The sequence below is a fragment of the Topomyia yanbarensis genome, unplaced genomic scaffold, assembly GCF_030247195.1.
Source record: "Topomyia yanbarensis strain Yona2022 unplaced genomic scaffold, ASM3024719v1 HiC_scaffold_42, whole genome shotgun sequence".
Taxonomy (NCBI): Eukaryota; Metazoa; Arthropoda; class Insecta; order Diptera; family Culicidae; genus Topomyia; species Topomyia yanbarensis.
Window position 1 is genome coordinate 1 of NW_026683625.1, and position 112,101 is coordinate 112,101.

Sequence of the window (112,101 nt, forward strand, 5' to 3'; positions counted from 1 at the left end):
ACTCTCAATCAGCCGATTACATCGATCGTGGACATACCCCTTGCGTCTAGCACCATCATTCCTGGCACTGTACCGTTAACTGGACAAATTTTGAACAAACCGCAACAGTTGACATCCGTTCAAGCTCGAAACAACGCGAAGCAAGGTTTCGAGGACATAGCGAGTCAGCATTCTGGAGTATCGAAGACGTCCACCAAGCAAAGGCAGTTGCATTTGAAATTACAAATGTTAGATGAAGAGAGGAAGTTGCAAGAACAAGAGGATGCGAAGAGGCGTGAATATATTCTTAAGCGATACAACTTACTGATGGAACTTGACAGCGAAATATCCTCGGCGATTGATGTCGAAGAAGATGAAAAGGAAACAAATAAAAGGGTAGAAAACTGGATAAATGATGAAATGAATATAAATCAATATCCCGAGTTGCAGCGTGAAGCGCACTTAGAAGTACTTCCCCCCATCGTCCCGCAAACACAAAACATCCCTTTACAGAAAACTCCATTCAGAATTGTATCCAGCGCCCAGCAACGACAACCGCAGCGACAGCAGCATCCATACCAGTCTATCCGCCGAAATCCACCGAATCAATCCGACTTTCTACCGGCAATGAGACGCATGAGAATAAATGACGATTATGCGTCGGTTCCCGTCGAAGAAGACGATATTAATAATTTAACACGAAGTCAAGTTGTGGCACGACAAGCAGTATCTCGGGAGCTTCCGACCTTCAGTGGAGCACCAGAAGAATGGCCATTGTTTCTGTCATCTTTTACTACCACCACAAACATGTGTGGATACACTCCCGAGGAAAATCTGGTGCGATTGCAGAAATGCCTAACCAGTAAAGCGCACGAAGCAGTTAAGTGTACGTTGATGCACCCGTCCAATGTTCATCGTATCATCTCGACGCTGAAAAGGCGCTTTGGAAATCCTGAGGCTATCGTACATAATTTGATGGCAAAAATTAGTTCTACACCGGCGCCAAAGGTTGATAAACTGGATAAAATTATCGAGTGTGCTCTTGCTGTACAAAATTTGTGTGCAACGATTGAAGCATGCCAGTTGGATGAATATATGTACAATTTTGCTCTGATGCGTGAACTGATTGATAAACTTCCTCCATCGATCAAGTTCGAATGGGCGAGATACAGGCGCAACATGCCATGCACAAATCTTTCTACCTTTTCGGCGTGGTTGTATGAGCTTGCAGAAACAGTGGGTCCGCTAGCTGCTTTGTCCAGTGAAATGAAAACTCATCGTCCCACGAAAAACAACTTAACATTCTTGAACGCTCATGTAGAAAACGGTGACGAGATACTTTCATCGCAACCACTAATCTCGACACTGTCAAAGCAAGCGGCTCGGTCTTGTTTGGTGTGCAAAGGCAGTTGCTCCAGCGTCGAAAAATGCACAAAATTCGCTGAATTGAGCTATAACTCCAAATGGACTACTGTCAAAGAGTTTGGCCTTTGTAGGAAATGCCTCAAGAAGCATAACGGGACATGCAGATCACAACAAACTTGCGGGAAAAACGGTTGTGAGTTCAAGCATCATCAACTCCTACACAACAGCCAACGAGATGGTTCACTTTCAGCAGAACCAACAATAACTGAAAGTGAATGTAATTCCCATTATAAGCCGACCAATAAAGTACTTTTTCGAGTTATACCTGTAATATTGTACAAGCCGGAGAAGCATTTGAAGACTTATGCCTTTCTGGATGACGGATCTTCGCATTCATTCATGGATGCGGCACTTGCAAAGGAGCTAAACATAAAAGGGGAAAAAGAACCACTGTGTCTCAAATGGACGGCAAATACAAACCGCATGGAGAACGAATCAATGAATATCTCTATGCAGATCTCCGGCGTTGAAGAGCATCATACAGTTTATAACCTTCACGGAGTTCACACCGTTTCTAGCTTAGGACTTTTTCACCAAACGGTCAACATGCAAGAATTATGCGAAAAGTATCAAGATCTACGCGGCATTCCTGCAGCCTCGTATCAGAATGTACAGCCACGCTTGCTCATAGGAGTCAATAATGCCAACCTAAGTTATCCTTTGAAAGGTAGAGAAGGACCGATGTTAGAACCCATAGCAATAAAGACACGACTCGGCTGGGTGGTTTATGGGGGGTCAGAGCGAAACGATGCGTTTTTTGGTTATCGTAGTATAAACACGTACGCTTGTAATGAAAGCTCTGATGACTCTTCAGGACGAGCCGTACGTGAATATTACGAAACCGGATACACCATTACTATCGAAGGAAGACGAAAGAGCTCAACAGATCCTTGCCACGATCTCTCAAACGAATGGTGGTCACTATGTAACCCCTCTGATTTGGAAATATGATGACTTTCGTTTGCCGAATAGTAAACCCGTTGCTTTAAAGCGTCATCACTGCCTGAAAACGAGAATGCAGAAGGAACCGGAGCTAGCAGCTGTTGTACGTGCAATAATCGATGATTACCGACGGAAAAGTTACATAAGGAAGCTAACGGAAAATGAGAAGAAGGAAATGGGGTCACAACGCCAGTGGTACATTCCAATATTCCCTGTATTCAACCCAAACAAACCAGGGAAGACGAGAATTGTATGGGACTGGGCAGCCAAAACTAACGGGGTCTCTTTAAACTCCATGCTGCTGAAAGGACCCGACCAACTAGTTCCCTTGAACGACATTCTATACAAGTTTCGAGAAAACAAGGTGGGAATTAGCGGCGACATCAAAGAGATGTTTTTACAAGTGTTAATTGCGAAAAAAGATCAGTACTGCCAGCTAATCTTGTGGAAAGAAAATGATACCGATCAATCACCCAGTACATTTGTAACCCAGGTTATGACCTTTGGTGCCTGCTGCTCGACGAATTGTGCGCAATATATAAAAAATCTCAACGCCAATAAGTATGCTGCCCATTATCTAAGAGCAGCGGAGGCTATTATAAAACGTCATTATGTGGATGACATGCTGGATAGCGTTGAAACCGAGGAAGAAGCGATTCAACTAGCGAAAGATGTACGTTTTATTCACGCTCAAGCAGGATTTGAAATTAGAAATTGGTTATCCAACTAACTCAACGTTCTCCGGGCTTTACGTCAAGAAGGGACCAACTTAAAAAGCCTTAATGTCGGTTCGGAATTGGCCACAGAGAAGGTTCTGGGGATGTGGTGGTGTACGAACTCCGACACTTTCATGTACAAACTGTCCCCAAAACACGACACTGACCTCCTCGCAGGGAAACGCATACCTACTAAGAGGGAGGTTCTGCGTACGTTAATGTCTATTTTTGACCCGCTGGGTTTGCTGTCGAATTTGCTAGTATTCCTCAAAATACTTTTCCAAGAAATTTGGCGATCCGCTATTGATTGGGACGACGAAATAGCAGCCGGTTTGTACAACAAATGGGAACAATGGCTGCGCATACTTCCCAAAGCACAAGACGTCAGTATCCCTCGTTGATACCGGTCATTGACGTCAATAGGACCAAATACACTGATACAACTACATACCTTCGTAGATGCTAGTGAGTTGGGGTATGCCGCTGTGGCGTATCTTAGGTTCCAACTAGGCAGCGCACAGTGGTCCCAAAGAGCAAAAACGCTTTTAATCCACCTAACAGTGTGATGAGACATTTCTTATAACTCTTATCACTCTCTTCGGATATTATATTGTTTGAGAATATTTAGAACTTGATGCTTCGCGATGTTTTTGATAACACATACTACCTGGGATAGTGGCAGGACTCAGAGAATCGCTCAAATCAGCATAGGACAACATCAGTGCTAGAAATCTCAAACCAAATTAATGGGAGCGCGAAAAAATGGCCCATAAAATAAACATACAAACGAATTATTGCTAATGCTCTGTTAATAAAATATCTAAATTCCTCAATAAATGCATTGTGGTGGGAAAACTGAATTTTTAAAAAGGGGTTATGTATATTGTACTGAGCCAAAAAACCGAATTTTTTTTGAATCGATTTGAAGTTTATACTTTACTCAAATTTCCAACGCAACTGAGAACTAAGAAATCAACGCATTTTCTTGAAAAAAGCGATACTAGCAGTGACACCATTCAAAGAAAATCAACAGTGAATATTTCCAGACTTGGTTTTATTTCCTATTTAAGAACTATTGTGTTTTTTACATCCTAGATTGCATGATTCAGTGATCGAAACCCAAAACTTCATGAAGTATTTGAAATTATTAAATTAAAATTTGTGTTTGCTATTGAAATTGACAAAATGATAGTATCGCTCCTTTGGCGATTGTTTACTTTTTCGGTCCCACCTATCAGCATTGAAGTATCGCCCTTACGTTTTTTTTACAATACCAATTTTACAATTGGTGGGGGTTTGGTGAAAATCGATCTTACTGTTCAAACGGCATAATTCCGAAACCGTAATTTTTGAAGTTTTAAAATTATGCAGAATTAATTTTTCAGAAAATAGTAACAGAGTTCGTGTCTTTAGCGAATTTGTTGAGACTTTATTGTAGTCATGAATATTAACCTGAGAAAATTCACCATAAATACTTCTTGGACGATATACCGTCAAAATTATTTTATCAAATGATGCGCTGTTTAACGTTTGTAAAACTCATCGAAGATACTAAAGCTCCGAAATTGGCGGTTTCAAAATGATGTTATCTTGACCTTAAATTACTGTCTTTGAACATTTGACCTATACATATAATTGGTCATACAACAAAAATCAAATTCTCATCAAAATCGATCAGGACTTGCTAGAGTCGAATGGAAATCGTCATTTCTCATAAATTTCTCTCTGGAAAGTGTTATCCTCGATATTAATCATATTACGTTTTCATCTCAACTCGACGCATTCCCAAAATAAAAACCTGTTTTAATCCACCTAGTGGTGCATTGTGCTTTTCTCATTTGTCCAAACTACGATTCCATAGCTGGTTAAGTTCAATACAATGCACTATGGGTCACAAGGGCGGTTTTTCGGTACAAAAATCAATAACTCCCAAACCGTTCATTTTGGAGAAATTATGTCTGAGAGAATATTTTTGAAAATTAAATTGGCTTTCTTTTAAAGTAAAATGTAACTAGGGCGGTCCTCTCCAACATTCTTTTCGAAAAAATATTTTTCGAACTAAATGGTGTAGCAAGGTACTTACTTCAGCAAAGTTGTAGAAAAATGTTTTTCAAGTAACATTTTCAAATGCATCAAAGTTATAGCATTATCGGTTTTCATGCTATAATTATTTTTCTTCTTTAACTTAGGGTGTTTCTGAAAAAGTCAGTTTTTTAACTATAACTTTTTAAGTAGTTAGTCTATCTTAATACCCTCTATGAAGCAATTTTAGTACTTTCCATTGTACATATTTTTGCTGAAGAATGTGAATCGATATCATTTTTCGTTATCCAGTTACGATCATTTTTAAATAAAAATGATAGTTTTCAATGACCTCTAACTCAGAAGGTTGCAAAAAGTAGCAGTTAAATTTGTACTCTTTCGAAAGTGCATCAAAAATACTATAAAGTATCTCAAAATCAACTTTTGCTTTTTTATCCTTCAGCGGAAAATGTTGACATCAACATTATGATCAAATGACATCAGCTTACGGCTGTTTTTAACCCTCTCATTCCCAACTTTTTTCTAGTGCATGTAGGGTTTCAAAAATATTTTTCCTTGAAAACGGTTGGGTCAAGAAACACGAAAAGCCTATTTCTATAAAGATAGGTGCTTCCATGGCAGTGCTAGAAGCTGGTCAATTTTTACCTTGTAATGCTCAATGCAATTCTTCTAGAATAATTACAATAGTCCAATTACGTAGAAAACGTAGCCAACGACAGTCTAAATTGATAAGTTTTATCAGTTTTCAATAATATTGCACCATAGCGAAGATATATGAAAAAATCATGTTCCGTCGTCAACTTAAACTATCCCTGGCAGCACTGCTCCATCGGAATCCAATCAGACTAATTGCAATAACTTCAGTTCTAGAGCTGATCCTTGTAACTGTTAATACTCAAATTAAAAGCAATATTCACATTAATGAGCCTTACTTGTTTTTGTGAGCAAATCTCGCCTCAATCAAAAATTATAGCTGTTCAAAAACGTTGTTGTCCACAAACAACATGGGCATGAATGGGCTAAGCGCCTAGTCATCGCCATTTAGCACCTGCTTTGCTAGATCAAAAAGTCGAGTTTTTAAATGATTTTTTGAGCTTGTCAAATATATGTACACAAATATTGAAAACGTTAGGCTCAGGCAGATATTTATTTTACTATTCTACATAACTATTTTACTATAATCGACATCATCATAATTATTATAATCACAATCATCAACATCATCAATATCGTCGTCGCTATAGTTATCTGAATCGTGTTTCTTTTCCCAAAGATTGAGTTTCCTTTTCAAGCACAATTCATGCACTCGGTTTTTTGGATATTATATAAACAGTATAAAATGTAGAGCATGTTACTTTTAAAAGCGAATGAATTAAGGATTACTGTAACGGACTTATTTTCTAGCATCACAAATTATTCCCACAAAACCAATCCCTACATGCACCAATGTGAATCCTTCTCAGGTCACAGGTCATAAAAACCAAATTTAACATACCCTTTAGTCAGGCCACTTGAAACGAGGCCACACTCATATTTTCCCACAGATCGTAAATTACTTGAACGATCGTTTTCAAATCCAACTTGCATAACCAGATGGGCGCATTCCAGTTAAACCATTCTGGGTCGCACCACTTGTTATAGCAACATTCTCACTAGGTCATTATTATGCAGAGGCGACAAATAAACAAAAGCACCGATAGCAACCAAGGTACCCATACTTATTCATCGATTTGTTTTCCCTTTTTTACGCTACCCGTACATAATTATGTACTTTGAAATTGTAACTGACTCCTCCCATTTTGATGTACATAGAATAGTTTAAGTCAGGTTAGCTAGGTTAGCTCGTAAGATTTTTAAATGGAATAAACCAGATTATGAAAAACTACCAACAAGGGAACAGCTTTGCGTTTAAATTATCAAATATCCAAAATTACCCTTCATTCTGTTCTGAGTAAGCGACGAATTTCTGTGAATGCTGGTTTGGGAGGAAGTGCATTTTTTTGGAACTGTTAACAGCTTCTCAAAATATTTCGAATTTTTATCGAGCACTTTCGTCTCAATTTGATGACTGTCTTTCCAAAATTGATCAAACCTTTAACATGTTTTAATTGCTACAGCTTTTGCATTCCGAGCGAAATTTTTTTTTTCATTTTCTCCCACATCAAATGATCTCATAATTTTCTCAAACCCAGCCTTTATTTTATTTCTATTTTCACCTTTGGTCACTTTCCAGAGATCGAATGATTTTCTTTTATCCATTTTAACGGAACTAATAATACAAAGCACTACACGCGTTCATCAAAGCAGTCGACGGCTACTGCGATTCGATACATGAATGGGATTGATACCAATTAAACTGTCACGACTCGTGGTGTTGTTGTTTATATATGACATCGAAGGACAAAAAAGCTAAAGTTGATTTCGAGATATTTGATAGTATTTTTTATGCATTTTCGAAAGAGTACAAATTTAGCTGCTACTTTTTGCAACCTTCTGAGTTAGAGGTCATTGAAAACTATCATTTTTATTTAAAAAAATGATCGTAACTCGACAACGAAAAATGATATCGATTCACATTCTTCAGCAAAAATATGCGCAATGAAAAGTACTAAAATTGCTTCATAGAAAGTATTAAGATAAACGAACTACTTAAAAAGTTATAGTTAAAAAACTGACTTTTTCAGAAACACCCTAAGTTAAAGAATAAAAATAATTATAACATGAAAACTGATAGTGCTATAACTTTGATGTATTTGAAAATGTTTCTTGAAAAACATTTTTCTACAACTTTGCTGAAGTAAGTACCTTGCTATACCATTTCGTTCGAAAAATAATTTTTCGAAAAGAATGTTCGAGAGGACCACCCTAGTTACATTTTACTTTAAAAGAAAGCCAATTTAATTTCCAAAAATATTCTCTCAGACATAATTTCTCTAAAATGAACGGTTTGGAAGATATTGATTTTTGTACCAAAAAACCGCCCCTGTGACCCATAGTGCAATGGTGGAAATGAATATTACATGTCCAGTACGATTTGCACATACGTACAATGGATCGACAGCCACGATCTAGAGATACTATGTGATACTGAAACATTGCTTGAAACCAGCGGCGGATCATGGAGAAAGATCCGGGAGGTCCGGGTCCTGCCAAAAATTTTCAACTTGTTAAGAAATTTTAAACTAGTTTTAATTTTAAAGTAGCAACCCCTCACTGCATACACCCTCCGGGTCGGTATGATTGACGACTTTTAGAGTGATTGCATAACCTTTATATATGAGAAAGGCAAAAATGTACCAAAGTCCAAAAAAATCAATTTTTGTCAAACATTATTTTTTCGAGTTTACATCAAATCTCAATGTTTCATGCATTATAAAGTCATTTGGCATCAAAAATACAAATTTGATTTTGAATTTTTTTCATTTCACTTTATATGGGAATTTGTTGTGTGATTGCACTCTTCAACTCGTAACTCCGGAACCGGAAGTCCAATCAATAAAAAATTCAATTGCAGCCGATGGGAAGGTTGTACCTTTCATTTGAGACTAACTTTGTGCAAATCGGTCCAGCCATCTCTGATTAACAGAGGTCACATTTTTTTTCCACATACACACATACACACACAGACATTTTCCGATGAACTGAGTCGATTGGCATATGACACTCGGCTCTCCGGGTCGGGATTAGATTGACGAATTTTAGAGTGAATGAGAAAGGCAAAAACATTTTTAGCAAATGTTGAAAGTTATGCATTTTTTTGGTGAGCAGTTCTATGTTTGATAGACATTAAATCAATTTTAACTTCGCTTCCTATTAAATAAAGACCCTTATCACAGTACATCTCTACAAAAGCGAGCTCATTACATTACATTACAGAACTCTGGAATTTTCTATTGGAATGTTTTCAGGTAGGAATTTGATATTGATGCTATTAGACAACTGTGAAATCAAAACCAATAGATCAGTTACGTATCAGGACCCCTTTCCGACAATTTATCAAAAGTCCTCATGATGTTTACAACACAACCTTCTCTTGGCTACGCCGTTGCTTGGAGTTATTTATTTCGCTTTTCATTTTCCGATATGTTTCAGATCGATCCGATGGTCATAAGTTAGAAAAATTGGAGTCAGAAGGTTCGCACAAATGAACATTTTTGCACTGATAAGTTATCAAGTTCCTTCCAGACAACTTGGAAGTGTTCGGTGATTATTTCTAGCGGTTGTAGATAGAAAAATGAAATACAAAATTCGTTTTATCGAAATAATGTTTGACTTAGTTCAATAGATTATTACTATATTGAACAATAAATAGGCGACAAAGAGTAATCAACAAACAACAAGTCATAACTTTTAAAGTATTCAAAATAGATATTTAAAGTCTTTAGTAAAGTTATTCGCAAAAGTAAGAGCTAGAAATTTGCTGAAGACATCATTTCGATATAATCACTTCCAAGAAAATTTGTGAAAATATCTCACTCATAGGGGGATTAATCAGCAAAAGCATAATACCAAAAGAAAGGGCATATTACCTCCATTAAATTCTTCGAAGATACTATTGACCTAAAATAAGCCGTTTTATCATTAATAATAGATTACATGTTTTGGTCATATTTCTGGCAATGGGAAATGATAAAAATCTTTCGTCCGCATTTAATGTTAAATATCTCTTTTGATAATAGTCCGATTTCAACAATATATAGCTTGTTTCGAAAGGTATTCGTTAAAGCTGTCTAAAAACATATAAATTGTTAATCTATATTGTCAATTTCGGCAGATAATTCAAAAAAACTGCAAAAAACGCCATTTTTACGCATTCAAACATTCATATCTTGGAAACTAAACATCAGAATCAAAAACAAATTAATAGCGTTCATAGTTCTTTTATTTAAAATTGGTTTGGATAAGATTGGTTCAGCCATTGCTGAGAAACACGAATGAGAATTTGTCCGTTACATACACACACACACACACACACACACACACACACACACACACACACACACAGACATTGTCCCAAATCGTCGAGCTGAGTCGATTGGTATATAAGACTCGGCCCTCCGGGCCTCGGAAAAAATCTTGAAAGTTTGAGCGAATTCTATACATTTCTTTTATAAGAAATGTAAAAAGGGGGTTTTTTAGATTGCGTCAAAACTATTGACTTTAGCAATATGGTGTCTTTGAGAAAGTTTCTTGGAGTAGAACTCCTATTCTTTTTGTCTTATCGGATTGATGATTAATCCCCCTAATAGTGAGTTAGGAAATTTATTTTCTTCAATAATTCAGATAGACAAATACTTACTTCAGCAAAGTTGTAGAGAAACTCGTTACAAATATTTTATCTGAAGACTTCAACTCTTTATCTTTTAAGCTTTTTGAGATATGGGACATTATTTATGAAAGGCCCCTTAAAACCAGTTTTTTGCTCATAACTGTTCTTCTAGATTTTTTCCTTTATACAAATGTTCTAGAACATTGTTTGGACTATGAAACTGCATTACTATACCGAAGACTGAATCTTTCTATCGCTAGTATGTGTGGAGATATTCACGTTTTTTGATGGAAAATAGCACTTTTTTCAATGCCGATAACTTTTAAACGGGCAAAAACGGGCAAACCACTTTATAAACAAATTAAAATGCAAGAAAAGAACAACAAAAGCAGGAAAAATCAGATCTCCCCAAGGCGGCTCTCTATGGAAATACTAGAGCTAAAGTTTGTCCATACTAGAGCTGTTCCGGCATCAAATACATCACTATATATTACTCTTAGTTCTGAAATGAAGTGTTAAAGTCGCAATAATTAGCCTTTCATACTTTTGTAAGCACGTCTTGAGTAAATACCCAAGCAACAAACAGTTGATATAAAGGAGCTGCATAAGCTTCTCGTTTTAAGTAATTTTGCAATGCGTTTTATGTTCTAATAGCACCTTAAGCAGTTCTATTAAAACTTGAGCAGCTTGAAAGTTCGCTAGGAACTTTATGTGAACTTTAAAGTGTTTTTTTAAAGTATTATCCGAACTTCTGTTTGCTTGGGTTAAAAGCTACAGTTGTTCAAAAAGTCAATGCATACGCCTGACACCGGAAACTGACAATTGCCTTGCGCCTACTTCATAACAATGGCGGACGTGCAACCAAACGGCGAGTAATCAATTGCATTTGATCAAGGAATGAGACAAACTTCACTTTTAGTATTTCTATAGAGGGCCGCCTTGGGGAGATCTGATTTTTCCAGCATTTGTTGTGCGCCGCAGGTTTTGCGGATCACTCCATGGCAAGAAACGCAGAGCGTACCTGACAAACTGTCTCTGAACGCCTTCGATCCTATTGATCCAAACAGCATTGTAAGGATTCCAAAAGACATTGCCAAATTCTAGCATCGAACGCGCTAATGAACAGCAAAGAGCTTTAAAACACAACGGATCACGACATTTGTTGGATATCTTAAACATGAATCCCAGTTGTCGTTTGGCGTTGTCGATTGTTGCAGAAAAGTGACGATGGTAAGTTGGCTTATAAGCCAGTCAACACGTTGTAGGTGATTTCCATAAATATTATAATAAAAAGGAATGGTCTTCCTAAAGGCGAACACGAAATTATTGCGACACATTCAACAGGGCATAACCTTTTTACCATTGGGTAAAAATCAACCAAATTTTGCATACTTTCTCATTGATGTGTATTGTTTACATGCTGTCAAACTCGAAGTCTTGTTTTTCGAGTCAACGAAAATGGAGGTGAACCAACGCGAGTCGAGAGAACAAATTCTTCCCAAACACCTGGAATTTCCTGACCTGTCGCACCGGCAGTTGGGAAAAATGTTGAACATTCACCATTCAACCGTCTCCAGAGTATTGACGCGGTTCCAGGAGCGGTTGACGTTGGACCACGGCAAAGGAGCTGGAAGAAAACCGGGACCGGAGAACAAAAAGACGGAGGGAAAGGTGAAGCGGATGATTAAAGCAAAACCCAACGTCTCAAGCCGGAATTTGGCTAAAAAGATCGGCATGTCGCAGAGCTACGTTCAGATTGCAAAGAAGAGAGCTGGACTACATACATACAAGGTACAGAACTTCCCAAACCGCGATGAGCGGCAACAATCGACGGCTAAAACTCGGGCACGGAAGCTCTATGAGACGATGCTGACAAAATATGGCTGCTGTGTGATGGACGACGAAACGTATATAAAAGCCGATTTTAAGCAAATTCCGGGGTTGGAGTTTTTCACCGGCAAGAGCAAGTTCTATGTGGACGACAAATTTAAGAAGAAGAAAATGTCGAAGTTCGCCTCCAAATATCTCATTTGGCAGGCCATCTGCTCTTGCGGACTGAGGAGTGAGCCTTTCGTGACAAAGGGCACAGTAAATGGCGAGATCTACAAATCTCAGTGCCTCGAGAAGCGCCTTTTGCTGTTCTTGCAGCAGCACGACGAAGCTCCGCTATTTTGGCCAGATTTGGCATCATGCCACTATTCTAAAAGTGTCCTGAAGTGGTATGAGGCCAATTCTGTCAATTTTGTTCCAAAGGACATGAATCCGCCAAACTGTCCGGAGCTGCGCCCGGTGGAGCAGTACTGGGCAATGATGAAGCGGGAACTTCGGAAGAGCAAGAAGACAGTCAAAGATGAGAAGGACATGTTAAGAAAATGGAAAAAAACTGAGAAACTGATACCGGATGACACTGTAAAGACTTTGATGGAGGGCATCAAGCGAAAATGCGTTCAATTTTACACCCAAGGCTCCAGCGATTAACTTTTCTTTTGATTTTTGAAGTAAATATATGTGTAAAACTACCCTAAAATTTTGGTTTGATTTTAAACATTATAAGAAAATTGGCATGCCATTTTCGGTGTCGCAATAATTTCGTGTTCGCCCTTTAGTGCGATGAAAGCTGATGACACTGCATTTGGGAATACACAAAACTATCATATTTAGCACACACCAGTCGTTAAGAGTATCCAGAACGCTTTCAGTACCAGGCAGTCGAACTGATCGTGAATTACGTAACATAGTTTAAAATCGTCAGCGAAAAACAGTGAAAATACCAGCGGTCCGAGTGTACTACCTTGAAGAACTCCAGAGCTGATCGAAAAGCAATCAAACTGAGCAGTGTCAATACAAACAGCAACTTGACGTTGAACGAGATACGATCGAAGCCGCTCACAAAACCTAATCGTGTGGCCAAGCTTTTTTCAGTCTGACAATCAGAATATCGTAATGAATCGCTTTGATATTGATGAAACTCTGACAATATATTCATTAGACTAAAAACTACTGGTCCTGGCTCAGTGTGCCCATGCGTGAAAACGGTACTGGGGCGCTTTAGAAGGTATCTTCTACGAAAGACTAAGCTGCTTCAATGAATTTTTCAACATCTCTCGTCAGACGATACCAGAAAGTTGGCAGACATCTTGGAGCAATGGAAAGTTAGAGCGATAGCTACATTTTATTATCCCGAAGGTTTCAACGAAATCTTGTTTCAGAGGAATGGTTGTGAGTCGGGATTTCATTCAGGTAATACTAAGGCGCCCATCTCCGATACATTGAGCTCGCGAGTAGAGGTATCTAGATATCTAGATATCTAGTAGATTTGAACCATGTTGTCCGAGCATGCGCCGAGTATTGTTCTGCCTGCCATCAACTATTGGATTCCCTTCAGGCCCGAGGAAGATCACCCAATGTACAGATATACTGGCAAGCAGCCTCCTCCGCTACTTGTCCCTCGTATACTACCCATGATCGCATATTTGTCCCATTTTCTATGGGATTTCCTATCTTTGTGGGACTGATATGCGATCATTGTTAGTAGAACATCTTCCTAAAAATCATCAACTGCTCCTTTGATTTTTCTTTTTATTCTAAGAAATGTTCTCTTCCACCTGAACCGTGTACCAACGATGATTTGATGCGACTTCAAGGCGACACGAAACATCTCTGTTCAATTAAACAACAAACATGGGAGCTACTCTCAAACAACACACGCGCAACTCGGTGTGCTGCCGATCCGCATCTGAGCCGTACTACGAAATCGTTTTGGACGAACCCCTGTCGGCTCGAGGAGGATAGTCTCGTTAAGAAGATGTGCTGCTACTCACAAACATAACTTTATTGTTTACATGCTATGATTGATGTGTTTCGGTGATGATAAAAATAAAAACATTTCCGTAGTTAACGTTTCAGCTTACTATATTCAGCTATCTTCAGAACTATTTTATAATAAGAGTAATCAAAAAAGTACAATTAATTTTACATTTGAATATCTTCTTAAACCTATCCACTCACATTTTAACCCGTTCACCTCATGTTCTCACTGTGGCTATCACGTTCTAACTAAATTTGAATATTTTCCCTCACGTATGTGACGTCTCTCTTTGTCGCTCTCGCTCGTAGTGTTGAGTCGGTCGCAGCTTGTTGAGAAGGCCGTTGTAGGCACAGGAGAAACCGGCAGCGTCGCGCTGTAAGTTCACTGCGCTCTTCTCTCGAATTTTTATATGTAGTGTTTCAGCTGCCAGCCTATTTGCTTCGTTGTTGATTTTCTCCAATACACGCGTCTTGGAGAAATCAAACTGATGTCCATGTTCCATCGCATGCTGAGTTAAACCCGTGATCGACGTGCTTGTGCGTATGGAATTTTTATGTTGCGTTATGCGTTTGTCCAGTGTTTGTGATGTTTGTCCAATGTACGCTCTATTGTCACAGCCGCCGCAAGGGATGGTATAGACAACATTTGTTTGTTGCATTTTTGGGATTTTGTCCTTCAGTCGGGTAAAAATTGTGTGTTTTATTTTGTCCATCGGCTGGTACGCTGCGATGACGTCATTTTTGCGTAGAAGCTTTCCGATCTTCTCACTCAAACAGGGGATGTACGGCATCGCTGCATATTTTGTTGTTCGTTCGTCTGTTCTCCTGGTTCGCATGGTGTTGTAAAGTATTTCTACTCGATCTTTAAGCACACGCTTAATGTAATGATCCGGGTAGTTGTTGCAGCGTAACATGTCCGATGCCGCTTTTATGGTTTCTTCCCGTTTTTCTACATCTGTGAGTTTAAGCGCTCTGTCAAATAGTGCGATGACAGTGTTTTTCTTGTGACTATGCGGACTCTCTGATGTGTAGTCAAGGTATCGACCCGTTTTTTGCTTAGGGTACCACGTCTTGCTTATTTTTTCTCCTTCTCTAGTCAAATGAAGGTCTAGGAAGCGGATGCAATTATTTTGCTCCTTTTCTACCGTGAATTTAATGCTGTTTTGTTCCCCGTTGAACACATTCATAACCGTTTCTATTTCGTTTTCTCGTCCTACTAAAAAACAGTCATCTACATATCGGCGGTATACTGTGAGCGATATGTTTTTATGCTTTAGTTTTTCTATTGCATCTTTTTCTAGTTTTTCCATAATTATATTTGCAATAACTGGAGACAATGGGGATCCCATCGGTACACCAAATATTTGATCGTAACATTTCCCATCGTATTGGAAAAAGGAAGCTTCTAGTACCGTCTGCATGGCCTGTTTGAAACTTTGCCAGGGAATGCTCGTTTCGTGCTCTAGCTCGTTCCATCTTTCCTCCACATACTCATACACCTTGTTTACCGGAACGTTAGTGTAGAGGGATATTACATCTAGCGAATAGAGTACAAATCCCTCCGGTACCCTCACCTTGGATATCTCTTCTGCGAAGTCGAAACTGTTGCGCACATGGTACTCCGTTTTACCTACCAAATTGTTCAAAATTTCTGATAGATATTGGGCCATACGATAAGTTGCTGAGCCGATGGTGGATACAACGGGTCTGAGAGGACGGTTTTCTTTGTGGATCTTGGGAAGTCCATAGACTCGCGGTGGGTTACAGTTGTATACTTTAAGTTTGCGCTTGGTTGCTGAGTCTATGTGTTTGTCTAACCACCACTGCTCCACTATGGTGTTTAACTTTTTCAACACTTTATTCGATGGATTGTCTTTTCGTAGCTTGTAGGTCGATGTATCATTTAACATCGTGGTCATTTTTTGGTGGTACTCGTTGGCTGACAATATTACCGTTTTATTTCCCTGGTCAGCTTTTGTCACATAGAGATTTGGGTTCTCTTGCAAATATTTTTGGCTTTTTACGATGTCTTTTTGTATCCATTCGTCTTCCTTCGTTCGTGGTTGGTTTTGGTAGTTGATGTAGTTGGAAACAATTGTAGACACTTCAGCTCGAATGTCGTCGGCCTCTGGTTTGTTTTTTATAGCTGTCTCAACGTCCGCTACGAGACGAACATACGGAATGTTTTTTTTGTGTTGTATGTTGAAGTTGGGGCCCAGGAGAAGCGTTACCTTCAGAAAACGAAAAAGGCAGTTTTAATTCCAATATTGTTCAGGAAAGTATACAATGACTCAAGCAAATGGGTGTAAAAATAGTAACTATGGGTGGGTTATGTCAGAGACATAACCGGAGTGAAGTAAAATACACTTTGACCTGTTAATTCGAACACAGTAATCATTACTCGTGGGGTTTACTCTTTGGAAAAACTGGGAAAATCATGGATAACCAAAATTGCTCATTTTTGGTCGGATGTAATCGTATATGTTCGTTGATTTGATGGCACTGTGGAACAAGTGAAGTGAGGAAACTATTTCCTTTGTTTGATTTGTGTTTATTTGGCCAACTACGGAACTAACCCATAGGGCATCTGTCTTGGAATAATGTTCTCTAAATAATTTTAACAAGTCCCAATTCTACACTCAGTACGTCCAGTACACAAACGCAGAGCAGTAAATGCTGAACGTCTGAAAATTCTCCCCTTATCTTTACTTCAAACCAAGAAAAAAAAACTTAAACCAGAATCACCTTACCTGACCTGACCTGAACGGTGGTGACCTTAAAGTCAGCAACTGCAGTGAGACGAACGCAGCGAGAAAGTCGAGGAAAGTTTTCTCCCCTTGACTCCCTGATCCCCGGCGCTCTGGCAACACGATTGCAACGTTTGACCCAGAGACCCCCGGAGGTGAAAATGTGCAACGAGGTTTGTTGCCGGATCTGAGACTGGCAGTGAGGATCGTTTTTTTCACTGTGCGGTGGTAATTTGAATAAATTTCTGTTTTTTAATCGTTTCGTACTGTTAGTCCGTTCGTGGTAGTGATGGAACTTGTTTGGAAGTAGTAGCTTTTTAAGAAGCGATAAAACATTTCTCCCGGATTTAATGTCGGTTGGAAAAGTTTCGGTTTGCTTTCAGAAGGTACGATTGCACTTGTTTTGCGGTTCACCGGGAGTATGCTTTGGGAGCGCGACATTCTTTAGCAGTTCGAGCTTACCCCAAAAGTCAACGTGAGATGCTGAAAGTTAATTGGTGACGAGATCGATTCGATAAGAACATGAGATTTATAAATTAGTTCGTTCTGTCCAAACTTAGATTGAACTGATGTAGATTTTTATTTTTAATTGGGATTTATAGAACAATGTGCGCTGACGAACTTTTCGTGAACTTGAGTATTATTTTCCTATGTAATATTCAGAGTTACCAGATATCCCAATTTTCCATCAATAACATTCGCCATACCTCTTCCAATTGCAGAAACCGACATGCGACTCAGGCCGAAACTCGTAGCCGCTTTAAATCATATCCGCATCGGCGTTTGCCAGCATCGGATGCCAACGGCTGTGTATACGTTTGGATGAAGCACCGGTTGAGCAGTTTCGAGGTAAATGAACGAAAAAATCCAACGTGGGGAATGGGCACTTGCAAACTATACTGTTGTCAGAATTGGAAACTGCGAATACAACTCCCGTTCTGTTGGGTACATCGGTAATGAGGCTGGCGAGAAAGGGTGTATACCTACCAACATACCAGCGGAGTGAGCCCATCCGGTGCGGTACAGTTACTAAAGTACACAGAAAACCAGGATCCCAAGCGGAATTTTTCCGGTTCAGCTATGATCAAAGAGGCACCGGTTTGCAGGTGATGATTTTTCCCTCCCGTCAGCACTACGCCTTGATGCTTCCAACCGAACACGGATGCTCGGCGGCGGAGGGTGGCATTGAGCGAACCAGGCGAACCAAAATGCGGCGATGGTGATGACTCTGATGGGGTTTAGTAGCTAAACGTCTGAAAAGTTGGTGCTATTTGGCGATGAACCGAGAAACAAAAAGCGGCAGAACGCTGAAACATCATTGGCCCAGTTCGCTGCCGCGGCATTGATCGGCGAAGGGAGTAGTGGGGTGAGGGTTTTGGCACACGAATGAAATCACCATAAAATGGGCAACTTTCCAGAGTGCAGTGGGTTCATTAAAGGGGAACAGAGCAGCGATGGTTTAGAATTTTGCTCGTTGTATCCGGCCCGTTTCTGCATCAACTCGTTAATATGGTTGGTTGGATGGATACCGGAAGCAAGGCCGCAGGGACAGAACGATGGTTGATTGTGAACCGCTGTGTACCTTCCAATTTATGTCTGGTTCAGTGGGACACCAAAAAGTGTTTTAGAAGTCATCACCTAAATACAAAAAAGCAAACCTAAAGCGAACATTTAATTTCCTCGGTGCTAGTTTCGAAGTCCAAGATTTAATAAGCATCCCGACCACCTACATCCCTGGACCTTTCTGCCTCTGCTGAAGCAGGTTCATAAAAAGCACATTTGATCAGCACACCTAACTAACTTTATGTAGTACGTATCGAAAAGGGCAGGTCATCCAAGTTGGCTTTCCCAAGAGTGTCAGAGTTAATAATATGTCAGCCGAAACAGTTCCTAATTGTTAAATGTCAGTCAAATTTTCTGAGAATGAAAACTATTAAGAGTAATTGCATTCCGGTTCATTACACCAACTTTGTACTGATTCGTTCCAGCACTCACTCGCGTAACGTAGTGTGTCGTAACGGTATGACTATGGGTTTTTACTCTTGCAGTAATTTAATATAATTTCCCTTTCCCCCAGCATACACTGAAAGGTGGTTTCATTCAACGGTGCTTCCATTTTCATACTTGCCTTTAGATCGATATTCGGTTAGTAAAAACTACCAACAACACCTTCCAATAAAATTCGTTCGGGTAACGTAACGCATTAGATAATAAATGGAAGTGAACGGAACAAAACCATTTTTCGTTCATTAGGAAAATCGACAACAACGTAGCAAGCAAAAAAGCTTTCGATTTGTTTCGGGATCGAATGGGTCCTTTTCGGCATTTTTGGCCTTCTCAGATACACTATCGGTAGGTAGTTAATAATTCAACCGGAAAATGGGTTTTGCATTACAAATAGCTTCTCGATCGATCGTCGTTATTATTTCTATACACTGCTAACAGTTTTGGCGAGCGTGTGTATGTATGTGTTTCTATATGTGTCAGGTTTACCCAGTACAAATCGGATCATAGTATTTAGCACATTTGAGATACATGATGCATATACATTTTGCGTGTGATGTCAACATTTACCAGATACCTATTTTCATTTCCAGGTATTTCTGGAACGATACTTTAGTGTAGTATAATTGAAAACCAATCAGAGTAAAGAGCCTGTTTTGGTTCTACTATGAAGGGTGCTGAACTATTTAATTAATTATTCGGCTTTCAAACGCTGGATTGCGTATGAATTGGCATCAACGTCATTGCTTCGTCCTAGAGAACCAATATAATATTTAAAATGGTCTCATAACGGTGAAATGCTCATCCTTGAATGCAAATAAAACACGAATCGAGTGGCACAATTATCGCCCTACCATTTGACTTAATAAGTTGAACAAAGATGACAGGCACTGCTCTCACCAACGGCTCCAAATAGTGATAATAGAAACAGAGCGAAAATAGACTCTTTATACTACATTCGGAAAGCGCAGCCGGAATGGAATTAATGGGACTTAATGGATTATTCACTCTCGAAGCCAGAGTTTCACCGTTTTATAATAACAGATTAGTTGAAAACCTAAAAGTTGTTTTCTAATGTTTGATGCTTATGATGGAGATGCGCAGTTCTTTTTGGATGAGTTAAGAACCAAACGTCTTCATTGAGATAACTAATCGAATGAAATGATTCCCATATACAGTAATGTTTCGATTATATCACGGTCGGTCTGTATTTTAGCGTGATATATTTGAAACGCGATATATTCAAAACAAAACAAAATATTACATTCAAGCATTAATCCATGTATTTCTATAAACAAAAAGTTAAAGTTAGTCAAAAAGAATAAACTATAGTAGGGTAATGAGCCTATTTTTGCCATGTATCTATTTTCATACTACCCATTTCAAGCCGTTGGTTAGAACAGCGTTCGCCATCTTTGTTCAACGCATTGGATCAAATGGTATGGCATCAGCGGATAATGTTTCTCCACATAGCTTCCCTTTACGTATCTCGCACCGTTTCTTAAAATTGTTGAACCACCAAAATCTAAACTTCAAGGAATTTGGCACGTTAAGATGTAGTCGAAGGGACTACGATTCAGTTCTCGTTGTTTCAACATCCATATAAATAGTCCCATATTCAATCCTTCCAAAAGAAAAGGTTTCACATCCATTCAAGAGAAAATGCCATATCTCGGCATACCTACCATATCTTTCCTATTTTGTTTTTCTCATCATTGTGTTAGATTTTCCTGCGGATAACTAACAATTGAGCGAATAAAAATGAAGTCGTTTTTTTACCCGCTACACCAGACGCCTTCTTAAGGAAACGGCAATAAAGTTACGAAGAATTTAAAACAAAAACTACTACTGAACTACTGTTTCTACTACTTAGACCTCTAAAAAGATTTCAGATTCATTCCTAGAATCTATTCTTTAAGATAAAAGAATAAAAAGGTTTCGACTTTTTGACCGACCCCATCATATATAAACCCTTAACGAAATAGTTCGAAAGCCAATAATAGGCTCATTTCCCTACATGTAAATAAGCAATTGTAAGAATATCTTAAAAGTATCAGAACATAATATGTGGCTTAATTGGGTGACAACGTAGTAGGCCTTGTCTGTTTTCAAAAAGCGTGATATAATCGAGACAAAACCGTGATATAGTCGAGGTTGATATAAACGAGTATTGATATAAACGCATAGTGATATAATCGAAACATTACTGTACAACAAATTCATGGTGAAATTTATTTAGTTATTCGATCTTCGGCAGATACCGTACAGATTAAGAAACTTATTATTGGCGTGTTAGAAATTTCGAAACGCTAACTTATAACTAAATTTAGTAGCACATAAGTCGAAGAGGTAAGAATTTGCTGCAACATCTGTCTACCGGTTTATTCTGGCCATATGCTGTAGAGTGCCTATGGATCCACCGAAGCGGCCGATTGCTTATAACACGAGGTGTGATGTGATGTGATATATAGCCACCATCAGCTCAAGGTTTTTCCAGTGTATACGGGTACACTGATCGCAGCTCCGAAATAGTTTATCATTTAACCTTTATATTACTGTTGTTAATGAAGAGGGGACAAAAGGGGTTTTGGCGAACTCGTAAACAGAGACACTTACGCGCATTTCGCGCGATGGAAAGATCCTCTTCCAACAATAATATCCATCGAAAGGGTAAAAAAAATCGCTATACGTGCTTGAACCCACCTGATGGTTTGTTTGGAGAAGGGTGCGTCAAACTCCTATCGGACCTTCTAAAGTTTCCTTCAAGTGACTCAGGCTGGCTACCCACGTTCCTTCGCCTAGTCCTCAATTTGTATGATACCCTGAAGCTCCCATCCCCTATGCGATTTCCTTTGTTTTGTAATGTAAATATATCATATAATAGAATATAATGCAATTCAAAATGATGTAACGAACATATAATATAATATAGTATAATAAAATGAGTATATTGAATGTGGAAACATCATACAATTTAGAATATTTAAAAAATGCTAATAATGAATGTTTTGAGTGGAAGTCTTCCTCCCTGAAAAACGCAAATAGTGTATACGTAACAAATATACATAAAAAAATGGAGTATGTAGTGTATACAATATGTAAACCTACAAATATACTGATCATGGTACGAAAATGAAGTGCATTAACATACAGTATGAGATTAATAGATGTAACACATACAATAAGCGAACGTTGCTACTGGCCGGACCAAAGGGGTCGCGACTTATATTGCCTGTAGTCCCTGGTTAAGCCACGTGGACCGTTTGGGGTGTACTCCGAAGGTCTCTTTTCTTGGCTAGCTCGAGCTTGAGGCACGGAGGCTTCAGGGTCGGCTCAATGTCACTCTATCCCAATCAGAAAACAAACACGGTCTTTTCACTTTTTTTTAAAATTATTTATTGTAACTTACAATTTTGGTATGTGAGTGTAGGTGTGTATACGGCCGGCCGGCGAACGCTGGGGCGAAGCGGGAAACGGTCGGCTGCTGTTGCGATGGCTACGACGACGGGATATTGCTGCGATTGTCTGCTGTTGGTGTGGCGATGGTACACGTGGGCTGTTGGGTGGCGGGGTCCGATGCGACCAGCGATACCACTTTCTGGCGGGCGTGTCGATAGGCGATCACTGCGGTTGATCTTCGGCGACAGGCCGGCGATTCAAGGGCACTCTGGCACCTCGTGGCTGGACTCAGCTACCTGCTGATGACTCGGAGGTCTCGATGGAACCTCGTGGCTGGTTCAGTGTGATCATGGGCGCTTTTGACGGGCTTTTAGCGAAGATGGTGCCACTATCAATGACGGGCCGTTCAAGGGACACCACGCCTCGGACAATACGCCACTCCGATGGCTTTAGGATCTAATTTTATGGGTCCTGCAAGCGGATAATATTGACGAGGGAGGGAAATCTTATAGGTTTGCTCTTATTTTTATTTCATACCTGATTCCTTCTCGGGATTTATTTAATTCACTTTCTATCACTCCTCTATTTGCTCCACTATAACTTTACGATATAAAAATATTTCCAACTGTCTATCTTCTTACTCTTTTTACTTTGTTGTCTGCCTTTCTTGAGTCTTTAGCAAAAGTGATTCTGGTCTGTCTGTTGGTGACGGTACAACAAATAAACAAATAAACAAAAGTGATTCGCATTCTTTCTATCCTAACCCAGTAGCTTCCCTCTCACTAGCAATTTTCCTCTCCGTTTGGTTTTACTTCATGCTTTCCCGTAGTTTCCCAGTCCCGAGCGTTTCCTGTTTTCCTAACGTGTGTGTAATTTAATGTTTTGTGTTCATGTGTTACGTATTAAAGCTTAAGTATTTATTTAGACCGTTTGAAAATAATTTACGTGTGCTTTATTTTAATTTTCCTCCTAATCATATTAAACATTACATGAAATATTTAGATACAAAAATAGGCGTTATATATTTATTATCCAAGACACATATCTAATACTTTAGATACTATACTTCCTAACTGTTATACGCAGTATTTTTTTTCAATTCGTTTATTTGATAAGGCAGGTTTGCGTTAGCTTAAAGGTGCCAATTTTGTTTCGTTTTACACTTTAAATTACTTCAAACTAGGGGATTACATATTCATTTTTGAAATTAAACTAAAGCTAATTTATAGCTATACATATACACAAGGGGGTAATATAATTTTCGTAAGATTAGGGGGGTCATTTAGTTTTTATGGCAATATGGTTTGACATTTTTAGCAATGAGATTATTGGAGCAAATAATGTTTAACTAAGGGGGAAAATTTTTACGACTATCTTAAAAGTAGAAATAATTAGAGGGCGTGATTAAATTTTGTAAAGATTCGGGGACATTAATTAGAGTTATTTTATGTGGTAGTAGAGTTGGGCATTTTCAACGAGATCATATAATATAATAGTTAAAACAAGAAAAGGCAAGAAGAGCTAAATTGTTCATGAAGATATTTGGGGGGGGGGGGGGAGGGGTGTTACTTCTGTGTATAAGAGTCAGGGGAAATAGGGTGGACAAAGATGGCAGGGGGAGAACACTATTTCAGTTTCAGGCTTCGGGAGATCAACGGATGGATTACAGAATCAGGGTGCCCTTCATCAGGAAGAATCATGTACTGGGACGCCGGGTGGTCGTTCTCAAGATGGCAGGGGTTTCTCCAGACGATTTCGTAGTGCGGCTCAGATGTTGATCGGCTACATTTCGAGTTGTGCGTGTGATGTTCGTGCGTTAGGTCCCGTGTTTGTTGGCTCATTCGACAGGGATGTTTTGTGTCGCCTTGGAGTCGCATTAAACCATCGTGGGTGTATGGTACAGATGGAAGAGAGCGCTTCTGAGAATGTTAAGGAAAAAGGGGCAGTTAAAGTTGGATATTGATGGTTTTTACGAAGGTATATATAGGTATATATATATATATATATATATATATATATATATATATATATATATATATATATATATATATATATATATATATATATATATATATATATATATATATATATATATATATATATATATATATATATATATATATATATATATATATATATAGGTATATAAGGGACATATGAGGACATCGCGGCCAACATATCTCGAACCGGGACGTTGGGTGGTCTTCCTCGGGCCCGGAGGGTGTCCATAAGCCGAGACCTGGCGAAACTGTACTCGGTGCACGCCCAGACTATGTGCTCTATATCGTGATAACCGTCGCCACAAGCGCAGATACCACTCTCCACGAGTCCAATACGTCGGAGATGTGCATTCAGCGTGTAATGGTTCGCCATGAGTCGGGACATCACACGAATGAAGTCACGACCCACATCCATCCCCTTGAACCAAGGTTTCGTCGATACCTTAGGGACTGTCGAATGTAGCCACCTTCCTAGCACCCCATTGCTTCACGAGTTTTGCCAGCTTTGGAGGGTTCTCTGATGAGTAATACTGAAAAATTCATGGAAGCAAATAGGTCTTTCAAAAACGTCACCTTCAATGGCACCCACCTTAGCTAAGGAGTCCGCCTTCTCATTGCCCGGAATGGAGCAATGAGAAGGGACCCACACCAAGGTAATCTGGAAAGATTTGTCAGATAAAGCACTCAGTAGCTCCCGTATTTTCCCCAAAAAAATACGAGGAATGCTTTCCATGTTTCATCGAGCGAATAGCGTCAATAGAACTCAGACTATCCGAGACGATGAAGTAATGGTCTGCGGGTAATGTGTCAATGACTCCAAGGGTATACTGAATAGCAGCTAGCTCTGCGGCGTAAACTGAAGCGGGGTCACTGAGTTTGTAGGAGGCGGTGAACTTTTGATTAAAAATACCGAAGCCAGTGGACCCTTCGATGTTTGATCCGTCAGTATAAAACATCTTAGAACAGTCGACTTCTCGGAATTTATTATAAAAAATATTTGGAACCACTTGTGGGCGTATGTGGTCCGGAATTCCAATAATCTTATCTTTCATGGATGTTTCGAAGAAAACAGTAGATTCAGAAGTATTTATGAAATGCACACGGTTGGGATTGTAAGAAGAAGGATTAATATTTTGCGCCATGTAGTCAAAGTACAGGGACATGAAACGGGTCTGAGAATTGAGCTCAACAAGCCTTTCGAAATTTTCAATCACGACCGGCTTCAAGATATCGCATCGAATGAGCAATCGATATGAGAGTTCCCAAAATCGATTTTTCAACGGGAGAACGCCCGACAGCACTTCGAGACTCATCGTATGGGTCGACTGCATGCACCCTAAGGCGATACGCAAACAACGATACTGAATTCTTTCGAGTTTGATGAAATGTATGCTCGCGGCGGAGCGAAAGCAGAAGCATCCGTATTCCATTACCGACAGTATCGTTGTTTGATACAACCTAATTAGGTTTCCTGGGTGGGCACCCCACCACGTTCCGGTTATTGTACGAAGAAAGTTGATCCTTTGTTGGCATTTCTGTTTCAGATACCGAATATGGCATCCCCAAGTACCTTTCGAGTCGAACCAGACCCCGAGATATTTTACTGTGAAGACCTGAGCTATAGTTTGACCCATTAATAGAAGCTGTAGTTGTGCTGGTTCACGCTTCCTAGAAAATACAACTAGCTCAGTTTTCTCCGTGGAGAATTCGATACCCAGCTTAATAGCCCATGCAGACAAATTGTCCAAGGTATTCTGTAATGGTCTTTGTAGATCGACAGCTTTGGGTCCCGTAACAGACACCACGCCATCGTCTGCAAGTTGCCTTAACGTGCAGGAATTGTCGAGACATTCATCAATGTCGTTGACGTAGAAATTGTATAACAGGGGGCTTAGACATGAGCCCTGGGGAAGGCCCATGTAGCTAAATCGTGATGTCGATAAGTCACCATGCGAAAAATGCATGTGCTTTTCCGACAAGTTTAGTAAAAAGTTGTTTAATGTCGCTGAAAGACCGTGCTGGTGCAGCCTCTCTGAAAGAATGTTGATCGAAACTGAATCAAAAGCCCCCTTAATATCTAGGAACACTGATGCCATCCGCTCTTTGCTAGCATAGGCCAATTGAATTTCGGTTGAGAGCAACGCAAGGCAATCGTTCGTCCCTTTGCCTTTGCGAAAGCCAAATTGTGTATCTGACAGTAAGCCATTTGCTTCGACCCAATTGTCGAGGCGGGATAGGATCATTTTCTCGAACAACTTCTGGATACAAGATAGCATTGCGATCGGTCGATACGAATTGTGGTCGGAGGCTGGTTTTCCTGGTTTTTGGATGGCGATGACCTTCACTTGCCTCCAATCGTGTGGGACAATGTTAGCCTCAAGAAATTTATTAAATAAGTTCAACAAGCGTCTCTTGGCAGAGTCTGGCAGATTCTTCAACAAGTTGAATTTGATTCTGTCTGGCCCTGGAGCTTTATTGTTACACGACAAGAGAGCAAGTGAGAACTCCACCATCGAAAAAGCTGTTTCGTTCGCGTTATCGCGACGGGACGCGGCGCGGTAGATCTTCTGTGCCGGGGCGGAATCCGGACAAACCTTCTTGGCGAAATCGAATATCCAACGGTTTGAATATTCCACGCTCTCATTAGTACTGTTTCGATTTCGCATATGTCGGGCTGTTCCCCATAAGAGTGCTCATCGATGTTTCTCTCGTTAATCCGTCGACGAACCGGCGCCAATAACCGCGTTTTTTGGCTTTCATCAAACTCTTCATTCGCTTGTCTAACGTCGCGTACTGTCGAAAACTAGCGGGTAACCAGTCGTTCCGGAAGGTCTTAAACGCGACGGCCTTCTCCGCGTACACGTCTGAGCACTCTTTATCCCACCAGGGATTAGGAGAACGTTTTTGTATGTTCGCGCCGGGTACTGGCTTAGTCTGAGCTTCATTCGCACTATCGAGAATCAAACCAGCCAAAAAGCTGTACTCTTGCTCCGGAGGAAGTTCTTGGGTAGATTCGATGTTGTCGGATATCGCGGCCGCATAGCTCTTCCAATCGATATTTCGTGTGAGGTCATACGAAATATTGATTGATTTCAATGGTCTTGAGCTGTTGGTGATCGAGACTACGATCGGCAGATGGTCACTACCGTGGGGATCAGGGATTACGTTCCACGCGCAATCTAACTGTAGCGAGGTCGAGCAAAGGGATAAATCTAATGCACTTGGGCGCGCTGGTGGGGGAGGAATCCGTGTCATTTCACCCGTGTTTAGAATTGTCATGTTGAAGTTGTCGCAAATATTGTGAATTAAAGAGGAACGGTTATCATCATAAAGGCAACCCCATTCCGCACCGTGAGAGTTAAAGTCGCCTAAAACTAGTCGCGGTGCAGGCAGGGATTCTATGATGTCATGTAGCCGGTGTTGGGGGGAATATATATGGAAGCTATGCAAAGATCTTTGCCTTTGATTGTTACTTGACAAGCGACAATTTCAATGCCTGGTATTGAGGGAAGGTTAATTCTGTAGAAGGAATAGCACTTTTTGATCCCCAAAAGTACTCCTCCGTAGGGGGTATCTCGATCCAAGCGAATAGTATTGAAATCGTGGAAGTTAAGGTTTATATCGGAAGTTAACCAAGTTTCATATAAAGCGAATGCATCGCATCTCAAGCTATTTATTAAAAATTTGAAAGAATCTATTTTTGGGATAATACTTCTGCAATTCCACTGTAGAACAGTGATCAAATCCGTGACCTCGTTCGATGAGTTAGCCATCGAAGGATACAACCGCTGAAAAGAGGGGCCATTTCGCAGTCAACTGCTTTAAAAATGATTTTACTGTGGGTAGAAGAGCTAACAACAGACTTTTAATAGGATCAGTTATACTGAAAGTTTTTATTATCCAGTCCACAATGTCCGAGAGTTTGATAATTCCAGTGCCGCGATTATTCTCGAACTGAAACAGAGGAACACTTTGGATTTTTGATGTTCCGGGAAGTGCTGGGAACTCCTTCTCTGAGTTTAATCCTCCGAGACCAGGAGCTACTTGCTTCGGCTTGGTTGCAACACTTCCAATAGATGTGACTTTCTGAGTCCCGTCAAGGGATACCTTCTGGCCTTTACAACGAACTTTAGGAGAGGAAATGTTCCTCCTCTTCCTATAACTTCTAGGCACCCCAGTAGATGTTCCCTCTTGTGGGTCATCAGCCTCGCCCTCGTTAGGAGGCAAGTGAGCATAGATGTTTGTTGAGGTTGGTGGCGTAGCTTTCTTTAGCATTTCTGCGAAAGAACGTTCGGATCGTCCCGCAAGGGAACGTTTTAGTTTATCCCCGCATAGTTTGTACGCGGGACATGCCGAGATATCATGCAGATTCTCTGCACAGTAAGGACACTTCTCAGCATTCTTACTGCACGAATCATTCACATGATTTTCACCGCATTTTCCACAGCGGGCCTTATTGCTACAATGGGTGGCTGTGTGACCCATTTGTTTACACTTTGTGCAATTCATGACCCGCGGCACAAACAGACGCACAGGCAGACGAACCTTGTGCAAGAGAACGTAATTTGGCAAAGCGGTACCAGCGAAGGTCACCCGATAAGAGTTTGGGGGTACGTGTGGAATGTACACGTAATAGTCCTTCGAAAAATGCTCGCAGCAAGCAATATCGTTTGCCTGCTTTGAATTAGCCAACACGACCCTGACTCTGTCTGAGCGGACCTTTCTTATTTCGGTCACAGCCGAGAACCGTTCCGTCAGGTCTTTTGAAATCTGTAATAGATTCAGCGATTTTGTTTTGGGCCGAAAGAAGACCACAAAGGGACCGGTCGAGAGGTCTGGATATTGTTTGGGTCGGGGGAGAGCCTTGGGAGTCGATTCGACCTCCATTTGGCCGTCCGGGGAGGGAGCCATCGACACCGTCGACGCACGGGGTTAGCACCCGCGCAGCCTGGAATAAGCCGTAAATGTGTCAAAAGAGGTAGATTTTACTTATCTGTAAATTTGTTTCCCACGACGCACCAGTCCAGCTTATATAGCTGGCTATTGTTCAATCCTCACTACGCGAACAAAAGGCTGAGAACGGCCTAACGGTTAACACACGCACAAAAAAAGAAAAAGTCCAAAACCTCGAGAGGTAAAGAATGTAACCTTGAACGGGGATTAGTACGATTTTTTATCGAACAATGACGGACTGGAAAAAAACATTTGTTTCTCGAGAGACCGCTCGTAAACGAATGAGTGGAACTATTTGTTTTAGTTTTGCAAACTTCAGTTACGATTTCCGCCAAGTCATTTCTAATGCGATTTTCAGTACGCGAACTAGTTCACAATTTTATGAACATTATTCATAAAACCAAAGGTTGACTTATGATGACTTTCATAGATATAGGAGACTTAGTTCACAAAATCAAAATATTCTGGATATGTTCTCGTGAACAATTTCACGAAATTCAAAATTGTATTCATGAATTCATTCTCGTGAACTAATTCATGATCTCTAATATATTAGGTACGAACCAACATCCGTGCTCCCTAGTACATGATTTACAATCTATTATGCGTACTGGCGATATTTAGAAGATATCGTTAATCATTTATAATTTCATGCAATATGATAATGAAATTTTCCCGTGAACTCTTTCACAAAATTTGGAGAATTATTCGTGGAATCATTTCACTCTACTCATAACTAAAATATCACGACAACGTGAACATAAATTAATAAAATTGCGACTAAGATGCTGAAATCATGAATTTTAATCCCGCTAGTCTGACAGAAAAATGCGATAGTAAACTCATGAATATGATGGCACAATAATGTGATGAAAAATCACAAGAATCGCGAATAAGCTCTTGAAATCATGAGCATCATTTGACTGTCGGCTGTGTATTCTCAAATCATGAACTAGAATCACAACAAAAACTAAACATGTCCAGGAAACAACAACAGTACCGTAACCAAACATTCTAATGTAACGCCATGTATATATTCGGGGCGAACTAGTTTTTGAAAACACAAATAATTTCATGAATTTGAGGTTCATTATTCATAATTTTAGGTATTTGGTCATGGTTTTCGTAATTTAGCCACGAACTTTAGAAGCTATGTGTCGAAGCTGAAACACTTGAACCCAGCAGCGGATTCAGAAGGAGGGTTCGGGGGGGTCCGGACCCCGTCAAAAAGTTTCAACTTGTTAAAAATTTTAAAATTAGTTTCAATTTTAAAGTAGTTTTCAAACTCAAAATCATTTCAAACCAAATTTTTCACTGGTTTTCAGACCTACTAGGAAAGTTTTTTTTGCAGGAACTATGAAAATTTTGTGCAGTTTGTTTGAATAGAAAAAAAGTTATTCTGGAAAATTAGGGTGATCTTATAAATGTGGGACTCACTGTATTTTCTCATGGAATAATGTCAAAAACTTCAAACAAAGTGGGCGACGGTCTAAAATTATCCAAATGATATGAAATTTGACATCTGAGTTTATTTTGCTATTTTTTTTTTATTCATTTCGTTTATTTGATAGGCACAAATGCGTTAGCTTGGCGGTGCCAAATTCTTTTGTTTTTACATTTTGGATATTTTAAAACTAGGAGGTTACAATGGTGAAAAAAATTTTTTTTTTTTTTAAAGAAAAATTTTACAGCTATCTTAAGACTAGAAATAAGATTCTATATACAAGAGAGGGAGCAAAAGATTTTTTTTATGAAAAATTTTAAAACAAGGAATTCAATAGTAATAGTTTTTTAGGAAATATTTACAGTTATCTTAAAACTAACAATATAGTTTGGTACACAAAAGGGGGAACAAATGTTTATGAGAAAATTCACCGGTGATTTAAAACTAGGGATACAATTCTATTTACAAGATGGGGGACAATAGTTTTAACAAAGAGGTAAAATTACAACTATCTTAAAACTAGGAATACAGAATACAAATTTGAACTTTTTTAGCGGAGACTTATACTTGGTCAAGATATTCAGAGGGGGCTGTAGAAGCAGTTGTATCAAGGACAGGGGAGAGAAAGCGTAGATGGTGACCGGGAGAGAAGAGCAAAACTTGCAACTTTCGGGCAAACGGGAGATCAGCGAGACAAATTAGCGCCTCAGTCTAGTAGGTCGGATTGGCGGATGGTATTCTTCGGACCCGCGTCAAAAGTCATCGGACCTCGAGTCGCTCTCGTTTCAGTTTCCGTAGTGGTAAGTGCGACGGCGGTTACATAGTTGCAGTCTGGAGCTGATCGGTCCCAAAAGGCAGGAGAAAACTTCTAAAACGAGAAATAAAAAGAGAGGGGCTAAATTGGGATATTTATCGTTTTTATGAAAGTATAAATAAGGGACATATAGGGGAAATCACGATTTGCCAGCATATCTCGGACTGGGACATTGGGTGGTCTACCTCGGGCCCGAAGGGAATCCTTTAACTGAGACCTGGCGTCCAAATACCCGGCGCATACCCAGACAACGTGCTCGATGTCGTGATAGCCCTCGTCACAAGCGCACAGACTACTCTCCGCAAGCCCAATACGCCGCAAATGCGCATCCAAGGTGTAGTGGTTGGACATAAGTCGGGACATTACACGAATAAAATCCCGACCCACATCCATCCCCCTGAACCAAGGCTTCGTTGATACCTTTGGGATAATGGAATGTAGCCATCATCCAAGTTCACCATTGCTCCACGAGGTTTGCCAACTGCTGAGTGTCCTCTGACGACAAATACTAAAAAATTCGTTGAAGCAGATTGGTCTTTCATATATGTCACCATTTAATGCGCCCACCTTTGCTAATGAGTCGGCCTTTTCATTGCCCGGAATAGAGCAATGAGAGGGGACCCAAACAAAGGTAATTTGATAAGATTTTTCAGATAACGTACACAAGGACTCCCGTATCTTCCCCAGGAAATATGGGAATTGCTTTTTGGGCTTCATCGCACGAAGAGCCTCGATGGAGCTGAGGCTGTCCGAAATGATGAAGTAGTGATCTGTGGGCAGAGTGTCGATGATCCCAAGGGTGTACTGAATTGCAGCTAACTCTGCGACGTAAACTGAAGCGGGATCATTGAGCTTGAATGAAGCGGTGATAGTATTGTTGAAGATACCGAAGCCAGTGGACCCATCGAGATTTGATCCGTCAGTGTAGAACATTTTGTCACAGTCGACTTCTCGGAATTTATTATAAAATATATTGGGGATCACTTGCGGGCGTATATGGTCCGGGATTCCACGAATCTCTTCCTTCATGGATGTGTCGAAGAATACAGTAGAATCAGAAGTATCTAGGAAACGAACACGGCTGGGAGTATATGAAGAAGGATTAATGCTCTGTGCCATGTAGTCGAAGTACAAGGCCATAAATCGGGTTTGAGAATTAAGCTCGACGAGCCTCTCGAAGTTTTCAATCACCAACGGGTTCAGAATGTCGCATCGGATGAGCAATCGATATGAGAGTTCCCAAAATCGATTTTTTAGCGGAAGAACGCCCGCCAACACTTCGAGACTCATCGTATGGGTCGAGTGCATGCAACCCAAGGCAATGCGCAAGCAACGATACTGGATTCTCTCCAGTTTGATGAAGTGTATGTTCGCAGCGGAGCGGAAACTGAAACACCCGTACTCCATCACCGACAATATCGTTGTTTGGTATAACCTGATCAGGTCTCCTGGGTGGGCACCCCACCATGTTCCAGTTATTGTTCGGAGAAAATTGATCCTTTCTTGGCATTTCTGTTTCAGATACCTAATGTGACATCCCCAGGTACCTTTAGAGTCGAACCATACCCCGAGATATTTAAATGTGAAAACCTGATTGATCGTTACACCCATTAATAGAAGCTGGAGTTGCGCCGGCTCACGCTTCCTAGAAAAAACAACCAACTCAGTTTTCTCCGTGGAGAACTCAATACCCAGCTGAAGAGCCCAAGCAGACAAATTGTCCAAGGTATTTTGTAATGGTCCTTGCAAGTCGGCAGCTTTGGGCCCTGTGACAGAGACCACGCCGTCGTCTGCAAGTTGCCTTAGCGTGCATGAATTGGCAAGACAATCGTCAATGTCATTCACGTAGAAATTGTAGAGCAGGGGACTTAGACATGAGCCCTGGGGAAGACCCATGTAGCTAAATCGCAATGTTGTTAAATCGCCATGCGAAAAGTGCATGTGCTTTTCAGACAACAGGTTTAGCAAAAAGTTATTTAAAATTGGCGAAAGACCATGCTGGTGCAGCTTCTCTGACAGAATGTTGATAGAAACTGAGTCAAAAGCCCCCTTAATATCCAAGAAGACTGATGCCATCTGCTCTTTGTTAGCATAGGCCATTTGGATTTCTGTAGAAAGCAACGCAAGGCAATCGTTCGTCCCTTTGCCTTTGCGGAAGCCAAATTGTGTATCTGACAGTAATCCATTTGCTTCAACCCAATTGTCGAGGCGATAGAAGATCATTTTCTCGAACAACTTCCGAATACAGGACAGCATTGCAATCGGCCGATACGAGTTGTGGTCGGAGGCTGGTTTTCCTGGTTTTTGGATGGCGATGACCTTCACTTGCCTCCAGTCATGAGGGACAATGTTACCCTCAAGAAACTTGTTAAATAAATTCAACAAGCGTCTTTTTGCAGTGTCAGGCAGATTCTTCAGCAAGTTGAATTTGATTCTGTCTAACCCTGGGGCGTTATTGTTGCATGATAAGAGAGCAAGTGAGAACTCCACCATCGAAAACGGTGTTTCGTTCGCGGTATCGTGAGGAGACGCGGCGCGGCACGTTTTCTGTACCGGGACAGAGTCCGGACAGATCTTCTTGGCGAAAGCGAATATCCAACGGTTTGAATATTCCACATTTTCGTTGGTACTATTACGGTTACGCATACGTCGAGCCGTACCCCAAAGAGTGCTCATCGCTGTTTCTCTCGTTAACCCGTCGACGAACCGGCGCCAATAACTGCGTTTTTTGGCTTTCATTAGACTCTTCATTCGCCTTTCTAACGACGCGTACTGTAGATAGCTAGCGGGTAACCCGTCTTCCCGGAAGGCCTTATATGCAGTGGACTTTTCCGCGTACAGCTCTGAGCACTCTTTATCCCACCACAGGGTGGGAGACCGTCCATGGGTATTCGCGCTGGGTACTGGTTTAGTCTGAGCTTGATTCGCACTGTCAAGAATCAAGCCAGCCAAAAACCTGTACTCTTCCTCCGGAGGAAGTTCTTGAGTGGATTCGATTTTAACGGATATCGCGGTCGCGTAACTCTTCCAATCAATGTTCCGTGTGAGGTCATACGAGACATTGATTGTTTCCGATGGTCTTGAACCGTTAGCAATTGAAATCACGATAGGCAAATGATCGCTACCGTGGGGATCAGGGATCACCTTCCACCTGCAATCTAACTGTAGCGATGTCGAGCATAGCGATAAATCCAACGCGCTTGCGCGTGCTGGTGGTGTAGGAATCCGCGTCATTTCTCCCGTGTTTAAGATGGTCATGTTGAAATTGTCGCAAAGATCTTGGATTAATGTTGATCTATTATCATCATGAAGACAGCCCCATACCGTACCGTGCGAGTTAAAGTCTCCCAGAACTAGCCGCGGTGCCGGTAAGGATTCCGTGATATTACAAAGCGTTCGGTGCCCTACCGAGGCTCTAGGAGGAATGTAGATGGAAGCAATGCAAAGGTCTTTACCTTTGATTAGAACTTGACAAGCGACAATTTCAATGCCTGGTGTCGAAGGGAGGTTAATTCGGTTGAAAGAATAGCACTTTTTGATCCCCAAAAGTACTCCTCCATAAGGGTTTTCTCGATCCAGACGGATTATATTAAAGTCGTGGAAGTTGAGATTTATATCGGAAGTTAACCAAGTTTCACATAATGCGAAAACATCACATTTTATACTGTTTAGTAAAAATTTGAAGGAATCGATTTTCGGGAGGATACTTCTGCAATTCCACTGTAGGACAGTGATCGAATCAGTGACCTCGTTTGATGACTTAGCCATCGAAGGATACGATCGCTGCAAGGAGGGGCCATTTAGCAGTTAACTGTTTCAAAAATGTTTGCACCATAGGGAGAAAATGTATCAGAATGCTTTTAAGAGGATCAGTAACATTGAAAGCTGTGAAAATTAAGTCCACTATGTCAGAAAATTTCATTAGTCCGCTACTGGACTGAGTATTTGTTTGAAAAAAGGGAACACTTGGGGTTTTTGGTGTCCCTGGAAGTGGTGGATACTCCTTGTTAGAATTAAAATTTCCAAGTCCTGGAGCAAATTGCTTCGGCTTTAGTGCATCACTTCCGTTGGATTTATTGATAGTAGTTGGCGCACTCTGAGTGGACGACACCTTGGCACCCTTACGAGGCAATCTAGGGGAAGCTTGATTTTTCCTCTTCCTGGACTCCCCTGGGTTAACCAAAGATGTTCCCTCTTGTGGGTCGTCAGATTCTTGCTCAACGCCAGCCAAAAGTGCAAAGGAATTTTCGGAAGGGACAGATGGCGAAGCATTCTTAAGAATTTCTGCATAAGAGCGCTTCGAGCGTTCCTTAAGGGAGCGCTTAATTTTATCCCCGCGCTATTTGTACGCGGGGCATGATTTAAGATCATGCGGAAGGCCCCCGCAGTAAATACACTTCTCAGTTTCTCCACTGCAAGCGTCATCCTCATGTTCTCCCTCGCATTTGCCGCACCTTTTCTTATTGCCACAATAGGTGGCTGTGTGGCCCAGCTGCTTGCAATTGCTGCAGTTCATTACCCGCGGTACAAACAGGCGAACCGGTAGACGAACCTTATCCAGGAGGACATAGTTGGGAAGGGAAGACCCGGAGAAAGTCACCCGAATCGAGTCTGACAATGAATAAGTTGTCTTATTATTCTCAGTTTTTGCTGAATACAATTGCTTGAATTCCAGAATCTTCACATGTTCAAGTGAGGGGTCCTTAATGCAACCAACTCCATACTTCAACACGTCTTCGCACTTCAAACCCGGTTCGGCAACGACCCCGTCGATCTCCACTGCCAAACAAGGTATATACACCTTAAATTGCTTTGTAAAACGCTCGCTGCGAGCAATCTGGTTTGCCTGGTCGAGGTCATTCACTAATATGCGTATCTTATTAGCTCTAACACGTGTTATCTGAGCTACGGCCGGGTAGTTAGCAGTCAGCTCCCGTGAGATCTCTAAAATATTAAGCGATTTCGTAATGGGCCGGAAATAGACCACCCAGGGCCCAGTTGAACTGGGTGGGTATGTTTTAATACGAGGAGGACTGGGGGAATCAGGGGAGGGAGTAATTTCGGGTTTATCCGGTATATCCATGGGAATATCATTCCCATCCAATGTTACTTCGCCCTCGGCCATTTAGGCACGAGGATAGCACGTGGTGTAAACGAGAGATGAAACTTATATTCAGGGGAAAGGGATCTAAGAAGTAGCGACAGATCGGGGGAAAGGGAAATGAGAAAAAAAAAGATACTTAGCGTATATAGCGGCTTGTCCGGTTATTGAACTATTCACTTCACCAACCTAGGCACCGGCGAACAAAGCCTGCCGCAAACAATGACTGGCCTTCACAATGTATATATTTATATTGATCCACTCTATGCACAGCACAAGAAAACGATCTGCTTCGATCGAGAGTTCAGACGATTGTCAATTTTGCTATTTGTCACAATAGGAGGCCTTTGAGATTTCAAAAATGAGTGTTTTTGCAATGCCCTAATGCGGGTGCGAGAGTGGCCAGGGGGGGGGGGGGTTGATTAAATGTGGAGGTGTTAGGATATGTAGGGGGCGATACTACAGCAAACTGCTTATTATACCTTCCATTTGAGGCTTGTTTTGAGAAAATCGGTTCGGTCATTTCCGTGTAACCGATGCGCAATTGTTGGTCACAAACATACACACATTCGAATACACACGTTTTCCGAACTCAACGAAGTGCATCGAATGGTATAAGAGGAATTTGTGACTAATTTTAATTATTTTGCATCATTCATACATAAGCTGACCAACTCTGACGAAAAAATCCGTACACCGTGCGGACTGTTTGCCTGAGTATGGTGAACGATTTCGCTTCGTTGCGGTATGGTGTACTGATTTTTTCGTCAGAGTTGGTCAGCTTATTCATACATATATTGATTACCGGTTTATATGGAAATTTCGCATGTATCCGCATACTTCAACCAGTAACACAGGAACCAGAACTCCGATTCAAAGGAAATTTAATAGCATTCAATGGGATTATTCTAGCTTTCATTTCAGACTGATTTTGCGAAAATCGAGTCAGATATTTCTGAGAAGCAGATGTGAATTCAACTCAGGAACATAACCGCTTTCCCGAAGCTTCCGACTCCGCCGAAGATGTCCAATGTGTTCAAAGTAGATTTGATTGGGCATCAGTGAGCTGAAACTATAAATCAAAACAATTTCGAACACATTTTATGAAGCTTTTTATCTTTTAGATACCATGCTGATTCCGATTTATATGGGAATTTAATGCGTGACCTCGCGCTTCAACCTGTAACTCCGGAACCGGAAGTCGGAATTAAATGAAATTCAATAGCAGCCTATGGGAACGTTTCATTTGAGACTAAGTTTGAAAAAAATCGGTTCCGCCATCTCTGAGTAACCGATGTGCATATTTTTGGCAACACACACACACGAGCGCGCACGAAGGGCAAAAAGATTTGCGCGAAAACGTTTTCACTGCCGAAGCGAAGGGCGGGAGAAAGCTGGAGTACCGTTCTCGGTCTGAAGGACAAACAAAGGAAACAACAAAAGCGAAAGCAGAAGAGAAAAGTAGAGCAAAGAAAAACCTCAGGCTTGTCAGAAGGTGACAAGGAGAGAAACCGTCCTTTGCAAGACTAATGACGCGACGCTGTATGCAGCGCTCTTAAAACAAGTCAACGAGAATCAAAATCTGGGAAAATTGGGTGAAAACGTAATGAAAACCAGGCGTACCCAAAACAGTTAGATGCTCTTCGAGTTAAACAAGAACTTCACTAATTATAGCTCGACTATGCAGACAATTATGAACAAATCACTGGGCGAAGAGACAGAAGTAAAAGCCTTAAGCCCAGAACCTTGATGAGATAATGACGGTGGGCCATCTGCGAGGAGCACTGAAGACACAGTGCAACCTGGGCGGCGATTCGGTTAAAGAAAAATTCGGTTAAAGGAGGACCGCTACTGCCAATTCGCTGGAGGTAGGTAAAGTTATGTTTGGGTGGTTGAGATGCCAATTGAGCGCTGCCCCGCAAGTGAAAACACAAGCGAGGAAATGCTTCTAATACCTGCGCTTTGGACATTTGGCAGAGACTTGCAAAACCCTGATAGGTCCAGGATGTGCTGGAAATGCGGAGAGATGGGTAATCTCACGAGGGACTGTACGCAGAGATCGAAATGCATGATTTGCACTCCAGAGGACGGAAACGACCATCATGGAATGTTACGGCTTGCTACGCCACAATGCCGCGAAAACTGGAGCCACGTAGTAGATGGCGTCCAGCGTTCCAATAGTAACGAGACACGTAGAACGCTACGCTGCTTGTCTCACAGCCAAAATGTGGGCTTAGAGAGCGGTATCGGAGCTAGATAGAGAGGAGCGCAAGACAGTTTTTCAGGAAGCTACAAGCCAATCCCTGGGGGACGCGTACCGAGTCGTGATAGCAACGCCAGCCGAAATGTGTTCGGATAAGCTGAAGATAATAGTTGAGGGTCTTTTTGCGAAGAACGCACCTATTACCTGATCACCGATACCGTACAGCGTAGGAAAAAATGCAAACACGGACGATCGACAAGTGACTAACGACGAGCTAGCAGAAGCATCGAAGCAACTGAAATCAAAGAAAACCCCCCATAACAGTTTTTGCAACCGACCGAGACGGTTGTGCCTCCAGGTGGAAGGATTTGTTCTCGAGAGAGTGACGGAGTGCGAGACGCTGTATGCGTTATTGTGGGAGAGAGAGAGACCAGTTTGTTAAGTGTGAGTCGACAGTTGATACGTCGGAGGCGTGGTCAACGGCATCCTCGACAAGTGGTGTTTTGACAGCAAACCGCGGGTAGACGAATTTGCCTACCGCGGTGGCAGAGATCGACAGTGATCGTGCCTGTACACACAGAAAAAAATATAGTGTATTGGTGTCGTCGGGCAATTCTAATCGACGAGAGGGAAGCGTCACAGGTAGACCCATTTGCTCTATTTGTCTACCGCAGAAGTGGTACGACGAATAAGGAAAACAAGTGGCACTGAAAAGTGCCGCATCGACAGTGGGATTTTCGCAGCAAGCCACAGGTAGCCACATTTGTCTACCGAGGTGGTGGAAACGGAGAGAGCGCGCTTGTGGTGGTGATACCGACGAGCAGCTTAATCGGAGAGAGTTTTGAAGTGTTGCAGGTAGGACTATTTCTCTACTGAAGAAGCAACGCGACGAAGAAGAACAGCAGGTGTCACATTGTCAAACAACGGGCACCGAGTTTACAACGTAACACATGAGGTGTGTTCTACAGGTATAACAGGTATATTTTTCATTCCTTTTTGTGATAGTTTTTCTTGCTAGGTAAAATGGATGAAGAGATGGGAGAACGAGTAACAGACCCTCCCCCTAAGCCTTATGCTGAAAATGTAAATCCGACTAGAATTAAAATTTACCCAGAGTCGTCAACGGGACCATGGATTGTATTTATTAGGCGTAAAGTAAAGGCGCTAAATATTATTCAAATTTCTAAAGATTTGACTTCGCGATTCTCGGATGTAAAAGAGATCGTCAAAGTCAATAAAGATAAAATACGCATTGTCGTTGGTAGTTTCAAACAAGCCAATGCAATTGCTTCTTGCGAGCTTTTTACGCGTGAGTATAGAGCGTATATTCCTTCAAAGGAAATTGAAATTGATGGGGTCATCACAGAATCGAGTTTGACTGTTGATGACTTAGTTAAGCATGGGGTTGGTCGTTTCAAAGACACCATACTTAAAGACGTAAAAATACTTGAATGCAAGCAATTGCATTCAGTATCACACGAAGGAGATAAAAAAGTTTATCGACTGTCTGACTCATTTCGAGTGACTTTCGCTGGGTCTGCGCTGCCCAACTATGTCATTATCGATAAGATTCGTCTCCCTGTTCGCCTTTTTATCCCTCGTGTAATGAATTGCCTTAATTGCAAACAGCTTGGCCACACAGCCACTTACTGTTCCAATAAGGCACGGTGTGGCAAATGTGGGGGTTCTCATCAAGAGGATACATGTAATGAAAATTCAGAAAAATGTTTAATGTGCGGAGAAAACTCACATGAGGTCCCTGCATGCCCCATTTATAAATTGCGTGAGGATAAAATTAAACGATCCTTGAAGGAGAGGTCTAAGCGCTCCTATGCAGAAATGTTGAAAAATGCTACCCCTAAACCCATCTTCTTAGAAAACACTTACACATCTCTATTTTCGGAACAGTCTGACTCTGACGGAGCGTGCGAAGGTACATCATTTGTTTTACCCGGAAATTCCAGAAAAAGAAAACAGTCTTCTTTTCCCAAGCTGCCAAGCAAGGGCCTTAAAATTTCTCCAAACTGCGCCCAAAACCGAAAAATTCCGATTCAAAACCGAAATCAATTCCGCCCGGTTTTGGGAACGTACAATCCAAACAGAACACCATTACTGGAAATAATAAAATTTCGACTTCCTCTGAGCCTCAGCCGGGGGTAGGATTATTGAAATTTTCTGAAATTGTTGATTGGATTTTTAAAGCATTCAATATTTCTGAACCACTAAAGAGTATACTTTCAGCTTTCCTCCCAACAATTAGAACATTTTTAGAGCAGCTGATTGCTCAATGGCCCATCCTTGCAGCGATTGTATCTTTCAATGGGTAATTCACCTCCTCCAATGAAAGATTCCATCACTGTTTTACAGTGGAATTGCAGAAGTATCATACCTAAAATTGATTCCTTAAAAATTTTACTGCATAATTTAAAATGCGATGCTTTTGCTCTATGTGAAACATGGCTTACCTCAAACATTAATTTCAACTTAAATGATTTCAACATTATTCGCCTAGACCGAGACACCCCGTATGGAGGAGTGCTTCTAGGAATTAAAAAGTGCTATTCTTTCTATAGAATTAACATCCCCTTGTTTGCGGGCATTGAGGCTGTAGCTGTCCAAACGAACATTAAAGGCAAAGACATGTCTATCGCTTCTATATATATACCTCCCAAAGTTCAAATTGGACAACGTCAAATTTTTGAGGTAGTGGAATCCATGGCTGCTCCGCGTCTGATACTGGGAGACTTCAACTCGCACGGAGTATTGTGGGGTTCCCTCTACAATGATAATCGATCCTCTTTGATTTACAATGTTTGTGACGAATTTAATATGACAGTTTTAAATACTGGCGAAACAACACGCATCCCCAGACCTCCTGCACGTCCAAGTGCATTAGATCTATCTCTGTGCTCGACATCACTTCGGTTAGACTGCACGTGGAAGGTTGTACCTGATCCTCACGGTAGCGATCATTTGCCAATCGTTGTTTCAATTAACAGTGAATTAGGCCTTACGAATTCAATCAATGTTCCTTATGACTTAACACGAAATATTGATTGGAAAACATACGAAACATTAATTTCCACTTCTCTTGCTTCGACAGAAGAGCTACCCCCTACCGAAGAATATGAATTCCTAGCGGGTTTAATTATTGAAGCAGCAGAACAAGCCCAAACGAAATGCAATCCTGGAATGACAATAAATAGACGGCCCCCTAATCCTTGGTGGGACAAAGAGTGCTCTGATGCATATGAAGCTAAACAAGTTGCCTACAAAGAAATTATGAAACAGAAAGGGGGTATACGTGAGAACTTTGAAAATTATTTCATTTTGCAAAACAAATTTGACAGTATACGTCGTGCCAAAAAATCTAGTTATTGGAGACACTTCGTTAATGGCTTGTCAAGAGAAACATCAATGAGTACTCTTTGGAACACAGCCAGAAGAATGAGGAATCGAAACGTGACTAATGAAAGCGAAGATTTTTCGAATCGTTGGATATTTAATTTTGCCAAGAAAATTTGTCCCGATTCTGCTCCTGCGCAGAAAATCACTCGCGATGCTCCCACAAGTAACGATTTCATAGATTCGCCCTTGACAATGATGGAATTCTCAATTGCACTCCTCTCATGCAACAATAATGCTCCGGGACTAGACAGAATTAAATTCAACTTGGTGAAGAATCTGCCTGACCTAGCAAAAAGACGCTTGTTGAATTTATTCAATAAGCTTCTTGAGCAGAACATTGTCCCGCACGACTGGAGACAAGTGAGAGTTATCGCTATTCCAAAACCGGGAAAACCAGCCTCCGATCATAACTCGTATCGACCGATTGCAATGTTATCCTGCATCAGGAAATTGTTGGAAAAAATTATCCTACGACGTCTCGACAATTGGGTTGAGGCGAACGGCTTGCTATCAGATACCCAGTTTGGTTTTCGGAGGGGAAAGGGAACGAATGATTGTCTGGCGCTACTTTCGTCAGAAATCCAACTAGCTTATGCAAAAAAAGAACAAATGGCGTCTGTGTTCTTAGACATAAAAGGAGCATTCGACTCTGTTTCCATTGATGTTCTCTCAGAGAAACTACATCAATGTGGTCTTTCACCAATATTAAATAATTATTTATACAACTTATTGTCAGAAAAGCACATGCATTTTTCATATGGCGATTTGGCAACATTCAGAATAAGTTACATGGGCCTCCCACAAGGTTCTTGTTTAAGCCCCCTTCTCTACAATTTTTACGTGAATGATATTGATAATTGTATTGTCAGCCCATGCACTCTAAGACAACTTGCAGATGATGGCGTGGTTTCTGTTACAGGACCAAAAGCCTTAAATTTACAACAACCACTGCAAGATAGTTTGGATAATTTATCAAGTTGGGCTTTGAAGTTAGGCATCGATTTCTCTACGGAGAAAACAGAGTTGGTTGTTTTTTCAAGGAAGCGTGATCCAGCTCAGCTTCAGCTTCAGTTGGTTGGTAGAACGATAGCCCAAGTCCTGACTTTTAAATACCTTGGAATTTGGTTCGATTCTAAAGGCACATGGGGAGGCCACATTAGGTATCTAATAACGAAATGCCAACAAAGGATAAATTTTCTGCGAACAATAACTGGATCATGGTGGGGTTCTCATCCAAGTGACATGATAAGATTGTATCAAACAACAATACTTTCAGTAATGGAATATGGGTGCATCTGTTTCCGTTCAGCTGCGAACACTCACATTATTAAACTGGAACGGATACAGTATCGCTGTTTACGAATTGCCTTAGGTTGCATGCAGTCGACCCATACGATGAGTCTTGAAGTACTAGCGGGAGTTCTTCCTTTAAAAGACCGATTCTGGGATCTTTCTTCTCGTTTACTTATTCGATGTGAGGTTATGAACCCACTGGTAATTGAAAATTTTGAAAGACTTGTCGAGCTTCAACCCCAAACCAGATTCATGACAGTGTATTTCAATCACATGTCACAAGAAATAACGCCTGCTAGGTATGTTCCCACATACGTCAATATACTAGATATTCCTGAATCCACTTTATTCTTCGACACGTCCATGCAAGCAGAGATTCGTGGAATTCCGGATCATCTACGCTCGCGGGAGATCCCTAAAATATTCACAAGTAAATATCAACACATAGACTGCCTTAAAATGTTTTACACTGATGGGTCACGAATCAGTGAGGCCACTGGTTTCGGTATTTTCAACAATAATTTTTCAATTTCTCTCAAACTTGCAGAACCCGCCTCTGTTTATATAGCGGAACTAGCAGCAGTTCACTATAGTTTGCAAATAATTAATACTTTACCCCCGAACCATTACTTTATCCTCACTGATAGTCTCAGCACAATTGCAGCTCTACGCTCAAAGAGGATTGATAATCACGATCCATTCTTTTTGGGGAAGATACGAGAATCTCTGAGTAACCTGACAAGAAAATGTTATAAATTTACCCTAGTGTGGCTCCCCGCCCATTGCTCTATTGCGGGCAAAGAGAAAGCTGATAATTTAGCCAAGATTGGTGCACTAGATGGTGAAATATATGAAAGACCCATCGCTTACAATGAATTTTATAGCGCTTCTCGACAGAGGACACTTGCTAGTTGGCAAACATCTTGGGACAATGGAGATATGGGACGATGGCTACACTCAATTACCCCTAAAGTATCAACGAAGGCATGGTTCAAAGGATTGGATGTAAGTCGGGACTTCATCCGTATGATGTCTAGGCTCATGTCCAATCATTATACTTTAGATGCGCATCTCCGTCGTATTGGGCTCGCTGAGGGTAATCATTGTGCTTGTGGAGAAGGTTACCATGACATTGAGCATGTTGTTTGGTCCTGCACTGAATATCGTGAAGCCAGATCACAATTAGTAGATTCTTTACAAGTCCGAGGAAGACCAATCCATGTTCCTGTTAGAGACATCCTGGCGTATCGCGATCCTCTATACATGGAACTTATCTATCATTTTCTAAAAACAGCGTCTGTCAAAATTTAATTAAATTCATCTCCTCATACTCTCATCCAAGGCTAATCATTCACCAATTAAAGGAACCTAGAATATTTAGTTTTTAAATTTAGACAATAACAGAAAAAAAAGTAAATAAATACACCCGAAAATACTAGATCAGTATGAAATACAACAATGTAAGGAAAAAAGCAAACAATAAAGTGATTTCAGTGTTAGTTTTAGACAAAGTACTAGTATAGTTAAAATTAGTCTTAAGGATTTTTGTAACGTGCTATGTAAAAAAAGAAACTGGCGTAAAAAGCTATTGCAAATGCCGTGTCAAATAAACGTATGAAAAAAAAAAAAAAAAAAAAAAAAGAAAACCCCCGTCAAACCATCGTCAGGAACTACACCGAGTAGTTTCGAACAAGTCGGGAGCGGAATGGCTCTTCAAGAAAGGGGTGCTAAATGGCACAAAAAGAAAATCAAACAGCTTAAAGGAGTTGCGATGCTGAATGAGACTAGACAGGGGTCCAAAGGACTCAAGAAGTTGTGGCTGTATGGAACATGGGAGCCGAGCGTGATGCTGAATGGCACAAGGGCGCAGAAGGGCTCAGTAAATCGAGAGTTGGCCGCTCAGATTGTCCTCGTAGGGGAAGAGCACTAATTCTCGATCCACAGTTAGCCTTTCATAAATAGTTACTCTGTGCGAATGGTCGAAAACTGGATGCATATCGAAGCGGACTACATTAATTATTCAGAATTTCTTGGTTAGGTTAGTGAAGTTTATCCAAGCAGCGAAAATTTAATATAAGTATTAAACCATAATATCTTGGATGCTCGCGTAGATTTCTTACTTGAAAGCTCTTGATCCAGAATTATTCACTATACTTTCGCTGCCCAACAGACACAGCGGTAGCGCTTTACTAATCGATGAATGATTCTGCCAACGGTCGTTGTCTTCAAAACTTAAATTGTTTACTTTATACGAGAAAGGCGAAAAACAATAATCGACAACTGATTGAATAATATTATACGTTCTTACTTGAAATCCCGCTTCCTGTCCATTTCGATTAATTGAACGATTGAAATGTTTTCCTTTTCATTCCGACGAACAAGCGAATCCGTGCACATCAAAATACAGACAAACAAACATTACTCCACTCAGCGAACCGCCAACGCCAGCCAGCCAGCGTAAGGAGGTTCAAATTAAAAGCCATAAATAAACACTGATTGCCACCATTAGTGCCAGGTGCCGAAACTCCATCGGAATACCAATTCCGTTTCCGGGAACACCCGGTCGGATCGGGACCAAGAGAAGAACGACACGCGCCCGAGAACGTGATTTTAAACACGAAAAAAATGCGAACGGAGGACGATGTGAAATAAAAAGAAAATTCCAAAACAACAAACTTCAACTGTTTCGGTCAGATAGAAGTGCGCGCCCGTTCGCAGGTCTCGCGTCCGTCTCGATTGCGATTGATTGTGCTCTGATGGAAGCCAGTGAGACACGGGGGAGGGGGGGGGGGGGCGGGTGGTTGAAGGTGAAACTTGAGATCGAAATTTGAAGAAGTTTTCCCGACAGCCGACGGCATGGCCCAGACGCTGTCCATCAAAACGCCAGAGTGTTTTGCGGGCAGATTTAAGCAGGAGCAAAAATGCCAGCTCGGGCATGCTGCGGGAAACGCGTCGGACGGAAAGAAAGCAAGTGTAAATTGATATTTATTGCTTGCGGAATTCCAGCTGCTATATTTTCCCGGGAAAATTGGTCTGCGAGTAGATACGCGTAGAAGCCTCGCTGGCCAAGCAGGGGTTCGTGTTGGCAGCTCGGTTACGTGCCGCGCCTTCTACGGGTGTGAACACAATAATGGATAGAAACAGACTTTGTGTAGCCGCTGGAGCTCGTGCTGTTTTGATGCGGGAAGAGCTCCTGGTTTGTTTTGTCTTAGCGACTAATTGCGCAAATTGTTACTACTACGATTCATTGTTGATATTTTGGAAGGATTCGCATTGTTTGAGCATACTTCAAACTAAACATTTGGTCATCATCGAGGAATTTTTAATTACAATTATGACTTTGAAAAGTATGTAATATGAAAGCGTTTGCTAGAAAAGCGACATTTTGTAGCCAATGGGCCTTGATGTAAATGTATGAATGTGCACTAGACTGGTTCAATTTTTTGATTTTTAGCTCCACCAGGTTCTACTGATTTTATGGCCCTTAGTAATTGTGCAAATTTTGGTACCGATCGGTTGTGTCTACGAACCCTCCAAAAATTTCAAAGTTTATATGGCAATTAGTATGGAAAATCGGTTAAAATTGAAAATAAATTCTTAAAAAATCACCTCATCAATCAATTCATGAGAACACTATATATTTCTAAAGGTATTCTTCTATTGAACACATTCATGGAGCATTGTATGTTTGTGGAAATTTGCTGAGAAAAGTTATTAACTAATACCATGTTCACACTACAGAGTTAAATAATTAGCAACAAGAAAAATGTCATCAAGATAGCGTTAAAACACTTTTTAACTCGTAGTGTGAACGTAGTATAAAGAAGCATGACTTCAAAACCATTGGTTTTTATTATTAATCATAGCAACCCTGTTTGAATAGCTGCATCTGTCATACGCGAGCGGTGCGTGGCATGTCTAGTTTACCGTTGTATAACGATGGAGAATACCTTTAGAAATATATAGTGTTCTCATGAATTGATTGATGAGGTGATTTTTTAAGAATTTATTTTCAATTTTAACCGATTTTCCATGCTAATTTCCATATAAACTGTGAAATTTTTGGAGGGTCCGTAGACACAACCGATCGGTACCAAAATTTGCACAATTACTAAGTTTGAGCTTGAGCTTGTGTGACCACCCCTGGCTGTTATCGATCGGGACTAGCTGAAGTTCCACAGGGAATCAGTAGATAATTATGCTTGGGAGTAGCGAAACATCTTTCAATGTGCAACTCCTGGTCATCCTAAAGTGTTTTTGATTAATACCGGCGCGGCCAGGCCCGAACGTAGATCGCGGAAGGAAAGGGAAGGAATGGTTAGTCCGATACTTGCTTTTGCTAGAGGCCGTATATACTACTGCGCACTCCACAAGTATCAAATATTTTTGTTAGTAAGAGTATAGAAGTTGGATCTATTTTTTTCTTTACCGACGTCAGAGAGGTGATTCAACTACCTGGATATCGATCCACCAATTTCATAGACCGGGGACCAACGGCTTTACTTCCCTTCCGAAGGAAGACGTGACCACAGATTCACCTCAGAAAAATTTCAACGACCTCGGCTGGAATTGAACCCAGGCCAACTGGAATGAGTGGCGGTCACGCTTACTACTCAACCACCGGCGCCGTCCCAAAATTTGCACAATTACCAGTAGAGCCTGGTGGAGCTAAAAGTCAAAAATTGAATCACTAGGGTGGCAGATATTTTTGTGTTGTTGAAATTTTATCTATCGACGGTCAAAGAGTGAATCAATGCATCAACAAAACATTTTAACGAAATTTGTGAAAAACTGGATATTAACACGTGCCCCAAAGGTTTTTAAGTTTTGGAAATTCATGTATTTTTACAACGTTTTTCCTAAAAATTGAAAGCGGATAGTTGTCGGATTCTCGCTTTAAGGCACGTGTTAGTATGGTCAAATATTGCTCAAGTGTTATTTTTGATACCATGATTCATTCCTTGGCCGGCGTTGGATAAAATTCCAACTTCGCAAAAGTAGTTGCCACCCTAATGAATACTAATGTCACCAAACTATCTCAACAATGGCTGAACCAATCTTTTCAAAACTAGTTTCTATCGGAAGGCCCAACGCGGCAATTTAACGTAGATGCATACTGATATGGTTAGAAAGTTTACAGAAATATCATTCTAACAAGCCATGGAATATCAATTTGCAACATGTTTTAGTAGCGAGAAAGCTATAAATAATTTACGTTTAAATCTATGTTTGTCCTCAATATGAAATGATAGTTTTTCAAAACGTTTCATATTTAACGCAAAATAAATATTTTTGCAAGAAATCCATGTACAACAGTCATTTTTTTATTTGTAAAACATGTTGGACCGTACAGACTTTTGCTAATTAATTTGGGTCTTATAACAAAGTTGCGATACCAGAAAAACTTCTCCAAAGTAGCAAAATATTTTTAGAATTGTAGTACAATTTAGCCGAATGTATAGATTCTGGTTCACCAAACGTCAAATAGTAGGGTTTCATTTTATCTGAAACGGGGCCCCTCAATTTTTTAATTATTTTGTTTTAAATTTTATGGTATATAAGTAATCCCAATAACGGCGCCAGCCACGTCCTTATGGTCATAGGGGAAGATGTAGACTAATAATGTGACAAACGTTATTATGGAAACCGTGTATACCTCTGCATCTCTACGTTTGCCATGTAAAGGTTTTTTTTGTTACTGAGATGGGGTAAAAGGTTACACAAATCTGAATTCATGCACATTAGTAATATGATCAATGCAATGTTATCATATGTTTATTGCTCATCTGGGTAGCCGGCTGCCAAGAATTTATAATAGAATTTCTCAGTTTGTAAGAAATGCAATTTCAACTCCAGGCAGCCGACTTTCGGAAGTTGTCTAATATTCAATCGAATTAAATATCTTGCGAATGGCATTGGAACGATTTTATTATTCTCTGTTTCTTTATTTTTTATGCTATGACCGGTCAGGTTAAAAACCGAATAAACATATTCGGGTTTTAACCTGACCGGGCATTCACCGTTGCTATTTTTGCCTTTCTCCTATAGAAAGGCTATGTAATCACCCTGAAAATCGACTTTTGAACCAAGGTCCGGAGGACTGAGTCTCTTATACTATTCGACTCAGTTCGTCGAGTTCAGCAAATGTCTGTGCGTGTGTGCGTATGTAGGTATGTATGTGACCAAAATATGCCTATCGGTTGCTCGGAGATGGCCAAACCGATTTTCTTAAACTTAGTCTCAAGTGAAAGATACAACGTTCCCATAGGCTGCTATTGTATTTCATTCAATTCCGACTTCCAGTTCCGGAGTTATGGGTTCAAGAGTGCGATCACGCATGGAAGTCCCATATAAATTATTATCAGCATGATGCAAAATCTCATAAAATGTGTTCAAAATTGCTTGAATTTATAGTTTCAGATAACTGGTTCCCAATCAAACCAACATTGACCAATACACCTTCGGCGGAACCGGAAGCTTCGGGGAAGTTGCTAAGTTCCTGAAGTGAATTCACATCTGCTTCTTAGAAATGTCTGACTCATTTTTTTCAAATTTAGCCTCAAATGAAAGCTACAACATTCATATTGACAGCTATTGTAATTGATTGAAATCGGAGTTCTAGTTCCCGTGTTACGGGTTGAAGTATGCGGTCACATGCGAAATTCCCATACAAATCATTATTTCTAAATGATGCAAAACTAATTGAAATGAGTTTTAAATTGCTTGAAATTGTTGGTTCAGATCAATAATTGCAAGTCAAAGTCTCTTTGACCACATTGAGAACTGTTGAGGATTACAGAAATTCGAGGAAAGCCAAATTCCCAAATTTGATTCACACCTGTTTCTCATATATTGCTGACTCGATTCTCACAATCTTAGTCTTAAATGAAGGGTATAGTATTAACATTAATTAATCACCGAATTTCATTTGAATGAAGTGTTGGTTCTGGAGTTGAGTAAAAAAAATCCGATCACATATGAATTTTCCATATAAAACACCTTACTTACGTATTTCTTATCGAAATGTTATGCAATTACACTGAAATTGCCTAACAGAGGCCCGAAGGGCCGTACCTCATCCCGTTCTGTGAAATCCCATGACTTCGGAAGAAAGAACTCGATACGAGAGGCACAAGAGCAAGAGTTACCTCTACGGACGGCTGCTAAACAACGAGATGATGATGGACTGTGACAAGCATATTTGACATCCACTGTGCAATGGCAGTGCTGTCAACACAACAAGTATGCCCTAAGCAACATTATCCAGGGGTAAGAAACTAAGTGATTAAGTCTTCACCTCGCACGTTCGACTTAATTTGTTGAGTTCGGCAAATGTGTGTGTATGTGTGTGTGTGTATTTTACCAACAATCGCACATCGGTCACTCGAAGATAACCAAACCGATTTTCTCAAACTAAGTCTCAAATGAAAGTCATAGGTTGCTATTGAATTTATTTCTGATGCGACATTCGGTCCCGGAATTACTGGATGAGAAGCGCGGTAATATAATAAATATCCCAGATACCTAGATGATGCAAAACTTTCTGATTCGAAGTCCAAATTCTAAAAACGCCACTTTGTAGAGATTTTCTAGACAAGTGATGTGGTTTTTCTAACTCAGTTTACCCCAAAATGGCGTTTGTCATAAGATAGAACAACAGCGACGAGATAGTATCTAATTTTAAAACATGTATAAAGTTATTGTTAGAAAAACTTTTTTACCGATAAGTTCTCCATCACACAATCACATTCAAAAAGTTTCTTCTCACCTTAGGTTTTGGTTGACAAAATATAAAAAATAGAAGAAATGGGTGCTTTTGCAATTTAAGTTTTTAACACAAATTTTTATTTTGTGAAAAATGACACAACATTTTGTTCAGTGTATGTTTTTTTCGTATAGAAGTATTCATTCCTTATAACTCATTTTCAGATAGTTTTGCTCTTTAAAATGCAGTAATCGAACAAAACAATTTTGAAATTAGTTCACGTAACCTGAAACCTAGCTCCAGGGGACTTTCCCTGCTCCAAAGTAACCCAATAAATAAAACAAAACAACAAAAACAATCTTATTTGTATTAGTGTATGAATAATACACCCCTTAAATGCACAATGTTGTTTTAAAACAACATTGCGAACATTATCTCAAAATTATCGCAGTATTGAAGCTTTACAAAATTTGAAAAAAAAATCGATTTGCGCCTTTAAAGGTTAACTTAGTTCTCACTTACATGCATGGTGCAATTGTCCGAGAAGAATATATATATGCCTTGAAGAACATCTCATGGAAGAAAGATTGATACATTTGCTGCTTCTATATTGATTATCTCCCATATTTTTCAGTTCAATGATTATATTTTTGAGGCCCTCAAAGATAGAACTACGGAAACTGTCTGATACGAGGGAGAGTTTTCTCGTGTACTGTGACAAGTTTCCGAAACAACAAAGGTATCGGCACAAACGTAACATCCGTACCCTAATGCTGAAGCAGTCCATAACACTGCAAGTTTCCATAGGTTCCATAATATGACGTTTGTTCATTATTGGCCTACAATTATATTGGTAATACACCCTAGAAATGTACTTGAATCAAAACTTTTCATTTAAATAAAAATAGCTTTCAGCTCCTCCACGGAAAAATAGACAAAAATTTTACACCTCTAAGGAATAAAAATCTCGCATGGTGATTTTCATTTTGCAGTCTTTCGTTAACGTTATACAGCAAAGGCAATTCATAAGTCACATAGACCGAAATTTGAGATTTTTTGACAAACCCTCCCCGGCACCCCCCCCCCCCCCCCCCCTCACCAAATGCCTAGTCGTTGACTTTTCGATTTTTTTATTTCTGGAAAGTGTGAAATTAGAAAGAAGCACATTATAAGGATTAAGCGACTATTCCATCAGTTGCATTTATACGAACACCGTGTAAGTATTAAGGTGGGGCATTGTTATATGGAAAAACGTAATCATAACCTAATCAACCGAGCACAGCACTTTTTTGGTTCCAACTGTGCAAAATTAGGGGTCGATTGGATTTGACCCGGCGTAGCGCATTGCGTTTGAAATTTGTAGGGAAATTAGTATGGGAAAACCTACTTTTTGGCATTTTCAATTTTACAGACTACAATTCTTCCTGCAGTATACAGATAATTAAATAGAAGTGTGCAGGATATGCTGAACAACTTTGCCGAAGGATGCATGGTGCTAGAATGTCTCTACAACAAGTTATAGCAGTTCAAAGTTCGATAGATCGAATTAATTGGCAAAAATCCTTTTTATTGCCAACACTGCGGGTGTACCAATGACATTTCATATAGCATACCAAAATAACATCATATAGTTTAGATTTATCACATTGGTATGTTTGGTTGAATTATTCAAAAGCCTTAGCTCAATTCCATGGGCGTAGGTAGTTTCGTAATTTGTGTAAAAATTTGGGGAGTGGGTATAAGAATACAATTATTAACTTAAAACATGCCAATTTTGCACTAAACGCCCAGTGATAGGTCTGTCTCTTAGATCTTTGCCATGGCGTAACCCATCGAATCTGCCATCGTACGTTGAACGTTGTCGTTTATTGGATACGGATAATCTAGTCAAAAGGCGAGATATATCCAGAACTGTATTGTAATCTCTCACAGATCAATGTAAATGTGCTTCCTAGATGTCTAAGACCATGGGTTTTTTTGAGACTTGACGTTCAGCGAACTGAATATGGCCAGAACTAACCCATAAGGGCAATGCGTAATATATTTAACAGATCTTGTGAATCTTGTAATGCTTTTAAAAATAGACCTAAACGACTCATTTAGACTATAAGATGTGTTTTGTAATTATATTAAGTAGAAACAAAGATGTACCGATGTGTAATCGGCTAATGCACTTTGTTACAATAATTTTGTAAAGCACTGTACGTACTATCGCAAAAGATGGCTGGCTTTTTACGCGCATTTGAAAATAGTTCTTCAAATGGGCTTTCCCGCCAAAAAATTCATGGAGACCATCTTAGGGCAGATGAAAAATAGAGTAAATAAATAAATAAATAAGTAAATAATTGAAATATATCGCAAAATACTTCGAGTTCCATTCTGAAATTTTCACATAATAGAACCGGATTCCACGGAGTTGCGCCGGGTCAACATGTTAAATTTGACAAGCGTTTAAGGGTTTCGAAATCAGTGAAAATGATTGCAAGAGAAATTTCCAACCGATCAACTCGAGTACACCCTTTGTTGTAGAAGTTTAACTTCACTACTGTTTGATCAAACGAAATAATTAAAAAAAACCTGTTTTAATGCACCTAGCGGTGCAATTGTGCCTTTCCCATTCCTCTAAACTATGGCACGGAGGCTTTTTATGTTCAACATATTTGTGGAAATGTCCACATTCTTAGTACATTCTTAGTACACTTTGCACTTATACACAATGGCATGCCAGCCACGAACTTGATGAGCTACGTGTCGACGGTGAAACATTTGAAACAAAAAATATCATACTCCATTAGCCTAATCGGCATTAGATCAATGTTATCTGCTTGCTAACTCATTTTGTCATGCGGGGGTGGGTATGTGAGGAGGACGAATGTCCCATGAACGAACGACTCCCCAGCTTAAATTGGTATGCTTTGTGATATAGTGGTGGTTTAAAGATGATGGGGTTGAAAGGGAGGGGTATGAGGGCTGGATGGGGTGGTGGTCTGAGGGGTGATTTAAGGAGATTTTTAAAGGAGGGGAGTGAACAGTAGAGGGTGGGGGTGTAACCCCTCTCCGTAAACCATCAACTACGCCCCGTTAATATCCAGAAACCTTATGCGAGTCGAAAAAAAATTTGGCCGGGATTAGGTTGACGTTTTTCAGAGTGATTGCATAACCTTTCTATATGAGAAAGGCAAAAATGTGCCAAAATCCAAGAAAGTGAATCGTCGTCAATTTTTTTTCGAGTTTGCATCAAATCTCGACGTTTCATGTACCTTGAACACATTTAGCATCAAAAATAAAAATTCTTTTTTTAAATTTTTCCTATAGTTTATAATAGAAATTTCTGGAACCAGAATTCCGATCGATCCAAAATTCAATAGCAGCCGATGGGAAGGTTGCACCTTTCATTTGAGACTAAGTTTGGGCAAATCGGTCCAGCCATCTCTGAGAAAAATGAGTGACATTATTTGACACATACGCACATACATACACACACATACACACACATACACACACATACATACACACATACACACACACATACAGACTTTTTCCGATCTCGACGAACTGAGTCGAATGGGATATGACTCTCGGCCCTCCGGGCCGGGATTAGGTTGCCGTTTTTCAGAGTGATTGCATAACCTTTCTATATGAGAAAGGCAAAAAGAAAGAAAACACAATCCCCTTATTGTTGAAAATCAAGCGTTTTATTGTTAATCTAGTGATTTTAATAATTAACTTTAATTACTTTTGCACTTTTAATATACTCCGCCTAAAGGTTCCACTGAAACGAATCAACAGGACGGTGGATTTCAAATTTCCATGGTGGAACGCTGAGATTCGCCGTTTGCGTAATGCCCTGCGAAAACAACGAAAGCGTTATTTCCGCCATAAATCAGACGAAAACAAAGTTACCCATCGCGGATAGAACTGCAATACGAAACGGCCCGGAATTCCGCTTTTCGTGAGTATTTGAATCATGTGCAAAATAGCCTTCGCGATCACCACGCAACATTTTGGAAATTCGTTAGCAGCAGAAAACGATCTGGTAGTACTCCCACTGAAGTTTTCCTTGGAAACGCAAGCGCGCAATCTCCAGCGGATACCGTAAATTTGATATCTTTCGCGGAGTGTTTAGAAGCGACTATACCGTCCCTTCGGAAGAGTATTTGGAAACATTACCATCGTACAACATAAATCTCCCCCGTCCCACTGTAAGCCGAGCTGACGTCTTAAAGGCTCTGACTGCTGTTGATTCGTCGAAAGGGCCTGGCCCCGATCATCTCTCGCCCCAATTTATAAAACGCTGCGCCCACGTGCTGTCTCTTCCAGTGTGCATCATTTTCAATCGCTCTCTCGCTGAAGGCATTTTTCCTATCGCCTGGAAAGAGGCTGCTATCGTTCCCATTCACAAGGCTGGAAATATTCACAACCTCGAAAATTACAGAGGTATCTCATTATTAAACTGTCTCTCCAAAGTTCTCGAAAAGCTGGTCTACAACGTCACGTATACAGCTGCATCCCACATTATCTCGGAGTATCAACACGGGTTTGTCACAAAACGATCAACAACTTCTAACCTGATAGCTTACACTTCTAAGTTGTTTCCCGCCGTCGTGAAGCGTCATCAGGTGGACGCAATTTACGTCGATTTCTCAAAAGCTTTCGACAAAGTACCGCACAACATCGCAATCTTGAAATTAAAGCGTTTGGGATTTTCCACCTGGCTGACTAACTGGTTGCAGTCGTATCTTTCCGATCGCTCGGCATTCGTGAGTATAAGAAACACGCGCTCAAGCACATTCAGAACACCCACAGGTGTCCCGCAAAGCAGTCATCTCGGTTCGCTTATTTTTATTCTGTTTATTAACGATATCTGTAGTCGGATCAAGTCTGGGAAATTGCTGTAGGCGGACGATCTCAAAATCTACCGAACTATCGTTTCTGCACTTGACGCGGTAGTGCTTCAAGAAGATATCTGTACTATTCAAGAATGGTGTACGCTTAACGGAATGCAAAGCAATCAGTTTCGACGCTTGCTTACTCCAGGACGTTATGAATACAGCCTAAAAGGAAGAACAATTGTAAGCGTCGACTCGATCCGAGACTTGGGAGTGCTCTTCGATAGGAAGTTGAGCTTTTCCGACCATATCACCGCGACAACTGCTAAGGCTTTCAGAATGCTGGGCTTCTTAAAGCGGAACACGGCGGACTTCGATGATTATATGATTCGATTTCTACGCACTAAAAGCACTTTAGTGTGCCCTGATCAGAAGTGTTCTGGAGTATACTGTGCAAATGTGGGCACCATACCAAGCCGTTCAAATTGACCGACTACTGCGTATACAAAGATGTTTTGTGTTACTATGTTTTAATTGCCGCAAGGTTCTACTGTATCGATTTTGTTGGCTATTTTCGGCAAATTTGAGACTAAGAGAAACGAAAGCAATGAAATTGAAAGACGGATAGGTATTCTAGAGCGAATCAGTTATAAACTTAGAACGGAAAACTAGAACTAGGCAGGCTCATATGGGCATGATCGAAAGGAAATGTGAAGAATTTTTTGCCTTCTGCAGAGTAGGAGTTGGGCGTTTCGCCCAAGTCTACCGCATGGTCTATGGTAGAACATAACTCATCATCATGTTTTACCGCCGACGCCGGCAAAAAATTCTTCACAAATCCTCGCCTAGAACGACCATGCGATCATTCTTCTCCCTTTCTGCTAGCATCAAGCCGTGACGTATGCATTCAATCGACACCAAGCTATCGGTGTCGCACCGATCCTATTGTGATTGAACTACTTATTTATTTTTTCGTTCCGCACATATAGCTTGGTGTCGATTGAATGCATACGTCACGGCTTGATGCTAGCAGAAAGGGAGAAGAATGATCGCATGGTCGTTCTAGGCGAGGATTTGTGAAGAATTTTTTGCCGGCGTCGGCGGTAAAACATGATGATGAGTTATGTTCTACCATAGACCATGCGGTAGACTTGGGCGAAACGCCCAACTCCTACTCTGCAGAAGGCAAAAAATTCTTCACATTTCCTTTCGATCATGCCCATATGAGCCTGCCTAGTTCTAGTTTTCCGTTCTAAGTTTATAACTGATTCGCTCTAGAATACCTATCCGTCTTTCAATTTCATTGCTTTCGTTTCTCTTAGTCTCAAATTTGCCGAAAATAGCCAACAAAATCGATACAAAGATGTTTTGTGCGATTCGCCCTCAGGAAACTTCCACGGAATGATCCAGTTGTGTTGCCTCCTTATGCCGATAGATGTATGCTACTCGGTCTGCAGACTCTGGCGACTCGCCGTATCTTCCTGCAAAGAGTTTTTGTTTTCGACTTGCTGTCAGGTAATATCGACAGTCCCGATCTTCTCTCGGGACTCGTGTTCTTCGTAACCCCACTCTGTTGTGAATCCCTAGACACCGTACTTCATATGGACAAAATAATCCACTGGAAAGATGTTGCCGCAGATTTAACGAAGCTTCTTCAGTGAATGATTTTAACGTTTCCAAGCATAGATATAAGATATTAATAAGAAATATATAGTTTTTAAAATGTGTCTGTACGGTGTAGGTACACCGAAGATAAGGAAATAAAACAATGCAGGGTGTTTTCTATGGGATCCGTGGAACGAAAAAGGTTGAGAACCATTGCTTTACGGCTTCATAGTTCTATAGAGATCGTTAAAGCACAGTTAGTATCGGAAAAGACGAAATAATGTGCAAGTTCAGAAGCACCTTAATGGTTGTCAGCAATGTTAACACAGAGCTGCGTTTTTTTAAAATAACTTCCCTTCTTTATCGACACAGCAGAAGAAATAATTACCTTTTCTTTTGTTTGACATGCCGACATGTTTAAAGTGACGATTTAGTGCCTATAGAAATGGAATTCAATCCGCACTCGAAAACTTCGTCTCAATTTGGTATACGCGTTTGATCACCCAAGTAACCATAAGCACTAATTTAAAACTCTAGATTGACTATAAGTTAGCATTTCTATAGCTAACTAGCCGTATACAAGTATTTTTAATGCTTCAACGCACCTAAAATTTGAAACATTAAATCTAGCACTATATCGACATACAGAACATAGACATCGCGCTAAAAAGTTTTTGAAGTTAAATGCTATAAAGTTTTTATAGAAAATTCTAAAATATAGAATCTTGTTATAGTGCTTTGAGACACCGACCATTAACAAATATACCTATGCGGTCCAATAATCACCTAAACTCGTATGCCTTCCTGTAATAAATGATGATGCTATAAACTTAAAATCAAAATGCAAATTCTGCACGATTCTTCGAAAAAAATCCAATTGCGAACATAATCCACGTTTGCGTAATTTCAACTAAACGTTCAAGTAGAGTTTGGATTAAACCGAATATACAAGCAATTCTTCTCACAGATCAGGGATCAAACGCGTATACCACATTGGGATGAGCTTTTCAACTGCGGATTGAACCCCATTTCTACAGGCACTAAATCGTCAGTTTGGCACGTCAAACGAAAGAAGAGCGGAAGGGTGAGTGTGTTATCGAAAGTTTATTTTTTCTTTTGCAGTATCGATAAAGAAGGGAAAAGTCATTTTTAAACGGTTCTATATTAACATTTTTGACAGCCATTAAGGTGCTTCTGAACTAGCTCTATTCTGGCACACTATTTCGCCGCTTTTCCGGAACTAATTGTGCTCTCATGATCTCTATAGAACTATGACGCCGTAAACCATATGTTTTGTATGCAAATATAGAACATGTCTAAAGCCATTAAATAATGCTTAGTGGTTACTTGGGCGAGGCCCAAAATCACCGTTCTATCTCAACACAATCCACTTTTAAAAGAAAAATTCCTTGAACGTGCTATAAAAACACAAAATTTATCCCCTTTAATCACCAGTTTATTAAGGTCAGTCTACCTTCTCATCTCGCCTAGAGTAGAAACTAAAAATCGTTCCGCTATAGATACAGTCGTGATTCGTTGGTTGGGCCACAGTCTATGTCCCACTAACAAATTTAATTCACTAGTTGGACCGACTGACAAATGTCAAAAACTCTCCAAAGAATACGTCAGTAGTGTAAAAGATTGTTAGATATATTGTCAAAGTCAATCTGACATGAGATTTTGACGTTCAGATGATTTTTAGTTGGACAATGGTCCAACTAGTGGAGGTCCAACTAAAAAGCGGTCCAGTTGAAAAGTGTCCAACCAGTGAATCACGACTGTACACGGCAAAAACGACTGCAGACGAATTATGTTGCTTTTGATTTTTGGAAATGTCTTGTAAAACCAGCTAAAATATATATAAAAAACCTATTTTAATCCACCTAGCGGTGCAATTGTGCCTTTCTCAACCATGAATCACGAGAATGTGTGCGTTGTTTATATTCATTAAAAGCTTTTAAATGCATATATTACATTTTATTATTGTACATCACATGACAACTATATACAGGAAAATAAATCATTATTCGAGTTCTAAAATTTTGAAAAAGAAAAAAACAGCCACGGTAATATTGAACTGAAAAAAGGTGCGAAATCGGCAAAGTCCCAAAAAGTCGATTTTCATAAAAAAAATTTTTCGAGATAACATAAAATCTCGACGTTTGAGAGTTCGGTTCGAAAAACCGAAGGCGGCGGTCACGCTTTCATTTGGCTCCGCGCGTTGTTGTGCTTTATTGTTTTTCTCTGGGCGATATGTCGTGAAAGTTGCTTAAGAATTTTGGTGCAATGGTGAAAAGTACTCGCTAGTGTTCAAGCGGTTGGCGGTTTTCTGGTTTTCCATGAGCCAGGAGGGAATGTGAATGATGAACAGATAAGAACTTGTTTGCTTCTGCTGTATTGAGTGTCAAGCGATATGGATGAAATTGTGTGTGTGCAATCGGCCAGAAGTGGTTGGCTCTTTTCGTACAAAGTAGAGATTCCGATATATCGATGATATCATGTGTGTGTGACGGAGTGAGCTTGTGTTCGCGGGATTAGGGTACAATCCACGCAATGTGTTGTTTTTTTGAAGACCGAGCGGAGTGTAAACGGCACGTCATCATTTTATCAAATTAGTCAGAAAATGTTTTTCACATCAAAGCACTCCGTGCCGTGGAAATTGGGAGCTAGTCAATGGGAACTGTGCTTGAACGTTCTGAGTTCCATTGGCATGCTTCTCCGATGATGATGAACGGACTGGTAGTGTGAGTGATGCCGAACTAAAATATCGGCGTTTGGCCTTTCGGGCATTACGATTTCCTCATTACTGGCGCGAGGAGGCATAGAGAGGACCATAAAGGCGGACTGCGGTGAGAGAATTCCAGTTGGAATATTTTTTATTTAATTTGTCAAGCATGGCTTGCTGGGACTATAATATATATTTTTTGTGTGTTGTTTTTTTCCTTACTCATGCCTACGTCGTGTATATACAGGAGGAAGTGTGGCCAATTAGTATGTTTTCTAACTGTTTCATTTTTTGTGTTGGGTATGTCTGCTGGTATCAGTAGTATATTGTGACGGGTCCGTATACCTTTAACTATTTGGTTTCTACCATACATTGCGTCAATTTAATTTTTATTACAATATAATTATATGCTTTAATAGTGAAGAATAAGTGGTACTATTCATATATTGTGCGGTAGTTTACGAAAATATACCTAGCATCCCTACCGCGAAACAAGGTTCAAAAGGAGAAGTGAACAGGGACATGGGAACAGTTTAAGTTTTCATGCAATTCACCTACACGAAGACATCAACCAGATTGGACAGATGGCGTGTATTCTACCTGTATTTATCTTCGGCTTCGTCTACTGTGAATTTTGTGCGTTAAGGTTGGACAGAGAATGCGCGGGAATTGCGGGCGGGGGAGGCGGTTTTTTTCCGCACCGTGTGTCGGATCTTCATAGAGATCAGTCAGCGTATGTAGAATGTTGTTACAGTACTGATGATTGATTTTTGTGAGGATCTGACATGCGGTGTGGAGGGGAACTGCTTTTTTCGTTTACGAGTTTCGCCCTTTCACTGTCCAACCTTAAGCGTGTTCAGTTTATCCACTTATTCAGAGCATAATTGGTGTGTGTGTGCTTGAGAGAGCACTGGTGGATAGGATACGATGGTGGAGGAAGGGTGTGCGGGCTCGACGAGTTTGAGTTCCTCATTGTGCACTGAGAGACTCAAATAAGGAGTGTATGCGTTTTCTGTGTCCAACTCCTATCTTCTGTTATATATTTTTTTTGCATTTTGCGGTGGATTCCGCGGTAGCGAGTTTTGGGTCTGGATGGATCATGCGGGTTTGTAGCGAGGATGTTGTAGCGGAGGAGCGAAGGTAGCCGAATTAGAAATATGATGTAGCTTGTACACAAACTTTTAATTTTTTATATATCCATATCATAATATAACTTATTTTATTTTAATATACAGTAATGTTTCGATTATATGAAAACTACCAACGGACAACTTCGCTTCGCGTACGCTAATTTTGCTTTGGTCTAGCAAACTCGTGACTCGTGATTCGCGACGTTTGTGCATAATCTACTGATAACACTTTTTTAATAACATTGAGATCGACAGAGAGTTTTACCCGCTACCAAAGAATACACCCCGCGTCAGGTGAAAGTGATTGTAAACGCTTTGCTGCGATCTCTTCGAGTATAATATTTTGATTAGATCCCCAGCCTATTTTCCACATCGACGGTGGAGTGGAGTGGAAATTCACTTGACTTCACTTGCTCGGAAAGATGTGCAACTCGACCAGGTTAAAATGCAGCTTCAGTGCACCTTTTAGCTCGTTCACAGTCCTGATATCATCCTGGTCGATACACATAATCACTGTATACGGGCTTAAGGCTTTAGCTTCTGCCGTTTCACCCCGTGATGTGGTAATAATCTCTTGTATAGTTGAGCTGTTAATCGTGGGGTCCTCCTTCAACTCGAGTATATGTATGTAATTGTGTATATGTGTGTATGTATGTATACATGTATGAACAATGCGTATATGTATGTAGGTAATTGTATATGTATGTGTGTATGAATGCACGTGTATATTTTTATGTATACATGTGTGTGTCTATGTATGTATATATGTGTATGTGTATATGTGTGTATATGTACATATAAATGTTCAAAAAATGGTTGCATTATACACGGGATTGTTTTGTAGTGCACACATATAATTTATAATGTGAAAAACTGATACTTCTGGATAGAAGTCAGATCTTCCTCCAATTACAGGTCCTTGGAGATCTCCAATGGAACAACTTACACAAGTCCAACAGTCAGTGACACCAGACTAAGAGAAACGGAAGCGCTGAGGAAAACACGGAGTCCATCGGTTCTTTTTTTATTATTTCCACTTTTCTTTCTTAAATAAGCAGGAATTCAAGAAATGTGGATGAGAGTCAAAGGAGACATAAATGGGAGATAGGAATGAAGGTAGAAAACTGCAAAAATGGTAAGTTTTCTAGTACACATGAGTTATGTTATATATATACAAATTGAACCAATATACTAAATACGTGTCGATTTCCTGATTAAATGGAATCGAAAGTTTTACTGTAATGTTATAATCCAATTGATATAAACATTACAGTAAGGCGGGGCTAGTTGATGGAACGATGACCTCGGAACATGCCTGGCACTGTACACGAAATGGGTCATCGGAAAGTCAATTGAGCTAACACCTTCCTAAATCCGTGAACCAAGTTATTTGCATGAATGGTTAAATACATGCAAACATCTTTTTTCTGTAAATCACTACCAGCTAGTGGGAGATAGAAAGGTTAACACACACACACACACACATAACATAAAATCTCGACGTTTCATGCATTTTAAAGATGTTTGGCATCAAAAATACGAATTCGATTTCTGAAATTTTCATGGGGTCCCCCCTTTGAAAAAAAAATTTGAGTTCCGGCTTATATGGGAATTTCATGTGTGACCGGACCGTTCAGTCTATATTTCCGGAACCATACAAGCGATCCGTTCGAAATTTTACAGACATCTGTGAGGATAATATAGCTATCATTTGGGACTAAGTTTGTGAAAATCGGCCCAACCATTTCCGAGAAACTGATATGAGTTTGCTAGTTATGAAAGATGGCCGCTTTTCCCGGGTACTTCCGGAACCGTCTATGGTTGACCAACGAAAGTTTTTTTGGCCGTCGGTGACCTAGAACTGCAAGGTTAAGTTATTTGAGAGACATTTTAGCGAAATTTTTACCTTTTTTGCTTCCATCGGAGTATCGGTTTGAATCACAATTTGCTATGTGATCGCACGCCACAACCCGTAACTCCGGAACCGGAAGTCGGTTGAGGATAAAATTTAATAGCCATTTACGGGGACGCAATATCTTTCATTTGAGGCCAAGTTTAGTCGAATCGGTCTAGCCATCTTCGAGAAACCGATGTGACTGTTATTCTGAATTTAGATACTTCCGTCGGGGCTTCCGGAACCGATGATGGTGGCCAATGTGGCCAAATAGACTTTGAATGGATGTTAGTGACCTAATACTACAAATCGAAGCAGTTGTGGTCATATTTTGGAAAAATTTTCACCATTATACATTCATTGCAGAATTTATTAAAATCGACATTTTCTGCGTGTTCGTACTCATCACCCTGTAATTCCGGAACCGGAAGTCGGATCCATTAGAAATTCAATAGCAGCCTATGGGAACGTTGCACCTTTCATTTGGGACTAAGTTTGTAAAAATCGGTTCATCCATCTCTGAGAAAAGTGAGTGAGATTGTGTTCGCGTACACACACACAGACGCACATACACACACATACATACACACACACATACATACACACACATACATACACACAGACATTTGCCGAACTCGACGAACTGAATCGAATGGTATATGTCACTCGGCCCTCCGGGCCTCCGTTAAAAAGTCGGTTTTCAGAGCAATTGCAATACCTTTCTATTGAGAAAGGCAAAAAATATATATATACATCGATGTTCAGGTAGATCGACAATCACGAATTAGACACAGTTCACTTGTCATTAAATTAAAAGTATAGAAGTCTTGGTTCAAAACTGATCCTCAGCATTCGATCGTGTCGATCACTCTCTCCCACGAGCGTAGATGGAGACACTGGGTACCTTACTCAACTTCATTGGCGATACCCTGTTGGCCGTGCCTCATTTGTCAAATTATCGGATGTTTCTAAGCCAGTCAATAGTCAGTTGGATCATAGCACTGGCCCAGCAAATGTCCGCGACACTAAGATTCGATGATGAAGTCTGTCGAAACAGAAGATCGACGGAAAGGAATGTAGAGCCATTTTTGGCTTTTACCCAATCTCGGACTTTTGCAGGTATCCAGAATACAACCGAATCTACGCAGATGAATTTAAACTTTTTGTCACTAAGCGATGTTAACTGGATGGAATTGAGCTACAATACCAATTAGATGAGTTTTGTAGTTGGTGTACGGAAATCGGTTGCGTTTCAGTGTATCCAAACGCTCAGTAATTTGTTTCACACGCAGAAAAAAAGCTATTTGATAGAGTTATACCATCTCGGAGAAATCACTGGAATGTATCCATTTTCGGGGATCTTGGTGTATTGTTGCATTCTAAATTGTTGTTCATCGATCATTATTCCCACATTATTTCAAAAATCATCAGAAACCTTGATAATATGATTAAAATAGCTAAAATATTCACTGATTCATACTGCCTGAGAGTATTATATTTCTCTTTTGGTCGCTCCGTCCTGGAAAGTTCAGCTATCATTTGCTGCCCTTATGCGAGTATCTGGATTAACAGGAATCAATCTATACAAACTAAATTTCGCTGCTCTTAACCCTTAAAAAGTCAAGGGGTCTCAAAGGCCCGGCTAGTTAAAGTTCTTTAGTTTCAATGATTTTGTAATTTGAAATACAAATGACCGAACGTTTTCGGGTTTTCGATTCTCTCACTGATAAAACGAAAAAAAGAGGCTTATGATTTCATTGGGCCTTAGGAGCAATGCTTCTTGAAGTCACAATTTTAGCTTGTCCTTTTGAGGGTTAATGCTGTCGTGACGCATTTCGATAGAGCTACTCCCTTATGTTGAGAGCATTGCATTTTGAATATCGAAGGCTTATCACTGTGACAAATGTTAAAATGAACCCAATCATCAAATTCCACTTAATTTGGACAACTGAATTGCAGCAACTATTAGTATATCCAAACGCTCAGTAATGTGATTCTAAGAACGACTGCCTGGCATGGTCATCAATCCGATAATTTAATATTCCATTACTGGATTCTGTGGAATAATAACCCCAACCTTCCATTCAAAAGCTCAATCATTGGTGCTCTATAAATATATTTCACCCGTAATTGATTAAAGCATCGAACAAAACAATTACGCACCGTGGACAGGTTGACTTACGACCTTACACACTATTGTCAATTCATCTTACAACTTACCAATTTTCACTCCGTTTTCCACAGCGATCCAATTATCTCACCCAGCAGCCTAACGGAAGCTCTTACACGTTGATTTCAATCATTCACTTTCACAGATACTAGAAACTACCGTGAAATACTAGAACAAACAAAAGCATTGGTTCGAGAAATCGATATCAATTGGTTCTGTAATTACACCACTTTTCAAACCCGCTCGGTTTCATCAAGAATCACATCCACTATACTGCCCCAGCAACCCTTCTGTACTTCCCCTTGAAAACTGGGCACGAAAACACACACGGACGGCTACATCAACACCACGTTCACCGGGTCACGTGGAGAAGCCCCCTTAGAGACGCAAATCTAACACGCACTTTCGGGACGCACGCAATCGCTGAGTCGAACCGACCGAACACAGAAAACAGCAATCCACCGGTGGTTACCCGGTTGACGGTGAAATCCGCAACGTAGCTCGCCGACAATTTCTAACCGACTGAGTTGATAAGCTTTTTGCCCACTGGTATTTGCGCTCCGAAAAAGGATACATTGCTGACAGAGGGCTGACGGTTCTGGCTGATGCTCGTATTTTTGCTATGTTTTGCTCGCGGAATTTGTCCACCTCGCCGGGACCCCTGGAAACCCTCGGATATCTCACGGAACTCGACCGCGCCGGTCTTACCGGTGTACGATGGTAACCGGTCAGGCGCAGTTCAGGTCAGTCTCTTCAATCTTCGGGACGAGCGACATCACATGTGCCAACCTGTTGCGCGATCCGGTTGGTTGTGACGTTGCACTAACCCATCCCACGGGACATGCAGCATCTGTTCTCAGAGAGTGTCAAAGAGAGAGAGAGAGGGTTCGCATTTTCTCTTCTCTCGCTGACAGAAAACGGCAGTCAGTCAGGAGAGAGTGAGTTCTCGCCGTTAACCGAACGCGACCACGGACAAGAAAAATAGAACTCACCGCCAGCCGAATCGTGGCGATGGAAAATCGAGCCGCAGATGCTGGTCCATCGATCCTTTCAGGAGCATTTCGCAGGTCGGGTTTGTATGCGTGCGGCATACCGACCAGGATCGCCACAGTGCACTGTGGAGGCATCGGGAAAGGAGCCTTTGTTTGGGATGTCCGTTTCCAGATGTGTGGGGAGGGATTGGATACGGCTCAACAAGTAGCACAGCATGCCAGGCGGGAAATTGAGGACGACCGGTTGTGCTTGATGCTTCATAGTTGTGCTTGCTCTCGCTCGGATTCTTCACCCTGGCCCGAGGGAGTGTTTATTTAAGATTATAGTTGGCACAGGATGGTTTGGGGCACTTTCTCGCCGACCGTCGCTGTCGGTTTTAGGCGCTAGTTTATGTGGCTAATGGTGTGAGGTGCACTGGCGCCAAGTTAATGATCACCATTTTTCACTGGATACCAATCAATCCGGAAAAGCTGGCTGAAGATGCACAGGCGAAGTGTTTGCTGACAGTATCCGTGCATGGTTACAATTCGGTGTGTATTCTATCTAATGGTCTGATAAATCAATTGAGTGGGTTTTTTGTTAATCTATAGATCCTTGAATTTAGAATAATTTATATACTTTTATTACGGTTTATCATAGCAGTTCACAGTGGTCCGGAACGCAAATTTAGCAGGAATTTTTAGATTTTACTAAAACTTAACAACTTATCCTTATTAACCCCTTCATGCCCATGTTGTTTGTGGACAATAACATTTTTAAACAGCTATAACTTTTGAATGAAGCAAGATTTGGTCACAAAAATAAGTAAGGCTAATAAATGTGACTATTACCTTCCATTTAATTATTAACAGTTACAAGAATCAGCTCTAGAATTGAAGTTATTGCAATTAGTCTGATTGGATTCCGATAGAGCAGTGCTGCCAGGAACAGTTTACGTTGACGACGGAAAATGAATTTTTCATTATGCTATATTTCACCCTAAGGAGGAAAATTTGGTAAAAACCAAAATTTCTCACTAGGGTGAAAATTTGTTGGTAAAAACCAGTCTTTGTACAGGAGGGCACAAATCCTTATTTCATACTATGTTGCGTTTCGGCATAAGTATGAAATAAGGATTTGTGCCCTCCTGTACAAAGACTGGTTTTTACCAACAAATTTTCACCCTAGTGAGAAATTTTGGTTTTTACCAAATTTTCCTCCTTAGGGTGAAATATAGCATAGTGCTTTCGCATAGGCCTGCTAAGCCAAGACAAGTTTCGGCTTCACTTGTGTCTCATCGGCATAAACAAAACTTCTGCTCGAACGGGACATCACGTTTGATTAGTCGTTTGATTGAAACACATAGTGTGTTTTAGTTTTAAGGGATTTGCGTCAAGCCAGCGCTAATCTATTCCGACAATGTGTTAGTGTCGGTTTCTGATGAGGCGAAGTATGAATTTTTCATATTTATTCGTTATGTTGCAATATTACTGAAAATTGATAAATATTATGAATTTAGACTGTCTTTGGCTGCATTTTCCACGCAATTGGACTATTGTAAATGTTCTAGGAGAATTGTATTGAGCAGTGGATGGTAAAAATTGAACAGTTTCTAGCACTGCAATTGAAGCACCTATCTTTATGAAAAAAGGCTTTTCGCGTTTCTTGATCCCATCGTTTTCTAATAAGAATAGTTTTGAAACCTCACAAGTACTAGAAAAAAGTTGAGCATGACAGGGTTAAGTCTTTGGAAAAAATTTCGTAGTTTGTGAGGCCCTGCTTTGTGTTAAAACAACAGTTAGGGTGATTCTGACTATACCCAGATCAAAAATTAACTTTTTAATGATTCTAGATAAAGCCAAACAGCCTTCAGCGAAGTTTGCTGAGGACATGTAAGCTCTATCTATCATACTTTTCATTTTACAACAAATTTAAATCGAAGGTTATGGTGTTTCTTAGAAAAACTGTTTTATTCAAATAATTTTTGATTTAAAACTAAAGTAGTCTTCAGACAACTTTAAGATTGTCTTCAGGCAAATAATTTGTTTCATGGCACCACATATGTAACTGTTTTCGTAGAAAACTTATGAGCACTCACTAGAGTAAACAAAAAGTAAGTCTTTTTCAACTATAACTAAGGTAATGATTAGAGTTGTTTTGATGTGTTAGAAGAAAATGTGCGTCTTGAAAAACTCTGAAAGACATCTTAGGATTGGTTCGAAAAAAATTAAAACTCAAAAATTTATCTTAAACATTTAGTTTTTCGTTCATGGACTATTTGTTATATTTAAGTTACTTTCACGGTGAACAATATAAAAAATATAGCTTCGTTTTCATGATAAAATATTTCACTTTACGATACTTTTCTATCATTTTAAATAGTGAGTAGGGTGGTTCTAATTTTTTTAAACTCAGGAAATTATCTTTACAATGGTTTCGCGAAAAATTGAAGAAAATAATATTTTAAAAAACTTTGTCGAAGACACTGGAACTCGTCTACTTTTCAATCTACAAGAAATTTACCAAAAAAAATACTTTCTTAAAAAATGGTTATCTTTATATAACTATTGTAGTTTTGATTTTTCATTAATATCGCTTTAGAACTACTTTCAGCTATTTGATAAGTTGCTGGTATTCCAGCTGTGCGTTTTGATGAAAATGATTGATTTTTCGAAAAATGCAAAATTTAATATGAATTTGATAAATTATTGAAAATTCAGAAACACAAGTGGCCGAACAGATATCATTCCAGTCTACAAACAAGGAGAATTAACATGGAACAGTTTTCAAACCTCTATAGATTTTTTTTCTTGTATATTATGTCAATGAAGTCAAAGAATGCGATCTTTTGTTGTTGATGTTGCAGCTGTTCCTCGATGCACCTACGCCGAATGTAGTATCTTTCCCCACTGAACTTGATTCTGGGTCATTCGCTTCCAGTTGTACTGAACGTTGACCACCCTCAGGTCCTCCTCAACCGCACAAAGCCATCGTGTACGCGGCCTACCACAAAGTCGACAGCCTCTTTCAGGTTCCCTGTTGAATATTGTCTTCGCTTGATGCTCATTCGGCATTCCGAATGCCAGCCCGTGTCCAGCCCACCGCAGTCGGCCGTGTTGCATAAGCTTCACAATATCCGTCCCTTCATATACTTGGCATCACTCATGGTTCATGCGACGCCGCCAAATTCCATTCATGACCGTATAAGATCACCGGGAGAATCAGGGTCGTAAAGGGCAAACACGAAATTATTGCGACACATTCAAAAGGGCATAACTTTTTTACCATTGGGTAAAAATCAACCAAATTTTGCACACTTTCTCATTGATGTGTATTGTTTACATGCTGTCAAACTCGAAGTCGTGTTTTTCGATTCAACGAAAATGGAGGTGAACCAACGCGAGTCGAGAGAACAAATTCTTTCCAAACACCTGGAATTTCCTGATCTGTCGCACCGGCAGTTGGGAAAAATGTTGAACATTCACCATTCAACCGTCTCCAGAGTGTTGAAGCGGTTCCAGGAGCGGTTGACGTTGGACCACGGCAAAGGAGCTGGAAGAAACCCGGGACCGGAGAACAAAAAGACGGAGGGAAAGGTGAAGCAGATGATTAAAGCAAATTCCAACGTCTCAAGCCGTGATTTGGCTAAAAAGATCAGCATGTCGCAGAGCTACGTCCAGAATGCAAAGAAGAGAGCTGGACTACATACATACAAGGTACAGAACTTCCCAAACCGCGATGAGCGGCAACAATCGACGGCTAAAACTCGGGCACGGAAGCTCTACGAGAAGATGCTGACAAAATATGGCTGCTGTGTGATGGACGACGAAACGTATATAAAATCCGATTTTAAGCAAATTCCGGGGTTGGAGTTTTTCACCGGCAAGTGCAAGTTCTATGTGGACGACAAATTTAAGAAGAAGAAAATGTCCAAATATCTCATTTGGCAGGCCATCTGCTCTTGCGGACTGAGGAGTGAGCCTTTCGTGACAAAGGGCACAGTAAATGGCGAGATCTACAAATCTGAGTGCCTCGAGAAGCGCCTTTTGCCGTTCTTGCAGCAGCACGACAAAGCTCCGCTATTGTGGCCAGATTTGGCATCGTGCCACTATTCTAAAAGTGTCCTGGACTGGTATGAGGCCAATTCTGTCCATTTTGTTCCAAAGGACATGAATCCGCCAAACTATCCGGAGCTGCGCCCGGTGGAGCAGTGCTGGGCAATTATGTACAAACCAGCGTAAGGATGCCAGTCCATTCGAATCTCGACGGGAACTGAGACAAGGTAATGGACTCTCGTGTCTACTATTCAACATCGCTCTGGAAGGTATGATGCGACGAGCCGGACTCACGATCTTCACGAAATCCGGCCAATTTTTATGCTTCGCAGACGACATGGACATTATCGCCCGAACATTTGGAACGGTGGCAGACCTGTACACCCGCCTGCAACGCGAAGAAGCGAAGGTCGGACTGGTGGTAAATGCGTCAAAAACAAAGTATATGCTGGTAGGCGGAACCGAAAACGACAGAATCCGGCTAGGAAACAGCGTTACGATCGACGGGGATACCTTCGAGGTAGTGGAGGATTTTGGATCCTTATTAACGGCTGACAATAACGTGAGCCGTGAAATCCGAAGACGCATCATCAGTGAAAGTCGCTCCTACTATGGGCTCCAGAAGAAACAGCGGTCAAGAAAGATTCACCCCCGCACCAAATGCACCATCTACAAAACGCTTATAAAACCGGTGGTTCTCTACGGGCACGAGACTTGGACCATGCTCGAGGAGGACCTGCAAGCGCTAGGAGTTTTCGAGCGACAGGTGCTAAGGACGCTCTTCAGCGGTGTGCAGGAGAACGGTGTGTGGCGGCGAAGGATGAACCACGAGCTCGCTGCACTCTATGTCGAACCCAGTATCCAAAAGGTGGCCAAAGCTGGAAGGATACGGTGGGCAGGGCATGTTGCAAGAATGCCGGACAACAATCCTGCAAAGATGGTGTTCGCTAATGATCCGGTTGGTACAAGACGGCGAGGAGCGCAGAGAGCACGATGGGTGGACCAGGTGGAACGTGATTTGGCGAGTGCTGGGCGTAACCGACGTTGGAGAGCTGCAGCTACAAATCGAGTATTGTGGAGGCAAATTGTTGATTCAGTGTTATCATGAAATTGATGTTGAGCTAAATAAATTAAAATGTCGTTTAGTTGGTCTCTCGTGGCAATAATTCTAGAACGCTGAATTTTGTCTCCTACAAAGTTGGAATGCCCACGGATCTCAAAGATAAGGCTATGACGGTGTTTATATGACCAGTTGGAATTGCTTATCGTGAGTTCGAAGAGAAGTCGGATTTCAGAAAGGTTTTTTGGAAACCGAATGCGCCCGACTCAGCAACGATGACCTCCACTGCACAGTGGAAGAAATCCGACAAGAAAGGCAATTAATTGGAAGCCGCTGAAAAATATGACAATATATACACCAAAAGTTGCGGAATTTTTTAGGAAATAAAATGCAATCAAATTGTTCACCACACGCATTTGTGACCGAAAATTTAGGGCTTTGTAGATCCGGAACTTCACTGGTATTCATCAGATCTTAGGCCTAAGTCAGAAGCCGCTAAAAAGTTCAAAGAATTACAAATTGAACAAATTTGATTGCATCTTGATCGCTAGAGCTTTCCGCAACTTTAAAGACATAATTCGTTGTACTTTTACTGCGGCTTTTTTATTTAGACCTCAGACTTGATGAATACCGGTAATGTTCCGGATCTTCAAAGCCCCATAACTCCGGTCACAAGTGCGTGCGGTTAATAAATTTGATTGCATTTTGATCGCTAGAATTTTCCACAACTTTAAGGCTCAAGTTACCTCAAGGCTTGATAGTGTGCGTAAAAAAAATTGTGTTCAGCTTTGCCACCAGATTATCCATTTAACCCTTTTTAAAACTCTAAAAGAAGAATATCTGTCGATTTATTAGATCATCACGATTCAATTCATGCAAAATACCTGCAGGAAAAACCATCGGTTTCGCTAAATGGTGCTTTTGCAAAAGTGGCTGTGAGTTTTTCATTGCGCAGTTGTGTTGCGTACCCCAGCACGGTGTGTAGTGTGACAAAAAATCACTGCCACTTTTTTAAAAGCACCATTTAGCGAAACCGATGGTTTTTCCAGCAGGTATTTTGCATGAATTGAATTGTGATAATCTAATAAATCGACAGATTAAATGGAATAATCTGGTGGCAAAGCTGAACACAATTTTTCCTACCCATACTACCCAGCGTTCAAATCTAACACATGCTCAAAAAAGGTAACTTGAACCTTAAGAGAATAATTCCTTGAACTTTCTCAGCGGCTTCTGAATTAGGCCTCAGATTTGATGAATACCGGTAATGTTCCGGATTTTCAAAGCCCCATACCTCCGGTCACAGTTGCGTGCGGTGAACATTTTATGCATTTTATTACCTTGAAAACCTGTAACCTGATAGCTTACACTTCTAAGTTGTTTCCCGCCGTCGAAAATCGTCATCAGGTGGATGCAATTTATATCGATTTTTCAAAAGCTTTGGACAAAATACCGCACAACATCGCAATCCTGAAATTAAACGTTTAGGATTTTCCATCTGTCTGACTAACTGGTTGCAGTTCTATTTTTCCGATCGATCGACATTCGTGAGTATACAAACACGCCATCAAGCACATTCAGAATACCCACAGGAGTCCCGCAAAGCAGTCATCTGGATCCGCTTATTTTTATTTTGTTTATCAACGATATCTGAAGTCGGGTCAAGTCTGGGAAGTTTCTATACGCAGACGATTTGAAAATCTATCGTTTCGGCACTTGACGCCGTAGTGCTTCAAGAAAATATCTGTATTATTCAAGAATGGTGCACGTTTAACGGAACGGAAGTCAACGTATATAAATGCAAAGTAATTAATTTCGGACGCTTGCTTACTCTAGGACTTTATTAATGAGGAATTCCACGAAGGTCCGTCCGAAAATCTCTAAAATCGTTACCGACCATCTTTGATTCCGATAAAACTTTACATGTTCAACCGGCATGGAAGACTGAACATTTTCCACAGTCAATAAGATTATTTTGACTCAAGCGTAATTTTTTAAAAGGACGTAAACGTTTCTACGTGCATGAATTTCAATTTTTTTGTTCGATTACACTATTTATACAATAAAACTATCTGAGAACGAAATACAGGTAATGAATACTGCTGCAAAATATACACTGAACAAAATGTTGTGTAATTTTTCACAAAAGCAAAAATTTATGATAAAAATTTAAATTACAAAATACCCACTTTTTCTATTTTTTTTATATTTTGTCAACAAAAATCTAAAGAGAAAGGAAACATTTTAAATGTGGTTTCATGATGGGGAAATTATCAGCAAAAGAATTTTTCTAACAATAACTTTATACATGTTATTAAATTTCATAGTAATTGACATACAAAACTGTAATTTTATTGCAGAATATAATTCTAAGTATCATTTTAAATCAAAATGCATTTAACAAATATCATCCAAAATGCGACAGTTTTCGAGATATTTGGAATTTCGCTCCAACAAAAACATTTAATTTATGTAATTATGCCTTTTCAAAGTAATTCGCGCTACCCCATCATAAATTGTCAAAAGTCTAATGTTTATCGTTTTAAAGGCATAAAAGAAGCTTTTTCAGTTAATTTGGATTATGGAGGAACCTTTAATAAAAAAGTTTTCCTAACAACAACTTTTGACAAATTTTTATAATTCATACTATTTGCAGTCAAAAGTACAATTTTATTTTTGAATATGATTCAAAACGCCATTTCAAATCAAAAAGCTTATAACCAAAATTTTCGGGTATGTAGTAGTTCTCGAGATATTTAAAATTTTGTTTTAACAACGCAATTATTTTGTTTTACTACGACCTTTTCAGAAATTATTCGCGTTTCTCCATCGACAAAAATTAGTTTTTCTTAAGGCCCATAATATTTCCTATAACTTTCCCATTGACATCAAGGCGATATTGTAAACCATTTGAAAGCTATACAAAAAAACACCAAAATATAATTCAACTATATAGTTTAATCATCAGATCCTATGGTTGAATCATATTTTGATTGTTCTTGTATAGCTTTCAAACGGTTTACAACATCGCCTTAATAACAACGGGAAAGTTATAGGCAATGTTATGGGCCTTACTTAAAACTAATTTTTGTCGATGGAGAAACGTGAATAACTTCTGACAAAGGTCGAAATAAAACAAAATAATTGTGTTGTTAAAACAAAATTTAAAATATCTCGAAAACTACTACATTTCAGAATGTTTTTGTTATAAGCATTTTGTGGCGTTTAAAATCATATTTAAAAATAAAATTGTACTTTTGACTTTTGCATGAATTATAAAAAAAAGTTGTTTTATTAAAATGAAATTTTTATTAAAAGCTCCTCCATCATCCAAATACATTGAAAAAGCTTCTTTTATGTCTTTAAAACGAAAAACATTAGACTTTTGACAATTCATGCTGGGGTAACGCGAATAACTTTTAAAAAAGACATAATTTCATGAATTAATTGATTTTGTTGGAGCAATATTCCAAATATCTCGAAAACTATCGCATTTTGGAAGATATTTGTTAAATTCATTTTGATTTAAAATGATGCTTAGAATTAAATTCTGTAATAAAATTACAGTTTTGTATGTCAATTAGTATGAAATTTTAAAACATGTATAAAGTTATTGTTAGAAAAACTTTTTTGCTGATAATTTCTCCATCATGAAATTGCATTCAAAATGTTTCTTTTCTCTTTAAATTTTGTTTGGCATAACATAAAAAATTAGTAAAAATGGTTTTTTTTGTAATTTGAATTTTTATCATAAATTTTTGTTTTTAAGAAAAATGACACAACATATTTTTCAGTGTATATTTTTTTCGTGCAGAAGTATTCTTTACCTGTATTTCATTCTCAGATAGTTTTATTGTAAAAAATAGTGTAATAGAACAAAAAATTTTGAAATTATTGCACGTATAAACGTCTGCGCCCTTGTGAAAAATTGCTCTTGTGTCAGAATATTGAAATTGCCAGAAAAAATCATGGAGATTCATAAACCGAACACAAATGTAAAGTTTCATTCGAATCGACGATGGTCATATTTTGCGGTCGGCCGGTTTATCATGGAATCCCCCTACACGGAAGAACAATTAAATGTGTCGACTCGATCCGGAGTACTCTTCGATAGGAAGTTGAGCTTTTCCGATCATATCACCGCAACAACTGCCAAGGATTTCGGAGTGCTGGGCTTCTTAATCCCCCGGAAGTCGCGTTTATGGCCCACTGAACGAGCAGCCGCTGGTGTCCTAAGACGATTTCGCTATGTAACAAATTGTCACAAATTTCTCTATCCCCCTGCCCTATTATGTAACAGATTCAATTCAAATTCTTCAGCAAAAACGCTTTTAATCCACCTAACAGTGTGATGAGACATTTCTTATAACTCTTATCACTCTCTTCGGATATTATATCGTTTGAGAACATTTAGAACTTGATGCTTCGCGATGTTTTGCCTTTCTCATATAGAAAGGTTATGCAATCACTCTGAAAAACGTCAACCTAATCCCGGCCCGGAGGGCCGAGTGTCATATCCCATTCGACTCAGTTCGTCGAGATCGGAAAAAGTCTGTATGTGTGTATGTATGTGTGTGTATGTGTGTGTGTATGTATGTGCGTATGTGTCAAATAATGTCACTCATTTTTCTCAGAGATGGCTGGACCGATTTGCCCAAACTTAGTCTCAAATGAAAGGTGTAACCTTCCCATCGGCTGCTATTGAATTTTGGATCGATCGGAATTCTGGTTCCGGAATTACGGGTTTCAGAGTGCGGCCACACAGAAATTTCTCATAAAAACTATAGGAAAAATTAAAAATAGAATTTTTATTTTTGATGCTAAATGTATTCAAGGTGCATAAAACGTCGAGATTTGATGCAAACACGAAAAAAATTGGACGAAGATTCACTTTTTTGGATTTTGCACATTTTTGCCTTTCTCATATAGAAAGGTTATGCAATCCCTCTGAAAAACGTCAACCTAATCCCGGATGGTTTACGGAGAGGGGTTACACTCCCCCTCTACTGTTCACTCCCCTCCTTTAAAAATCTCCTTAAATCACCCCTCAGACCACCACCTCATACCTCTCCCTTTCAACCCCATCATCTTTAAACCACTACTATATTACAAAGCATACCAATTTAAGCTGGGGAGTCGTTCGTTCATGGGACTTTCGCCCTCCTCACATACCCATCCCCGCATGACAAAATGAGTTAGCAAGCAGATAACATTGATCTAATGCTGATTAGGCTAATGGAGTATGATATTTTTTTGTTTCAAGTGTTTCACCGTCGACACGTAGCTCATCAAGTTCGTGGCTGGCATGCCATTGTGTATAAGTGCAAAGTGTACTAAGAATGTAATGGACATTTCCACAATTATGTTGAACTTAAACAGCCTCCGTGCCATAGTTTAGAGAAATGAGAAAGGCATAATTGCACCGCTAGGTGGATTAAAACAGGTTTTGATAACACATACTACATGGGATTGTGGCAGGACACAGAGAATCGCTCAAATCAGCATAGGACAACATCAGTGCTAGAAATCTCAAACCAAATCAATGGGAAAGCGAAAAAGTGGCCCATAAAATAGACATACAAACGAATTATTGCTAATGCTCTGTTAATAAAATATCTAAATTCCTTAATCAATGCATTGTGGTGGGAAAACTGAATTTTCCTAAAGGGGTTATGTATATTGTACTGAGCCAAAAAATCGATTTTTTTTTTTGAATCGGAATGAAGTTTATACTTTACTCAAATTTTCAACGCGACTGAGACCTAAATATCAACGCTTTTTCTGGAAAAAAGCGATACTAGCAGTGACACCATTCAAAGAAAATCAACAGTGAATATTTCCAGACTTGGTTTTATTTCCTATTTAAGAAATATTGTGTTTTTTACATCCTAGATTGCATGATTCAGTGATCGAAACCCAAAACTTCATGAAGTATTTGAAATTATTAAATTAAAATTTGTGTTTGCTATTGAAATTGACAAAATGATAGTATCGCCCCTTTGACGATTGTTTACTTTTTCGGTCCCACCTATCAGCATTGAAGTATCACCCTTACATTTTGTTTACAATACCAATTTTACAATTGGTGGGGGTTTGGTGAAAATCGATCTTACTGTCCAAACGGCATAATTCCGAAACCGTAATTTTTGAAGTTTTAAAATGATGCAGAAATAATTTTTCAAAAAATAGTAACAGAGTTCGTGTTTTTAGCGAATTTGTTGAGACTTTATTGTAGTCATGAATATTAACCTGAGAAAATTCACCATAAATACTTCTTGGACGATATACCGTCAAAATTATTTTATCAAATGATGCGCTGTTTAACGTTTGTAAAACTCATCGAAGATACTAACCCTCCGAAATTGGCGGTTTCAAAATGATGTTATCTTGACCTTAAATTACTGTTTTTGAACATTTGACCTATACATATAATTGGTCATACAACAAAAATCAAATTCTCATCAAAATCGATCAGAACCTGCTAGAGTCGAATGGAAATCGTTATTTTTCATAAATTTCTCTCTACATTCGGAAAGTGTTATCCTCGATATTAATCATATTACGTTTTCGTCTCAACTCGACGCATTCCCAAAATGAAAACCTGTTTTAATCCACCTAGTGGTGCAATTGTGCTTTTCTCATTTGTCCAGACTACGATTCCATGGCTGGTTATGTTCAATACAATGGTGGAATTAAATATTACATGTTCAGTTCGATTTGCACATACGTACAATGGATCGACAGCCACGATCTTGAGATACTGACCGCCGCTGGTTTCAAGCGATGTTTCAGTATCACATAGTAAGATCCGGGAGGTTCGGGTCCTGCCGAAAATTTTCAACTTGTTAAGAAATTTTAAACTAGTTTTAATTTTAAAGTAGCAACCACTTACTGCATACTCCCTCCGGGCCGGTATGATTGACGATTTTTAGAGTGATTGGATTACCTTTCTATATGAGAAAGGCAAAAATGTCCCAAAAAAATCAATTTTTGTCAAACATGATTTTTTTCGAGTTTACATCAAATCTCGATGTTTCATGCATTATAAAGTCATTTGGCATCAAAAATACAAAATTGATTTTGAAAATTTGTCATTTCAGTTTACATGGGAATTTGCTGTGTGATTGCACTCTTCAACTCGTAACTCCGGAACCGGAAGTCCAATCAATAAAAAAAATCAATTGCAGCCGATGGGAAGGTTGTACCTTTCATTTGAGACTAACTTTGTGCAAATCGATCCAGCCATCTCTGATTAACAGAGGTCACATTTTTTTCCACATACACACATACACACACATACATACATACACACACAGACATTTTCCGATCTCGACGAACTGAGTCGATTGGCATATGACACTCGGCCCTCCCGGTCGGGATCAGATTGACGAATTTTAGAGTGAATGAGAAAGGCAAAAACATTTTAGCAAATGTTGAAAGTTATGCATTTTTTTGGTGAGCTGTTCTATGTTTCATAGACATTAAATCAATTTTAACTTCGCTTCCTATTAAATAAAGACCCTTATTACAGTACATCTCTACAAAAACGAGCTCAATTTGAAAAGAAATCTGAGGATTATGATTGATTACAGAACTCTGGAATTTTCTATTGGAATGTTTTCAGGCAGGATTTTGATATTGATGCAATTAGACAACTGTGAAATCAAGACCAATAGATCAGTTACATATCAGGACCCCATTCCGACAATTTATCAAAAGTCCTCATGATGTTTACAACAACAGGATATCAATGTACGGATCAGATAATTGTTATTATAATATTGAATTGAATCAGTCTGCATCAATAAATTTTCAACTTCAATCCATTTTTTTTTTTTGGTGTGGTGGGTGGGGGGGGGGGGGTTGTATGGTGTTAAACCCCAAAACCTTCTCTTGGCAACGCCATTGCTTGGAGTTATTTTTTTCGCTTTTCATTTTCCGATATGTTTCAGATCGATCCGATGGTCATGAGTTAGAAAAATTGCAGTCAGAAGGTTCGCACAAATGAACATTTTTGCACTGATAAGTTATCAAGTTCCTTCCAGACAACTTGGAAGTGTTCGGTGATTATTTCTACCGGTTGTAGATAGAAAAATGAAATACAAAATTCGTTTTATCGAAATAATGTTTGGCTTATTTCAATGGATTATTACTATATTGAACAATAAATAGGCGACAAAGAGTAATCCACAAACAACAAGCCATAACTTTTAAAGTATTCAAAATAGATATTTGAAGTCTTCAGTGAAGTTATTCGCAAAAGTAAGAGCTACAAATTTGCTGAAGGCATCATTTCGATATAATCACTTCCAAGAAAATTTGTGAAAATATCTCACTCATAGGGGGATTAATCAGCAAAAGCACAATACCAAAAGAAAGGGCATATTGCCTCCATTAAATTCTCCGAAGATACTATTGACCTAAAATAAGCCGTTTTGGCGTTAAAAATAGATTACTTGTTTTTGGTCATATTTCTGGCAATGGGAAATGATAAAAATCTTTCGTCCGCATTTAATGTTAAATATCTCTTTTGATAATAGTCTGATTTCAACAATCTATAGCTTGTTCGAAAGGTATTTGTTAAAGCTATCTAAAAACATATAAATTGTTAATCTATATTGTCAACTTCGGCAAATAATTCCAAGAAACTGCAAAAAACGCCATTTTTACACATTCAAACATTCATATCTTGGAAACTAAACATCAGAATAAAAAACAAATTAATAGCGTTCATACTGTTTTTTAGTTCTTTCATTTAAAATTGGTTTGGATAAGATCGGTTCAGCCATTGCTGAGAAACACGAATGAGAATTTGTCCGTTACATACACACACACACAGACACACACACACAGACATTGTCCCAAATCGTCGAGCTGAGTCGATTGGTATATAAGACTCGGCCCTCCGGGCCTCGGAAAAAATCTTGAAAGTTTGAGCGAATTCTATACATTTCTTTTATAAGAAATGTAAAACGTGTTACGTAATTTTCTAGCTTAGGGTAACCAACCTAATTTGGACCCCCACATATTTAGGACCCTGTTAATGTATTTGCCTCCTACACTGCCAAGTTTCTTTGCATTTGTTTGGTTTGATGCAGCAATTACATTCCTTGGGTTGTCTATTAAGTTTCAATATCATTAGTTCATCTCTAATTGTTTAAAAAAACAGAATGCACATCTTTCAAAAATATAAAAAAAACGTTTCATGTTTCAACGATAGCCAAGAGGAACCGGTGGAAATGATACATTTTCAAATTGGATTTAAATGTAAAATTATAATATTTTTTATCGATTTAATTAGTTTGTCTGATTTGGTATTATGCATGTTACGTGTTTGAAAAGGTTTTTTCATAATGTTTTACCTAAAAAATCTTAAATAAATGGTGTCCACAATATGTCTTAAAAAATGATATCAACTTATTTTGGACACCCCTCGATTTTCTTTCTTGACAGCTATTTGTTTACCGAGTTAGAATAATCAAAAAGTGAAAAATTTCGTAACGGTAGGTCGCCTGCTCTTTTTGGTCAAATTATTTAAAAATGTTCAAACCAATGGATGTTGAAAATCAAGCGATTGAGGAACATTTCATTGAAGATCATAATATGACCAGAAAGGAGATTTCTGAAATCCATGTTGAAAAACATTTGTAGTTCGAATTTGTTGAATTCGACGACCTATATGTTGAAAAATCTAAGAGACATATCACAGCTAAATAATGATAATGAGGCGAAATTGAAGAAAAGGAAAGTAAAGGAAGAGAAACAAAGAAAAACTGAGCTTAGAAAGAATAACAAGAAACCACCTCGTAAGCAAATGAATTGAAAATAATATTTAGTACAAGAAGATTCCTGACGAACTTTGAACCTTGATTTATCATCCACTTGATGATGTTACTCCATAATACTGCTACAGATGAATGGTTACACGAAATATATTATTGTTAACTCTATTGCATAACATTTAATGCTTCTTTGTTAAGGCTACAGTAACCTAATTGTACCGAAAGTTTTTCTATTTCTCAAAATGATAGAACTAAAAAAATACTTCATGCAGATAGCCTTCCATATAAAGATTAATGTACCATTTTTGATTGGTTGTTCATGGAGGCCTGGTTGTCCGGTGAATGTTAGTAAATAAAAAAATAAATATATAAATAAATAAAAAACATTGCTTTGAAATACAGTACATAATTGAAATTAAACTATTTCCAGCTCTGATTAATCACTTAGAAAGTAGCATCGGCCTCAGGAACGATTTTTGCTCCACAATTTTCATAATACGGAAACGATACGTGCTATAACTTCAAATTAATTATATTGATCACAAACCCATCGCAATCTTTTCATGCGATTTCTACTGATTTTGTGGTTCACTTAGCAAATAGAAGAAAAAAAAGCTAGAATTCATTCAATTCAATCGCATTCGTATTCGAACCTACACGCAGGCAGTGGATTCGGACAGTCGGCATTATTCCCCATGCGGACCTTGTAAACCCAGTCGGCATTCCAGCAGGGAAACAAAAGACGTTTCGACCCCGGTTGGACTCGTAAGATTTGCCTTGGTTGCCGGTACTGTGGGACTTTGTGTTCGTCCAGCACAACGCTCCCGTTTGATGTATCGTTCTAGCCGTCCTAGCCTAGCCCAACGTACCAGGTTTGCAAAATGCTGATGTTGACTGTGGATCGGCCTGAAGGAAAAAGCAAAAGTCCACCTTTGTTTCGATGTTTCTTTGCCTCCTTCCCATATGGTGAACATCAAAAAGCGGGACGTTGTTCGTCCGAGGAAAAGAAACACCAGAGTCTGACCAGTGGGCCGGAATAAGTGAAAGCCGTTCGTTCAGTCCCGTACGGATCGGAACGGAACAGAACGGCGATGTCATTCATGGTGCTGGTCCTTTGTTCTATCGAGTATTGGAAAATGTTTTCGATGGCTTGGTACGAACGGAGCACCCGGGATGGCTTTTGAAGTATGAAGTTTATCGTTCCGCCGAACGATCTTTCGCCGCAGAGGGGGTGCTGGGTCTAGTTAGAAGCGTCCTGCGGTACAAGCCACTTCTAATTCTAGACTAAGTATAGTTTGTGGCACCTGCGTTACAAATACCACACGCTATAGCTTAATAAGCCGGGAATTCCTCGTCCAGTTAGTATCGTTCTGCGTTACAAACCAATACTAATTCTGGTCGTAAGACAATTTGCTTCCCCGCTTGCGTTACAAACAAGGAAGTAATTTGACTTTGGATTTAACAAGGTGGAAAAACCAACGAAGAACTCCAGGGTCTGGACACGAAGTAAAGGATTTTCGACTGAGTGAAGTGGTACTTTCGACTGCTCGATTTCAACTTGATTTTATTATACAATTTTTTGGTTTATATACCTACTTTCCTAAGCTAGCTATTTACAAATAATCGATTTTTGAATCGATTTTATTTAGATTTGTTTTGGTACAGAATGTTAACAATGAATATTGTTGTCAACTCTGCACAAATGTTTTATTATCCAAGCCACCGCGCGAAGTCAAATATCGATATAATTATCGTCTTCGAATGCGCTGTGACCGGCAGTGGCACCGAAAATGCCGATGAAGCATATATGACCCTTGCGTGAGCGCGCATTGACTCATCGTTGGGCGCACTTGAATGTAATTCGATTTTCCTTCTGCCTCTTTAGGTCAGAACGAACTGTTCTATGTTACGGTGGTTTGTTTTGATTCTGCCGCTGCTCGCTGCGAACAGCTGTTTGTGATTTTGCGTCGGCGACATATTGCCCCCCGTAAGTCTATCCCATAGACCTTACGAAAAACTAGCCGACGCGCCGATGGTCATCTTGCTTGTCGAGATTTTCGATGCCTATCTGATTATAAAGGTTCATATAATATTTACTTTTGTTACCTACTAATGATTTATGTTTTTGGAGCCTAGTTTAATATTTGATAAATGATAACGTTCCTATCTTTTAAGTTATTTTTAATATTTGTTTAAGTTATTAATGCACTTGCTTTAAATTTGTGTCACACTATTTGCAGCTGTTGTTCGTGGAATTATTCTCGGTGGTCGTCTTGGAAGTGGAGTTGGTCTGCTCGATGTTCTAATGGTGTAACGTCGACTGCCTTTCTTATAGTAAAGGGCGCTGATTATCGTGGCCACAACAAGTACTGATGATACCGCTGCTACTATGACCGGAACATGATGATTTATCGCCTTTGTTTCAGGATCGTTGTGATAGGATGAATGGGTTGCAGCTATCGGATCAAGTTCTGTTGTTTCCCAAGTGTCTTCTGACGCATTGAAATTGTCGTTTTTCCATTGAGGTATTTGATCGTGGCGTTTGAAGTATATTTTTTGTTGCTTTGAAGTTCCGCCGATGCTAGCGTACGTTACGCTGTGCTTGGTTCGTATTTCACAACCAGGATCTAATTTTACAACCGTTATGTTGTATGAGGTGAAATTCAATTCCTTATTGCAGAGTATCGTGATTGTATTTGAATCTTTTGCGTAGTATAGTAGTGTGTTTGGTTGTGATAATATGATTACTTCCGCGTAATCGGTGGGCAGGTTATCGAAAGTTGTAATATTGCAGTTTCTTACGGGACGCTTGTGAAATATTGCTGCTGGCACGCATGACATTTCCATCTGTATTGTTGGCTTGAAGCAGAGGAAGTGTGTTTCGTTTAGTTTCCTTGCCTCATTAGAGGGATAGAAATACTGGTTGTGCTGATTGATGGCGATTCTTGGTTGATCAACATGAATTTTTGTTCTGTTTTCAAAGTCTGGTATAGCTATAACCTTGAAATTTTCGAATGATTCTCTTAGTATCACAATAGATCTCATCGTGATGTGATACGAATCATTCTTTATTTTGAGTTTATAATGGGTTGCAAACTCATCCTCGGGTATGTAGTGATTTGCAGGAAGTCGCAGGTTCGCTTGTTGGATGAATTCATTTCTTTCTTCTATGGTGACGGGTATACGTTTCAATTTTCTGTGACGTGTGAGAATACTCTCGATCAGTTGTTTAGCCACCATTATTGTGTCCATCAGATGGTTGGCTAGAGTTTCTGCATAGTTCATCGCGAACTGTTTGTTCAAAAGTTTGATTCCATCTAATGCGTGGTGAATCCGTTGTTCAAATTGATTGTTTTGTTGCAGGGTTCTTTCCCTTAGCTGATTCATGCTATGTGTGACGTCATGAATTTTTTGTTCTTCGTTCATTCGGATAGCCTCGATTTGCTCTGTCAGATCATCGCCTCCGAATAGTATGTCTTTAAGGAATCCAAAAATTCCCTTTCCTCTTTTTACTCGAGCTGGTTCCAAAATTTCCTGCTTCGCGGCGTAACACTGTTGTTCAATCGAGGTAGCCAAGTCGATGAGTGTTGGATTTTTTATTTTCTGCTTTAGTCCATTTATAGCGTCTTCGATGTTTCTGTGTATCGTGTCAATGAGTTTTACATCGTCGGTGGGAGATATGTTTGTAGTAATTTGTGTGTCCCAAATTCCGGTTTGTATTAAATAGGTAGCTTCGTGATCGAATAAAAGTCGCGCATTTGGTACGGGTTTGATGGTCATACTAGACGTTGTATTTAAAGATAGTACTGCTGCTGTAGTGACGAGCATTTTTGCCCACATGTTTGGCCTAGCTCGAATAGTTTTCTTTTTCGGTTTGGTTGGATGAGCGGCTTTGTGCTTTTCTGCTAGTTGTTTTACTAGCTCTATGTCGATTTTTTGTCGCTTACCCCAATCTGTCATATTTGCCTTTGCATTTGAGCTACTATTTTGCGGGAAGACGTCTTTTCGTTTTGGTGATATTTCCTGTATGTGACCGGTGAATACCGTATCTGCCTTTACGTCTAATTTGGCCAATTTTACAGTTGGCCTAACTAATTTAGAGTTTTCAGTGCGAACGACCGCAGACCTTGTTTGGCCATCCTGCGCCTTCCTTACTTCGGTTATAATTCCTTTATGAAACTTCCCTTTCCGTTGTTCGTCTGGAAAAACAACGACATCATCAGGCTGGAGTGGTTCTGTGTTCTGTTTCCATTTTTCTCGTTTGTTCAGTTTAGGAAGGTATTCTGCACTCCACCGATCCCAAAATTTAGTAGTTGCCATTTGAGCCTTTTTCCAGTGTTCCTTCATCTGATTACTTGCGCCAACCATATTGGTGCCGTTATCGCTGTACATTTCACAGACCTTGCCGCGCCTGTTTTGTAAGTTTTTTATGCAGATGAGAAGCGCGTCTGTACTTAAGTCGTCTGCTAGTTCCAGGTGTATAGCTCGAGTAGCCATACAGGTGAAGAGTGCACCCCAGCGTTTTTCACATCTTCTTCCTACAGTAACTTCCATTGGTCCAAAGAAGTCTATACCGGTGTGTGTAAATGGTTTTAAATTTGGAGTGGTGCGGCAGCTTGGCAATGTGCCCATTTTTGGAGGGTGAGGGCTTGCCTTCTTGTTTCTGCAGAGTTGACATCTTGCATTCACTCTTTTTACTGCCGCCCTAATCTTGATTATCCAGAAATGCTGTCGTATTTGAGCTATAACTGCTTCTGTTTCACGGTGTAGAAATTTCTCGTGGTATTGTTTTATGATCAAATTCGTTATATGTCCCTTGTTTGGTAATAGTACTGGAGTCATGTTTTGTATTCGTCCGCTGATTCGGATGAGACGGTTTTCATCTAATGCAAGCTCGTGATCTGCTACAGAGCTGTTCTGGTAAATACCTTCGCCGTTGATCAGAGCCACTAGCTCGGATGGAAAAGCTTCTTGCTGTGCTTGTTGTAACAATAGGATTTCTGCTCGCTTATAATGATCAGAAGTAATTGTCTCATCATATCTGGAGTTTGATACTTTCGTCCTCAATTTTTCCATGTATTTGAGCCAGTAACAAACTGCCTTCTTTAGTCGTCCCCAATCCGAGCACCAAGTTGTGTGCATAATAATGTTCGCAGGTTGTATTTCTTGAACGCTGCAAACCCTTTTTTCTTCTGAAGTTTCAATGACTGCACCTTTCTCCTTTGGCCATGATTCCACTTTTGTATTTAGGTACGTCGCTCCTGTATACCATATAGATTCCGTAGGTTGGATGTTCCGTGTTGCTTCGTCTGCCGGATTCATTCCTGATGGTACCCACCTCCATTGGGAGATCGTTGTGTCGTCGAGTATTTCGCTTACTCGGTTGGCTACAAATGTTTTATACCTGCGATGGTCACTTCGTATCCAGGAGAGTACAGTGGTGCTATCTGTCCACATGGTTACGTTTGTAATATTCAATCGAAGTTCCTTTAAAACGGTTGTTTTCAATCGTGTGCCTAACACCGCGGCTTGAAGTTCTAGCCTTGGAATTGACATGGCTTTATTTGGTGCAACTCTCGTTTTTGCTGCTATTAGGCTTACGCCGTATCCGTGTAAGGTTTCTGCTCGTATATATGCTGCCGCGGCAAACGCTGATTCTGATGCATCAACAAAGATATGCAATTCCAATGATTTTGCGTCCGGTATGTTGGGAGAGAAACACCTAGAGATTCTCAGATGTGATATTGTGGATAGTCTATTTGTCCAAATCGTCCAATCTTCCATTAATTTCGTAGATATTTTCTCATCCCAGTCTATACCTTCTTTCCAGGCTGCGATGGTAATTAGTAATTTACCTCCAATCGTAATATGCGCTATTAATCCAAGAGGGTCGAAGATTCTGGCAATTGTTGAGAGGACTTCTCTTTTGGTCGGTATGGCGTTGGACTTGAAGTCTGCTATTCTATACCCAATTGTGTCTTGGGTCGTGTCCCAGTATACTCCGAGGACTTTCTCTGATGTTGCAGTTTTTTCAATAAATTCCTTTTGGGTGGATTGTCTCGCGACGTTGCGTTCAGGTAGAACGTCTAGCATTTCGGCATCGTTTGAAATGATGTTTCTTAGTGTGAAGTGTGCAGCTTCATGAATTTTTATAACTCCGAAAGTGACTGCACTGGCTTCCTCCGCTGTCGAGAAACTGTCCAGATAATCGTCAACATAGTGTTGTTTTATAATGGCGTTGGCTGCCACCGGATCGCAATCTCGGTAGTTCTCTGCGTTTGCATTCTTTACTGCTTGGGCACATGCAGGTGAGCAGGTTGCTCCAAACGTCATTACCTGCATTACGTAGTGTCCCATGGTATTTGAAGCCTTACCGTCCCTCCATAAGAATCGTTGAGCCTCCTGGTCCTCTTTGCGTATTTTAATTTGTGAGAACATCTCTTGGATGTCTCCTGCTACTGCGTACTTTCCTTCTCGGAATCTCAGTAAAATTCCAAAGAGCGATGTCAAGTTATCGGGACCAGAGAGTAATTCAGTGTTGAGCGATAATCCTTGTACCTTGGCAGCTGCGTCAAATACAAGTCGCGGTTTTAAAGGTGTTTTATTAGGATTTACGACAGCGAAATGAGGCAAATAGTATGTTTTATCGGTTGTTAGTGTTATCTCGTTTGCTGTTAATTTTCGTGCGTATCCCTTTTCAACGTATTCCTTAATTTTGTCCGTGTACCATTGGGCAAACTCAGGGTTTTTCCTCATCTTAGTTTCAGTGTATTCTAACCTCTTTAATGCTCCCTTGAAGCTTTCTGATTTTGGCATTATGGGCCTGGCTTGTTTCCATAAAAGGCCAATTTCGTATTGACTCCCGTCATACTTCATTGTTTCTTTTATCAATTTTTCAGCTCGTCTATCCTCCTCGCTCTGTTGGTTAGTGGTGCTAACCTTAACGCCAAACTCTTCCGTTGAGAAGTATTTCCTCATTTCTTCTCGTAGTGAGTCTTGCTCCTCTACTACACAGGAATATATTTCTCCTTGATGTCGGGAGTTGGTCCTTCCGTAAATGACCCATCCTATTGGTGTTTTAGCGGCAACTGGACCGACTTTGCTTGCTCTCTGTTTTGTTGCTGTTAATAGTCGGGGATGATCAAGTCCAATAAGTAATGTCGGCTCAGCATTCTCGTATCCTTGAATAGGAAGGTTTTTAAGATGGTTGTAGTTTTCATGAAGATCCTTGTAGTCAAGTGTCTGTCGTGGCAAGGATAATTTTTTTACTGTACGTACACTTTCCATTTGGTATCGAATTTTGTTGTCGCCTGATATTTTGAAACATACGCTTTGGCTTTCGTTATCTTCGTGTACGGAGTCATTTGTCCATTTTATGCATAATGGTGATACTGGCCCTTGCAAACCTAAATCTTTGGCCAAGTCGTCGAGGATTAGACTGTTCGATGAGCCGTGATCCAAAAATGCGAAGGTTTCTAATTGTCTTCCTTGCGCATAAAGTGTAACCGGCAGTATTTGGTAGTAGACCTTATTTCTTTTGGTAGCGTGTATGTTAGTGCGCACATCTTCTTGTTCCTTCGAGGTGGACGATGTTGGAGCTTGCGCATCTATTTCTTTCACTTCCTTCTTATCTTGGTTCTTCTTGTTGTCTTTTGATTGTCCTGAAGGTTCCTTGATTTTTTGTTTTGTTTCCTCCTTTTGGGAGGCTCGTTTTTCATCATTTGTTTTTGGTCTGACGTGAAGAAATGTGTGATGATATGCTGTACATCCTTCTGTTCTGCAGTTTGGCCTCATTTGACAGTTTCTAAAGGAGTGTCCTTGGCGTAAACAGTTAAAGCACATGCGTTTCTCTAGTGCCAGTTCTCGTCTTTTTCCCACACTCATCTTTTTAAAGACCGGGCATGCTACTATCCAATGTTGTTGGCTACAACAGGAACATTTGGCTTGGGATCTGGATGTTGTTTCAGCGTGCATATTGACTCTTGATTGGCGCTCATTTTTCGGGTTTTCCTTCTCAGATTGACACACCTTTTGTGCAATAAGAAGTGTTGCTCTTTGCTGTTGCGGTTTCAAAAACTCGTGTAATTCCTTTAGTGTGAGTTTTTGCCGTGGTCGTCCTTCTTGCGGAATCATTGCTTCTGCTTCCTTGTCCGCCCATTGTTCTCTTAAGTTCAGTGGTAAGCGGCAAACAAGTTCAGCCATCTGCAACGGATTAGTTAAATAATCCTCGCACTGTATCATGGACATGTTGGACACCAAATTTCCGAGAGTCACTACGAAGTCCACCATGCTTTGAGGGTATTCCATGCGTGGGTTCCGTAACTTTGCCAAATCCTTCCATAGTTCGTTGTATATAGCCAACGGTTGTCCGTAAATACTATCCAGAGTTTCTACTACATGTTTCTCGTTTCCTGGATCCATCAGCAAGGCACTTACGTGTACCTTTGCTGCCTTGCCTAGACTTGCCATAAGTCTGTTTATGTTGTCGGTATCGCTGAATTGACCTTCTCGTTTGCTTTGTTCGTAAAGCCGTTTGAAATTTGGCCAATCCTTGTAATTTCCGTTGAAAACTGGGAGGGGTGTTGCTGTTTGCCTCCTCAGTAAGTTTGTAATTTCATCCGGCAATTTGATTGTCGGAGCCATTTGTTGTCCCGCTTCGGGGTCCATTTTTACTTGGTGCATTTTGGTTGCCATCTCAATCATGGTTTTTTGAAATGCTTCATCATGCAATTTTTGGCTTTCCATTTGTGCCTCAAATTGGCGTCTTAGCAGCTCTACAGTGTCTGCTGGTCCGCGTTCCTTGGACACACTCCTGGTAGTCTTCTTCTTTTGATCCTCCAGCTCCTTTCTTAGTTGCTGGAGCTCCATTATTTCCTCTTTGCACTTTGGGCAGTGCCAGAGGTCCTTAGTGGAGGGTCTTTTCTCAAGTTTGGTGCAGGTCATGTGGAACCAGTTCCAACACTTTGAGCACTCGACCATCCATTCGTCCGCGCTGTCCTTATCCTTGCACAGGCGGCAATTCCCATTCGGGTTGTGCGCGTATCCTCCAGATGCCATCCTTTAGATCCGCTTTCTCTTTCGGCTTGTTTTAGATTCACTAGTGATATATCGCACGGTGTGATATATATTGTGATATCTTATTCAAGCACTGTTTGTTTTCACCGAATCCGCTATTGGCTGCGGATACGCCTTATTAGCGATTTTGTAAGTGACGCGTATTGCAATGCGTATTACTGTCCGTTATAAGCTACGGACACGCTGTGTTTCTAGCGTTTTTCCACCACAGTTTGTAGGTGTTCGCTTTAATGTTTATGCCTTTTTCCACTACCGTAGCTTGGTCAGTGTAGGACTTAGTAGTTTTTCTTTACTTCGTGCCTTCTGTGGCGAGAATTGTGAGGATAAATCCTCTCTGGAGCCACCATATATCGTTCCGCCGAACGATCTTTCGCCGCAGAGGGGGGTGCTGGGTCTAGTTAGAAGCGTCCTGCGGTACAAGCCACTTCTAATTCTAGACTAAGTATAGTTTGTGGCACCTGCGTTACAAATACCACACGCTATAGCTTAATAAGCCGGGAATTCCTCGTCCAGTTAGTATCGTTCTGCGTTACAAACCAATACTAATTCTGGTCGTAAGACAATTTGCTTCCCCGCTTGCGTTACAAACAAGGAAGTAATTTGACTTTGGATTTAACAAGGTGGAAAAACCAACGAAGAACTCCAGGGTCTGGACACGAAGTAAAGGATTTTCGACTGAGTGAAGTGGTACTTTCGACTGCTCGATTTCAACTTGATTTTATTATACAATTTTTTGGTTTATATACCTACTTTCCTAAGCTAGCTATTTACAAATAATCGATTTTTGAATCGATTTTATTTAGATTTGTTTTGGTACAGAATGTTAACAATGAATATTGTTGTCAACTCTGCACAAATGTTTTATTATCCAAGCCACCGCGCGAAGTCAAATATCGATATAATTATCGTCTTCGAATGCGCTGTGACCGGCAGTGGCACCGAAAATGCCGATGAAGCATATATGACCCTTGCGTGAGCGCGCATTGACTCATCGTTGGGCGCACTTGAATGTAATTCGATTTTCCTTCTGCCTCTTTAGGTCAGAACGAACTGTTCTATGTTACGGTGGTTTGTTTTGATTCTGCCGCTGCTCGCTGCGAACAGCTGTTTGTGATTTTGCGTCGGCGACAAAGTTATATTGGATTAATTGATGTTTGAATTTGAAGCTTCTTTGCATTTTTTTTTGCGAAACATTCTGTCCACATCAAGTAATTTTTTCTCATTATTGTGTAAGCTACAGGAGATGATTTGGTTATTTATTGTTCCTTCGAACTTTTCAGGGTAAAATTTCCTTTTACTGGCTACAAATGTACAACCCGGTCGATGCCAAATGCCACCATTTAATCATTCAAATAACCTCCTCGCTTATACAAAGAACCATTCGTAGCTGAAGAAATCGCAATTCAACTACATATTTATTTCCTGGCAGGGTGGCTACTGCTATTCGCTAAGATGATTATTTCTCGTAACTCAAAAATCTCTGCTGTTTCACTAGTTTGCCCTATAATTAATTAACCTATTTCCACAGTAATGAATACATGTTAATTTCCGCTTCTACTAGGCTTTCCGCGGTCAATGTCTGACAACAATGCTTCACGACACAAAGAAATTTGGGATCATCAGTAGGGAGCTTTCTTTATTATTTCCGCTTAGCATATATTTCTATTTGGGGAATTTATTTCCATTTTGGTGGACAGAAAGAGAGAGAGAGAGAGAGAGAGAGAGAGAGAGAGAGAGAGAGAGAGTTTGATTAATGATGATTTATTCGCGAATGATGCGTCCATTTGACCACATATTGTTAGAGCCGTTTGATACAAAGGATGAAATACATAATAGAGCAGACGATATCCGTCTCATTGGTTAGGATGTCGCACTATTTCTTTGATAACTTGGTTTGCAGTGATTGGATTGCCCACAAATGGGGCGAAACATATTTGCGTGGTTTCTAAGAAGTAGTGCAATAAAACTCTTGCTTGGAGAATGTAATGAGAATGTTTAAGCGAATTGAAAAGTCGAGTCCAACCCGTTTTCATTCATCATACCATTTGAGCTAAGGGGACGTACACCGATGACGTAGCTTTTTTGACGATTTTCGACCCCTCCCTCCCCCCTCGCAGCATTTGGTCACAAAATTCTAACCTCCCCCTTGTAAATAACGTAGCATTTCCCTAACGCCTCCCCCCATCCGGAGCAAACGCGACCGGGAGATGAAAAAATAAAATGTTTTTCAATTCTTTTAAATACATGTCCTTACAAAATGTTTGACGACTTTTATCAACATTTTTTTTTGTAATAGCAAATTGCATACAAAACAAGCCCATTTCATGACAAATATAGTGTTAATAGTTTTGTTTAGAATTTTACATGTCATGGAGCATGAAGATAAGTTCACAGTCCTGCTGCTGCCAACGATTACAGGAAGCATAAGTTCAACTAAATTACTAAATTTGTTTGGTTAAAACCGAAAGAAAATTTAATTCAGCTACCAAACTAAGTCTACTAGTTAGCAATAATAGATAATTAATGTGACAATTTGAATCCACATGAAAAATCTTTCCTTTTTTGCGAGCCTGCAATAACTTGGGAATGGAGGAACATTAAATTGTTTTCTCTAATCGGGGGGTTTTGATGCCCGTCAAAAAATTTAAACTTAATGCTACGTCGCACAACTTCTGAGCCCCCAAAATGCTACGTTATTTATGCATGACCCCTAATACGTGGAATAGATAACAGTGCACTGCTCTAACTAATGTATTCGAAAGGGTGGCATGAATAGATGTGCTAAGATGAACAAAGGCACAGAAAACCCTATATTACATATTTTAATATAATAAAAATAATAACCTAGACCAAAGGATTTATTGAGATACTGCTGTTTTTTAGGCATGCTAATGTTGTCAAAATGTAGAACTGTATTAATTAATGTGTTTCTTTCCCATTATTTTTGCCTTTCTCATATAGAAATGTTATATGCCAACACACTGAAAATTTGCCAACCTCATAAATAAATTAATCTGTGAATGTGTGCATCTGGTGTCACTGTTAACTCTGTTTCTCAGAGATGGCAGTACCGTTTCACACAAACTTAATCTTAAATGAAAGGTGCAACCTTCCCATCAGCGCCGCAATAGAATTTTTTGTTGATCGGAGTTCCAACGGAATTATCTTGACCTTTTGACCCTCCGTGGAAAAGCGCGGATAATCCCTTTACCCCTTACCATCCCGGTGGACTTTTCTCATTTTTTTCTGACAATTTTATAGGAGAGTTTTGAATTCCAAGAAATTACGGATTATTCCAATGTGTTAGATTGCTTTGGTGTTGATTGTTAGCATATAAAAATATATTTCGATCAAACATTGTCCATACAATAATTTTTTTTATTTGTGTAAAAATATCCCACTTTTGAACAAAAAAAGTTTTTTAAATATAAATATAAAAATGTTTTTTAAATATTTTGTGTCTAAAAGACACATGCCATTCATCATAAAAAATGGAAATAACATATGAATTCTTGAATTGGGTCTTGTAACAAGTTATACAAAAAATAAAGGGAATTGACGAAATTACAGAATATTAGGTCAAATGTTTCTGAGAGCCAAATTATGCGAGGTTAATTACAAAATTGCTATTGCGATTTTCGACCATTGGGAAAAAAATTTAAAAGGAAAAAGCAAGCGTGTAAGGATGGTTCAAATTTGTTCTACATTCTAAAAACGGAAAAAAATATCGAGTCCACGTGTACAACTTTGATATCGCGTGAACTTTTGCTTAGCCTCCACCCTTCCACCCTAAACTGTCCACGTGGTACAATGGGGCAGAATGTTACTTTCGGCGCTTATAACCTCTAGCGCCCGAGGTATGTATCCTGAAGGATTAGTGTCTTCAGCAAGGTATCTTGCACGGTAGGGGAGAGTGGGTGCGCTTGCCCCCCTTGTTTTTTCCCATAACTTTTCAATGAAATAAAAATTTTGTTTGCGAAATTCGCCATCTTGTAGTCAATTCGAATTGTGAGAGCTATGAACAATGTATATATCCGAATACTATGTCCTGTCAGTAATATGAACAGTTTTGAAAATCATGCCGAAACGCATGTTTTTGTAAAAACGTGTGGTAACTTGATCCCCCGCCTACTAGGGCTAAAGAAACAAAGTACACTCTGAACTATAGACACGAAAGTTCAACTAACCACCTATCCTGACAAATTAAGTAATAAGACTACCTTTTTAGATACACGACAAATTCCAACCATCAACAACTTATACGATGATTTTTCCACGGCATAAACATTTTAGATCAATTAATAGTGCCAGGTACTTTATGAAAATTATGTTTTTCTATTTCTATACATTTCGAATGCGTTTGAGAGAAATAATGATAGGGATCAAGAATACCCAGTGTTACAGAGATATGATACCCGTATGTAGATGGTACTAAATGATATTAGGGATCATCCATAAATGACGTAGCATTACATGGGAGAGGGGGAAGTTTTGTATTTTGTGATGATGTGTGACGACAGGGGAATAGGGGGTCATGTCATGCTACGTAGCTTTTTAAAGGGGAATAGGGGTTGACCCGATGTCACGACAATCTTTCCCATTTCATCTAACATCGTTTTTTATTTTTTACGGTGACAAGGGGAGGGGGAAAGTTACCGTCCAGCTACGTAATTAACAGGAGGTATTTGGAGGTTTGTGAAGAAATGATACGATGGGGGAGGGGGTGTTAAAAATCAGTCAAAAAATGCTACGTCATTTATGGATCGTCCCTTAGAAAAAATGAATTTCATTTTTTATCTTAATTCTATTTAGTTCAATCATCAGACGCAATGATTGAATAGTATTTTGCCTGTTCTCGTATAGCTTTCAAGTGGTTTACAATGTCGCCTTGATGTCAAAAAGAAAATTTCAGGAAATTTTATGGGCTTTTTGAAAAATTTACTTTTTTTTCGATTATAGAGGTTTTAACCTTAAGGTCATTCGCCTCTTCGGGCTAGAAAAATCTCTTATGAAAAATTTCTAACCCTATGTGCGGGGTCGGGAATCGAACCCAGGTGCGCTGCGTACAAGGCAATCGATTTACCAACTACGCTACGCCCACCCCCGAAAAATTTACTGTTGTTGATAGAGAAATGCGAATAACTTCTGATATGGTCATACTAAAGCAAAAGAATTGTGTTGTTAAAACGAAATTCAAAATATTTCGAGAAATACCACATCTTAGAAAATTTTGGTTATTAGCATTTTGATTTAAAATATTGTTGGGAAAACTTTTTCATTGAAAGCCTCTCCATGATCCAAATACACTGAAAAAATTTCTTTTTCGTCTTTAAAACGATAAACATTAGATTTTTGATATTTTATGATGGGGTAACAATTTAAATTTTTAACACAAATTTTTGTTTTTATGAAAAATGACAACATTTTTTTCAGTGTATATTTTTTTCGCTCAGAAATATTCATTCCCTTAAACCCGTTCTCAGAAAGCTTAGCAGTATAATATATAGTAATCTAAATAGTTTTTGAAATTAATGCACGTAAAAATGCCTACGCCCCTTTAAAAAATTGCTCTTCAATTAATACATTGCAATTGTCAAAGAAAATCAAGGAGATTCATAATCCGAACTCAACTGAAAAGTTTCGTTCGAATCGACGATGGTCATATTTTGTGGTCGGCCGGTTTCTCATGGCATCCTTCACTTGCGGCATCTCTCCCGCAATGACCTTTCTCTTTAAAAAATGTTCGTGAAAATTTGATGAATTTTCAATGTAGAATACATATAAGCTTTCAATATAGGGGTCCCGTGTCAAAATATCGGGTGTGGTACCGCGTCAGATTTTGAATGTCAATAACTTCCATCATACTTAACAGAATGACTTGATTTTAAGGCCAATTTGTCGAAAATAAGTTCCTCTATGTAGTATTAAAATTTGGAGTATGTATAACAGGCACTAATAAAGAAAAAAATGTGTTTTGAAAAATCTTTGGAAAACTACTCGGAAATGGTGAAAATTTTCAGAGCATTTGATCAGAGCCGTCAATATGGTGCACCAACCGAACACTTAAATGATGAAAAGTTTTAAATATAAGTCAGTTACAGATTTTTTTCTATTATCATTCGTATTTGGCTGCTTTTGGTGAACAGAGGACTGTACAATACCGAGAAGAAAATATGTGTGAGCTACACAAGGCTGATGGATGAATCAGTTTGGGTCATTACGTGCTACTTGCAGAGGCTATCATTTTGGAAGATAGCATACACTCACAGACACACGAAAGAACCGATTTTCAATCATCTGACCGAAGCTCGTTGGTGATTGGTTCCCGCTAATTTCATGTACCGAGGCGCAAATCTCAGAAAGAATTGTGATTTCATTCGGTTACAGCAAGTCTTGTCAAATGTCCGAAGACTGTATGTCAACAACGGGAGGGAAGGTCATTATTAAGATTCATCTTCGTGGATTAATTTGTGCAGCTCCATGCTAGTAATCAGAACCAATTGGAACAAAAATCTCCCACCTGGAGAACATTTACTTTGGGAAATAAATTAGCCCTTTTCAGCGCTATCAAACCACTCGAATGAATTAAATTTGAAAATCTTTCCTTTCGTCAACTATTATTGTGACTACGACTAACAGTTCAATATAGGTAACCCATTTTAATATTTCGAAAGAAATAGAAGGTCGGGTTTTGAAAGATTGTAACTTTCATTGTACTTAACCAAATTACACAATGTTTGCACTAATGATTCAGAAATATGACCAGGAATCTTCTATTAGATTTGTAAGTATGTATAATTTACATGAATAAAGAAAATTGATTTTCAGATATCAATTATTATCTGTTCTGTCATTGGCCAGTACTATGCCACTTGCACATGCTAACAATTCATTTCATCGTTAGCCACGCCTTTTTTTCGACGTTAAACAAAGCAATGATTATAAGACACAAGCAGTGATTCCACAAGTACAGATTTATCTAGAAAGGTACAGATTTTTGAAGCATTTTTGGTACAGATTTGGTTCGGTACAGATTACAGATTTTTGTAAAAAAGTAAAGATTGGTACAGATTTTTTACATGACAGCAAGGTAAAATAATTTAACCCTGCGATGCACCCAGTAAACAGCAGGTAAACGTTGAGTTAGGTAGCAGTTATGGCAAACATATGAAGTGGAGTTGGTACTGATTGAGCAAATAAAAGGGATGATGTCTAAGTGAAAGCCGAGCGAATCTTCTCGAAGTGCATACAGCAATGACCTGCTTCATTTGAATTCCTGCACAGTACCGTCTTTACGCATGGGCACACTGGGCCAGGGCCAGGGGCCCCGGACTTTTGGGGGCCCCCAACTTAGGATGAATATAGAATCATAGTTCCAAAAAATAGTAGCACTTAATTGTGTATATCTCTTTAGCTTGCGGGGAAACAATGGATCAGTTGCTCGAATTCACACATTGCACCTTATCCAATGTGATTTTAGAGAGCATCAGACAATCAATGGTAGCGATGGGGAACGAGGCACCACATTATCAGGATGGTCGTCAATCCAACATTTTGATTGAAGTTTCAAATCATGTTGAGCAAAAACATTTTTGAATTATCTTCTACAATGCTGGTTTAGTCTATTATGCACATACACAGCCAATACATGTGGGAATCTTGGAAAATTGCAGACTTTCACGTACAATTTTTCTTGTCAGTATTAATGTTTGTGGCACATATGGTATGTGACACAATCATTAAAACTGCCAGGCCAACTGTGCAGCGTACAGAATGAAGATGATTCAAAATTATACGGCAATCAAATTATTCATTTAATGAAGAATTCAATCAACGAATCATTTTGAACCTTGACTAAGGAAGAAATGTGGACAACCGTACCGCTTGTTTCAATTTGATGGGGATTTGGTAAATCGTTGGGAGTGATTTGGCTAAAAAGGTTAATGTCACTCCTTTGGTCCTAAGCTCCTGGGATAGATTATAGCGCCTTTACTCGCTCCAATGAAATGTTTTCTACAATACGTACCGTAAACCGGGGTGATATTGATCATTTTTCGAAGTGATCATTACATATTTTTCAACACCACACATTTTTTTGAAGTTTAACATTTCAAGTTTAACATTTTTAAACCATGTACTGATATATGGTGAAGAAGATTTGATGGTTTTATCTCAAATTGTTCGCTGATAATTATTTGTCCAAAAATAATTTCAATTTCAAGTCCGCTTTCGTATTCCGGGGTGACTTTGATAACCTTCATGTTCACCCACATTAAATTCTTGATGTCAATATTTCATTCAAATGTTTGTTTAGACTAATTCTGAAAAGATATTCAATTATTAAATATTAAAAATAGATGTTAATTGGCATTGTACAAAGTATTCCACTCTACTGTAAAATTCGAGTGACCAAAATTCGTAAAATTTGAGCCCAACTAGAATAAAAGAATTTTGAAACATTTTCAACTGCTCCACTTGTTTTATTTTAGTAGTTTATCAATATACAAAAAGTCCCTTCTATTTTAACGCTATGGAGTATTTAATATACAAAAATATTGCGAATTTTAGTTGGAGATAATCTGAAATTATTTCCAATTAGTTTTACAAAAAATTGTTTTCAAAATAATCGAATTATTAGAAATAAATTTGGCGCACCCCACTCTAAAGAAAAATTAAAACTCACCTAGAATTTATTACTCTTGTTAAAATTTAAGCTTTATTTGTTTTATAAAAAATAGACACTATACGAAGCTTCGTAAAATAAGGTAAAGTGAAATTTCGGTTTTTTGTGGTTTTTGTACCCAAAAACCGAACAATATACTCAAAAAATATAACAAATAAGTATTTTATAAGTTTTAGAGCAAAACTCATTTCAAATTTCAAGGATTCTGGCCAGATAAGCAATCTACGAGAAAAGTTTCGAGTGATCAAAGTCACCACGATGATCAAAGTCACCCCGGTTTACGGTATATAAAGTTCGAAAGGCACCAGGAGTGGCAACAAGGTGGCAAAATTTGCACAAGGAAGCCGTACAGAAAGTGGAAGAAGAAGATGTCGAAATTCGGTACACAGTCCTTGTTTGGCAAGCGATCCGCGCATGTGGAAAATTTTAATTTCTTCATCACAGGGATTGTGAATGGACAAATCTTCATGAGAACTTCTAAAAATGACTCCTGGACTTTTTATTTTTTTTCAGTTGGTTTATTTGATAGGCACAAATGCGTTAACTTGGCGGTGCCAAACTCGTTTGTTTTTACATTTTGAATATTTTAAAACTAGGAGGTTACAATGTTGAAATATTTTTTTATAAAAGAGGAAAATTTTTACAGCTATCTTAAAACTAGACATTCAATGCTATATACAACAGTGGGTTACAGTAATCTGTTTAAATTTTTTTTGCGACTATCTTAAAACTAGGAATTCAGTTTAATTCTCCTCCTGGACTTCTTGAGATTTCACGATACTTTCGCGGCCAGATTAGGCATTTTCACTGTGCTGTCCTAGTCTGGTACAGAATCAATTATGTTATTTTTGTACGACACCCCGCCTTATCAAAAATATTTTGGGCCGTCAGAATCAGGAATCAGTAGTCGAAAATTTGTGCCTCACGGTCACGTGCACGCGTTGTGACCTATTTCGAGTGTTTTACATTACTGGTATTGAAATGAATTTTTTTGTAACTTAAATTTTTATTCAATTATGTTTGGGTTTACATTTTGTATAATTTTGCAGTCAAAGTGATATAGCATTTGCTTTTCGTATTTGATGAGCTTCGTTGGTAGATGGTTGCATTTCTGTTTGTGGGCGATTATTAATGAACTGCTAATAGTTGTGTCAGTGAATTGTTGAAATGAATTGTGTTGTTCATATTAATAGGTTCGAGTAATTTAGAAAGTTGAAAAGGCTAATTATTGTTATTTTTTTCTTTCTGTCTCCTTCTGCACTGAGTGCTTATCACCGACATCAGAGAGGCGACTCTACCATCAAAACCCTAGACTTGCCACTTAACTACCGGCGCCGTGTTTGAGATACTAATTTGTTGAATATGAAAATACGTAGTTGTTTGCTATCTTCGTTTCTCCGAACCGTTCACTATAAAAGAAAGTACAAAACTTCTGTTAAAATATATAACAAAAATCTACTTCACCGGCAATTTGTGTAGGAAGAGACACTATTTCAAAGAATCCTGAAGCGAAAAATATGAATATCTAAAAAGAATGAACATCGACATAATATCGATTGATTTCAATGACTGCAATATTCATTATTATCATCTGTAAATGTAGTTGAATTATGATTGAAAAAAGTGTGGCTTTTTTTAAATTGGGAATTGACTTTTTCCAATTGAGAACAACTTTGTACGAATCAATGTAACTTTTGTAAATCACGTAGTCGTCATCTTTCAACAAGTTGAATTTTATTGGCTCATGACAATGATTGAATGAATCGTCGACATTGTAAAATGGACGTTTAATGACGGAGGCACTCTTCAGCCCCCAACAACGGCTTACAACAATGAAGATCAGATTATATCATATGGGGTGGGAATAGCGCAGCTGGTAAGTCCATTACACTGTACGCAGCTCACTTGAGTTCGAACTCCCATAACCGCATATAGTATGTAATGCTCTTTGTCACTTTCGGTAAGATTGGTCAGAAATGCTATATCTTTTTAAGATCTATCAAAATCATTTTCTGTGTTTCGACGGTACCTGGACATTTACAAGGCCATCTATAGTGATGGAAATCTAAATGTTTTCTCGATATATTTTGATACCTACAGTATTTTTAATACTTTCACATGGTTGAATGATTTGGCTTAAATTTGAAAAATATAAAATATATTTCAAGGTGGCATAGATGGCAGTATATGCCTGTTCAATTATAGGGGCCCCTCAACGCAGTTGTGCCCAGGGGCCCCGAGTGGTCTTAAGACGGCTCTGTTCCTGCAAGCAGGTTTCTCGCATCCTATTGATATTACCAGCCCCATCTCAGCTTCTCGCCGCCACTCTGTTGGCCACCTTTGGTTACAAAGTGGCAGCGAGAATTTGAGCTGGAGCTGATATTGACATTTCCCATTCAAACTCATCCGGAATTCTAACTGGTTTCTTGCGGAATTCCAGCTCAAATAAAACAACCGAGTCAGAATGTCTGGTTTGATTTCCCCGACCGAATGAAAAATATTTACAGGTATATGTATAAGAAACATGATTTTTTTTAAAACAACCTTGTTATTGTTTAAGTACAGAACCCGGTACAGATTTTTCTATAGAAGAGGGCAGATTGAAAAGATTTTTCAACTCCCGGTACAGATTTAATTGTGGCAACACTGGATACAAGGCCTGTTTGAATTTTTCGTCATTCGTTTACTTGCGGCCGATAGCAGTAGTAGCAGGAAAGTAGAAGCAAAATAGGAGCAGCTTGAAAGTGCAGCGGCAGCAGAAAACTTACAGCTTGGAAAGTGCAGACAAGCCTAAAGTACACCCGCCGCTAACTATATGGGTAGGGTTCGTCGCGGTTGCGGTAATTACCGCAACCGCGCGGTATTTACCGCACCCGCACCGCAATATCTGCGGTGCGGTGAGACACTTTTTCCCGCAGATGCGGTGCGGGGAAGAGCTTTTACCGCGCGGTTTTACCGCAACCGCACCGCAAAAAAATAATTGATGAAGTGATAATTTTGATTATTCTAAATTGATAAACAGACTGCTATAATGAAAGAAAATCTAGCTGTGTCCGAAATATTTTGACGCTATTATTTTTACGACATATTTTGGACTAGTTATTTTATACTTCTAAGTATAACTTCACAAACTAACCATTTCAAATACATAAAATGCAAGATCCAAATAGAGACAAAGTTATTAGATCATTTAAAAACAATAAATTTTTACTCTTAAATCCAATTTAAAAGTGCATCACTTCTCTCGATTTCTGTTGGAAATCGTGGAATTATGAATCGTTTTCGATATCAATTTTTCAACTGTGAATTTTGACCAATTTAAAGGAATTGGAGATGAACTAATTATGCTGGGACTTAAGCACAACACAAAGAATATAATTATCTTCATCAAACCAAACGAATTTGGAGTAGTTGGCAGTATAGGATACAAATGTATGAAAGCGTCCAAAATAAGGAGGTCCAAATTAGGATGACTACTCTATCATTCGTTTATCAACATTGTATTTCAATCTTCTTTGATTGCTGTGTAAATTCAATGTGAATTTTTCTGCAGTCAATTTTATTGGACTCTTTCTCAAAAAGTATGCTACATAACTTTTTTTTATTTCGATTATAGAGGTTTTAACTTTAGGGTCATTCGCCTCTTTGTCGGGTTAGAGAAACCTCTTTAGAAAAATCTCTAACCCTATGTGCGGGGTTGGGAATTGAACCCAGGTGAGCTGCGTACAAGGCAATCGATTACTACACTACACTATCTACACTATCTCCACCCCAGGTACATAACTTTTTTTCGCGTACTTCTATTCAAATTTACTATAATTTTCTACCAAATTAAGTCCTAATATTTGTAAGTTAAGACTATTTTGTAGCTTTTTTGATGCTTTTGATGCCAAATACCACATAGTTTGACTCCCGTTCATTTCAATTGAAGTTTTTGCCATTGACTCTTTGGGAAAATATTAGAGGAAAATATATTAAATGCTAGAACTTCAGAAAATTACACTTCATTCATTTTAAAAGGGAGCAATCTTAGTTTTTGAATGATAATACATCTGTTTCTTAAAGAGTGCGGAAGCTAGAGTTTTAGGATATTTTGTCCGTATTTTTAAAAATCATTTCTGTGCTACAAATCATACATTTCTTGCAGTTTTTCTAATGTTCAATAATTCTGTGCCAGTTGAGACCGGACTCCTGATTAGATGTAATGTATAGAGCATTTTTTTTCGTCAAATATGGCGTCGTTCTTATTAATGAAATACAATATGTTTTTATTTCACTGTATTGGAATATATGCGCTACTATATAGAAGTACTGGTATTTCGACTTTAATTTTTTTGTGAAATTCCTTTAAGAATGAAAGGTGGTTTACTACGTAAATGCGAAAATCATCCATTTTATTTTGATATGTCAAAAACATTGAAAATATGAAAATTTAAAGAAAAAAATATGCAACCTTATTTCTTATTACATTTTTATTCCACAATTTTCAATTAACTGAAGGGTTGCTAAAATAAAAGTTTTCCTTTTACTGCAGTAGAACGTTTTTGAATGTATAGTGTTTGCCTTAAAATGTACGGAATTTTATTAAAAGAAAACGCAAAAGTTGATTTTTTTCATAAACATTACATTTTGAGGAGTCTCTTAAAGTTAAATTTCGTGTGAATAAGAATAACATTTTATTATATATGGTTGCACAAATGTACAATTTTTCAACACTATTTTTAAAAATATAAAAATTTTACCGCATTAACCGCATTACCGCGCGGTGCGGTGCGGTAAATAAAGTGCGGTTGCGGTAAGCGGTGCGGTTTTATTATTTTATTGCGGTTGCGGTGCGGACAATCCATTTACCGCCCACATCCGCACCGCGACGAACCCTATATATGGGTGACATCGCCAGGCTGGCTTCGTTTCTCAGGCAGGAAGGATTTTAATGCGGTTACCAAAAAGGAAAAAAAATCACAGACCACGGGTACTAGCGCTTCCGGATCGTTGTAGATGACGGTCGAGGATAAGAAACCGACTGGCGATAAGAAAGCTGCAGTGAAAAAAGACCACCACGCACCTATCAATGCTGCCTCGCAGATCACCGCCAGCAAGAAGTAAATTCGCGCGTCCCAAATGTTGCCAAAACAGTCCTTTTCAGGACTAACAATATCGGGTGAAGAGTTATTAGTGCAAATTTTCTGTTAATACTATTTCTCATGTTTCTAGCAGTGTAAACCTATTAAAATTGTGATAAATACTAGAGTAAAATTTGAAATATTTCTCGCCCAAATATCCTTTTGTCCGAAAATTCCAATGATTATCAATATATTTGAAGTACGGGTTCCTTATGTATTCTACATCTCTCCGGTTATGTCGCAGACATAACCCACCCATCTTTTTTCATGACAGAAACCATTTCAAAGCATTTTAGAAACTTGTCGCAATTGATAAAAATAATTTCATCGAATATTGAATGGTTTACTTTGATGCCGGATCGATTTTTAGAAATGTGAGGCATCTCTCCCGAAACTACCCAATGCTTCAAGTTCATATTATTTTTAAAATAGAACTAGAGAGATTCCATCCTTTCAGCCCATTTGATCGATTCGGTTGATGCCCCAGAATCAGAACAACTCGAAAAGAACTCAATGGCAGTCGTCGGTGATGACTCCGTGTCACCTGGAAAGTGTGTGTGTGTGTGTGTTAAAAAGACAGTTGAGTACTTCATCTTTGTCAGGCCAAGATTCACAAATAGCAGTTTCCATTGAACTGACGTGGAAGTCTTCCGATTTCGAAAGTAACTTATTTAATCTACAAGCCTTGTTGAGACTTTTGACATTTGAGCAAACTTTTCCAGCCACTTCATTCAGAGCGGGCCAATTCAAATATCTCCGACCCGTCTTTGCGTCTGCTATTCCAAGCTCTTCTATATAACTGTTTAACTCTAGCAAAGCCGACATTCCATCAAGGTGTTCCTCTAGAAGCACACATAAATCGGAGCGGACAAGTTTCTTGGTATGCTTCTACCATGAGTGAGTTTCTTATATCCACGGCCTCATCTAAGTCACTTGGAGATTCAATCGTTAGAAAATACCCATTAGACCGGCAAATTTTTGAACTTTTTTCGGAACACTCCTAAATCAATTGGTATTTAGCTCTACAAACCATCGGCCAAATATGAGATTTTTCCTATAGCTCTAGTTCACTCACAAGATTTTAGAAGTTTCTATGGTGAAATATATGGAAAATCAGAAATTGAAAATCAAATTCCAATAAAAAAAATTCCACAGTAATTCTGCATACCTTAAAACTTACGGTGGCGTAGCTTATTTTATAACGAACAGCTTTGTTGAAGAATGCATAATGATTGGAATCCCCGACAAATTGATTTAATTTTGAAGACAAACGGAATTATTTGAAATTTCCTATTCTAAGCATGTGCGAGAAAGAGAGGCAATACATAACTTTATATGAGAATATCTTTTTACTGCAAAAAAGGGTCAATTGGCAGTCTTCGGCAATGTTGATCCTTACACCTTAAGCTATATATTTACAGATTTTGGGATGCACAAGATGATACTGTCATTTTTACTGAATTTATTGTTTCTATTGCCAATTTTTCATATATTTCCACATACAAACTTGAAAACTCTTATGAGTAAACTAGAGTTATCGGAAAAAGCTATTATTTGACAAATGGTATGTGAAGCCAATTACCGTTTGATTTAACAGTGACCGAAAAAAAAGTCAAAATTGTTGCCGGTCCAATACCCATAAAACCTAGTATCCAAGTCCATATCATAGATTTGAGATTACGATATGTGACAATAGCTAGCGAAACGATTGAAAGAACATAGACAATGTACTTATGAACAGATAATTACGCTTCGATCTCTTTAGGTTCAAACCAGTTCGCCATCTCATGTGTTATACCGTCAGAGCATAGAGTTGCATGGAACACCTTTTCCCTGCCAGATCGTGCCAATGTTGAACGATTTTCTACAGAAGTATATGGAGATTTGTACTACTTAAGAGGAGGTTTTCTTTCTTTTAAACGAAAATAATTTATTTTTTGTGGAGCTATTGAAAGGCGTAAAACGTTTCAGTTTTGATGGTTAAATACGTTTATTATTCAACACTTCGGAAAAAATAGTATCTGGGTTAAATTCAAATGGCACGAAATGTGGTCCGAAAACTGCATGCATGCAGTGTATTGTTGTAAAGTGACATAAAAATTTGTTATAACTAATTTCGTAAGGGGTTATATACCATTTTGCGAGAAAATTTTTAAGAAATTCTGGATTTATGTAAAGGTATCAAACAATTATTTTATTAGCTCACAGTTATGGTATTTCGATGGTACATTTTTCAGTAGTAAGAAACAAGCATCAGTTTATAAAAATATAATGATAAATGGCGAATTTATGGCTTTTCTAGTCTAGTCTAGTCTACACATACACAGCCAATACATGTAGGGATCCTGGAAACTTGCAGACGTTCGTCCACAATTTTTCTTGTCATTATTAATGTTTGTGGCATATATTGCATATGAAACAAGCATTAAAGCGGCCAGGCCAACTGTGCAGCGTACAAAATAAAGATGATTCAAAATTATACGGCAATCAAATTATTCATTCAATAAATAATTTAATCAACGGATTATTTTGAACCTTTAATAAGGAAGAAACGTGGACAACCGTACACAACCGTTTCAATTTGATGGGGGTTTGATAAATCGTTGGGAGTGACTTTGCTAAGAGGGTTAATGTCACTCCTTTGGTCCTAGGTTCCTGGGATGGGACAGAAGTATTTAGCCCTGCCCTGGCTAATGAGCCAGGGTTATAGCGCCCTTACTCGCTCTCTGAAACAATAGAGAAAATTGGCGAAATTGGTTAATTAGTAGTAATATAAAAAAAACATAAAAATACAAACCCACAGACAACTCATCTTTGACAAAAATCCATACAGGACTTCCATGTCCTAATTGGCAGTACAGAATCATGAAAACAGAAACCTTCCGCGTTCGTTGAGCATTGATGGAAAACACAAATAACTGTACCGTATATTTCGCAATAGACCAAACCGATACTAAAAATTGACTGAGAGGTCATTGCTATTTCCACTTGGCTCAAAACAACAAAAACACTCGCAATCAGCTAACTATAGCAATAAACTACGATTGTCAAGTTCAATTAATCGGGGCACATCGCAAAGCTACGGTACTCGAAACTAGGATCTGCTAGCTATGAACAAATAATTAACTGAGCTGAAAACTAAGTAAATATCAATTCGAACGATGCGGAGTCCAGTTGAGACACAAAACATATACCTAGATAGCAAGGATTCTTAATTCTAGAAAATATGAAACGTTCTCACCAAAAACCGGAACGCCAAACCGGCCCAACATCCTGCGCTCCAAAAATACTTTCGATGTCACTTTTGGGGTATAGATTGAAGTTCTGTGACTTGAGTGTTGTTTCAAGGACAACCTAGTGGATTTCCTTCCTCGCTGTACAGCCGATCCGAACGCACACTTTCTGCTTGATTTTTTACTACGAATCCATCCGAGCGAAATGCGCAATTGACATTATTTTAGTATTATCGGAAACAAATACAAATATTATAAATATTTCAAATTCACTAAGGAAGCGCGAGGAAATTAAATTTTTTGACGGGAGCAAAAATTGTTTGCGTGCCATAAATGGCGAATTTATGGCTTTTTCCCCGAAACCTTTATTTTTATTTGAGAAACTTGAGGTGATCCGATAGAAGCCCAACAGAGCAACTAAATCCCAAAATTCAAAAAATTTCATTTAGTAAAGGAGTGTTCCTCGTATCCTTACGATTACTTGAACAATTACTAATTTTTTCATGCACGCGGAAGCGTTTTTCTAAAAAAAAAAATGATGTTTTGAGCTCTATAAATTATATTAAAAAAGAATTATTCATAAAACAAAAAGTTTTGAAAAAAATGAAGAAAATCGGTTTAATGGTTTTTCGGCAATCATGATCACAGAAAAGTCATTTTTGGAAAAACAACATTTCGAAAAAATCTAGCTTAAAATTTTGTGTTTCCATTGCTCTTGGTGTTCGTCACGCGCTTCGTAGCGCTGCAGCTTTCGATCTATTGCTCGGATCTTTATGAAAATCTGGGAAAATTCTTTCAAGAAGTTATACTATTAGATAAAGTGGTTTTTTTTTCTATTTTTTGAGAAATAGAATGGTATGTAACTGCTTAAAGGTAATGAAAACCTGTACGACTTATACCCAAAACTAGTCTCAACAATTATTTATTTATAATTTTTGAACGCGGTTCAAGAGAAAAAAAATGTGACTTACATTTAATATTATTATTCTATTGTTTATTATGTGATAAACTATTCCTCAAAATTCATTCCAGTTAGGTATAAGTCGGAAAGATTTTATAACCTTCATGAAATTATAATGATTTTTACTTTTAGTTCACTATAAGAGACTGTAGGCTCGTAGTTTTTGGAACATGTTTGACGTACAGATACTGATTTTTACAAAGTCTTGAATAATAAACGCATTTAACCTTCCGGCAGTCGCGCTAGTGCACTGAGTGCACGCTGCTTTGGAAAGGTAACGAAATCGTCTTAGAGCACCAGCGGGTGCTCGTTTAGTGAGCCATTTGCGTCACTTCCGGACGGTTAACCATAAAAACCGGCAGTTTTTACGCCTTTTAGTTGTTCCACAAAAAATTAACTAAGTTTTACTTATTTTCACCCAAAGGAAAAACTAACCTCTGTTTAGATTTCCCTAAAATCTGGTGCCTCTAAAATTGATATCTGCACTACCCAAAATTATGTGGCGGCCATTTGCATCACTGTCGATTTTAAATTAAATCAAATTCTGCCATAGTATGATCCAACACTTTTGAAATTATCAGATTATAAAGTATAAAGTAAATATGCCGAAAAATAGACGTATTTCGTGTTAGTGTTATCAACAGCGATATTGAGTGTGATAGCACAAATATCGCTAATCGGACTGTGATAGCACAAAGTTGTGAAGTCGGATATAAGACATGCATGCACGAGGCATTTGACGTGGATGTATCATGCCATTTTTATTGGAAGCTACGAAGACGGGGTCAAGTAGATTTCCAACATAGAAGATTCTTTTATGGAAATGCGGTTCTTTAACCAAATCTATGGAAGCTTTTCCTTCCTTCACAGTGTGGGAGAGATTCGCAGTTACTGTTCGTTTATGCTGAAGATTAATTTCTCTTACTATACCTATGGTCGATCACCGCCTTACACAATTCAACACTTGCAATTATTGTACAGAAACTAAAAGATACTAAATGCATTGACTTACTTTCGCCTATAGCGAACCCGGAAAAGGTTACTAGGAGCGTGACGATCATTTGAATTCCACGTTTTTCGAAGCAGTATGACACTCAGTGCGCGAGTGGCATATTCTAGTTCTGCCAGTCTTTTAGTCCTCTACTCGGAGAGTTATCTCGATTTGTATCTTGTTTTCTGTCGCCTATGACGAGATGGAGCAGAAATGGATCAATTCTTGGTTGAGTTATTTCAACCCGCCAGATGTCACACGACCTCTAGGCTGCTTATCATCCTTCTAGTGAAACACAGCCGGAGGTGACTGTTAAACTCATAATTGATATTATTTGACAATGAACAGCGAAAAACTATTTTAAATTCGAAGCTTGGTTGCAAAATCATCTGAATTTTTTTCTGAAATTCGTTACATTTATTAATCAAAATTAAAAAAAAAATAAATTTAAAAAATATTTATAAAATTTGTGTTTTGACTTCGTCTCATCAGAATTCGATACTAACTCAGTGACAGGGTTAAGCTAGAGCTGGATTGACGCTATTTTCAAAGACGAAAACACTATTTGTGTTTCTGAGTAAATCCCTAGTCTTGTATGATAATCCAAGAGAAATGGTGTTCTGATCATGTAAAACTGATGAGAATTAATGAAATCGAAATGGTTTTTCCTCCAATAAGGAGAAAACCAATTAGTTTATTAGGATTTTACATTTCGTCTCATCAGAATCCGACACTGACTCAGTGACAGAACTAAGCTTTAAAAAGTCTTTTGATAAAATAATATAACAAAAAGTATGCAGTCTGTCACAAGAGAACATCGGAAAACGTATAAAACTGTGCTATTAGTCGGCCGCCCCAAATAAAAACGAAAAGAACGACTTAAGGCCCAAGTTACCTTTTTTAAGTATGTGTTAGAATTGAACGCTTGGTAGTATGGGTAGGAAAAATTGTATTCAGCTTTGCCACCGGATTATCCATTTAAACCTTTTCAAACTCTAAAAGAAGAATATCAGTCGATTTATTAGATCACTACGATTCAAATCGTACAAAATAGATGCTGGAAAAACTATCCGCTTAGCTAAATGGTGCTTTTGGAAAAGTGGCTGTGATTTTTTGTCACACTACCACACCGTGCTGGGGTACGCAACACAAATGCGCTATGAAAAAATCACAGCTACTTTTTCAAAAGCACCATTCAGCAAAGCCGATGGTTTTTTCAGCAGCTATTTTGCATGACTTGAATCGTGGTAATCTAATTAATCGACTGATATTCTTCTTTTAGAGTTTTGAAAAGGTTTAAATGGATAATCCGGCGGCAAAGCTGAACACAATTTTTCCTACGCATAGTACCAAGCGTTCAATTCTAACACATCAAGGTAACTTGAGCCTTAAAATACACTGAAGTTTTTTTTATGCGGGGGATACGTACCGCATAAAAAAATTCGCATAAAAAACCGCATAACTTTGAAAATCCACATAAAAACCGCATAGCATTGAAAATCCGCATAAAATAAAACTTTTGAAAAAAAACTTTGAAAATCCGCATAATTTTGAAAATCCGCATAAAAAAACACATAAAGTGTGAAATATTTTTCAATATTAAGAGTCATAGGACTCAAGGAACAGCAAAGATTTGTAGTAAGAAAGTTTAGAAAAGCATGGAGTAGGGTCACATGAGCAAGCTTAGAGTTTCCCGGCTACTTAACTCGTTGTCTTCTGCAACGCAGGAGTCAGGATCTTTTGGCATTAAATGCGAACCACCTGAGTCTGCGGCATGTCCGGACAAGCGTAAAGTCAAAGTGACTCGACACCTAACCGACCAGCATCGAAATAACGATTTCGAGAGAAGTTTCAACGTCGGGAAATTTCTCCGTCGGAATAGACTATAGTCTATAAGCCCACCTCCTGGGGCTAGTTCGAGTAGATCGGGAAGTAGCACCGGCAAATAGTTGTCGGGGCGCCTGTTAACTGGAAGTCACCCGCCGCCCAGAATCGCTGGACCGACCTCGGCCTCTGCCCGGGTAGTATCGGTTTCGGAAAATCTTCCACTGCTGGGGAACTCTTCGTCGGAGTAGGAAAGATCCACCGTCGGGAACTATTCCGAGTAGTCCGTAGCGAATCGCCGGCTTGAATCGTCGGGGCACCAGTGAACCGGACGCAATCCTCTACCCGGAATTGCTGGACAGACCTCGGCATTCTGCCGGACTGCATCGAAGGATCCGGTTGCGGGAGACATTTCTTCGTCGGGGAACTCTCCGCCGAGGTAGGTTAGCTCCACCATCGGGGACTACGCCGAGTAGCACCGAACGCGACAAACCACCAGTATAGGCTCGTAGGGGCACCAGTGAACCGGAAGCCACCTTCCAATCGGAATCGCTGGATCGACCACGGCATCTAACTGGTCAACGTAGAGAGGAGGGCATGTAGAATATCATGCCGTGCAGTACTGATATGGCGGTTATGAGACCAGAGAAATCTAGTACGACCAGCTAGACCTGGAATCAAATGAAGTGCATTAGCACGCCTCTCCCTGAAGTAGTCATTTCAAATGGAATCCGAGG

The 112,101-nt window shown here is 39.4% G+C and overlaps 2 protein-coding genes across 2 annotated transcripts; one reads left to right on the plus strand and one right to left on the minus strand.

The window, feature by feature from the left end:
• Positions 1–108: 108 nt before the first annotated feature.
• On the plus strand, positions 109–3,076 carry LOC131695549 (uncharacterized; the record flags this gene model as incomplete). The annotated part of the gene is made up of 2 exons (XM_058984072.1): positions 109–2,013; positions 2,219–3,076. Coding segments are annotated over 2 exons (2,763 nt in total), but the record flags the coding sequence as incomplete, so codon positions are not given.
• An 11,328-nt stretch (positions 3,077–14,404) lies between these two features.
• On the minus strand, positions 14,405–66,289 carry LOC131695552 (uncharacterized). Its single transcript, XM_058984076.1, has 2 exons — positions 65,656–66,289; positions 14,405–16,412 (listed from the first exon to the last, which is right to left on the minus strand). The coding sequence occupies exon 2, from the start codon at positions 16,098–16,100 to the stop codon at positions 14,451–14,453; it is 1,650 nt and encodes a 549-aa protein (XP_058840059.1). The 5' UTR covers positions 16,101–16,412; positions 65,656–66,289; the 3' UTR covers positions 14,405–14,450.
• Positions 66,290–112,101: the final 45,812 nt, after the last annotated feature.

Excerpts from the sequence above, each read along its gene's own strand:
- LOC131695552 (XM_058984076.1), bottom strand. The coding sequence starts at position 16,100 with ATGACCACGATGTTAAATGATACATCGACCTACAAGCTACGAAAAGAC.